Genomic DNA, 121,896 nt, shown 5'->3' on the forward strand with positions numbered 1-121,896 from the left:
GTCTTTAAATTTCTGTTTAATTCCATATCCTCATACCTGAAGAAGTTCTTATAATGTTTATCGTACGAGGGCCTGCTGGCTCCAACGCTCTCAGTTTTAATTCATCTGTGAAGACTTTACCTCTTCACTTTTGAAATAAATTTTCAATGAGTACAGACATCGTGGTTGGTTTTTGAAAATGCGTTCCCTTCCAAACATGTACGCAGTTGTCCTCTCTTTTGCAGGTCTGACAGGAAGTGTGCTGGGTCTCTTGTTTTTCTTCTTCTTGACACATGATGATCTTCTCTGCTTCCTATATTTTCTCTCTGCCTCCTGCTTATACTCCCTAAATTATGACATGCTTAGATTCTTTTTTTTTTAATGTCTATGTTTGAGTATCAGATCTTGGAGTTGCAGACCGTTGCGAGCTGCCATGTGGGTGCTGGGACTTGAACTTGCGTCCTCTGGGAAAGCAGTCAGTGCCTTTTCATTCTCACCCCTCCAGCCAGTGTGTTGCAGTCTGAGTAATCTTTACTGACCTGGCTAGAAGGCTCCGCTGAGCCAGCTGGAGAGCCCAGTAGACAGTCTTAGCATTTCTCTCCTCCTGAGTCTCCTCTCCTGTTCTCTCAACAGTCTCGCTTGTTCTCTCTCTCTCTCTCTCTCTCTCTCTCTCTCTCTCTGCTAAGCTTGTCTATCTGATCCTGTGTACTCACTGTCAGTATTGTGAACATGTGACCTGGGAGTAAGGTTCCCTCTCAAGCTGATCCTGCATCCCATACCTAGTTCTACTAACTTGCTTGTCCTCTGGCAGCCCGCTGCTTCCTCCTGACATTCAGTATGGCCCATAGTATTTGTTGAAACCCAGACACTGCAGAAAGTGTGGACTGAGGTGAATCCTTTTTATGTTTGGACCAAGCTTGCTCGCCCTTCATCTCAGTCTTCTATGGTGTGTGGGTCATTTAGTCCATGTACTGCTGGGTTTGAGCTACTTGCAGGGCTCTGAAACGTCAGGCTCCTCTAGGGAAATCTTATATATTCGGGGTGGCCCACTGGGGACCGTTCCTAAATGTTGTTTTGTGTGTGCATTAGAATCTGTGCACACATCTGCGAAACTCTCCTGCTAGGACCCCTCTGTCCTGTGTTCAGGAGTGCTGGTCATGCCGCGCAGAGGATAAGCCCACTATGAGCAGCCACCCGGAGGCTTCGCAGTCCCTTGGAGGCCACAGCTGACTCTCCTGAGTCAGTTAACATTTCCAGCAGGAATCTCCTTCCATTCGTCTCTCTCTACCAGGAAACCTCTTCCTTGCCACTGCTTGTCTCTATGCACGTTTCTGGCTAAGTTGGCTGCCTTGGAGCCCCAGTTTCCTGCAGTTCCTCTAGCTATTTTGGTTGTGTTTCTAAAGGTGGCAGTGAAATTTTGTCCCAAGCTCTACACTCTGAACAGCACAGGTAGATTCTATAGTCTTCCTTGAAGACACAGTTAATAATCTCCTTTTTAAAGGAAGCTTCTTCATACCAGCCCCCGACACAACTTGCTTTTACATACTACACCCACTGTGTTTCTGTTTTATTTCAGAATACTGTATGCACACCTTTTCTTGTGCCTTCAATTCACTGAGAATTTATGTACCAGGAGAGACAAATCAAAAGGCATCGATTGTCACAGAGCTGGGGCAGATATACAAAGACATGTCTGAAATGGTTGTCACAGGATGGAGTGAGGGCTGTGAGACCAGAGACAGACATTCCCAGAGTTTCAGATGCACTGGTCACATTTTATTTCTTGGGCTAAGGGTGGGCATATGATGAGAGTTTTGTTGTTATTACTATTAAGATGATGTAAATCTTTTTTTCCAGCATGCTTCATAACTAAGCCCTTAAATCAACACTGAAAGAGGTTCCAGTGCAGGGGCCGCCCACGTAGAAGGAAGGTGGGAAAAGCTGAATGTCATTTGAATGAGCATTTCAGAAATGCCATTAATTTCATTGGTAGTATCTACATGGATTATAAAATGCTATGTCTCAAACAGCTTGCATGGATGTGAACTTGATACGTGCTGGACTACCAAGTTGAAGAGCCTAATAGGGTGGATTTGGTGAGGGAAAGTACCTTTATGTTAAAGATACACATAAAATGTGTGAATAAAGTAGCTCCGTGGTGTTTAGAGATACATTCTTAATGAAATGGCATGATACTTTCAGGTTGCTATAGGAACACAAAGCAGAAGATCTCCTCAAGATCCGAGAGAGAACAGGCCTCCTCCAAAGGCAGAGCACTCAAAGGGGAATCTTTATAAACGCACAGAAAAATGAACTGGTCACCCACGGAGGGAGCCGCTGAGGCCTCAGCAAAGTCTTAATACAAACAAACAAACAAAACAAAAACCCCACAGTATTCAACAGACTAAAACAACAACAACAACAACAACCACCACAACAACAAAACCCACAGTATTCAACAGACTGGAAAAAAAAGGCCCCAAAGGACAGCAAGCAGCTGAATGACCAGAGTGCAGCAGCATCACAAAGTATGAGATAATGGATAGGAGAGAACAGGCTAAAAGGGGAGTGGGGGCGGGGCAGCAACTGTTGCAATAGTGTCAGCAGAGGCACGGCTGGGGCCAGCGCCAGCATGGTGGAGCAAGCACAGCCTAGGCAGGCAACAGGGTTGAAGAAGAGGAGGAGTCAACTTGAAGAGATGCTTAAAAGTATAAAAGTAGGGATACTGATACCGTAGCTGCTGACTGGACACAGGAAGCAGGAAGTGAGAGAGGCGGCATGTCTCGGCTATGCTCTGGGATCTCGGGAGATGGTGCTGACACTTACTGAGGAAGAGATGTAGGGCGTGGTGGAGCAGAAGCTATAGCTTTGGCTAGACTTGCTAACCTGTCCTAGGACAATGGAGTACAGAGAGGCGGTACCCCAGGGAGTCCGGCACATGGCTTCGGTGCCTTCATGGCGAGTGCAGGACAAACAGGAGCTCCCAAAGGACATCAGGAAGGGCAGCACTGAGATGGGGAGCTCCACACCAGTGGTGGGGGCAGGTCAGGCTTCATACCTTGGGGAAGTGACTGTCACCTCGCTCGAAGAACTCAAGCAGAGGGATGAGATTGGTTACTTCTGGTTTACAGCAGAGTAATGCTACTTCATGCCGTCAGTTACCAAAACAGGCCTTGTGCCCTCCCACCGTCCATCTCTTTTATCTTGTCTGATACTGTACGACCTTCCTGGTAAATATAACATCAAGATGCCAATAGCTTTTTTCAGAAGTCAAATAGATAGAAGGATCAAAGAGGAGGGTTCCGGCAATGGTTACATGCACCAACCATTGAGAAACAAAGAAGCAAATAAGAAGAAACATTTTAAAATAAAATTTCCGGGCATAGAGTACAGTGAAGGTTTTACTTTTTAGCTTGCTTTTATATCAGCTGTACACTTTGTAGCTCCACAGGAGCCAGTGAGGATGTGCACAGATCGAGCCTAAATCGTGTCACTGTAGACTTTAAACATGAGGTGCTCCGTAATCACCGGCCTGTGCTTGGAGCTGTGAGTGACACAAACCCGTGGCATCCTCTGTGTTCTCACATGGCTCCAGGAATCTGAAGCTGTGTGGAATGCTCACCACAGGGGCGTGATTTGGCTGCTGTGTTTGTTTTTCATACATAAGCATTAAAAAGCAAGCAAACAAACAAACAAACAAAAAAAGCCATGAGCTGTTGCAACTGTCTTCTAATCAGGAAAACGCTTAACTCTTGATCAATACATTTCCAGTCGTTCTTTTATTGAGTGTCCCAGCAGTCTATGATGTGAATATTAACACAGTTTGTTGATTTACAAAAAAGGCAAGATGGAGGTTCAGACGTTTAGCCATGCATGGGGAATCAATCTCCTTCACCTCTCTCCTGCTCTACCCCGTCGTCACTCACATAGAGGCAACACTTCAGTCCCTGTTCCTCCCAGCCTCCCTGAAGAGTTGTATTCTAGGATGCGGACACTGAGAAAAGTGGCCTGTGCAGTATAAAAATGATCCACTCTACCCCTGGCCACACTGCATAAAGGCCTAAGACCAAGCGTGGAGGCCAGTTGGGAGAGCAACTGAAAATATTTGTGGCTAACATGTGATAAAACAAAACAAAACAAAACAAAACAAAACATTTTCCCACACTTCCCAACCACAAGAGGGTGTGGGCGTGGCCACCCAGGGGAGGGTGGCAAGCCGGGACCACTTTCCCACTTGCGTCAGTATTAGTTCTTTTAGGTCCAGGTGTCAAATCTCCCCCCCCCCCACACACACACACTATCACCTCCTTCTGCCTTCCCTGCTGATGTCACTCAGTGACTGCAAAAGCTCAAGTGGCTGTCTGCCTCCACACAGCCTCTCCGTGTGCTGCTGATCATGGCAGCACCAGGTGAAGGCCACTGGTGTCCCTGTTGGGGCTCAGTGATATGAGCCATGCTGTGTTGTCTTGAGGCATCAAGGACATTAAGTCCAAGCAAGCTTGAACCAGAGCACCTGCCTTCCAGGTGAGAAAGGTGTATGTATCTGACCTCCCCCTCCCCCCAGTGCCTCAGTTTCCTCATTTGCTGCATAAAGTGTAACAGTCCAGTGTTTCTGAGTAAATGAGAATCAAGGCACGAGTCCCTGTGCTTGGTGTCTGGCACACAGCAAATAACTGTACCCTTGTTGGTGGGAGCTATATAAAGTCAAATAATGCAGTTACTAATACAATCAAAATTATTAATAAAAACAACACATTTACTGCTTTATCTAGTCTATTATGTACTCACTTTTTCAAATGAACCTTTACTTATCAAAAGTGAGAGAAAAAGCTGTTCTCAAACCTAACATCTATTAGGAGTCTGGAGAGGTGGCTCAGCGGTTAAGAACACTGGCTGTTCTTCCAGAGGATCTGGGTTCTGTTCCCAGCACTCCTGTCTGGGCTCATAACCATCTGTAACACCAGCTCCAGGGCATCTGACAGCTCAGGCCTCCAGTGGTACCTGCACTCACATGCATATACCCACATGCAGGTACACACAGATGCACACACCTACACATAATTTAAAAAATAACGTTAAAAGGAATAACACATACTTGGAGAAAAAATTCTCAACTTGTAGCTTTCATAATTTAAAAAATGTATTAGCTCAACTGTCATAAAATTGTTGAACTGAAAATGCAATAGAGGCCTTCAGCCTAAAAGGAGAGAGTCTTATCTGGGAAGATTGCACAATAGCTACGTGTGAATTAACTAGTCACTTTACTATCAAGCAGAGTAAAAGAAAGAAAGAAAGCCCCAAGGGCACTTTATTTGCCTGAGAAAACAAAAGAGGAATCTTCCCAAGGATGAGCCTTTCTGGGGTGTTCTGTTCTTTCTTTCTTTCTTTCTTTCTTTCTTTCTTTCTTTCTTTCTTCTTTTCTTTCTTTTTAGTTTTATTGAGATACCGTCTCTCTGTGTAGCCTTGGCTGCCCTGGAACTCACTCTATAGACCAGGCTGGCCTTGAACTCAGAGATTCCCCTACCTCTGCCTCCCAAGTGCTGGGATTAAAGGCACGGGCCACCACCTCCCAGATGGTTTGGGGGTTTTAAAAATGAATTATAAATATGTTTTGAATGATGACAAGAGGATGCTGAGAATGTCAGCAAAACAAAAATGAGGCTAAAACTAAATTCTGTATTTTTGGCACATGCTCTGAAAAAGTAACTGAGACACCAAAATAATTTCATATGCAAGATACCAGCCTCTCAGCTAGGATTCATTCAACTGGGGAAAAAATGATGTCTTAAGTGGAAATCTCAGAAACATATTTACCCAATGTATTATGTATTTTGTGGGATGGAAGACATACATAAAGCTTTGGGGTGCAATTTTTTATATTAGAATAATATTTGATTTTTCTAATAGTGTTACAAAGTCATATTTAGATTTTTTGAAAATATAGAATACATTTAGCTCAAAATCATTTACAACTTGGGAAAATATAATTAAATTGTAAATTAATCCACTGTGACAATTAGATAGCTACCTGGCATGGATACATATGCAGCCACGTGGTTATTTATACATCCTGTGTCTGTGTGTGTTAGGTGAGGGATCGCAATGGAGGATGGGGCAGTCTGTCTTCAGGGAACTGTCAGCCACATCCCTTGGAAAACAATCTTCTGCTGAATGAAGGGACACACTGAATGGTGACTAGGATCTTAATCATCTCTGATCTCTGTGTCTGTGCTGGGCTGTGTTCATAGTCAACTGCATTAGCACTCACCTAGCATGTACCTGCCTGGGCCTGACTGGGAGGCTGTTTCCAGAGAGGTTTAACTGAGTGTATAAGGCACCAGCCCACAGGCTGTGGCCCAAACTAAATACAAAGGGGAACAGGACGTAGGTAACTAGGTGCTGGCTTCCCATCCCCTCTGTTTTCTCATCTCCTAAGCTGTGAGCGGGCAGTCTCCTGCCACCACTGACACTCCTGCTGTCATGGCAGACTATGTCCCCTGCTGAAACCACTAAGTAAAGCAAACCCTTCTTCTCTTGGTGACATTTGGTCATAGCAATAAGAAAAGAGCCACACACAAAGCTGATTTAGATGTCTGGGCCCATGCTGGCTGGGTGCTGCGGAGTGGGGACTTTCCTGTGCTCCCGGTGCAGGTGTCAACTGACAAGCTTTCCCTTGACAGTCATTTTGCCATACGTTTCAAGAATCTAAAGAGTTATGAATTTCATTGTTTTTGTAAATAGTTTTGAAAGAGAAAGTTATGACACAGATAATCAAACATTGCTGTCTTTTCTTTATAATGATAAAGGCTCAGAGGCCTAAACATAGACTGATCTCCACAACAGAAGATAAGGCAGCTGTTGGATCCAAGTTTATATGTAAAACTTTTAATCAGTCAATGCTTATGCTAAGACTCTAAGAACAGAAACTCAATTATAATAAAAAGAAATGTTCACCTGCAATGTACCCAGCATGTCAGTACTTCCATTTTATTTGGAAACAAACAAACAAACAAACAAACAAGGCTTGGAAATTGAAGGTAAAGATTTTGATCACAGTCTGAGTGCTCACTTTGAAAATGTAAGGACTACAGTTTGGATCCCAGCCCCTATGTGACAAGCTGGGTATCCCATACTTGCATGTAACCTGGATTCAAGAGGGGTGGATGGAGACAGGATTGCTGGGGCTTGCTGACTCCCAGCCTAGCTGAGACAACATGAGCCCCAAGTTCAGGGAGAGACCCTGCCTCAAAGTATTATATAGAGAGTAACAGAGGGGGATTTACAGTGTCTTTTCTGTCCTCCATGTGTGCACACAGGCATGCCTGCACACACAATTGCATGTGTACACAAAATACATCTTTAAAGATTTTGATTTAGTAACATTCAAGTGTCACAAGACATCACTAAGCCTCTTTTGCTCTGGGCCACATTTTTGGGTAAGTAACTTTAAGGCCTTATTTATTGAAAGTTAACTTGATAGCTTTTCCTGGTCCTCCCGCGGACAGGGTTTGGAGACTCATTGTGAAGCTTTGGTCTATGAATGACGTCAGTGATCCAACTGTACAAGAAAGACTCAGAACCAAACAAAATTTCAAACAGATTTAACCACAATCTATTTGTTTCAGAAAATTAAACAGAGATTTAGCCACAGTCTATCTGTTTCAGAATATTATACAAAGATTTAGCCACTATCTGTTTGTTAAAATAACCTTTAAACATCTCCCAGAACATTGAAATTTCATAATTTCTTCCCATAAATAGCATACTAGCATGTGGAAGTCTTAGGATGCCTAAATTCCAACCTGTAAGTGTTCAACAAAGGGGCAATCATAACTCTGTTACACCCTAAATTTTCCCCGACTGTGGCCATGAAAGAGAAACAGCACACACATCTCTCTGCATTGTGCAAGTCTGTCTTTAGACTTTTGTGAGACACCTTTCTGAAATTCACTGTACATTTTTTTTTTTAAAGAAAAATGTGCTTGTTACAATGTTCCAGGTCTGGTAAGGGCCAGAGGTCACAGCCTGCGCTATGTGGGCAGGCTCGTAGCTGAGAACAGAAAATCAGAATAGACCTAAGGCATGAAGGTGCACACAAGGTACTGACACACGCAGCATGCAAGTCCCCACCAGCTCATTTCTGAGGGGCCAAGTAGCCAGGACAGAACTAACTAAATGTTGTAATTCTGTCAAAACCTCTTCGCTGTCCATTGGTGGATCTTTCCAAGGAGGGTTGATAAGAATCAGAGCTGAGCAAACTACAGACTTGACTCCTCTCTCTCTTGTCCTCTAGTTTTCATGCTAATGTGGAGTAGGGAAAGAGCAGAATGTCTCCTAGACAGTTAGCAAGTGCCACCCTCTCTACCCTCTTAGTAAACCACATTAATATCCCTTTGGAGTAGATGTTAGCCATGTCTGCTTTGTAGAGGGCACTCTGACACCAACAGGAAGCTCAATGTGACAGTGACCCATGAAAGAGAGCAGATGCTACATCTTTACTGAGGACAACCTGACTTAGAGGCCATGTTGTTTGCACTCACTTCTCTGGCGGCTTATCAAATGATGTGAGTGAGTCATTGTGGGGATCAAAAGAATTAGCTAAGGTGACTTCAGGCAGGAAAGGAAAGGCTTGCAAACAGGATTGAAAGTGCCTCTAAGGTCACTTCCGTGTGTGTGTGTGTGTGTGTGTGTGTGTGTGTGTGTGTGTTAGTTTTAATGTTAACATGGCACAAGCTATGGTCATCTGGGAGAAGGAATCTTAATTGAGCAAATGCCACCATAGGATTGGCTTGCAGACAAGTATGTGAATAGGGCTTTTTCTTGATTGATTAGTGTGGGAGAGCCCAGCTCGCTGTGGGCAATGGCATCCCTGGTCAGGCGGTCTTGGGCTTTATAAGAAAGAAGGGTGAGCGAGCCGTAAGTGGGCAATCCAGTGAGCAACACTCTGCTACGGCCTCTACTCCAGTTCTCTCCTCCAGGTTCCTGCCCTGGATGATGGACTACAAGCTGCAATATGAAATATATTCTTTCCTCCCCAAGCCACTTTTGGCTGTGGTATTTTATCACAGTAATAGAAACTCTAACTGAGATAATGTATATGTGTGTGTACACACACACACACACACACACACACACACACACACACACACACACACACGAGGCCAGAGGTTGATGATACTGGGTGTCTCCCTCTGTTGTTATCCCCCTTGATTGTTGAGACAGGTTCATTCAACCCAGAGCTCACTGACTTGACTAGAGTCACAGGGATCGTGCTCTCTCTCCCACACACCCAGCATTTTATGTGCGTGCTGGGGATCTGAGCGTAGGTCTGACTGAGGTATCTCCCCAGCCACCAAATTGCTTTTATTGCCTGATTTAAAGCCACCTTTCCAAGGGCTTCAGGGAAAGTATAAATGTTCTATCCTGTCCCCCTTTACCCAGAAAACTACCAACCAGGTTCCATGGAAACAGGAGAGTTCCTTTAAAATACCACACAAATGTGTTCTTGGAAGGCTCTAACTGAAGCCAAGAAGGGCTTCTGGTCACGTGAGGAGGGCAGTGAGGATAAAAGCACATTGCCATGAATCAGAGCCAGAGCAGAGCCCTGACTGGAAGAGAGAAGCTTCGACATGGCGCGTGAGACACGTGAATGGAAAGAGGAAGATATTTATAGGCGCCCACTCCCACACCCTCCCTGTCAGTAGGGGGCGGAGCCAGTGGGTAATGAAATGTGACATGCAGCCTCATGTAGAGGGAAGCAGAACTGAAAACCAAAGCCTTGACTGAGGAGCTGTGGAACAAAGTACAGGAAACTCTTCATTACCTTAGGAGACGGGCACGGCCAGCAACACTGTAGGAGACAGTGCGTGAAATGGGCTGCTCTGAAGCAGCACCCAACCCCTTGGGAGTGGGAGGAGGAGGCCCGTGGGGGCTGCTGGTCCACACTGCCTTGGCAGCCTGATGAGTTGGGCTGAGGAAGGCCGAGATGTCACATGGATTCTTTTGCTTTCACGCTCCGTGGTTTCCCACTGGACTCAGAGACTACCCCAAAGGATGGAAAACCATGACATCTCCTGCCTCCTTGCACAGCTTTGTCCTGCTTTAACATTTTCAAAGGCCAATCATTAAACACAATTTATGGTTTCCAACAGGAAATTCCTTCACAGGTGTCTTCAGTTTCCTCCATCGTTGTCAGATGGAAGCAGACTTTAAGGTAGCCCCCAAGGTGCTAAGGCTGCCTGAGAGGGTAGTGAGAACTCACGTGTTGCTGATTGTTTGAAGCCAACAAAAAGAACTCACATGACCAAGCTCTCTGTTGGAGTCTCCACGGGGCTGCCAGTGAGGTGAGAACACGGGAGCTGAAAGCTGTTGCTCAGCACCAGCTCGAGCAGTTGCGAACCATCAGGCAGGCATTGGAAGCTTCAGGAGGGCTTTGGTTCGGTCTGTAGTCTCTGGCTCCATCCTGGGCAGCTGCTGAGAGAAGCTGCTGAGAGAAGGTCCCTGAAGCACTGAAGCCTGAGACAAGCAGCATGGAGAAGCCTCCTGGCTCCTCCCAGCAGGAAAACCACAGCTCATTAACAAGAACTAGTTTCCTTGGTGGGTTTAGGGTCTGGCCCGCTCTCAACTCCTCAACTTCTCCGTTGTCCTTGAACAAGTCAGGATAAATTTATCTTCAATGCATTTATGAAGATATCCTTTTCAGCTACATAAATGTCTACTATCTTTTAATAGTAAGGACAGTAAAGGGTTTTCCCCCCATTAATTATTTTAGTTTTGTGCATGTGTATATATACATGTTCATGTATGTGTGTGTATATGTAGTGGGGGGCAGAGGTAAGCATTAGGCATCTTCCTCAAATCTCTTTCAACCTTGTTTTTTTTTAAGTTACTCATTTTCTCTTCATGTGTAAGAGTGTTTGGCTGCATGTATGTCTGTGCACCACATGTGTGCTTGGTACCTGAAGAAGCCAGGAGAGAGCACTAGATCCCCAGATCTGATGTTCTAGAAGGCTTTGAGCTGCCATGTGAGTATTAGGGACTAAACCAGGTCCTCTAGAAGAGCATCTAGGGCCTTTAGACACTGAGCCATCTCTTCAGCCTCCCGACATTATTTTCGAGACACTGTGCACTGATTTACATAGACAAGTTGGCCACCAAGGCCCATTGTAGAATAGAGAGATGTTTGTGCCCAACAGAGAGAGAATTGTCTGGAAGCTAAAAGTGCACATCCCTTCTTGACCATTTGGTCTCAGACATGTGGTTGGTGTTCACAGAGTGTCAGAAGTATAGCGAGAATCAAACTTGGCAGTAGTCATTATTGCTAGGTCCTGTGGCTTGAGTGTGTCTCTCAGAGTTTGGTACTCAGTGTGGTGCAGTGCCTGTGTGTGCATGTGTGTGTGTGAGTGGAAATGCCTAAGGGACCCAGAGAGCTGGAGTTACAGCCAGTTGTGAGCCACCTGACTTGGGTTCTGGAAAGCAAACTGGTCGCCTCAATTTACGCAAAGGAATACAAGGCACAGCCATATCCACTGGAAAGTCACGAGGCCAGAACAGCTGTTTGACACAGTTCCAGCAAAGCTAAGCTGAATGCTGCAATCACTGTCATTTTGTCTCTCACTTTTTAAGTTTTGGTCTCTATGTATTGCATTCTTGAGGACTTTCTGCATTATGATTCATTTTATGTCTTTTTTTTTTTTCTGAGAAAATTATGCCTGAGTCTTTTTAGGAAAGTCCTAAAGTTACTGTCCCTTCTGCTTTTAGGGAAATAACTCTATCTGGTCCCATCTGGACGTCATCTTTATGCCCTGGAGATCGTGATGAGCACAGATAAGCACTCAGACACTAAGGATGTCTTTATGGGGCCTACACAAACACAAACTGTGTGATTGGAACAGGGGAAGCACAATGATAGTTGACAAACACTCACTGGCCAAGAGAAGTGGTAGCAGATTCAAGGCCTCTTTTTACAGCACACTGGGAGCTCTCTGAAAATGCAGTTTAAAGAGAGGGGATTGTACAGGGCACAGCCCTGGAGGATAGACCGACTAATCCAACTTCCTGCTGTATAGCATAGATGATGAAATATATAGTAAAAGGAAGCAGGTGTAAGTATTTGCTACTCATAAGAAGACTAGTTTAGGTATTTTCTGTTTGTCTGGAGTGCATTAAAACTGCAAACGCTGCCAGCCAAAAAGCGTGCTGTCATATAATAAGTGTTAGCTTTGGCGGAGATATTTTTTAGATTCTTTGAATAGAAGTTATAGTGCTGATTATAAAAGTAAGACCAACTCTGTTTGTACTTTCTAATCGTGACTGAACTTGTAACCCTGGATACATAATAAAAATATCAAACACATGTCTGGAGATAAAATGATATAATCTGTACTTCTTGGATAATCATTAGTCTGTCTTTGTTTTGTGCAACCTATATAAATAAAGAAGAAACTGATTGCTAGTCAGTCAGAGCAGCAAGACTCCCCTGACTCCCTCCGCCCTTGCAGACTCTTCATCTCCTCTTGGGCCTCCCTGTTAACTAGCATGGCTGGTCCCCAGCAGATATACATTTTGGCAGAAGATAGGTATAAAAGTAGAGACCCAGTGATATCACTATGGAGCTCAGGCTAATCTTGAGTGTTCAGTCATTCTGCCTCAGTCCCACAGTGGTGTGGTGGTTTTATTTCTGGTATGACACTTCTGTTTTCTGCTTGACGGCCAACTTTCTTATCAGCTCTTGTCCTCATCTGTGGTCACCACATCCACATGTGTTTATAGGATTCAAGACAAGGAGTCAAAGGTCATGCACGTGGCATAAGGCTTTGATTCCTACTACAGAATTTCAAAATGGCAATAGTTTACACTTGAGCACTATGCTTTAGAATGATCTCTTCGTTTAATACATATACAAATGGCCTCTTATTGTTGGTGTGACTTTTATGATGACCCATAAAAAGATTCCCATTGTGCTTGTTGATAATTTTTATTCCTTCTTTACATTGACTCTTACTGACTGGATTTCAATAAATTCCCCACTGAGCCACTTAGAAAAATTAAAGCTTACATAATTAATAGCTTAGTTATTCAATTAATTATGTTCAGTCCATTTTCTAGTGTTAGCAATAGAGCTCAGGGCCTTGTGCATCATAGGCCAGGACTCTACCAAAGCTGTCATCACTGATTTTTTTTTTCTTATGTGTAAGCTAAGGAACCACAAGGTTAAAGAATGTCTAGATGATGCCACAGCAATAACCTGTGTGATGAGCTAGGCTATTGTACATGCTTGGGAAACAAAATCGTTTTGAGGTATTTATGATGTTCTCTGTTCATGTCTGCTAAGCCACATCAGAAAACCCGGAAGAGAGCAAAGGATGTTTTTTAAAAGTTATACATTGTATTCACTTAAGTGAATTATATGAAAACTAAAAGACATATATTATCTTCTGCTATAATACACGGCAGTAGTGATGGTGATGTCCCCTCATTTCTCTCTGCTTCCCTGCTCTTTTCAGCAACTGCGTGTGTGTGTGGCAGGGGTGGGTGGGTGGGTAGATACCTATTAGAACCCATTTCCAGAGATGAGGACTCTGAGGTACGTGGAGATTAAGTCATTTGCCCAAGACACTGCAGAAGAGTTGGGATCCTGTACATTCTGGGTTAAAAGCCCTGATTGCACACACTATTTTATTTGTTGTTGGTAGTAACCTTCAGAAGTAAATTAATCCCTACATCCTAGGGGTGTGGAAATGCGTCTCTTTCATCCTCGAGTAGATAATAAGCCATGGGAGCTGGGTTTGACCTGGACCATGCTAAGACTTCTCTTCCCTCCCTATCACGGGACCACCTAGAAAAGATGCGGGACCCAAACATTGGCACAAGAAATTCTAAGACAGGAGACTGGGAGAACCTCTCCTGGAAAAGATGTGTGAAAGTAAGCAAAATCAAGACAGGATGCTCAAAGAGGAAAGGGAGTGAGTTGAAAAGGTTTGTCCCCCAAGAGCATGAACCTGACCCTTAATGTGGGGTGCTCCACACCAGCAGACGTCAGAGGCCTGGGCTAGGAGGATGTTGGTGCTGGTCATGGGCTTACACGGTCTTGTCTTCTTACTTTTCTTGGACTTTCTTCCTGTCTTTTCCAATTTTCTGTCAAGCAAGTGGTTGTGTGCTTCCTTCTCAGGTGTGCATCCTTCTTATCAGTTGTTTCTGGTGATCTGCAGCTTCTAAAGGCAGGATGCTTACCTCACTCACTTCAGGGCCCCACCCCTAAGTATGGCATATATGTGTCGAAGTGCTGGTCGGATTTGCTTCAATTCATTCACAGTTAGCACTTCCCTCTTAATGTGTCTCTTGGACTGACTTGTACCCTTGGGACACTGAATTACGAGGGTCACTGTGAGTTTAAGGCTTGCCTGAATGCCACCAGGCACCCCCCACCAAGGGGAAGTGGTCAAATATGGGGCACCAGAGTCATTGCAGAGTCAGTTCCCACTCTCCACTCAACTGTGGAGCATGTCCTGTCCACTGGCTAGATCTGAGTAGGGGTTTGATGTTTACTACATGTATTGTCCTTGGTTGGTGCAGTAGTTTGAGCAGAACGCCTGGGCCCAAATCCGCCCATTCTGATGTTCTTGTAGGTTTCTAGGACCCTCTGGATCCTTCTATTTCCCCATCCTCTCATACTTCTCTCACCTAGAGTCCCATCACAGACATAGGGGAGGGGAATAGGATGAAAGAGGGATGGAGGGAAGATTGGGAGGATACAAGGGATGGGATAACAATTGAGATGTATTCTGAATAAATTAACTAACTAAATAAAAGAAAATAAATAAATAAAAAGGCTAGCCTGAGCTACATACATAGCAAGACCTTGCCCAAAACACAAAACAAAAACAAAAACCTCAAACAAACCAACATATCCAGGAACCCCAAATTCTCCTCTCAATTCCACTTGCCTGTCTCAATCACTCTGTCTGATAGTTCTTTTTTCTTTCCCAGTCAGACATCTTGAGTTTTCCACACTTCCCACCAACCCCACTTTCTCACCACCCATGCATCTGCCCACTCCAATCTGGCTTTTGTGTCTATGAACCAAACAAGAAATGCACTATGAAATTCACGCGTTTCCCTACAACTGTGGAAAGGAACAGGCTTTTTGCAGTTTGCATCCTCCTGACTTCTCAGACAAGCAGCCCTCACTATGTGCCTCCATTCCTTCTGTAAGCTAGAATCTCCAACCCCCTGGTTGCCCTTTCTTTCCCCTTGGCTGTCTCCTCCTTATTGGCCTCCATTTGCCAAGCCTGAGATATTGCTCTACCTTAGAACCTCTCCAGGCAAGTGCGTTCAGCTGCAACTCGCTCTCCTGTGACTACCGACCTTTACCATTAGCAAATGGAGAGACAACCTAGAGCCTTCCACGGGAAGTTCACCACTCTTCACTCTGCTGATTGCTTCTTTAACTCTCTTGTGCTACAAATAGTCGGTGTCGTTTCCAAAGTACACACGCTCCTCACTTACTCAGGGTCCATCCACGGCCCCGCCTCTGACAAACTTACTCAGCTGTGGAAAGTTTTGATGTGGTTAATTCTTGGTGCGTTCCATGGAGGGAGAAAAATACTGATACTGAATTTGACAGTTTAACATAATAATGAGAGCAAATAAAGGATGGGGATTGAAGCTGGCGAGTGATCCAGCAAGAGGCTCTCAAAGAGTTCAGCAAAGCTAGGGGACCATTTCTTCTCTGTAGCCATCATGTTGCTCTGTTTGCCTTATTGGAACCAAATTTTCCCATTTTTCATTTATTTGTACTGGCTGACTTACTGATTTTATTTTTCTTTTATTTTTACCATGTGCAATGTTTTTGGTTTGGTTTTGTTTTTTGTTGAGACAGGGCTTCTCTTTGTAGCCCTGACTGTTCTAGAACTCCCTTTGAAGAGCAGGCTGGCCTCTAACTTACAGAGATTCGCCTGCTTCTGCCTCCTAAGTGGTGGGATTAAAGGTGTGCACCCTTTCCCCACATCCTCGCCAGCATGTGCTGTCACTTGAGTTTTTGATCTTAGTCATTCTGATGGGTGTAAGATGGAATCTCAGAGTCGTTTTGATTTGCATTTCCCTGATGAGTAGGGATGTTAAATAATTCTTTAAGTGCTTCTTGGCGATTTGAAATTTCTCTGTTCAGAATCCTCTGTTTATCTCTGTATCTCATTTTTCAACTGGATTATTTGATTTGTTGGTGTTTAATTTCTTGAGTTCTTTATATATTTTGGATATTAGCCTTTTGTTGGATGTAGGATTGGTGAAGATCTTTTCCCAATCTGTAGGCTGCCATTTTGTTATGTTTACAGTGTCCTTTGCCTTCCAGAAGTTTTTCAGTTTCATGTTGTCCCATTTATTAACTGTTGATCTTAGAGCCTGAGCTATTGGCGTTCTGTTCAGGAAGTTGTCTCCTATGTTGATGAGCTCAAGGCTCTTCCCAGCTTTTTCTTCTAATAGATTTAGTGTGTCTGGTCTTTGATCCACTTGGACCTTAGTTTTGTGCAGGGTGGTAAATACAGATCTTTTTTCATTCTTCTACATGCAGACATCCAGTTATACCAGCACCATTTTTTGACGATGCTATCTTTTTTCCACTGTATGGTTTGGGCTTTTTTTGTCAAAAATCAAGTGTACATAAGTGTTTGAGTTTATTTCTGATTCTTCAACTTGATCCTATTGACTAATTTGTCTAGTTTTATGCCAATACCATGCAATTTTTTATTACTATTGTTTTGTAGCACAACCTGAAATCAGGGATGGTGACACCTCCAGAAGTTCTTTTGTTGTACAGGATTGTTTTTGATATCCTGGGTTTTTTATTTATTTTATTTATTTATTTTTTTATTTTTCCCATGTGAAGTTGAGAATTGCTCTTTCCAGGTCTGTAAAAAATTGTGTTGGAATTTTTATGGGAATTGTATAGAATCTGTAGATTGCTTTTGGTAAGATGGTTTTGGCCATTTTCACTATGTTAATCCTACGGATCCATGAGCATGGCACATCTTCCCATTCTCTGATATCTTCTTCAATTTCTTTCTTCAGAGACTTGACTCCCCTATTGTTGATGGGAGTGAACACTTGTACAACTACTTTGGAAATCAATCTGGTGTTATCCCAGAAAACTGGGATAGCGCCTCCTCAAGACCCAGCTATACCACTCCTGGGCATATAACCAAAAGATGCTCCACCATACAACAAGGATATTTGTTCCAACTATGGTCATAACAGCTTTATTCATAATAGCTAGAAAGTGGAAACAAGCCAGATGTCCCTCAAACAAAGAATGGATAAATAAAATGTGGTACATTTACATTATGGAATACTGTTCAACTATTAAAAGCAAGGAAATCATGAAATTTGCAGGCAAATGGTTGGAACTAGAAAAGAGCATACCAAGTGAGTTAACCCAGACCCAGAAAGACACACATGGTATATACTCACTTAAAAGTGGAGATTAGTCATATACTACAGGATAACTATACTACAATGTACTGACCCAAAGAAGATAAGTAACAAGAAGGACTCTAGGGAGGATATTTATATCTCACTCAAAAGGGGAACTAGAATGAGCAGCAGAAGCAGTTGAAGAGAGGGAACAGGGTAGGAGAGCTAAACTGGAGAGAAATGAGGTCAGAGATCAGATGTGGGGAGAGGGGGTCGGAAGACAAAGAGCTTCTAAAAAGAAGATAAACCATGGTGGATTCATCTCTGTGACAAGACAGGATAGGTTCCTAGGAAGATATGGGGGTGACTCTAGCTGAGAACCCCGGTAGCGGGGGTCATGGAGACTGAAGAGGCCACCCTTTAACTAGACAGAACTCCTAGTGGAGGGAGGAAGATGTGCAGGAATAAAGATAAAGTAGAGATTGAGGGAATGGCCAACCAATGCCTAGTCCAACCTGAGACCCACACCATTGGAGAGATCCAGCCCTGACACTATTAATGATACTCCGATATGCGTGTAGATGGGAGCCTAGCATAGCTGTCCTCTAAGAGGTTCCACCCAGCAGTGGATAGAAATAGAAGCTGAGACTCACAGCCAAACATTGGGCAGAGCTCAGGGAGTCTTGTGGAAGAATCAAGGGAAGAACAGAAGTGCCCAGAGGTGACAGGAGCTTCACAAGAAGACTAACAGAGCCAACTAACCTGGGCCCCCGGGAGGACCATAGAAACTGATGCACCAACCAAGAACCATGCATGAACCTAAGCCCCTTACACGTGCACACCCGATGGGTAGCTTGGCCATCATATGGGTCCCTAGAAAGGGGAGGGGGCTGTCTCTGACATGGACTCTGCTGCATGCTTTTCTATCACTTCTGCTTGGTTTTGCAGCCTCACCAGGCCACAGGAGAAGAATATGAGCTCAGTCCTGATGGTACTTGATATGCCTGTATGGCTGGGTAGGGAGGGGGGCTCCCCTTATCTGAGGAGTAGGGGATGGGGATAAGGGAAAGAGGGAGGGAGAGTGGGACCAGAAGGAGAGCAGGGAGGGACTAGAATCAGGGTGTAAAGGGAAGAAAGAACAATAAATAAAGGTGTGCACCTCCAATGCCCAGCTACCATATGTAGTTTTAAAGCAATTTACTTCATTTGCATTAGCAGTATTATGATACACCAGAAATTTTTATAGAAAATAATAAAAAAATGATTTTTAAATCATCTTTTTTTCTTTTGAGACAGTGTCTCACTATGTAGCCCTGGTTGGCCTGGAACTTTCTATGTAGACCAGGCTGGCCATACACTTACAGAGATCCATTTACCTCTGCCCCTTGAGTGCTGGATTCAAAGGTATGTACCACTATGCCTGACTTTAAAAATGTATTCTTAATTCCACCTTACAGATGAGTGAACACAAGACCTTCTCACAGTAGCATATCAATGATAGAAAATACCCCTCACTGTACACGCTTTTGGCAAAAATAAAACTTTTTTATATAATCTAAATTATTAGAATCTGAAAGGCCTCTTTGTGCAATTCTTTTGAGTTTGGGGAATTTATTTGTTTTTGGTTTTGTTTTGAGAGGAATGGAGCCTTATTTTTTGTTCTTTGTTTTTCCATCAGTTAAAACTGGTTTAACTTTGGCCAATCATTGCAAGTGATCTGAGTTTTCAAAAATAAACTGATTCACTTTTTCTTTTTTTGGTAGGATTAAGAAATATACTATTCAACTAGCAAATCACATTACAGTGGTTGAAATGATAATTGTGTCTGAGGTAAGAGAACACAATTCTTTGAGGTGGAGAGAAAGGGATTCAAGATCTGAGAAGTTTTTCAACAGTTAAGCAAAACTGTACCTGCAACCAGGAGGGCTCACCTCCCGCCTTCTCCTGTGCTCTGGCATCAGCTCTAGCTGGGGTCAGAACTTGTGTCAGCCATTCTCTGGCTCTACAGAGTGACCGCCTGAGGGCAGGGTGATATGATGCCTAACAAGCATGGGCTTTTCAGCTCCCATGACTTGAGGGTCACAGCAAACAGGAACTTCATCCTGTACCCAACAAGAGACAGACAAAAGAACCAGCTTTCCTGACGAGTATCTCACACACCTGTCGTGAAGTAGAACTCCAAGCATTTACTCAAGAGGCTTCTACGGGGGAAAATGAGTGGCCCAGCTGACCCTTCCCAGATATAATCACGATAAAATCTGAAGATAAAAATACTGAAAACAAAGTATAATACAAACAATCATATTATCAAAATATGAGAAAATACAGCACAAATACCGGTTAAATGTTAAAGTGGTTATTTCTGGGTTGCAGAACCACAGTGTTTGTTTGTTTGTTTACTTTCTCTTAGTCATCTGCACTCTTTGCTCACAACACCCACTATGGTGGTTTGAATGAAAATGGTCCCCATACACTCATGTATTTGAATGCTTGCCTCCCATTAGGTAGAATATTTGGGGAGGATTAGGAGGTGTGGTCTTCTTGGAGGAGGTGTGTCATTGGAGATGGGCTTTGAGGTTTCAAAAGCCCATGGTATTTCTAGTTAGATTTTCCCCTCTCTGCCTCAGAGTTGTGTCTCAAGATGTGAACTCTCAGATACTGCTCTAGCACCATGCCTGCCTGCCTGCTGCTGTGCTCCCACCAAACTGCTGCCCCAAATAAGCATTTTCTTTTATAAGTTGCTTTGGCACATGATGTCTTTTCATAGCAATAAAAAAGTAAGACACCCACCCATACATGAGCGTGCACACGCACACACACACAGACACATACACACACACACACACACAACTTATGTTTAAAAGGATGCATAAATATTTCACATAAAAACAAATTAAAAACAGAAGTAAACACTCTGTTTCCCCTTCCTTTTGATATTACCTTGAAAGCTGCACATCCCACAGGCAGTGCCTGGCTGCCAATGTTAAGAAGCGAGAAGACAGAAAATAGCATGGCATACATCTGCCAAGACAGATTTGTGGTTGACATTTCTTCTGAGAAACGCCTCCATTAAAATAAGTAGCTGTTGGCATTGTCTCCTGATTGAGTGGCTTTGAAAAGAACCGAGTAAGCAGCTCTCAGAAGTGAATGTGCAAGTTTCATGTGGAATCCAGCACCTTGATTGGAGACCCGACAAAGATGGAGGACCAAGCACACAAAACATGAGATCTGCTAAGCAGCCACCTGTCAGCCTCCTACAAGATCCTTGTATGGGATGCCCATCACGAGGCATTCCACAAACATAGCTCTCACTTAACACATTGCACTCCTAGCTCATCTGGACTCGTTTCAAAGTGTTCAGGAGTGTGGGATACACACTCCGTATACTAACACTGAGTGGACTCACTTAGCCACTAATGAGATATGGGTGCTTTGCAAGGAATAACTGTCATCTTTGGTCATTCCATCATCTTCACACTCTAGGGATTCTGTTCAAAGAGGTTCTGGAACTCAGCATGTCTCATCTCGTCCCCACTCTCGGTACCTAACCTCTCACACCACATTTCATCCTACTTCATGGCGTAAGCCCCAGTCTGTCCCTGCAGCCTTTCTCTAGCATGCGAGTTCTTTTAGCATGTTAGAAAATCAAGCGGGTTCATAGCAACCTAGTTGTGAGCAGTGGAGGTGGAGACTTCCCATCCCTGCCATTGTCATCCATTGAACCTCCCCAGGGAGGAAGGAAGGGGGAGCCAATGATCCCAGTGAAAGGAAGAATGGGAGGAGGAGGAGGAGGAGGAGGAGGAGGAGGAGGAGGAGGAGGAGGAGGAGGAGGAGGAGGAGGAAACTCAGCTCCACAAGCCTCTAAAATAGCTTCTGAGAGGCTTTTACAGCTGGTGACAGGTTTGGCGACAGTTCTTTTGAGTTGAGCTATGTTCAGTTTTCTCAGTTCATTTCATAGGAACTGCATAAACCACCTTCCTGTGAGTGGAAGAATGTCACCAGAAGACAGTTATCGATCTTTAATCAGAAATCCAGTGCAGTGAAAGGACTTGGATGAGAAAGTGCATGGCACATGTGGTTACCATAGAGATAACAGGTACGGAGACAACACCATCTGCATAATTAGAATGAGTGGAGTAGTCTGGGACATACTTGTCTGATCCAGATGCCCCGCCACAGGTTCTAATTGCCCTCCCTCAACCTGCCCCATCTCCCTGTGAGGTGGGTCTCATGAGAGGCGTTTTCAGCCAAGAGGCCAGAGGCCTGAAGGGCTTTAGTAACTTGTGCAACATGAGGAGCTGGGGACTCCATCTTTCTGCCTTTGCTCTCTGAGGTCCAGTGGTCTGACACTTTGTCCTTTGACAGATGCTACAATTTTTATTTGAGCATGGTCTTTTCTTTTTTAGATTCACATCTTTAGGTCTCTAAAACCATAATGAGTTATTAAACTATTACAAGGTATTAGTATAATAAATCCATGTGTCCCAAAGTACCTAGTGTGTGATGTACCAAGCAGTACTCCAGAAATTTAGAAAGAATGAGAAAAAAATCAATTAAAATGTTTTCCCTCCTAGAGATTTTGCTTCACTGACACTGCAATATTTCTGAAATATCCATTGTTTGAAGAATTACAATATACTTTATGAAAACAGAGATTAAGGGAGATCCAAGATGGTGCCGTCTTGAGAAAGACTATGAGTCACCAGTGCAGCTTTGGGCTCTCTTAGACCATCTGCTGCTTACTGGATCTGGGACACAGAGCAGACAGGCATGGCTGAGTCCTGGCACCAGCTGCAATCCACATTAGCTGTCATCCTGCAAGCAGCTTTGGGCTCAGATCTCTCTGCACCCACCTGAAGCTTACTTGCCTGACACAGCTATGACACAGAGCAGACATGCTGAGTAGAGACCTTCAAGGGCCACACTCTACATTAGCTGCCACCTCATGAGCAGTTTTGGGCAAAATCTCTCTCTGTCCACCTGAAGTTATTGGCCTGTAGTTTTGGAGCAGAAGAGGTGTGATCTCACAGTGCACAACATTCTTTATGTTTTCAGATTAAATTCTCAGGCAGGAAACAAAAATCCATTATTTTTTTCTCCTTGTTTCTAAATTTGACAGCAACTGTGGAAATTGTTTGAAGCCACACTCTGGTATTTTCTGAGAAATCTCTCACGGTGTCCAACACCTTCAAATAACTTGTGAATTGGTAATAGTTAGAGGTCAGACCATGAGGAAAAACATGAATTTTTGAGCTCCATGTTTAAAACATTACCAATAACACAAAGCAAAACAAAACAAACCCCATTCGATCCATATGAATGGAGTTTAAACAATTCTTGCTCATACTGAGAATGTGCTCATGTCATCCCGCTTGTTAATTTCACATTGATTCAACAGTTATTTTACAGTCCTCACTATGTAGTTCCACTGTACTGGCCACACCAGTGAGCAAGCAGCTGCAGATGACAGTTTATATCCTTCTAAGATTGGTGTCTACTCAGGCTTCTTTTTTTATGGGTATCTTCCCAAATCCAGAGTCGTTTTGTTATTTTACATGGGAGCTATAGAGTCAAAGATCAATATTTCCATCAATCTTCCACAGTATCTAGAAGTCTCAAAAATAAATGTGTGAATTCTTAAGGTGTTTTTACACTGTAGTAAAGGAAATGCATGATTAAAAAGGAGAGAGAATCAATGAGAAATTAGAAAGATTAATATACAACTTTAAAATTTCTCCCATTCCTCCCTTGACTATTTATTTCCCTTTTTTGTCCTTTCTGTTCACTTTTTCCGTGTGTGTGTGTGTGTGTGTGTGTGTGTGTGTGTGTGTGTGTGTAGTAATCTATATAACTGGGGAAGTCAGCCTGGAGTAAGAGTGAGGTCTAGGTATGTTTAACCCCCAAAAATCTCATCTTGAGACTGGCAGGAGTAGGACTGCTCCATCCCTGCCCTGGGACTGCCTGTCCCATACACATATATACTTACACCCCCACCTCTGCGCCCCTTGAGGCAGACACTTAGCCTAGCTGCCAGGTTACAGGTTAAACTTTCTCTCTCCTTATCAGGTCATGTCCAGCAAGCACCTGGAATTCCTTTTCTTGCAAATAAGGCATTCCCAGCACCTTGGCCCCGGCCAATGATGTACACTCACCCCCAAAGCCTCTACCCACCCTCTAAAGGTTTAAATAGCCTTTGTTCTTCCCAATAAAATGAGCTATCTCACTGAAGCCATCTCCCAAAAAGTCTGTTTCTCATGCACTCTCCACCGCCTGAGGTCTCCATCCCCAGGATGTTTTACCTTGTTTCCCCTCCCAGGATCAATGGTTGTGATTAGTCAATGGTCAACGTCACGTGCCTTCCTTGACCACTCTCCACCTTATATCTTGAGACAGTCTTCTTACTGAACCCGGAGCTCATTAATTTTGCAAGGAAAATGGCAAACCTCTGGGCTCCTTTTGTGACCTCCTTCCCAGTGCTGGGGTTACAGACATGTTGTAGTACCTGAGAAATGCTCCACAAAAGTTTTAAGTGGTGCACTGGAAGAGCCGTCAGAGGCTCTCCTTCCCATGCTAGCCTGGGATACAGCCACAGGAGCAGTCAAAATGGTGGCTCCTGTCAACATGGCAGCTGGTGTCAGAGCTGCATCTTCTTTTCTGCCTCAGTGCGGCCATTATTGGATGCCATTCATGAGCTGTCCGTGGTGTCTGCACCTGCCCTGGACTCCCTTTGTAAACTTTGTAAACCTTCAAGGCAGGCCAATGTCTGAGAAGCTCCAGCATCCAGGTCCCTCCCCCAGACCTCCCTAACTGTGGCAAAGGTCATTGCTGGCCCCACAATAGGACCCATCCCAGATTATGCTAATTTTAAGTAAAAAGCCACAAATCCTTGAGTAAGAAATGCTACCAGTCCCTAAACAGGAAAACCCACCAATCTCTGAGCTCCCCAAGCTTAAGACTTGAAATCCTACCAATTCTCACTCTGGACATCTCTGCCCTAGAAGGGTCTCTTCCTAAGCAATCCTATATAACACCTGTGTTCCCCTGCCATTTCCCAGGAGCAGAGGCAGCCACTCCTGGATTCATCCTTCTCCTGGATTTTTCCCTCCAATAAATCTCTTTTAAGAGATTTGTTGCATGGTGTGACCCTCTCATTCGAAGAAGCAGAGAAGTAATGAAGTGAAGGGAAGAAGTGGAGCAGGGCTGAGGCTCCTGAGCTCCTCAGCTCAGCTGTGGATATCCTCCCCTGAGGACGCCTTCTCTCAGAGCTGTGTGAATCCTAGGCTCCTGTGTCTCAGGAGCCATTGAGACACTGTTCTGCCTGAGAGCTGTGTGGTTTCTGATCTTCCAAGTCCCAGGATACCCTTCCATTCAAGTAGGAAGGTCAACATTTTCCTGTTGCTATGCCAGTGTGACACATTTTTTGCTGTGCATGTTGGGGATCCAAATTCAGTTCTTTATGCTCATGAAGTAAGCATTTTGATAACTCAGCCCTTTCCTCATCTCCCTCATGATCACTTCTAGCCCTGAGCTTGGTAGTGACTAGGAATCTTCATTATGAAACCACAGGTACTTGGCTACTCCTTACAATGCCTAGAGGAATATTACTGTGGTGTGTTTGGGTCCATCCAATCAACGAGGTTGTCATGGATGTGGCAGGTGTAGTTCATGCCATCTCAGAGAACTTTGGCTACTCTTCCATCATAATAAGGATAGATACCCCAAGGCCTCTCCCCCATATGCTATGTGGGCTTCTGGAGATACACCTGCACAGATTCCCCCAGTAGAGCAGGTTTAAGCAGGGGAGACATTGTCATCCTTTGGATTGTGCCTAAGAAAGAAATATCTGGAGGACAGCTGAATGAGAGTCAGGGTGGCTGAAGAAGAAGCCAATCAGGAAGAAGATGGCAGTATGTGTTCTGAAGGGTGAAGGCAGGGTGAAGCAACATCAGGGCGAACAACACATGGAATAGGTTAGGTGGGTATACTGTACACATTGGGGTTTATCTGAGAAACGCCAGCAAGCTCCTGTCCTCTCAGCTTACTGTAACCACTTTAGTAGGAACACTAGGCACATAAAAAGCACTCAGAAATAACCACCTTATGGGGCTAAGTGGCTAAAAGAGCAAAGCTTCGTAAGACAGCTGCAACACTTGAGACAGTATGCCAGCTCTTCCCTGCTTCTTCAAGAATTACATTTATTTTGTGGTGATAATAGATACTTTGAAGTAACTTAAAATAGAGACTAGGGCTGAAGAGTCCATGAACAGACAAAGCCAGGTAAGCTTCCTAAGGGGTAATAAATATGGAAGCACAAGAAAACCTTATTTGAACCATAGGTTTTGTGTGTGTGTGTGTGTGTGATAAATGCAAACGGTAAATGAGAAGGAAACTCGTGGCAAACAGTCCACCAGCTTACATAACCAGGGCCTTTCCTGCAGGCCAGGCCAGACCACCCAACTGAACAACCATGACTGATTGAATGTTTTCATCAGTGCATTGCTGTATGTGCCCTGGGAAGCCCTTGTTCCCCCAGCTTCCTCATCGCAAGCTCCGAAGCATTTCCTGTTTGGAGGTGTCTGTAATGAGTTTTGGTTTCTTTAAAGACTCAGATATGTCAACTTCTTTTTGTTTTCATCCCAAGTGTGAGATACAGGGCTGCTTTAGTTTATCCATCACTATTAACAATGGTGTGTCTTATTTTCTGGGAGGGGCATGATTTCTGTCAGATGCAGATAGTTTAATTCCAGGCACTCTGGGGAGGGTATAAATGGCCGAGCCTGGAGAAGGTGGTGTCTGCTCCCCCTGCTGCTGCTCCTGCTGCTGCCTTTTTTATTGCTACTTTGCTAGATAATCTGATGATGATGGTTAGATTTACCCTAGGAGTCCAATGCCCCTAACGAGTAGAAAGTAGTCTGAAGAGGTCTCTGTCCCCTTTTCCCTCAAACCTTCTTTCCCTTCTACCTAGTGTTCAGGAGTTGGAAGGGATTTGGGAGGACTAAAGGTTGAATGAGTAGTTAATACAAGAACTCAATAAAGTAGCTCTAAAGAGGAGGACTACAGTGTCTACTCATACATTACTGTTTGAGCACATGAACTCACTTTTTTTTTTTAACTGTACCTTTCTTTAACCTTTTAAACACCATTAGTGCTTTTCATTAATTGTCATCTTGGATCACATGAATACCACATTCTCAGAGTTTTTTTTTCCTGACAGTTTCCTAGTTAAGTATATGTAACATATTTAACAGATAAGTGCTTGTTGTGATTCTTGTTTTTTCTACTTACTTAAATAATATGTGTTCAGTGAGCACTGAGTTAAGAAATATTTTAAGAAAGTCTATTTAGTCTTCATCTCCAACTCCTAGCACAATGTTCCTAAGAGAACAAATATTTGATTTTTTTAGGCTCCTGAAAACAAAGAGTGCAAAACAAAACAAAACAAAACAAAGCCCCACAGGAATAGAAGGGTCTGAGGCAACGGTAAAGGCGTAGCGACTCTCACCATTTAAACTGCTACAATCTAGAGAAAATCAAATCCAGAGATGGAAATAAACTCAAAGCACAGAAAGGCATTTAGGATCCCAAAAGACATGATCCTGAAACTTCTCCATGGCATAATATAGGAGAGATGTGAAAATATATAATGGAAAGAAAAACATTAAAAGCTGTTAGACACAGAGGACTGTAGCTCCCCCCACCTACAGAGAGGTAAGCCTTGGGTCACACAGCCACCATGCCAGGTGGGGCCTTCCCAAAGCCACCTGGAATCTTCCTTACTCCCTGTCACACATACAGTTCGCAGTTTAAGACCTCTGGCTCTGACACACTCTTACTCAGGTCTCAACCTGGTCCTCCAGAGATGACCTTCCACCTCAACCTAACAAACAATCACTCGGTGCTTCCCTCGTCGGTCCTGGCACATTTACCCCCTAACCCTCTAGCTCCTAACTTTCACTCTGTCCTACATAGCTCACACCCCATGCCTGCGTAGCATCCACTCCTCATTCTGACTTCCAGCCCCTCCCTGCCTCTCCTAGAGGACTTCCATTCTAGCCCTCCACTCGGCTGGCCCTCCTTCTGTGTTGTGTGTGTTGGGCTGGCTTCGAGCTGTAGTCACATCATCTGCGGCACATACTTTATGAGGACAATTCATGGCCTCCCACCGTCTTTCAGTTTTGCAGGTGTTTTCTGAATAGCAGGCCAGGCCTTGCATGTATTGTGCAAATGCCGTTTCACAGAGCTACAATTCTGGCCCTTCCACACCATCTTTGCAATTCTCATAGTCCTGACTAGGGAAAGTGGTACCAGTAGGCTTGTCAATGAATAGTTGTCAACCATTGTTATCAGGGAGGGTGCCAGGATAACACAGGTCCTTACTCGTGCTAAAAAAATGACTCTGGACAGATGGACATCACGTGGGGCACATGGGGGCAGGGAGGAAAGGCAAATCCCAAGCAGAGGAGAACGTGTTTCCCACAACAGGAGCAGGCCTCTGTGTGGGAGTCTCAGTGACAAATGTCCCCCATAAGCTCAAGTGTTTGAACAATTGGTCCCCAGCTAATGGTGCTGTTTGGGGAGATTTAGGAGGTATGGCCTAGCTGCAGGAAGTATACCCCTGGGAGCTGGCTTTGAGATTATTTAGACTCATATTACTTCCAGCGGGCTTTCTGTTTGCAGTTAAGATGTGATCTCTCAGCTTCCTGCTCCCGCCACCATGGCTGCCGCTTGCCGCCACGCGTCCAACCATAACGGACTTGTTCTTTGGGAGCCATAAACACAAATAACACCATTTTTAAAACCATAAATTGCTTTTCGTCATTGTGTTTTATCAGAGCAACAGGAGAGTAACTGATAGTCTGACTTACATCTGCCTGGGTGGCGTGGGTGAGGTGAGAAGTGCAGCACTGAGAAACAAGGACACGAGGCCTGACAACTGACTATTTGTGGTGAAATCTCCTTGTTTTTTATGTGTTCTTAGAGTAAGAAATCTTATAAATTCTCTTAATTATTCTACAGCCATTACCTGGTAACAATACTTTTTATAATACATTTTTAAATAAACATAGCAATAGAATAATTTTTCTCATTGATTCTTTTTTGAAAAACACAATTGTAGAGATTGCAGCTGAGATGCATAACAAATGATAAAATGCCTGAAGAAAGCAAATCCAAGTTCATCTGTGTCTCCTGAAAACAAGAGAACAAATAACTGAGTGCTTCCTCTGAGGCCCAAGGCCCGAGCTGGCAGGACTTACTGCTGCTGTGGCTGATCCTGGACAAGTGATAGATTCTTGAGCTTGATTTACAGAAGGCAGACGGCGACAAAGCCTGCCCTCACTGAGATCTAGTGCAGGTCACGGGCTGCTGTGACACCTGTTGATTAGTACCAGGGACACATTAAGAGCTCCAAACCGATGGCTGTTGTTTGTAAAGGCATTTTCTGGTCATTAATATGGTCATAACAGTGTTTGGCAATCTCTTGATTGCTATGCATGTTGCCTGCTCTGTCTTCTTTTGGGGGACACACTTAACTCATTCTCTCTCTCTCTCTCTCTCTCTCTCTCTCTCTCTCTCTCTATATATATATATATATATATATATATATATATATATATATATATATATATATATCAGTTCCATGTTTTTCCCGTAAATGTTTTCAATAAGACTTTAAAAATGTGTGCCTATCTCTCTATGAGTGTTTGAGAGATAGAGAGGGACACGGACAGAGGGGGTGGAGGAAGGAGGCCAAAGGGCATTGTCAGTCTTCCTTTGCCAGTCTCCATGTTAGTCTCTAAGACAGGTCTCTCACTAAACCTGGAGTGACCAGTTGGCCAGGCGGCTGCCTAGTGAGCTCAGGGGCTGTGTCAGTTACTTCTCTGCTGCTGTAATGAATGAAATACCATGACCAAATGCAGCTTAAGAAGAAAGGGTTTGTTCTGGCCTACAGTTCTAAGGGATAGCGTCATGGTAGGAGAAAGCATGCATGGCAGCAAGAGCGGAAAGCCGGCTGATCACATGTTGATTGGTGCGGGGGGAGTAAAGAAGAATATGAAAAGTCATGATGCTATAAACCCTCCAGGCCTGTCCCCAGTGGCAGGCTTTTTCCAGTGAGGCTAAATCTCCTAAGATTCTACGGCAGCCACAACTGGGGGAGGCGGCTGCATTGCCCACTTAAGCCTCCACAGGTGTTCCCCGTCATGCCCGGTTTCACGTGGCTCTGAGACTCTGAACCCGGATCCTTATGCTTGGGTGGCTCGAGCTTTACAAACCAAGCTGTTTAGCCAGGCTTACTGCAGCACTAAAAGGAAACCTAGACTTAGTTCTTGAAGTTTGGAATGTTTGTTTAAATAATTATCAGAGTTCTTGTTTTGAGTTTTATGTCTCATCTAGAGACATAACCAGGTGTGTGTGTGTGTGTGTTTCATGCCAGGAATCGTAAGGCCTAAACAGTTTATATGAAACCATTGGCATGCTGTAACATATATCTACTAACTCTTTATTAATCTGTTTTACTATAAAGAAAATTTCAAAGACAAACTCTTCTCAAAGTCAGTTCTACAGAAATAGCATAAACCTTAACGAAAGACTGTTAAATTGACTTTTCAACAGCACTTAGAGTTTAGAGTTAGGATTTTCTTAGGAAGAATTTTTCCCATGTGTCTCTGGAATATTATCTTTAAAAAATTATATTTGTGTGTGGGGGTGGGAGGTGGGCACTTGATCAGGCTGGAAGAAGACACTGTGTCCCCTGGAGCTGGACTTACAGACATTTGTCAACTACCCCACATGACAGTAAGCACCTTAGCTGTGGAGTCATCTCTCTAGCCCCTTGAATATTATCTTAATTGTACCAAATCATTTGCTTCATAATTATCATACTAAGGCCTTCCTTTGTATTTAAGGTAACTGAAAAAACATCAGCAGAGCTTTTGGATTAGATTTTTTCTAATGTCTGTGCCAATAAAATCAGCAGAAAAGCGTTCATTCTGAAAGCCCATCCTTACATCACCTGTGCAACCCAACACACTGAGAATACTGAACTCAGTGCAAGAGCCTTCTCACTGGGAACTAGCAATAAGCTGCCATCGACTTCCAACTCCAGTGTCTAGCGTTGAGAGGAAACGGGCTCACTGAGTCACTTGGCTTGCTCTTGGCCTGTGGAGTGTGAAGATGGCTGATGATGTGTGAGCTTCAGGACACATGCTGCTTGCCGAGACAGAATGCCAGGGCTATAAAAACAGTCTCTGCTTGCTTTCCTCATTTTAATGCTGTTTAGGAACAGCCATAATTTACACACCAGGACTGGGGCTTTTGCTTTGCTGTGTGTAACACAACATTGTGACCAAATGGCTTAATTGTCCAGTGCAGCATTGTGCACAAATGGTTTCACTGTCCAGTGCAACATTGTGACCAAATGGCACACTGCCTGGTGCTTTTGTTTTACTTTTTAATGTAAAGGAGCAAAAAAAAAAAAAAAAAAAAAAAAAAAAAAAGAAACTAAATGATACGCTACCTTTTAGCTTGCACAATAATAACAATTCAAGAAAGTAATCAGATTCACTATTCAGTTATGTTCTGGCTCTTTTAATGTCATTTTTATGAAGACCTGTGTAATTTGGTCAATGGAAAGGATAACCCCGAGCAACACACAGGTGTGGCCCCTTGAAGGAACAGAGGCACTTCCCTGAGGTAGCACTCTCTAAACAGACTGATACTCACCCACACACACCCTGTAGGCTTTGACAAATTCTCGTTGTCCAGACAGCAATATCCTTAACATCTTGTGTTTATTGGGTTAAAAAAATAAGTATATTTTCATGTTACTTCTGGGCTCTTGATTTTGAGGTTCTAGTATTACTACATTTCATGCCAGAAAGAACCATTTATTAATTTAAAAATGTTTTGAGCATCTGAAGTACAGGGTTTTTATTTATTTTTTGTTTGTTTTGTTTTTTGAGACAGAGTTTCTATATGTAGCCCTGGCTGTCCTAGACCAGGCTGGCCTCAAACTCATAGTGATCCACCTGCGTCTGCCTACTGAGTGCTGGGATTACAGGTGTGCACAGCATACCTGGCTGAAATACAGTTTAAAAAGATGTATTTCTTGTTGCAATGAAGAAATACATAACAGAAAGCACTTTATTTTGGCTTATGGCTTGAGAGGCCTCAAGCATTCCGGTGGCAAAGCCCTGGTGCAGGAGTATGTGGCTGTGACTCCTCATAGCTGAGCACCCAGGAAGCAGGACTTCAAAATCTGATGCTCACTGGCTCCTTTTCCTCTTTCATTCTTCCCAGGACCCCAGCCCATAGGACGATGACACCACATGCCGGATGCGTCATTCTTCCCAGGACCCCAGCCCATAGGACGATGACACCACATGCCGGATGGGTCTTCCCTCCTTAGTTAAACGTTTCTGGAAACATGCTCACAGATGTGCCCAGAGCTGTATCTTCTCAGTGAGTCTAAACCCAGGCATGTTCACAGTAGAGATGAACCAGCACAGTGGCCGTTGTTCATCCAACATCGCTTCAGACTCCCTCCACAGCCTGGTTGACTCACCATTAAAAGTCCACTGAGATACATCTCTCAGCTACTAAATCGACAAATAGGAAAGAGAAGGCGCTCTTTGGTTACATGACAACGATACTTAAACAGGAGAAAATAAGCCGTGATACTGAAAAAGAAACACTGCTCACTGTCTTACATGTTGCAAATTCATCAACATCCACCTACTGAGAATCATGACAAGATTTTCCTCCTGGTAATTTTGGGAGAACTGGTTTGTTTGGGGAAGGTTCTGGTGAGCGTTTTCTTTGCCTTGGCTGAGATGAGGCAGCTGCTGAGTCTCCTAATGGTGTGTAGATGTATGCTGCTTAGCTTTATTTCTTCATAAGCACTCGGTTTTCATCTCAGTTACACTATGCCATGGCTCCAGTGGAGATGCTGCTGTCCACCAGAGGCTTTGTGCTGACAGCTTTTGAATAAGAATATTAGTTTTTCTTTTCTGTTGTGATAGAATTCCCTCTCAGGGGAGGGGAGGAAGGCGTATTTTGGCTTTCAGTTCCAGAGGGGGTGCAGTCCTGTATGGCAGGGAAGGCACGGCTGTGTGATCAGGAGGCTAACCTGGCAGCCATGAAGGAGAGAGAGAGAGGAGGAAGTAGAACTAGGCTACAGAAGCTCAAGGCCTGGCCCCAGTGACATACTTTCTCCAGGGAGACCCCATGTCTTAAAAGTTCACTAACCTTCCCAAACAGTAGCACCATGGGGGGAACACGTGGTCAAACGTATGAGCCTACGGGGGCACATTTCATATTCAAACCACATAGTGTGCCTGTAGTTTGAATGTTAGTGCTGGTTCCCATGAAACTCAAAGTTAATTAAAACATAATTACTCATTGTCTCAGCCTAAATGTGGTTACTCTCCCTGTTTGCTTTTCTCAGGGTAGCAGTATCTGGAGGGATGGGAATCAGAGTCTCAGTGGTAGGTGGGAAATGTGTAGTAGGGAGCTCGCCTAACTGAAAAGGGGTGATGTAAAGCGCAGTGCCAGTGGAGCTTTCCGGGTTCAGGGTGAGTGCCTGTGCATCAAGGGAGGTATTTTGTTGTACTCTGTATCACACCTCCCATGCGAGCTAAATGCTCTACCACCTAGACACACCCTTAACAGGTAGTGTGGCATTGACATGGATATGTTCTCCATGTGATGCATGGCCATGGAATGTTCTCAAAGCCACTGAGAAGTGAGAAAAGCCAGGCAGAAGTTAGGGGCTTTCTTTTTTATTTTTCTCAGAAGTCAAATATGTTTATTTAAAGACTTTATTTGCAGAATCATTTCTAAAGTGTGTGTGTGTGTGTGTGTGTGAGAGAGAGAGAGAGAGAGAGAGAGAGAGAGAGAGAGAGAGAGAGAGAGAGAGAGAGAGAGAGAGAAGAGGAGCTATACATGTTGAAAGTATCTTTCTTTCAGGGGTGAAGATGTAGCTCGCTTGGGAGAGTGCTTTCCCTGCATTCCACAGGCCCTGGGTTCCACAGCCTACACTGTACACTCAGGTAAGCATGGTGGTACACGCCTATAAAACCAGCACGAGGGAGGTGGAGGCAGGAGAATCAGAAATTCACGGTCATCTTTAGCTTTATAGCAAGTCTGAGTTCAGCCTGAGGTACATAAGACCTTGTCTCAAAAACAAACAAACAAACAAACAAATAAATAAATTCACTCCAAAGAATGCCAAGAATAGCTAGCTCTTTTCCTCCTTAATACTCCCACTCGTGAGATAATTACAGAAATGAGGGAATGTAGAGCCTTTTTATAATAACTTGTCCATCTTCTTAGAAAAGCTGGTGCTGGGGAACAAGAAATAATCCTGATTTTAATATTTCTCAGCCTAGGTGTTCATTACCTGAGGAAATCCAACTGATAAATTTTGATATAAATTAAGAGACTTCTTCATACATTTTACAACCACAGATGACTTCTCATTTTAAAGTCTTGTATTCTCTTATCTCCTCCTATAAAATGCCCACAGGAAAAATGGCTGTGTGATTGCTTCACCAACTAAAGAAGACTGTACAGAGTCACCGGTTGTCACATATTTAAAAAAATAAAACTCTTTAAAATTATATTTTACTCTGTGTGTGTGTGTGTGTGTGTGTGTGTGTGTGTGTGTGTGTGTGTGTGTACATGTATATCATGGCATGAATGTGGTGGTCATAGGACACCTGTGAACCCAGCACTGAATGAGGACACATGTCTCAGGAAACAGTATTTATGACTTTGTCAGACTGTTTCTTTCAAATTATACTCTGGGGAACTCATCCTGTGTTCCTTGGTTTCCAAAAGGTGCCTTTGCAAGGCAAGTTTTCTCCCAGTAATTAGAGGCATTTATCTTAGAATTCATTTGACTGCAGCAGTGAGGTCACAGCTGCCAGCCCTATTGTTACTGACTCTTTCAATTACAAGCAATGACATTTCACCTCCATGCAAAATATTAGTAAATTAATGCTCCTCATTCTGCATTCATCTGGGAAATCTGCTCAGCTTGTGAGAAGCTGCAGAGACAGGGAGTCATCGCGGCACGCTGGCAGTACCTAAGCCTTGTACATATTAATTAAAACCCTGGCTTTGCTTCTTGCAGTTGGGATTCAGTCTGCAAATGATTTAGTCTTCATTTTTTTTTCATGGTACAAGGCAAAAATCAGTACTGGTAGTTGGTGAGAAACAACACACACACACACACACACACACACACACACACACACACACACACACACACACACACAGAACACCCACCCCAATGTTCCCAGATCTTTCCTAGAACTCAGTGTCCGTTTAAAGCCAAAAAAAAAAAAAAAAAAAAAAAAAAAAAAAAAGACTTCTGGCATGGGAAGTCATCTTCAGACAAGATTTACAATTCTGACTCAAAGCACAAATCACAACTTGAAGACTGCCAAGAGATTACTCTCTTAGCCACAGCTAAGGGCATCTTAGTCCAAGCAAGAGATGGTTTGCCCCAGGCATCATCAAGTCACAGGAGGCCTGTGCTGCACTTGTGGAAAAACTGAAAAGCAGGACGGGTGTGCATCCTTCTCAGCAGATCGCAGTGGAGTCCGCCAGCCCCTAGGCAAGAACTCTTAAGTCTGAGCAAAGTGGAAAAGGGTAGGGAAAAGAGGTCTGATGCTGCCTACCTTACTGCAGCTGCCGGGAGCTGCTGTGGCCTTTGTGGCGTGAGGAAATTTTTTTGTGGCCCGTGACCTCTGTCTTTGCTGTGACTCAATATTGGAATCAGATGTGGGAAACTGTTAATGAGGCTGGTCTTCACACTGCAGGTGCTCATTTAAACATGAGGGGTCTGAAGACCCAGCATCATCCCTCATTCGAACACAGAATATCAGTGACCAGAGGACCAACTATGGAGGAAAATGTTTGTATTGACACATGTGTGCATACACTGCACTGCAGTAAAGGAGCAGAAAGACGGACATGTCCCATTCAATACTAGCTCTCGCTTAACAAGCCAAACATCCGGAAACATTATTACAGTGGCGTCAGGATCCATTACCTCATATAGCACACAACAAAGTCCAACTAAAAAGCCAAATGTCCTCCCGCACCACACCAACTGCTGATATTGCCAGGTTTCAGTAAACAGAGAAATGGGCAAATGTTGCTGAAAACTACCCAGACTCTTGTTTCAGAGCAATTTAAACTGGGATGTCATGGAACTGTAGACAAAATTAACTCACCCTCTTATAAAAATCAAACTAAAATGAAAGCTTTTAAACAATCATTATGACTAAATTAAGGGAGATTTTTGATACTGCACGTCATCCCCAAAGCTACTTCCTAAAACCAAGAGAATTTCTAAGTAAGACGATGGCTGGTTAGGGGTCTGAATGGTCACTCTTGTGCAGTTATGCCCAGTGAGGCCAACTTACAGTCACGATGAGTCCTTTCTCCTGGAAGTATTTCACCAGTGGGGCAGCATTCTGCTTGAAGTTTACTAGTCTCCTTTGGGTGGCTTTCAGATTGTCATCAGGTCGCCCCTGTTGCTCTGCACGCTTCTGTAATCTCTCCTTGAGCCTCTGGTTGGCACAAGCCAGGAACACCACCAGGTCAGGGGTGCAGATCTGTGGGAAGTGGACATAGACAGGTGTTTATGATGCTCAGCAACACACACATGGACAGGGACATGGCTCTCCTATGGTTATGTTATGGTGGCCATATCGCTGGCTCATTCTGTCTTTTCCAGCATTATCTCTCAAGCTTCTATCTACACAAGACCAGGACTACCTAGTCTTGTTGAAGGCCCTGTAAATGACAGCCCACCCCATGTAGCAGTATGTGGCAGCCCTTTGTACTTCAGAAAGCATATTTTCTGCCTAAGCTGACATAAATTTTCAGGCTGAACTTTGCTAGAGCATACATAACCTGATTTTAGAGGAGAGATGATCACTGGGCCAGAGCTGTCTCAGCAGACCCATGCTTCCACCACCAGCACTATCTGCGGTAATTTAGAGTTGCCTACTGTGTGGTAACAGCCTTATTCTGAACTATTTTCTTATGATATTACTAACTTCACAGCATTCTTCAAGACGATAAACATCAGCTCTGCTTAGACGAGAGAGAGCTAGGCTTCGAGAATCCAGATCTCACATGAGTTCACACAGTCACTAAGATCAAAGTTGAATTTAGGTCTGTTTGGCCTGTGACTTCTGTTCCTTTCCCCGCCACCTGGCATCAGACAGTCCAGAGCCCTCTGTGAAATACCAAGGAGTTATGTGGATACAGCTTAGGAAACATCTAGGTTTTTTTGGTAACTGAGAACTGGTGTATTTAAAGGGTAAGTTGACCAGGAAGTGAATGAATTTATAGCCGAGCCTGGGAAGAGGCTAAAGGCACAGCAGCTTAAAGGAACGTCTCTAACAGAAGGGAAACAATTGCTTCTGTGTCCTGTGAGATGGCTCCGTGGGTAACGGCATTTATCACCAAGGCCGACAATCTAAATTTGACCCCCAGAACCCACATGAGACAAAGCACCTCCAACAGAGTTGTTCTGTGATCTCCTCACACATGCTATGGCACTGAAGCATACACACACACACACACACACACACACACACACTTGAGTACCCTCATGCACACACTCATATACACATAAATGCACACAAGCAGACATACACACTGCACACAAGCAAACATGCACACAAGCACACACGCATACAAGCACATATGCACACAAGCAGACATGCACATATGCACACAAGCATACACAGACAACATAACATTTTTAAGGAAGAAAAAGAAACTTGACTTGGGAGGCCAGAAGTATTGTGTTATGACCAACAGCTGAGCGGAGGGCAAGGAGCCGAGCCCCCAAGCATTTGTGTCCTCGTGTGAATGATGTCCCTGTGTTATCCTGAAGACAGAGTAGAAGGAAGGATGCAGAACAAACTCAGGACATCTTAGCCATGCTTGCTGGCTCTGTGTGATTCTGGGTCTCCTTTGACATGACTTTTTTATTCTGTTGTTTTCCCCTCTGTAATAGTTTTTCCTCTTCAACCCCCAAGTAGGTTGTTTTCCAAGTCTTCAATCATATTTTCCCCTCTCTGGGCTTGCTTTCTTCCAGTGGCTTTCCTGTTTGGCTTTCATCTGCACCCTGTATTGATTCCAAATACACTTTCTCCACTGACTTTCAACAGCCCTCGGTCCTGTGTTTTCAAGTGTCTTTGTGACAGTTCTTTTCAAAAGTCTTAATGTTACTTGTGACTCTGCCAGGTCAAAGCTGATATTAGCACCTTTCTACCTGAATCATGTCACAGTGAAACTCTTTCACTCCTCTCTCTCCCTATCTCCCTTGTCCCTTCCCTCTCCCCCTTCTCCTCCCCTCCCCTTCCCCTTTCCCCTCCCCTCCCCCTTCCCTTCCTTCTTCTGGTAGCTGTGCTCCTTTCTTAAATCTCAGAATTAGAAGCCTTAACAAATACCCTTATCAGACCCCAGCCCGTCCCATGGATCATCACACCTACTGGTTTGTCCTTGAAGGCCCTTCAGCCCCCCTGCAATGCCGCAGCCTTGACATTGTCCTTGGCTTCCATCTAAATCAGGGTTCTTAACCTTCCTGATGCTGTGATCCTTTAATACAGTTCCTCACGTGTGATGACCTCAACCATAAAGTTATTTCATTGTTACTTCATAACTGTAACTTTGCTACTATTGTAAGTTGTAATGTAAATATCCGATATGCAGGGTACCTGAAATGTGACCCTTGTGGAAAGTTCACTTGACACCCCCCAGGGGTCACAACCCACAGGTTGAGAACCACTGATCTAGAATTTGTCCCTTGGCAGGTGTTTGTCCTTTGGCAAACTTCAGTCCTCTTGAACCCATTTTCTTAAATAAACAATGTCATTTAGTATCCCCCTTCAAAAACAAAAGAAAGAAATAAAAATTAAAACCACATGTGGCTGAGATGACGGCTTAGTCAAGTAAAGTGCTTACTGTGCAGGCGTGAGGACCTGAGTCCACAGAGTCCATGTGTAGAACCAGGCACTGAGCAGGGGTCTGTAATGTTGGTGTTGAGAAAACACTGATGGCTGGAGCTCGCTAGCCAGTCAGCCCAGCTAAGTCAGCAAGGCCAGGGCCAGTGAGAGATTCTGCCTCAAAAACAAAGAGCTGGGGAACACCGAGGAAGACTCCTGATGAGGCAGACCTCGGCTTACACACACACATGCACCCATGTGCATGCACAGCACCTCCACATGCACACATACAAAACATGTACAAACACATACCATAAACATACACAGATAAGTTACCTAAATGTAAACTGCCTTTGAATAACTTTAAAAATTTAGAAGTGGCATATAATCAGGACATTACTTAAAGCTAAAACTTTATTTTCTCAAATACAGTACTATAAAGTTTGTACTTAAAATATGTAACATTTATCCTTGTAAGGCATAATAAAGGACACATTCAAAATTATTTTAAATAAATTATGTAAGGAAGAAGGTAACTTTCTTTTGGGGTTTTTGATACATGATTTCTCTGTGTAGCCTTGGCTATCCTGGAACTTCCTCTGTAGCCCAGGCTGTCCTCGAGCTCAGAGATCCATCTGCCTCTGCCTCTTGAGTACTGGAATTAAAAACATGACACACCATCACCTCACAGGAACAGGGCAATTATTGACAAACAAATTAAACTACACTGTTTGTTTTGATAATGCTACATTTTAGAATGAGGGGGGAAAACATCCTTGAACCTTGAACTACGAGGTTGTATTGGATACAAGTAAAAACATCATGTAGTTTAAAACTCCGGCACTGTACACCTATGCAAATCAACTATACACCTATGTAAATCAAGTGTACACCTATGCAAATTGGCTGTTTGATGCTTCTATGTTCTGTATGCTGGTCCAAGTGCAATGCAGAAGCCTCCCTCTGTGTAACACAGTGAGGTCATAAGCAGTTTTACATATTTCATTTTTGTCTTTTGATTGGTTTCTAGATACTAGAGACAGCTTCAAATTCATCTTTTACACTTTCAATTGAGTTTGTTAAGTTAGTATTTAACTAGTAGAGTTTTTAAATAGTTGTTTTAGACTTATCAAGAAATGGAGTGATATATATGACATTTATTCTCACTAACGGAAGGTCAGTGTGAAGAAATATGAATGGCCTTGATGTGAAATTGCAAAATTACTTAATTTTATGACTGTGATTACTCTGCTGTCCTCAGTACAAACTAAAAAGCCACTGACTGTGAATTCAAAACAAAATAAAAAAATTAAAGCATAAAGAGGTGAGACCAGGACAGAGGCCAAGGAAGTCAGTAAAGTCAGTACCCCAACCCCAGCTGCTGGCGGCCTGGCTATGCCTAGTGCTTCACTTGCCTGGACCTCATGGTCTCCTACAGCACTCCATTTTAAAGAGAAAAAAGTATTTAGGTTGCTGCGCTTTTCTCCTAAAACTTAAAAATCAAAACCAAAATTAAAACACTGTGTGAAAGAAAACCATTTGCAAAGGAAGATTGAACACCCTCAAAAGACAAACAGGAGTGGGTGAGGACAATAGAAGATCAGACACTGGGTGGCACACACGCTTGCTTCGGAGCTCAGCTTGGTTAACAGCAGACCAGACACCGGGTGGCACGCATGCTTTGGAGCTCAGCTTGGTTGACACTCACTGTCATTCTAGGGAGTTTCCCTTTCTTACAAGCTGTGTATTTCTGTCCCAAACCTAAAAGAGGTGACTCTCGCTCTGTTACCTTCCCAGTCACTGCTGGGATATTACATCTTCCTAACAGCTACTAAAGTGGTCCTTGGGCGTCCCTTTGAGCCCACGCCTGACTTCTCTTGTTAGTGACACTAAGAACCCCAAAGGGAACATCAGAGTCTCTGATAGCATCTGGATTTCAGAAGGCACGAAACCTTTAGGAAGTGCTCACGAAGTTGACTTGAGACAGAAAGAGGAAGACAGAATCAGCAGACAGAGGAGCCATACTGTCCTCGGCACACCCTCACTCTCAAAAAATGTGAGCCGGTTGACTGAGCACCTGGATGCTGAAAGACATGGGGACGAAAGCAGAGGCCCCACCTTTGTCTACATGGAGTGATATTTGAGGTGGTTGATACTGTCTCTCTCGCTGAATTAAGTCAGTGAGTCCTCTCCATTGTATCACATGGATCAGTTAGTCTCTCTCTATCCATTTAAGCCCTTAATTCTGTTCAAAGGCGTCAGCCTTTGTATGAGCAAGAATACTCTCATGGCGTCAGGCTCAAAGGGAATTCATTTTTAGTACCCTGTTCCTGCCCGACAGCCTCACTCTGTACCCTGTTCTTTATGACACTGTATTAGGAGAGCTTACACTCCTAAACTGGACCAGCTACACGGCCAGAAACCAGGAAGCAAAACACTAAAGACATAGGATGATTAGCGATGAAATAAAAACACCGAGTCACATAAGCTAAAAGATGGAACAGACAGGGAAGCCACACAGCCTGAGTTAACCCCAAACCTGCAAACATCTGCACTCTGGGGACAAATGGCTTTAAAGCTGGAACATCCAGTACTCTGCCCTGAGCACTGCCTGTCCCGGGTGCTGATGACTAAACAGAGGACCGGGGGGGGGGGAAGGGGTCTCCCCAAGGACATGCTTCTGTTTGGCTCCCCATTCTACCAAGTGGCTTCATTCACACAATAAACACTCATTGAACGAACACCTCTGTGGTGCTCCATGGAGCCAGGCGGCTGTGAAAGGGATGCTGGTGGGTAGCTAGCTGAATTTTACTGTCTTTTTAAAAAATTATTTTATTTTATTTTTAAGTTTCGTGCATATGTTTATCTCTGAATGTGGGTTTGGGCATGTTAAAAGGAAATGCTCTGTGTAAGAGAAGCAAATACCCTTGGTCCTTATGCCATTTCTTCAGTGTGTAATTAGAGAGAGAGAGAGAGAGAGAGAGAGAGAGAGAGAGAGAAGGAGGGGAAGGGAGGGAGGGAGGGAGAGACGGACGAGAGAGAGAGACAGAGAGAGACAGAAAGAGACAGAGAAAGACAGAGAGAGACAGAGAAAGACAGAGAGAGACAGAAAAAGACAGATAGAGACAGAGACAAAGAGAGACAGGGACAGAGAGAGAGAGACAGAGACAGAGAGAGACAGAGAGAGAGCATGCATGGGCACACACGTGTGTACATGTGTGTATGTGCATGTGCACATGTGTGTGTTGTACATATAGGATATGGTACAGAGGCCAGGAGGATGCTGGGTGTCCCCCTCTGTCACTTCCTGCCTTATTACTTTTCAGGCAGGGTCTCTCATTGAACCCAGACTTGCTACTTTTCAGCTAAGATAGTGGCCAGCAAACCCCAGGGGATCCTCTTTTCTCAGCTTCCCTCCCAGTGCTGGTGGTGAACATCCATGTCCAATTTTTAAGTGGGTACTGGGCATCCGAACTCAGTCCTCATCTCGTATAGCAAGCGCTGTTACCCAGAGAGCCGTCTCCCCAGTTCTTCGTTGTCTTTTAACTTGGAGATCATTTCCAACAGTTTTCAATCGACTACAGGGCCAGGGATCAACATGGAACATGCACCACCCACACAGTTAAGATCAGCTGCAACAAGGTCACGGTATTACCCAGGTGAAGGGTGGTGCAAGATACCACCCTGGGGCGGCTGAGATGGCTCAGTGCATGAAGGCCCCTGGTGCTGCCGAGCCTGAGGACCTGAGTTTGAGTTTGATCCTTGGGAGTCAACATGGCAGAAGGAGACTCTTGCCCTCTGGCCTCCATGTGTGCACTGTGGCACACATGCATCCATGCACATGGAATAAGTAAAATGTAATTTATAAGAATACTACATTGATCTTGGCAGACATCAAAGATTTAAATAAAATTAGACACATCATAACATAACTGCAAACATGTAGATCATAAAATATGCCAAGTCTTCCCAAGATGATTACATAAATTCAATGTAGTGTCTTAATTTTAACAGTTTTTTTAAAAAGGAAACCAAAATCATCCCTGAAATTCAGTGAGCAATATACAGACAAAATGAGCAAAGCCACTGTGAAAACCCACCATCATACTGTGTGTGTAACACACGCAAATACATGGGTGAGTTTATCTTAAGTTAGTCTGACTTACTAAACTCTTAGGGTTAGAAAAGAAAAATGTCGGCTACCCATTGGGAAATATCTCAATGTAAAACAACAACAAAGGGCTTCATGAAATCTTGGTAATTCAGAAAATTCAAGTGGAAACCACACACCCACCAAAATGGTGGATGCAACAGAGATCAGTAAGACCCCATGTTGGCTAGGAGGTAGTGACTAGAGGAAGTTCCCGGTCATTTGTCCACTCGCTCCCTCATAGCTTCTGTACCTCTTGGAAAGATTCTGCTTTGGGTACAAATAAGCACAGCCAAACATGTCCTGAGTCTGATGGAGGTTAACCAGGTAGAGGAGACAAACTTTAACCAAAGAGTCATACAACTAAATGTCCAACTGGCTAGGTGCTAACTTAGCTAACTGGCTAGGTGCTAACTTAGCTAACTGGCTAAGTGCTATTGCCAAATCTGCTAAGGAAAATCGCTATGGCAATAGTGGCATCACCTGACACTGGCACCCAATTCTTGTATCATTGCTTAATAGTGTTTTCTTTTGTCTTTGGTCTGATTGGTCATGTGTCACCTGCCTCAGCATCAAGTAGTCCCTAACCTGGCCACTGTGACCCAGGAAGGTGAGGCTTAGCCCACAGAGGCAGGAAGAGCTGATCTCTGCCCTGGCTTTCTCTCTCCTTCAGTGTGACAGTCCTGCTTTTCTGTATTCATTGCTATGTTTTGAGACAAGGTCTCGTGGCATAGCCTAAGCTTCCCCAGGCCCGCAGCCATCTTGCCTCAGCCACCCCAGCAGGTGGGACCCAGTCATGAACCACCATGCCTGGAAGGGGCCAGTAAGTGGGATTCAGGCTGACTGACTGATGCTGCTAGGGTTTGTCTGCAGTTCTCAGTTGACGATGAAAACGAAACATATAGCGACTGTTTCTCATTCTGCTGTGTTGGAACTCTCCAAAGCAGGGGCATGTAGCCATGGGCGGCCCAGGCTTGCTGGCTTTCCAGCATGTTCTATTAATCTCCCCTGTCTGCCTCCTGCACTGTCGTTGGTTCTCATTTTACTACCTTCCTAGAACCCCAACTCTTAGGTCATAATAGTAAGATATTAGTAAGTATTGATGAATAACTAAGTGAACACACTAGATATCTAAATAAGTTAATGGTGGAAGAAGATATCTGGGAAAAATCACCTCATAAGTATGCATTACTTTCTTGCTGTCAATCTGATATATATCTCAATCAAACAATACTTTTAATTGTCTCTTTATTAAATTCCTACATGTTAGCACCCTAAAGTGCCCTAGCTGCTTTTATTGAATGAAGCCCGGCACCTTAGAACACAGATAAGTATTTTTCGTAAGTCAACATTGATGATTATATTTTAAAACCATTAATGACGCACTATCACAGAGACATGACTAACTTGGCTTATGACCAGCTGTGGAAGGGACAGAGTGCTCTAGAGAACTGTTCCCCCTAATGCAGCAAAAACAATGTATGTACACCTGGGGAGGAACAGGAACATGGCAGAGCCATAGAAGGGATACAAAACAGTTTCTCCACAGAAAATACCTAAACTGTAAACAATAAGGTCTCACATCCTAAAATACAACAAAGCATTTGCCTTTTGCTTTTATACTTGGTCATAGCGATGGCTCTACATTTAGTGATGCTGTGTCTTCCCTGATTCCTGTACTGACCTCTCATTGATGTACCTAAGTTCTTGTCACGCGAAGCAGAGGTCAAACCCCATGCTGAGGAGCCAGGCTCATGAATTCTTCTTTTGTTCAGGTTTAGGAACAGCCACACTTGCACATATACACACACGCACACACATATACACACTCATACACATACAAACAGATACATACACACATATACACACATACACACACACCTGTCACACACACACACACACACACACACACACACACACACACACACAAAACATCGTTTGTTAGAACATAGGGTGAGACTGATTTGTTTTTGGAGCACAGGATGGGAATTCAAATCTTTAGCTCTGCTGTGTGCACAGGAGGGACTGGCTCCTCAGAGCCTTTATGTCTGTGGAAGGCCAGAGAATCATGGTCACTTAGTGATTGCAGCCCTCACAGTGCAGCTCAGGATCCTCAGCAGAGCACCATGAGAACCATGGACAGTTAGCTATCTTACTAAGAAGAGATATTTCTGCCATCGCTGGCCTGTATACCTAAAAGAGATGTCCCTGTGAGACACACGTGAAAATTAGCTGAAGTGTCATAGTGTGGCCACCACCAGCAACACACACACACTTATTACACACATGTTCCTAACACGTTTCATGCTAGTTGAATTTTTAATGTTTAGCACTGGTGAACAAAAAATATGCTATTTTTATGAAAATCAAAGCAATTATTTCTGAACATTCTTGATACCCATTTTCAACGCATTCCTAGCAGTTTTGGCAAGCTAATCCTTGGTTGCTATCTCATTAATAAATGGGTAATTTTCCAAGGCTCTGTCAGCCAACAGCTATTCTAAGAATGGGTCTTTCAAATGGTGCTGGTGCCACTGAACAGAACGGAGACTTTCCAGTGTGGGCTGTGGCAGCAGCTGCTGTGACCTTGGTGTTGGCCCTAAGAGAGCCGGAGCTCAGAGGCACGACCACTCACGCTAGCAGGGCATTTCCTTCATTAAGTTCGTGTGTCTTTGTTTTCTTGTTGTTGGGAAATGTGAGTGGCTTGGGGAAAACACAACCTTTCCAATGTTTCTCCTCAGCCCTGCCCTCTCCTCTGCCCTCCTTCCCTTCCTTCTCCCTCCCTTCTTTTTTCTCCACCACTTCCCTCCCCTCCTTTACCACCCTCTCCCTTCTCCTCTGCTCTCTCCTCTTCTGCTCTCATCTCCCCCAAACCCCCTCTCTCATGTTTTTTGGTTTTGTTTGTTTTTCACTACAGGCTTTCTCTGTGTCGCCCTGGCTTTGCAGACCAGGCTGGTCTCACAGACATCTACCTGCCTCTAACTCCCAGAGTTCTGGCATTATAGGTGTGCACCGCCATGCCTGGCTCGGTCCCTCACTGTTTATGTCTATGCTTCTCTCTACACCAGGCATTTATATAGACACATGTTGCCTAAAGGATAGCGTTTATTAGAATATTTGGAAGTTCAAGTAGAACATTTTTGGATAAAATTCCAGAAAGGCCTGTTGTTAAATTTTAACAGAGAACTACAAATATAGAAAGGTCTACCAGGGATTTTAATCCATCATTTTTCTATTTATTAGGTCATTCTATAAATATTAAGTGTCTAATATGTGTGATAGACTTTTTTAAGTTTAAAAATCCCTAGAAGTTTGGACTGGGAATATAGTTCAGTGATGGATCACTTGCCCAGTATGTGTCAGGCCCTGGGTTCAATTTTCACCACCACTTCCAACACAGACTTCCAAAAAAATTCCAGATAGAAAGAAATGGTGGACAGCTTCAATAATTTGTTCTAATGTTTAACAACTGATCCTTTAAGTATTTTTCTCATATGTAATTCCAAGTTATTTCCTTAAATACAAATACATGCACGCAGGAGGCAGGAATCAGACAATACACTATTATTTAAAATAATGAGAATATTCATGAAAAGATTATTATGGGATGCACATGATAGTAAATGCATGTACTGTTAGATTTGCACATGTTCAAAGCTATATGGTCTACACAGGGCTATGTAGTGAAACTATGACTCAAAAAACAAAGACAAACTTGAAACAGAGAACTTTAAAGGCTGAATATGCTTCTGTCTTCATAATGGGCATCTTAGGAAAGAAAAATTTACTGTAATATGATGTCAACCTGTGAATATGTTCTTGGATCCAACTAGGATATATTGTGGCTGGCAAATTCTTGTCCTTTGAGTCTAGACTCAACTGTTACGTATTTCATTGTTGCTGCTGGTTTTATATATCATCTGTCTGTCTGTCTGTCTGTCTGTCTGTCTGTCTGTCTATCATCTCTCTCTCTCTCTCTCTCTCTCTCTCTCTCTGTCTCTCTCTCTCTCTCCTCCTCTCTCCTCTCTCCTTCGCTCTCTCTCTCGCTCTCGTCTATCTCGCTGCTCTCTCCTCTCTCAGATGGAATAATTGGAGGAAAGAGCATGGAGTACATAGCTCACACCCTCCCAGTCTGTGAACTCCAGTCAGTCACCTTACCCTCCATGAGCTCCACAGCTACTGGTTTTCTTTTAATTTAAAGGCTTTTAAAGTTGTGTTGATAACCCCAAGAACCTCCATCAGACAAAAGATGGTCTTTGGTATTAGTTGCTAGAGAAACTATTAATGTTCTCCTGGGCTTGTTTGTCTCTTTAGTGACTCAGAAACTCTCAGAGACAGAGGCCACCTAGTCCCAGATGCTGAATAAAATCCCCTTCAAAACTTGCAACCACGTGTAATAACTGCAAACTTAACAGGTCCAAGTAAGTCATGCAAGGACTCTGAGTGCCCTGAACTTGCTAAGGTCAATGAATAATTGTTGACTTGCATTTTATATATTATTCTTAGGCTTTCCTTTCTAGATAATCATGCAATCCACAAGTATAGATCAACTACAGACTGTCTCTGCAGTGAGACACAAGGACACACCAGCAGTAGACATCATTATGGGTTATGAAGAGTTCTTTCATGAATGAGCACTTGTCTAGGCCGTGACACACAGAGAAGAGAAAGAGTCAAGGATGAACATATTAAGTCAGACACTCAAGAGCTGCTCAGCCTGTTAGTGAGCTAGGCAGTGTCCTTTGATGGCCGGTGTGTCTGCCATCCAAGCCCCCATATTTAGATCAAGTCCCCATGACCACACATTTGGACAATGCCACTAAGGAGGAAGACGTTTCTCTTCTAAGTCAAGACTTTGTAGAGGAACCATCACCAAGAAGTTAGAGATGCTAAGGATGGAAGAGAGAGGCCCTGCAAGCTGAACGGTACACTTGGACCACACAGGGGCTCTGGATGCCAGGACCTTGCTAAACTCAACGGACAATTGTTGATGTTCATATTGTAGATTATTTTAGGATTTTCTCTCCAAAGCATCATGTAACCTACAAGCGCAGATCACCGCCTTCTATCCCACATTTACACCGTTCATTTAGTTTTCTTCTCTCAGACAGTTATTTGGAGCTTCTAGCACAAAGCTAAGCAAAATAGAAAGAGGATATGTATTTGCAGTTCACAGTATTGGGAGGAAAACACACAACATTTCACCATTAAATATAAGACTAACTGGGGCTTACAAAATACAGTCTATTCTGCACTAAGATTTGTTTTTGGCCTGATTTGCTCCGGTGAATGTGCACGTGTATTTGAGAACACTGCTTTACACAGTTGTTGTGTTCTTCAGATTACCTGGCTGCTAATATTCTACCTGGTTGCTATATTAGGCAACGAAAACAGACATAAAGTGTCCACCTCCGTGTGTCTGTTGTGTGTAGTGTCCACCTCTGTGTGTCTGTTGTGTGTAGTGTCCACCTCTGTGTGTCTGTTGTGTGTAGTGTCCACCTCTGTGTGTCTGTTGTGTGTAGTGTCCACCTCTGTGTGTCTGTTGTGTGTAGTGTCCACCTCTGTGTGTCTGTTGTGTGTAGTGTCCACCTCTGTGTGTCTGTTGTGTGTAGTGTCCACCTCCGTGTGTCTGTTGTGTGTAGTGTCCACCTCTGTGTGTCTGTTGTGTGTAGTGTCCACCTCTGTGTGTCTGTTGTGTGTAGTGTCCACCTCTGTGTGTCTGTTGTGTAGTGTCCACCTCTGTGTGTCTGTGTGTGAGTGTCCACCTCGTGTGTCTGTTGTGTGTAGTGTCCACCTCTGTGTGTCTGTTGTGTAGTGTCCACCTCTGTGTGTCTGTTGTGTGTAGTGTCCACCTCGTGTGTCTGTTGTGTGTAGTGTCCACCTCTGTGTCTGTGTGTGTAGTGTCCACCTCTGTGTTGTTGTGTGTAGTGTCCACCTCGTGTGTCTGTTGTGTGTAGTGTCCACCTCTGTGTGTCTGTTGTGTGTAGTATCCACCTCCGTGTGTCTGTTGTGTGTAGTGTCCACCTCCGTGTGTCTGTTGTGTGTAGTGTCCACCTCCGTGTGTCTGTTCTATGTAGTGTCCACCTCTGTGTGTCTGTTGTATGTAGTGTCCACCTCTGTGTGTCTGTTGTGTGTCGTCATTTACTTATCTATAAACTAAAAATACTTGTATATAGTTTAAAACATTTTATTAGGTATATAGGCTTTTATAATTTATACGCCATTGAACACATAAAAATGCAACTGTAAGGCCAGGTATTGTGACTCATGCCTTTAATTCCAAAACTCAGAGACAGAGACGGCCCATCTATGTGAGTTTGAGGCTAGCCTGGTCTACTTAGCAACTTTTGGCAAGGCAGGGCATCACAGTGAGAAAATACAACTGTATGTATTCTAAGGATCTGTTGAGTTAACTGGTTTACATTAGGAAATGTCCCCCTCTCTCCTGTCTTGGTCAACGGTAGCATCACTAAAGCTACCACGGCTTTCTTCTGTTGGTGTTTGCATAGTATCTTTTCTGTCCTTTATTATTGATCTTCATTTTTAAATTATGTATTGTAAAAATGAAATCTATCACTTATACTCAAGCAATGAAGATCCCATATGAATATCCCAGTACAAGTGGGAATCCTTTATAGCGTAAGTGGCATTCTGTTAATTCCTTTGGTAAATTCTGCACTTCATTTTCCCCCTCATCATGTGGGGCACCCTCATGTTCACTGTTTACAGACTACAATATGCTTATACTCAAAGCTAAATTGGCATGGTATGAGAACAGTATTTTGGGTTTCCCAAATCTATAACAGCCAACTTAATTTGACTTTATTTTTTTGGTAATTATTTAAGATACTCAAATGATAGCATTCTCTCCAGAAACTGTCATCTGCTGAGGACAGTGAGGAGACAGGTCTGGGTAATTAAGAGAACAGTCATTTATGTCAGAGTGGATCACATAAGAAGTATCAGGTGGTGACCACAGACAATCTTCTGTAACTGGACCTTACGATGCATTCTGTGGAAACAAACAACTGTATGTTCTGTGGGAAAGATGACGTGCTTACTGGGGAATTCCTGTACACAGAGGAGCTGTGAGCCAACAGGCAAGTGAGGGTCCTGCTGCCATCAGCAAGTCTGCAGTGCTGCACACTGTCCTCTCTCCACTGCTCCGACTTATTGACACCCATCCCACAATGCAACCATAGGCTCGCCTGACCTCTGCCTTCCTCATGGTTTGCAACAAGGGCAAGTGGGTCACGGGGAGGTGGCAGAGAGAGGTAGATGCTTATTCCCTTAGCTCTAATCAGAGGCTGCCTCCTTCTCTTGGGAAGGTCAAGGCTCCTGCCTGTCACCTCGCATGTCATCTGTTTGTTCTGGGTTTCGTTCAAACAGCGTCTGCTTCTCGGACCCACAGGCCTTGGGATGGAGAATGCTCTCTCTTCCATCAGCCATCTGGTGTGGAGCTATGGCTTTCTCACATCCCGTGTGCCTTTTGCATAGGTGTTTTACACATACCCTGCTAACCACCTTTCTGCTTAGCCTGCGAGTGTACCCTTGCTTTCCTGAGGAGCCCAGCAATGCAGCCATCTGCTGAGCGATATGCACTACTGTGCTAAGAGCCACCGACACGTTCTGAACTATAGCACAACTTTCTGATGAGTAAAGTACAGTCAGCAAGGCTTGGGGTTGAGAGGGAGGCTGGCTGGAGGCTTGTTTAAAGAGGAAAGAGAAAAGGAAGAAAGACCCCCAAAGATTGGTAGAGAAAAAGAAAGACAGCGCTAAGACCAGACATGTCTAGCTCGGATCAAACTGCACTGGGTAGAGTCCTTGGAGACTGCATGTGTCACTCAAAGACATTTTACTGGGAACACGTCTCTTGCTGGACTCCCTTACTGTGAGAAAGTTTTCCCACTCAAGCAAATAAATGAGAAGATGAGTGCAGGTATAGATGTTGAGATAACTGTGTGTGTGCATGCACGTGTGTGTGTGAACGCACATGCACATGTGTGTGTGTGTGTGTGTACACACACTCGAGCGTGCTTTGATTGCACTCTTCACTACCATTACCACCAGGTCATCTGCTCTGTAATTACTGTCAGCATGCCCCTGAGCATCGCTGTGGTGTGCTGCCAGGTGCTAAGTTCAAGTTGGTGCTTTTTTTTTGTACAGAAACTTTGGTAAACTTTGCTAAACGATGTATAAACTTGCAGGTTCTCAGGCTCCACTCACTGGCAATTCTACCAAAGTCTGTGAAGTAACAAAGACAATATGCTTTCTTTGTGGTTTGTCTTGAGACAAGGCCTCATGTAACTCAGGCTGACCTCCAACATGTTATTTAGCTGATGATGACCTTGAATTCCTGAATCTCCCTCCTCCACCCCTCACGTGCTGGGATGACAGCCATCTGCCACTATGCCCGCTTCATTTTCCAACAGGATGTGCATGCTGGGTGTGGTGGCACATGTCTGTAGTCTCTGTCTTGGGAGCTCCAAGCTAGCCTAGGATATAGCAAGAGTGTGCCTCAGAAATTGAAATAAATAAAATAAAAAACCAAGCAAGCTATTCACCCACTTGTGATACAAAATATTTGGGAGAAACACATTTGTGGACAAAAGTCATCCAGGCATTCCAACTGGGAGAAGGATTTAGTAGTTTTCCTAGGGGAGGAGTTTGAGTTTATTAAGAGAACTTGTAATATAGATTTTAAGCACAAGGGCTAAGAACAGTGTATATGCCATGAGCACAAAGTGCACCGCAGTGAGAAACAGACAAGGAAGGCAGACTGGATGGGACCAAGTTCTTGGCATGAACAGGAAGAAGAAAGGGATGAAAGGAAAGACAGACTTGAACAAGGAGCAAGACCTTGCTCCTCGGCTCGGGTTAGCCTCTCACTCTAGATCTTGTGTGCCTCCACCTGGGTTGTGTGTGTGTGTGGGGGGGGGCGGGTGGCATTACAAGTGTAGACCACCTGTAACAGTGAGTACAGTCACTGTACTCTAAAAAATTCTGACTTTCCTCCCCTTGAGTATGAGTTAGTCTTGATGACTCATTTATCACACACACACACTCACACACACACACTCACACACACACACACACACACACACACACACACATGCACATGCACAAATGCCCCTATAAAACAGAAGCACCATTGTCTAAAGGTAGATGAGAACAGGTTGCAGGGCTTTCGTCTAGCTCTTTGGGTTAAGGCCTTTGGAGCTCAACATGAATAATGACAACACTGACGTGCTCCTAACCCCAACAACTACTGAAAAGCAGGCTCCCCAGAGACTCAGTCGAAACAAGCCAGCTAACTACTTCTTGGATTACTGTTCCATGGAACCGATGTCTGAGAAGTTACATCTAGTGCTGTATGTTGCAGTGCTTGTACACTGCGGTCCTTGGGGGATACAGCAGCCATACTGAAGATGCACAGCGGAGGTCGAGGATGATTCAGGGCTCATGGCTGTACAAAGTTGGAAAGCTACCTTTTACTCCATATAGGCTGATTCTAAAAATCCCACCAGCCCTTCAATTTTATGGACTGATATTGTATCACAACACATTGCAATAAAAATAAATGAATAATTATCTTCTAATATAATTTCAATCTCAAAGTCTAATTATTAAATAATTACAAACAAGCTGCTAAGCCATTAGTTCTAGGGAAAGAATCAAAATTGTATCTACTATTTTGCATGGAGGTGCTAATGCTTTGGGAAAATATTGTGTAATTAAAATAAAATCACTCTCCCTTTAAGGAAAATCAGATTTGTCCCCCTTAGGAATCGCAAATCTAATTACAAGTTAGCCGGGTCAATTCACGATACACGTAGGACAGTGGCACCTTCTGGGGTTGGTTTCCTCTGTCTCCAAGTTTTAGAAAAGCGTAGTTATCTGGTTGAGATTTTTCGTATGTCTATGTATATATTCTCAGTCACTCAGACTCAGAACCGAATCTATTTTTAGCCTCCCCTTTAATGGCAACACTGAGGCTAAATGATTAGGCACTACAGGAAACCACTAGAAATTTGGAAACACCCAGATCATCACATCCGGCTGCCCAGGCAGCTCACACTCTTTTAACCTACATCCCACGATGAATGGCATGTGAGCTCAGGGCCCACTGCCTCCTAAGTACAGTTACTCAAGAGGCATAAAGGATGTGATGGGGGAGGGGGCAGTCAAGCTCATGCTTAACATGCTACACAGCCAGTACCAAGCCAGCCTGGGCTATAAGGAAATAGCAAGCCAGCCTGGTCTAACACAGCCAGTACTAAGCCAGCCTGGGCTAGCACAGCCAATACCAAGACAGCATGGTCTAACAAGGCAGTACCAAGCTAGCCTGGGCTAGCACAGCCAATACCAAGACAGCATGGTCTAACAAGGCAGTACCAAGATAGCCGAGGCTAACACAGCCAGTGCCAAGCTAACCTTGACTACATAGCAAGACCCTGACTCAGAATGCATAAACAAACAAGAGGCAGAACTGTAAAGGGATGCAAATGGCTGAGCAGAGTGATTAGGATGCCTTGGGAGGACTTTAGGTCCCTTCCCCATGACCTCTGCCGCCATGGCCAACGCAGCACAATCCAAGTCAATGTGCTTGGCATTGGCTACGGCTAAGCACCTGCATTTTGACTGTGAACATTCCACTGCCAAACACTGATCACATTTCGGAGAAGAAAACACCATGGCAACCACTGCCTTAAACAGAGCTGGAAACTGTGTTAAAGGAGGTGTCACTTCCACCGCCAGCTGTCTTTGAAATGCCGAGTCTTCAGTCCCATGATTTTGTAAGGTATGTGCACTGGTGTGGGGGTGGCTTGGGATGGGAAAATTGGGTGTGGGAAGGGGGGAGCACATCTTGTTTTAAGTTTATTATTAAAAATTTCTAAATAGGAGAGATGAAACTCCTGAAATCTTCCACGCATGAACCAGCATCACAGCCCGAACTGTCAGAACGCCACTTGCCACCTACAAAGGACTTACACATTTTTAAAAACTTTCTTGTGGTACAATAATTATCAGTATGTAGCACCACTATAAAAACCACATCAGATTAAATCACTCTCTGAAACTCACAAAGTTTTAACTGTTTTTCTTTCACTTGAAATCATAACAAGTTTAAAATAGGTTACTTAATAGAAAAACAGTTCTTTCACTAAGACACAAATTGATGTAGTAATTAATCGTTTCCCCTACGACCCCGCTCTCTTAAGTGTTCTGGGCATGTTTTACAACTTGCAAACAAGCAAACAAACAAACCAGCCCAGGTGGATGGTGCCTGGGAAACACACTCAGAGTTGACCTCTCACCTCCATACCCAGTTGCACTTGCACTCATATGCACATGTAAACACACACTCACACACAGACAGCTCCCATCATCACACACACACACACACACACACACACACACACACCCCACAGAGACAGAGTGAGGGAAACCTATTTCCCTCATGTGCACTGTACCTGAAAGAGCACATTAACTGCATGCCCCTGGGAGAGTAACCCAGGTAAGGATAGGACATGTGCCCCAGTAAGGATAGGATATGTGCCATGGTAGTTTTATATCTTTGGAAAGTGTTCTCTATTGCAAATTACAGCTTAAGCTAATGAGAGATGAGAGCAAGATGACACGCTAAATAATGCACACATGCTCTCTTTACACACACTTGCACCCTGAGTTTACAGATTCATTCATCTCTGTACTTACAGGATGAGGTGCCACAGCCTGAAAGAAGGTTAATGGATATTTATTGCTGATTTTTTTTTGTTTTGATACAATGTCTTCTTCTTATGCCCCAGGCTAGGTAGCCCAGGTTAGCCTCACGCTCACAGCCATCTTCAGCCTCCATGGTCTGAGATCGCAGGTAGGAGCCACTGTATCGGGCAAGGCCCTGAGCTACCCATGAGGACTCGTCACTGCTTGTGTTACCCTCTGACTAGAATTGAATAATATCCTTAAATATGTTTGCCATCTGAGTTTCCTATTCTACCGTCCAGGTCTTCCTGGTTGCTGCCTCAGTTACTGTTCTACTGCTGTGAAGACATCAAGGCTTTTAATTTAGTGACTCATGGTTCCTGAAGGTTACAGGCAATGACTATTATGGTGTGGAGTGTGGCAGCCTGCAGGCAGGCATAGCTCTGGAGCAGTAGCTAAGAACTCATATGTTGGGGGAGGGAGGGAGAGAGAGAGAGAGAGAGAGAGAGAGAGAGAGAGAGAGAGAGAGAAGAGAGAGCTAGCTAGCTAACTGGGACTGGTGTTGGTTTTGAAGCCTCAAGCTCACCCCCAGTGACACACCTGCACACATACAAGGTCACATCTTCTAGTCCTTCCTAAATAATTCCAACTAAGGACGGAGCATTCAAATGGGCCTACAAGGACCGTTCTCGTTCAAGCCACCACAGTTGTCTGCTTTTTTTTGATTATCTTTTTTAAATTTTTATTTTAATTTCATTTTTCGTGGTGCTAAAATCGAGCCCGGGTTTTGCCTGTGTGAGGTAAACCCTTTACCATATAGCCACACCCCTAGTCTGCTTTTAAGTTATCAAACGCGCTGATTTCTTTTTGCCAATTTGACACAAATTTAGACAATATCTACAATTGGCAAATGTCTCAGCTGCGGTGCTGCACACCTGTAACGCCAGCTCTCAGGAAGGCAGATCTCTGTGAACACCAGGCCAGGCTGGTCTAGAAAGCAAATCAAGGACAACACAGGGAGGACTGAGAGCGGGGGAGGGAGGGAAAGAGAGGGACAAAGGAGAGACAGAGAGGGGGTGCGGGGGGGGGGCAGGAATCTGTACACAAGTCTGTGGAAGCGTCTTCTTGATTAATGATTGATGTGAGGCAGACCCAGGCCATTCCACTGTGGGTGTTACCACCCCTGTGCAGGTGATCTTGGAAGATTGTGTGTGTGTGTGTGTGTGTGTGTGTGTTGTATTTGAGCGTGAGCCTGGAGAGCAATCCAGTAAGGAGCTTTAGTCCAGGACCTCTGCTTCAGGAACTGTCTTCGGGTTCCCGCCTTGAGTTCTGGCCTTTATGTCCCTTCATAATAAACTACAAGCTATAAGCAAATATAAACTCCTCCTTCCCCAAGTTGCCTTTGGTGGTACTATTTATCACAGCATTATAAAGTGAACTAGGACATAAGGGCAATATTGCATCATTTGTAAGTGGGACCGCCACAGCATATCTATGTTTCTTAAGACACGGGTGGTAGTAGGAGTGCATGCTTAAGACTAACCCCCACCCCTGGCTCCATTCACATCTCTGCCTCAAAGAAGTGCTGTGACTCGGCACAGATCCGCGTGTGGACTGTTCACCGTTCACGTGTAAAGTAGCTTCACATTGTTTGCAGAATCAGCATGTGTTCGTGTAAGAACGCAGATGGGTTCGGAACGCCTGTCCCACAGTAACTCTTCTGCGTGCGCTCGGTGTGATGTGTCTACCACTGTTACTAATCCACTTCTCTTTTCCCACACCAACCAATCAAATGGCAGGCTCTGCCCTCCAGTGCTTCACCGTGTGCAGGAGAGAGGCCAGGATCCCAAGACCCCAGGACCCCAGGACCCCAGGACTCCAGGACCCCAAGACCCCAGGACCCCAGGACCCCAGGACTCCAGGACCCCAGGACCCCAGGACTCCAGGACTCCAGGACTCCAGGACTCCAGCTCCCAACAGGTTGAGAATCCAGAACAGCTGGAGCATTGCTGGGAGCAACCTGGTAGAAGGGGCCACAGGCTATACTGAGAAAGTAGCAGTCACATCTGACATGGAGAACAACGTGGACTCACAGGGTCATGGGGATGGAGATCAGCCCTGGATTGGGCTCTGCTGGCAAAGCTCATAGCTAGGACCAAGGGAGGCAGAGTGGGATGCAGGACGTGAGGCCCAAGGCTGTGTAAATACGGATAGTGCTAGAGGCTGGGCTGGCTGGGGATGGCCATGAACTGGAGAACGAGCATCTCCTTATCTGACCAACGCTGAGACCCAGCAGTGTGTACTGGAGCCACCAAGTCTCCAGAAAACTGATTTCTATTTTACAATCTTCCAATTTTAAACTCTGGCACACGTTTCTTTTTAAATGTTGTCTGCAGCCCACACCCAGCCTGGAGGCTGCGGCTCAAGCTCTCCATACTAGGGGAAGCTAGTGGTCTATTCCATATCCAAGACTGGGATTCCAGCTGTGTCCTTGCTGGACAGTGGCTGGGAGGGCGTCACTCAGCTTTCTGTAGAGCACAATAGAGACATCTGCTTGGGAAGAGAAGTGATCACACACGCACACACACACACACACACACACACACACACACACACACTATACAATAAGTTATAAGTGAGGGGGCTAACAATAGGGATGTAAAATGAATAAATTATAATAAACTCCATCAAATAAATAATATTCCAGAAAGATTTTTCTTGGACCAAAAATAGAACACAAATATACCCAAGCATAGCAACACAAACCTAAAGTCTATGCACGCAGTAGGCAGGAGGATCAAGTGTTCAAGGCCATCCTGGGCTATCTAGTGAGACCATGCTCAAAAAACTAACCTAACCTAACAGTGCGTGAGATGGCGCAGCTGAGCAGAATGAGCCTTAGCCAGATGCCATAGAGCTGCCTGGTTTGCACAGCAGGAATCACATGACGAGAAACTGCAATCAGATGCAAAGTTAACTCACCCGAATCTACTAAGAATTTCTCCAAATGGAGTTGCAGCTTATTGCTGTACGCAGGTGGCTTTTCTGTTACTATCATACCCACTGCTCTCTTTGCCAAATAAGTAAATTTGTTTAACTAGATAAACCTCTTTTTCCTATTCTGATATAAAGGTCAAGTTCAGCAGCCCATACAAATCCCACAGTGGCTGGTACAGGCAACGAGGACTTCACCTCCCATCTTCCATTCTTCCATTTAACCTTACCTGAGGCCCTCACTGTTGTATCCAAAAGCCTCTTGGCTCCTGCTCACACTTGCTACCTTGAAGGGTAAGGGACTCAGCATTTTCTGGAATCCCCCCTCCTCCCCAAAGGCTTCTCTGTTGCTGTGGATGTGTCTAGTCCTTGGAGATGAAGAGCCTGGCCTCTTAAACTGCATTTCAGCGGAGAACCTCTTCCCCTGCAGCCAAGGATCTCTGACCAAGCTCTAACCAACCACACAAAAACGTGAGTCTTGGCCACTTACATGGTCCTAAAAACCCAGCAAGGGAGTGTAACTAGAGAAAAATATTAATTAATAGTATTTAAAAATAATATTTTAGCATCCCTGACCAGGCTGGCATCCTGACCTGGTTCAGCTGGGGAACCTGGTGCTCCTGAAGGCATACACAGTACATCATCCTGAAGGCATACACAGTACATCATCCTGACACCCCGCAGCCTGTTCTGAAGGGACCTAGTGTGTCTTGCAGTCAGACACCAGAAGGTTAGCAATGTCGTGTACCTGTCTGATATAAAACCAGCTTTTCTAATGAATAGTCAAGAAGAAGAATGAGAGAGCCTCACTGGAACAGTAAAACTACCACAGACTCAATGCTGCTTCTGGAAAAGTGGACCCCAAGGCCCAGTGCAGGTAAATTTACCTAGAGACCTGCGGCCACAGCTGCTGCTCCTGCTCTTGGGATTTTTCTCAGGGAATGTGACCTGATAACATTCTTACTCCTCCTTGTAGCATCCCACAAAAATGCTGTCTTAACAAATATCTCTTTAGGGTGCTTTATTCTTCCATCAAAATAAAATTGTCTACTATCAAAGCAAATTAAATAATGCCCCTCCACTGCTACTAGAAACATCTTCACCACAGCTAGCTCTGTGATACTCGTCCTCAGGCTTGAGCCAGACTCTGCCACATTCCCTCTAGCCCCTCCAGTGCATCGCAGACCTCAGAAATCTTGAGGAAGTCACTGGGAAATTAGCAGACCATAATTGTCCAAATCTAAATCGGTGTCTTCACATGATTCTCTTCTGTTTCATGAATGCCTCTGAAAAACCTAAATTCTCTTTCCTGTGGCACCCTATGCCTTGCCATCCCATACTCTTTTCCCTGTGGTAACATATGCTTTTGCCACGCCACAGTCTTCCTCCCGTGGTCCTACACACTCCTGTCATCCCACAGTCTTCTTCCCATGGTCCTGCACACTCCTGTCATCCCATAGTCTTCCTCCCATGGTCCTGCACACTCCTGTCATCCCACAGTCTTCTTCCTGTGGTCCTGTACACTCCTGTCATCCCACAGTCTTCTTCCCGCGGTCCTACACACTCCTGTCATCCCACAGTCTTCTTCCCGCGGTCCTACACACTCCTGTTATCCCACAGTCTTCTTCCCGTGGTCCTGCACACTCCTGTCATCCCACAGTCTTCTTCCCGTGGTCCTGCACACTCCTGTCATCCCACAGTCTTCTTCCTGTGGTCCTGCACACTCCTGTCATCCCACAGTCTTCTTCCCGCGGTCCTACACACTCCTGTCATCCCACAGTCTTCTTCCCGCGGTCCTACACACTCCTGTTATCCCACAGTCTTCTTCCCGTGGTCCTGCACACTCCTGTCATCCCACAGTCTTCTTCCCGTGGTCCTGCACACTCCTGTCATCCCACAGTCTTCTTCCTGTGGTCCTGCACACTCCTGTCATCCCACAGTCTTCTTCCCGCGGTCCTACACACTCCTGTTATCCCACAGTCTTCTTCCCGTGGTCCTGCACACTCCTGTCATCCCACAGTCTTCTTCCTGTGGTCCTGCACACTCCTGTCATCCCACAGTCTTCTTCCCGCGGTCCTACACACTCCTGTCATCCCACAGTCTTCTTCCCGCGGTCCTACACACTCCTGTTATCCCACAGTCTTCTTCCCGTGGTCCTGCACACTCCTGTCATCCCACAGTCTTCTTCCCGTGGTCCTGCACACTCCTGTCATCCCACAGTCTTCTTCCTGTGGTCCTGCACACTCCTGTCATGCCACAGTCTTCTTCCCGTGGTACCACACATTCCTGACATTCGCAGTCTCCTTCACGAAGTAAAATCCCTTTCCACCATGCTTCCTTCTCACTGCCCACTTTCTAATCATTATCTAGATAAGTGTAATCATGACTGGCTTTTCATATTCATCTAATAGGATTCCTTATTTTCTCTACGTGTTTTTTTGTTTTTTTTTTTTTTTTGCCTCTGTCAATGTCTAATCAAATCTATTCCTTCCAAAACTAAACACACTCAACTTCAAATGATTCTATATATTTCATGGAAAACCAGGCTGAGGTCCCACTCAAAACCATCTCTCTTGGGATCAAAGTTTTTTACTTTTTATTTCTCCCCGTCTGAAGCGCAGCCATGGCCCCCGTCCTCTGGACACCCCTGGCAATAGGCGTTCTACAGTTGAGCCTTTCTCTGTGGGTCCCGCTTACCACTGCTTCTCAGCAACTGCATAGAGTTGTTGCCTTAATGGTCATCCTCGCTATCCCAACTTGCTCAGGAAAGCATACCCCTACATTCTCAATCCTCTTGTCAAATTTCTTTCTTCTCAGTTCAATAATTCTTACTCAAGCAAGATGACATTTAGGGAAAGCCTTCAGCCCCCGATCACCATAAGCAACACTTCCTTATAGCCCTCGGAGCAAGCAGTGTGGACTTTCCATTAAACCTGATCCCAAGGGTGGTTATCTTTCCGTGGTACATTGCAAAATCCTTTCTAGGGGGGGGTTGGACAAGAGTGCTACACCTGTTCATTCAAAATAAAGAAAATCTCCCAAGCCTGAAATTGTTGCTCTATCAGGGGTGAGGGGGACATTCAGGGAGAGGATCAAGACTGAGAGGGACCAGAAAGTGAACAGGTCCTCCGTGAAAACCTGGTCCAGAGGACATCTCCAAACAAGGCAGTAAAACAGTAGGATGGCCTGGCCAAGCAATTGCAACACACAAAGTGGCTCACCTTCATTGCCCGGAACCAAACTCTGATCAGTGTGGAGTCTTGTTGTTTACATGGCTGCAGTAGGATGCTGGGATATTGCAGACAAAGTGGCTTAGCTCAATGAAATGAGGAGTCCTCCAAAATGGAGACCCTCATAGCTCACTGCTGTCCACAGGTTTGCTCCCTGCAATGTACTAAGTAAATGTACCCCCTTTTCTACACTAGTACAGTGGATGAATTCCTTCACCAAATATCCCAATACAGATAGTACACAGAATGAGGTGGGTTTTCTTTTTTTTTTTTTTTTTCATGAAGATGATTGAGAGTCCCTTTCAGTTTGTGGTTGTTTGTATGCTTGGCTATGTGAGGGAATCAGACTGTTGCGGGGACTGTGTGAAAGAAGATTGCAGTGACAGGACAGTGACTCTACAACTCCACAGCTCAAAAGAGTGAGGCTGCCCAGTGCTAAGGTAGAGAAACGGTGCTGCTCGGCCTCAGCAGGAGGCTAATGACATCACTTGGGCCTGGAGCTCAGGACCTACATTCTTAGGAGGAGCCCTTCCATGGCTAAGTTTGGAACTCTGGGTTGTTTTTACCTTTGAGTTAGTTTCAACTAATCAAGTATTTCTTCTCCTTCTCCTTCTTCTGGAGCAGGAAGGAAGAGGAGGAGGAGGCAGCGGAGGAGGATGGAGAGATGATGTGCTAATTGGTGGGCTTCCAAGTGCATCCTTCTCAGCAGTTTTGCATGACCTGGACTCCAGCTGCCAGCACTCTGGGGTGGCCTCCAGCCATTTGTGGAAGCACGAAGACCTTCACACAGAGGTTTAAGAACAAACTCAGAAGGAAAGCTAAAAGGAGAGCTATTGTGGGCTGCCTTAAGGCCTCAAGGATGCCTCCGATGGTTTAATCAGTCAGTTTGAAAAATAGACTGTAGAAGGGATAGAGCCTTTGCCTTCATAGTCTCTGACAAAAGAAGGGAAGAACTGGTCCACCCTGCTATAAATCAAGGGGGTGTTGTTTTTGCCACAGCCCATTAGTAATGATCACACCCTTATGAGCCATGGTCGTGCAGAGAACTAGAGGACTGACTCAGTTCCTCTTAGAGCAGTCTTGTGAGGCATGGTCATCCCCATTCCTTGGAGAACACCGAGGCCTCAGAAAGCTCTAAATTAATCAACGGTATAAAGATGATCAGACTCAACACTCACCGTCTCCACTGACTGAGAACCAACCACACAGTTCACATGAAGGACTGACAAATGATTCAAAATGACCTCCTGTGTAGTGATTTGATTTGTTCCTTTGTGTGGCATCCAAGCCATCCTGTCTGCTCGAACCCTCTATAGCAAAGGAGTGTAATGAGTTGATGAGACAGGTGTGAAGGTCTCAAGAAAGAGAGACGGAAGCCTACCTCCCGCACAAATCAACTCTGCCTCAAATAGTGCAGAAGAGAAGCCCATGCCAGGAGAAAAACCGCATTACACAGTAATTCTATCAAAGTCAGCTGAACACCAAGAACAGGTTACAAAGCAGGCAATTTGTCCATAATGCTATAAGCTGCAAGCAAACATGGCTAACATACATGGCACATAATTTTTACAAGGAAAACTTTATTTAACAAGACACAACCAGGCCTAGTGTACACCGCGAAGTGGTGATGGTCACCTGTGTTGGTCAGTTCTGTCAGCCTGACTCAATCTAGAATCCCCTAGGCAGGTGTTCTCAGTGAGGGGCTGCGTAGACTGTTAGCTCTGTGGGCAAGCTTGTGAAGGAGTTATCCTAACTGGCTTCATTGAGATGGAAAGATCCACCTGAATGTGGACAACACCACTTCATGGGCGGGGCCATGGTCTGTGTAAAAGTAGAAGAAGGAGAAGGAGGAAGAAGAGGAGGAGGAGGAAGAGGAGGAGGTGGATGAGGAAAAGGAGAAGGAGGAGGAGGAAAAGAAGGAAGAGGAGGTAGAGGAGCAGGAGGAGGAGGAGGGGGAGGAAGAGGAGGAACCACTTAGCAAAACAAGAAGGCAAGCATAGGTAGAGTGCATAGAAGTTCGAGTGAGTTCCTGTCTTGACGTCCTCAAAAGGACGGCCTACAACTTGGAACTATAAGCTGAACAGACCCTTCCCCCTAAGTTGCTTTTTGTTGGGGCACAACAACAGCAACAACAACAAACTAGGATATTTAGATAGAAAGGCATGGCTTTCTGAAAATTAGTCCACACATACTTATCTACACAACTGTATTTAATATTAAAACCAGGATTGATACTAATTTATGAAGAGTTAACTATAGAGACTAGCCAACTTGGAAACGAATGTGAAGTATATCTGTCAGGTTTTCATCGCTATACGGAATTCCCCGACAGACAGGCTAAGTATCAAGCAGAAAGGTGCTTGCTGAAAGCTGAAGTCTAAGAGTGGCTCTGCTGGTTTGGCCTCTGGCAAGGGTGGCATAGCCTTACGGGAGCACATCAGAATGAGTGCTCACATAACAACCAGGAAGAGAGGGAGCTGGCAGGTCCCTCATCATCCCTTACAGGACCCCGAATCCAAGGATTTGAAGATCTCCCATAAAGACCTACTCCTCAATGTTTTGCAGGACCTCCTAATATCTCCCTACTAGGGACCAGATGTTTAAATCGACCTGCAGAGGGAGTCACCCATATTCAAACAATAGCAAGACAGAGGTGCTCTTCCATGATCAGGATATCCTTTAAATCCCTGAACCCCGCCCTGCACAGAAACCACAGTGTTGGAAATGCATAAACAAACAAAATAACTGAATAGTGAAAGTGGGAATAAGCCCTCGTCTACACATCGATAAAGTCATTTCAGTGGCATTCCAAGGTAAACACACGCCTGCTCCCAACCTCTTCTATGCTGGTAACGAACAGGGAAGACTTCAGGGGCTCAAGCCTCAAAAGATAGTAATTAAAAGCAAGGGGTTCAGCCGATGCGAGTGAATGACCAGACCCGGAAGCCCCTCTTGTGCTGGGCAGGAAACCCTGTAATCCACTCCCATGAGGTTAGGAGTTACTTACTATTTACCAGCTGCAGTTGATTCTGGGACTTGAGCCCACACTCCCAAACTTCTCCCCTCTTAAAAGAGGCTTTATTTTACCTAGCCTAGTCCTGTGCCTGCAGTTCTTTAGTGGCAGGAAGGGACGAGAACTTGACTTCAAGGTTGTAGTTAGCCAAGTATGAGAGCGAGCAAGTGAAGAGAGCTGTCTGTGCACCTGAGGTGCTGGGCTTTGGGATCACACTTGGAGTGCTCGCCAAGCTGAGTGATTGTGTGCTGTGTGTGGGAGGAAGGAAGTAGATCCATGTCTGCTTGGCCAAACAGGCAAATTGGTACAGGCTGCAAACTCTCCACAAGCCAGGAAGTTGTTGCAGGCCCCTGTCTGCCCCGGTGGACTACATTTCCCAGACTTCTCCACGAAGACAGCATGGCCAAATTCTCAACACCAGTAAGCACATGTACTGGTGTCAACAGTGCTGGTGAGCACATGTGCTGGTGTCAACAGTGCTGGTGAGCACACACGTGGCATGTCATTTTCTGACCTGGGACTTCAGAGCTTCCCTGTTCTCTTTCCAGGAGACCAACTGGAACTCGTTTGTGATGACAACCCTCATTTCAACCGCACAGTTGGTGATGACAGCCGCCTAGATGGGAGAATAACAACTGGAGGGGACCATGGTCCCTTCAAGGAGAAAAGCTGCCTGGCCCATTTCAGTGTTGGCATTTCCTTAAGAGGAAGAAATAAAATCGCACTTCTTTGTCCTATGAACCAGGCAGGTGTTAGGCATTTTATCAGAACGGCTGTGCTGGCACCATGTATGGCTGGCATCACACATGTAACCCTTCTTACACTTGAATCTGCGGTGTGAAAAACTTGGGGGAAATGGAAGTGTGTTTCTCCCTCTCTCTCTCTCTCTCTCTCTCTCTCTCTCTCTCTCTCTCTCTCTCTCTCTCTCTCTCTCGTGTGTGTGTGTGTGTGTGTGTGTGTGTGTATTTCCACTAACATGAGCTGAATTAAAGAAATCAAGGTTTAAAGATACTAAAAAGGGGCTGGAGAGATGGCTCAGAGGTTAAGAGCACTGTCTGCTCTTCCAAAGGTCCTGAGTTCAATTCCCAGCAACCACATGGTGGTTCACAACCATCTATAATGAGACCTGGTGCCCTCTTCCAGCATGCAGGCACACATGGGGCCAGAATGCTGTATAAATAATAAATAAAAAATTTCTTTTTAAAAAAAGATACTAAAGAAAAACACCAAGTATGGCTTAATAAAAACACACAGTCTTCGTTCCTGGCACAGATCACGGAAATTTCTTGAGTGATGGGTGTGTCTTTGGTTCTTTCCTGTGACCCCTTCAGAAGGCAGTGTGTGCTAATGAGGTGACCATGGAAATGGCCCTGGGTAGACTTGGCACTAGAGAGTGGTGGCAACTTTCAGGCCTGCCCCATGATACCAGGGAGGAGAGGGAGGTTGGCTATAGGGCTACCAGAACTTTCTTGGCGTCTCAGGGACTTATAGAGTTGGTGCACACTCAGGGAAGCTCTGTCCTCTCCTGACAGTCCTTGCCCTGTGAGGATGGAGACCATTAGGAGAGCTGTGGGTGGCTCCCCTGTATGGGAGGGGGCTATCTCTGCATGCCTCTCTTCTCTCTGCTCTAGCTGCACTGCATGTTCCAGGAGAATGATTTCAGAATTCTGAGCTACAAAGGCAGCACTCTGGATTATGAATCTTTTTAAAGATTAATGGACACAGTATTTTAATTTTTGTGTTCATTTATGACAGATACAGTAGATGCTAATGAAGCATAATGTTCTCCATTTCAGTACATTTTGGGAGCTGAACCACTGCATCTTGACGTAGTACGGCCGGTAGGGAGGAGCTCCTCAGCTGGCAACAATGGTAATGAAGGGCGATCCCAGTCCCTTCCCCGGACAGTACTGACTGAGACTTATTTTAAATTAAATTAACCACAAAACGGGATCTTAGAGAAAGTATTTTGAAATAAAGTTTAGAAAGATCTACACTTTTAAACACAATCAATGAATTCTATTATCAGTTTTCATCTTTCTTTTTGGCAGATGCTGCCTTCAGTTTTTAAACATTTGCCAAGAGAAAACATCTTTTGCCAAGACACGCTCATGGCCTCACATTTGACCATGTCCCCTGGAGGGGGAGACCTAGTGGCACTCAGAGGAAGGACAGCAGGTTACCAAGAAGAGACTTGATACCCTATGAGCATATACAGGGGGAGGTAATCCCCCCAGGAACAGTCATAGAGGAGGGGAATAATGGGAAAATGGGAGGGAGGGAAGAATGGGAGGACACAAGGGATGGGATAACCATTGAGATGTAACAAGAATAAATTAATAAAAAAAAAAAAAAAGAAAGAAAATGGATTCTGTTTCAAACCAGAACACAGAAATGCTGTTTGTCTTGGTTGTTGTTGTTGGGATTTTTGTTTGTTTGTTTGTTTGTTTTTTTATCTAAAATTTTTAAGTAAAAAGCAGGACTTTAAAAAAAATCAGTGAGTGATAAGGCTAGGCTATCACTTAGTGGTAGAGTGCTTGCCTGACATATGCAGTGTCCTTGTTCTATTTCCAGAAACTGTGTCCACACAGGTAGATATAGATACAGACACAGATACAGGTACAGATATAGGTACAGGTACAGATAGAGATAGAGATATAAATGGATAGATGATAGATAGATAGGTGACACAGATATACATATATATATATATACACATATATATGTGGATAAATAGACGATGAGAGAAGAGGGAGGCTAATAAAACACAAGAAACTAATCTTACCTGGTCTTCAAACGACAGAGCCTGGGCAACGTCTCTTGGGAACCCATCAATAACAATGCCTTCTTCGTCAGGTATTTGCATCAACTTTTGCTTTATCTCAGTAATTGTTGTTTCCTTTAACACAAAGATGAAAACCCACAGTGTACTCCAGGCAGAAGCAATCATTGTTCACACAAGCGAGGACGGTCGTGCGCAGTACCTGTGGGGCCAGCTCCCCGTTGGTGATTATCTTGGCGATCAGGCTCCATTTTCGGTTGCTGCTGGCACTGTGGATTTTCTTCCTCAATAGTTCGCCCACTGAAATGTACTGGAATCCATACCGCTCTGCAATTTTCAAACTCTGGGTACCCTTTCCGCTTCCTGGACCACCTGGCATTAAAAATAGGCAAACCTATGACCTTATACAAAAAGCCACTCCTCCGTGACACTCCTGTTCCCTGATGAGAGGACAACTCTGAGACAAAGACCACTGCACACTCAGGTCTCTCCATGAGCTCATAGATTTTTGAGAAAGTTAGAATTTGCAAGTGATCAAAATGGACACTGTGTGGCTAGGGAGATGGTTGAGCCAGTAATGTGCTGCTATGCAAGGCTTGATTTTGGACCCCAAGTAAAAAGCTGGGTGTGGTGACACCAGTGAGAGATTCTGTCTCAAAAAAAAAGGTGAACAGCTTCTGGGAATGACATCGGAGATTGATTTCTGTCCTCCACATACATACACAATCATCTGTGTACACAGACATGCTCCATACACAGCATAGACACAGACTTTTTAAAAAACATACTTTCCTTGCCTAAACTACTTCAGAAATACTCAGTATCTATTTCTTGTGAAATAGAATTGGGCTTGTGTCTTTGTATTGAAAACAAAATTCACAATGCTTTTATCTTTGTTTTTTGCATACTAATAAGAAGTTATTGGTGGCATAAAGCACCATTCTCTTACACTTGCTAATAAGAGGGAAAGTTACTTTACTATACGTACTAGTTTGCATTCATATGAACGCTTCCAGTACACTGCTGTTTATTTTCCTTCTGTGGCTACTAGGGAATAAAATTTTGATATGCCAATTAAAAAGAATAAAATCCTCACTTAAAAAGAAAATATCTAGTTGACTAATTATCTACATTAAAGTTTAAGTGAAGAAAACCACAGATTTGTAAACCTTGAAGATACTGTTTTCAATTCATCGTAGAGAATCACTGTGATGTATTAATGGGAATCTAAGAACATAAAGTAGGTGTTGAATAGAAGTACAGCTCCGCTTTACTGAAAGCTGCTCTAAACTATTTCCATTATCCCTTGAATCTTTGCTTCTGGCTGGTTGTCATTATCCAACTCAACATTTGCAGATACGCCACCTAATTATTAGTTCAGAAACATGAACTTAAAAAAAGAAGTTAGCAACAGTGGAGAACCTCGACGCTTGCTGCCACACCTATGACAAGGATGATCTTGGGCCGAGGTCTAGCTGGGTCAAAAGTCTCATACTCTTCGATCAGCTCTGCGGTCTCAGACAGGTCCGTGTCACTTTCTATGGAGAACTGGTGGATTGGAGGAAGCCGGTCATACCGTCGATACGGAAAGTTTGAGTTTTCAGGCATTACTGCAAAAGAGAAAGATAATTTTGAAAAAGGGGGAAACACAGTGAAACACTTTTTACAGCTGACCAATTAGTACAAGAAATTATATAAATTAGCCAAGCTCTGGAAGAAGCCTTCCTTAGTGGTCAGCAAACATTTTCTTTTTTAAACAATCTTTTTAAAATTTAATTAATTTATTCAGATTACATATCAATTGTTATCCCTTCACTTATATCCTCCCATTCCTCTCTCTCTCTCCCTCCCTCCCTCTTTCAGCCTATTCCCCTCTGCTAGGTTTGTGACAGAAAAGGACCTCCCCCTTCACCATATGGTCACAGCCCATCAAGTCTCATCTTGGTAGCCTGCTTATCCTTTCTGAGTGCCACCAGGCCTCCCCACCAAGGGGAAGTGGTGAAATATGGGGCACCAGAGTTCATGTCAGAGTCAGTCTCTGCTCTCCATACAACTGTGGAGAATGTCCTGTCCATTGGCTAGATCTGAATAGGGGTTCAGTGTTTACTGCATGTGTTTCCCTTGGTTGGTGCAGTAGTTTGAACAGACCCCCTGGGTCCAGATCTGCCCGTCATGATGTTCTTTTTGTAGGTTTCTAGGACCTTCTGGGTCCTTCTATTTCCCCATTCTCCCATACTTCTCTCACCTAGAGTCCCAATGGGAAGTCCCCACATCCATCCCAATCTCCTGGTAAGTGAAGTGACAGCACATGCTAGCGAGGATGTAGAGAAAGGGGAACACTCCTTCGTTGCTGGTGGGAGTGCAAACTTGTACAACCACTTTGGAAATCAATCTGGTGCTTTCTCAGAAAACTGGGAATAGGGCTACCTCAAGACCCAGCTATTCCACTCCTTGGAATATACCCAGAAGATGCTCCACCACACAACAGGGACATATGCTCAACCATGTTCATAGCAGCCTTATTCATAATAGCCAGAACATGGAAACAGCCTATGTGTCCCTCAGTAGAAGAATGGATAAAGAAACTGTGGTACATTTACACTATGGAATACTACTCAGCTATTAAAAACAAGGAAATCAATCAATCAATCAATCAATCAATCAATAAATAAAAACAAGGAAATCCCGAAGTTTGTGGACAAATGTATGGAACTAGAAATGATCATACTGAGTGAGTTAACCCAGGAGGAGAAAGACGCACATGGTACATACTAACTTATAATTGGGCACTAGCAAACATTTTCTTTTTCAAACATTTCTTAATGGGGCAGAAAACCAATATTTTGGACTTTTTAGAGCCACATCATCTCATACTCAACACTCATGGTAGCACGGACTTGGCCATTGGCAGTACATAAGTGAGTGAGGGGCCAGTGTTCTAATAAAACTTTATTGATACAGATAGATGCTTAGATTGGGCCACATGGATTGAAAAGGAATGACTTTCTAGGGCATGGCTTCACTTTACAGCCTCTGCCACGATATTCTGGAATCCGAGAACATAATCTCACCCAGCTGCCCAGGGACTCAGTGCCTGTGTGGAAGATGTCTGTTTGCTCTACAAACAGAACCGTGTCCTCGCTCTGGAGGTCCAGTGGAGCATTTAGTGGCATAAAGATGAAATGTCTAATTTGTAGAACCTTCTGACATGATTACATTCTAGGTTCTCAATGTTTAGTGTTGTGGTGGTTTGAGAGAGAACGCCCCCACAGGGGCATGCACGCTTAGTCCCCAGTTGATGAACTGCTCGGAAAGGATTGCCTTGTTGAAGAGTTGCCTTAACTCTTCAACAAGATGAGTATCTTTAATTTTGTTGACTTACATGTAAACACGAAGGTTTAACTTTATATCTACACTGGCAAGAAGCATTTGCCCTTTGCTTCCAGGTGTGTCGGTATGTGGAGGGGGATTTTAGTAGGAGGCTGAGCTGCAACTGTCTCCTTGGCTCTTGCAGTGCCCTAGAGCGTGTGTGTTTTAATCAGACAGCCACACACGCACCAGGCAGAAAGGTTGTGGTTCAAGTGTCCCCTGGTAAATTCCGCAGTAGATCAAGGGATGGGTAAATCTATCTGGCCTGGGGACATAAGACAGGATTTGCAGAAGAAGAAGAGCCAGAACTTAGAAAACAAACCCAGGTGATGGGACACAGACAGTAGATCCCAGCTGGCACTCGCAACAGTAAAACGAGGAGTTGAAAAAGAAACCACACATGTGCCAGTGGTCCAGAAGACAGACCTGGCACCCTCCAGACAGACAGATGGCATCTGCTATTGTCCGTGTACAGCTCATGGCGTCTTCCCTTCTCATCCCAGGTACTGTTATGTCACCCAGGAACCAAGAGAACCCTAACTTCCAAACAACCTCTGCAGGAGGGAGACAGGCATCCACCTGGCCTCCTGTGAGGGATCTCAACAGATGGTAAAGTCTGCGAGCACAGTCATTCCCCAAGGTGCTCATCAGTTGGAACTTCCTACTCCATTGACCTAACATGTGGGATCATTTAACCTCTGACTTACTGGGTCTGTTTGCTATCAAGGAGTCTTCAGATGGCAGTAGGCAGTCTTCCGAAAATGGCGAAAAGAAAGGTAGAACCGTGGCAACCTGTTCTGCCTTAAAATGAAATAATTTAAAGATATGTCTGCCTTTGCTTTATGCTGTTTTCATTTAGCAAAGTAATTTACTTAGATGGTGAAACTATTTCATGTCATAGAATGATTTCTCAAGATAGTTGTATGTTAGTATACTACCAGCAAGATGTTTGCAGAAATTTATGAGCCATTCTGTCTTTAGAAATACCAAGTTCATTGCATTAGCAATTGTCTTGAATGTAATAACCTATCCCACCAAGTACGGTTTACATCTAGGGAGGAGTGGGCCTACAGCTCAGTTACTAGAACGCTTTCCTTTCTTTTTATTTATTTATTTTTTCTCTTTCCTTTCTTGATTGAGGTCCTGAGTCCAAATCCTCAACATTTTAAAACAAAACAAACAAACAAACAAAAACAAAAAACACAAGGGATAAAAGTATAAATCACATTATAAAACTAAAATTTGTAATTATAAGAAAAGAGAATTTAGGAAAATATTTTGTATCTTGCTAGCATATATTCTAGGCACAGGACAGCAAGGCATAATATTTTCTTGAGCACAGTCCATAGTAAGGATTAATAAAAATATAATTATCATCACAATGGCTCCTTTGTGAACAAGAAAAGATGCTTTTCTCTCTGGAGATGTCTTTGGGGGAGCGGTATTTCTACTTTCTCTTATTGAGCTTATTTAGATTAGCACACCATGACTTTTTCCCACACCATATTCAAATAAAATCTAACTGGGCCATGACTGATGAAACCACATAGAGTAAGTGTTGTTTCTACCTTATGTTTTACTGCAAAGGATGTTTGTTTCAACCTCTTGCTGTGCCTGAAACTTTTGAGGGACAATATTTTTTACTTTTATTTTATTGTTTATCTCTCTCTCTCTCTCTCTCTCTCTCTCTCTCTCTCTCTCTCTCTCTCTCTCTCTCTCTCTCTCTCTCTCTCTCTCTCTCTCTCTCTCTCTCTCTGTGTGTGTTATGCACATGTGAGTGCAGGTGCCTGAAGAGGCCAGAAGAGGGCAGTAGAGCCCCTGGAGCTGGAAATACAGGCAATTGTGAGCAGCCAATTTTGAGTGCTGGGAACTAAATCCAGATCTTCTGGAAAACTAGGTAGCAGTATCAACCACTGAGCCATTTTTTCCAAATTCACTGTAGAACAACTTTTGAACATAGCTTAAATTTTTTTAATGCAGTCATCTTAGCCACTGAAAAAAGAATCAGTTTAGCTTCCCCTGATTGGAACTAATTCTTCATTTGTATACTATTATATTCATAACTTCTTTCAGCCAAGAAGGCCCATGATTTTGACAGTTTTCACTCCTCAACTGTTACTGACACAGGCAACAAATGTATTTCTGTGTCATTGACACAGAATGACAAATGAAAAATCTATTATACTCAACAGTCACTTAGTGAATCTTTATTGAGTTAACCCTTATAAACAAACCAGCCATGCACTTAGGAAAACACACTAATATGTACCCTGTACTTGCAATAAACACTAGCAAGCCAAGACTCTTTCTAACTAATAAAAAAAGTTGAGTTCTTATATAATAACTAGTAATTTTATCTGCATTCTATTTGTGTATTTGGTAAAAGCCTATTTGCAATTTTAAAAATAAAACTGTGGTTCTTAAATGTAATTTATGTTGCAAAATAATGAATTGGGTAATATAAACTTTCATTAAATTTACAGGAAATTGCCAGACAATGCTGTGTTACTTTCTTCCCTTATCGTGAATGATTAGAATTAGTAGCAGAAAAGGATAAATTTTCCAAAGCACTTATCAAATGCAATCACTAAAAGCATTCTTTGTCTTGTGTTTAAAGAGATGGGCTCTCCAGTGAGATGCCTGTCATGCCGTGCACACATTACCATTTCGGAGGAAGGATCTCCGTGATTGTCCTCCATTTAGTGGTGGTAGCGTCTTCTTTTCCTGGCTGACGAATGTATCCCACTTGACCTTGTCACAGCCTCCGAGCTCCTTGACTTTCTGTAAACAACTCTCCAAGTACTCCACGGGGTCTTCTGGCTTGGAACACATCAAGCCATTCAAAAGGCTCTGAAATACATACATAGAAGTACAAATAAAACCTAGTGTGTTTGTCCTGGTTTTCTTTCTATTGCTGTGGTGAAAATCATGACCAACAGCGTGGGGAGGAACGAGTTTATGGGGCTTCCGCTCCCACACCACAGTCCCTCGCTCAGAGAAGTCAAGGCGGGCACTCCAGCAGGAGCCATGGAAGAGCGCTAGCTTGGCTTGTTCATCCTGCTTTCTTATATAGTGTGGGATCGCCTCCTCAGGGGTGTTACACCCCACCCCACCCCCACACACAGTGAGCTGAGCCCCTGCAGACGGCTTATAGACCCACCGGACAAAGGCTTTTCTCAGCTGAAGGTTCGCTCTTCCTGGATGACCCAAGCTTGCATCAAGTTGACATACCCACCAGTGCATATGATCTTTGTTAAAATGCTGTTGTGCCTTAACTCTACAGTCCGGCTTGTTTTCAGCCTTTTCTTTCTTCTTCTTCTTCTTTTTTTTTTTTTAATTATAGAAAATAGTTGATGTCGTAATGACGTTTTCATACCTACATGTGTTTTGCTCATGTTTATCTTCCTCTCTTGTTCCCCTCCCATGACTCCCCTCTTACCTTCCAAGAGGTCCCTACTCCACTTTCATGCCATTTATGTTTTTATGTATAGCTAAGTCTAGATTCCATCCACAAGACAAAATATGTAATATTGGTCTTCCCCACCCCGTTCCTTCTCTTCCCTTTAGTCTCCTTCCTCCCCACAAATAACTCCCTTCTATTTTGATGCCATTTATTTGTTTGTTTGTTTAAATCTAGTTTTTTTGTTTTGTTTTGGTTTGGTTTTTTTTTTTTTTTTTTTTTTTTTTTTTTACATTAGACAAATCCTGTGAGATGTGTCTTTTTGGTCTGGCTTATTTCACTTAACATGATTTCCAGTTCCAATCACATCTCCCATGTCCCTGAAAGTGACTTAATTTTGTTTTTATGTATAACTAGTTAAAACTCTGTTGTGTATATATACCACATTTATTTTTATCCGTCCATCTGTTGATCAACATCTCAGATCTTTGCCTGTCAGTGTGACAGAGTCCAGAATCTTCGCCTAGATCAGACCGGCCTGAGGCATGTTAGTGGGATTGTGAATGGGAGACTCAATTGATGACTGGTGTGGGAGGGCACCCCACTGTGGGCAGAACCATCCCTAGGCAGGTAAGCCTGGGCTGTATGAGGAAGACGGATAAGCAGAGCCAGGAAACCGCTTTCATCCACGGCATTTGCTTCCTGCTTCTGTTTTTGCCTGAGCTACTGTCCTGACTGCCCTCGGTGGTGGATTGCTACCAGGAAGTTTAAGATTAAAATGACTCATTTCCTTTTTGAAGTCGCTTTTGTTTATCATCTAAGCTGGTTCTGTATCTTGGTTATAGTGAATAGTGCCACAATAAAGATGGCTGTGTGGGCATTTGTGTGGTGTGCTTAGATTCCTTTGCCCAGGAGTAGTTTGAGGTCATGTGGTGGTTATATTTTGAATATTGTTTCTTTTGAGCCAGGGTCTTGTGTAACCTAAGCTGGCTTTGAACTTGCTATATAGTTGAGGGTGACCTTTAACATCTGATTCTCATGACACTGCCTCTCAGGTGACAGGATTCCACGTGCACCGCTACATCTTGTGCCTGATTTGAACCTGGATTTGGGCCGGCACTGTACCAGCTAAGCTGGATCTTCAGCCCATTTTGAGCCAGCTCCATACTGGTCTCCACAGTGGCTGCACCCCCTGAGCAGCGCGTCAGGCAATCTGGCCATGTCTCCCTGCGTCTTGTCCAGCGCTTGCTTGATTTCTTCACAACAGCCCTTCTGATCAGGGGAAGTGGAAGCTAAGTGATCAGGATTTATTTGCATTTCCCTAATGACTAAGGGTGTTGACCACATTTCCTTTACTTTCTTTTATAGTGGTACCTTGGTCTACATGTCTGTTTCTATGCCATTGCTATGCTGCTGGTTGTTGCTATGGCTGTATAGTATAGTTTTAAACAACCAGGTGTGAGTGGTACCCCGGCATCAATCCTTCTGTTCTTGCACTTCCTCTAGTAAACAATTTGAGTTGAAACTGTGTGTGTGAAAGTAACTTTTATTTGCCTGTGTCAATTGATGTTTACAAGGCTTACTGCCTCCCTCTGCTAACCTAGGCCTAATATTGGAAGCTTCTAGCCTGGGTACAATCTAATCTAGACCTAGACTGTTGTTAGCCTCTGAGACAGCTCACAGCTCACGCTTTCTTGTTCTTTCTGAACTCTTGTTGGCTGGTTCAACTCAGCTGTTCTGTCTCAATCGCCTCTCCTGGCTGATTGATTCAATCTGGCTTCTCCCTCAGCCTCTGACTGAATTGCTCTGCTTGGCCTCAAACTAACTCTACCCATCTGTTCTAATCCTCTGGCTCCTCCTCATTCTCTGACTCACTCTGACTTCACCTATGTCTGGCTAGTTCACTCTCTGAAACCCATCTCTGTTAAACTGTCCTGATAAAGCTGCTACCTCCTCTCCCTCTCTCCTGCCCCCTCTCTCTTTCTCTCTTGCTCCCTCAAATAGCTTCTCTTTCCTCTCTGTTCTTGTGAGAGTTGGACATATCCTATTCCGTCAAATATTTATCTGGTTTGACATCTTATCTGTCACTCAATTAGACACCAATTGCAAACATTGGTGGTTCCTTCTACAAACTAACTTTATCTTCATTGTTTGAGATTAAAGGTGTGTGCTAAGGCCGTATCTGTATTCCAGCCAGAGTAGCCACTTCGCTGGATTAAAATCCCTCTACAACTAAGATTTGATTGAGGATTTAAAATAATCCCGTAACTTCTTGACCAGTCACTTGCATTTTGTTGGTTTTAATTTTTTTGAGACAGGGCTTCTCTATGCAGCTTTGCCTAACCTAGAACTCACTATGTAGTTCACGCTGTTCTTGAACTCATAGAGTTCTACCTGCTTCTGCCTCCTGAGTGCTGAGATTAAAAGTTCAAATCAACATGCCCAGTACCAGCGAATTTTCAGCTCGGCATCCTCTGCCTTTCAAATAGCAAGGCCACTGTGCACTTTAATACAGATGAGTCCCATCAAAGCAAGATGAAATGCATCATGGGAAATGTCCTTGTTGTCATTTGTTTACATCCTTAAAGTTTTATTTCGTGTTTTTAAGTCTCTAAGCCTGAACTCAGTTGTGAAGTGGGATTTATTTTAAAGAACCCCTGCCCAGATCTGGCCAATGGACAGGACATTCTCCACCGTTGAGTGGAGAATGCGGTCTGACTTTCACATGTACTCTGGTGCCCCATATTTGACCACGTCCCCTGGATGGGGAGACCTGGTGCCACTCAGAGGAAGGACAGCAGGCTACCAAGAAGAGACCTGATACCCTATGAGCATACACAGGGGGAGGAGGTCCCCCTCAGTCACAGTCATAGGGGAGGGGAGTAGAGGGAAAGCGGGAGGGAGGGAGGAATGGGAGGATGCAAGAGAGGGGATAACCATTGAGATGTAATATGAATAAATCAATAAAATATATTTTAATTTTTTAAAAAATTTTATTTATATGTTGCCTATTAAGTGTTTCACATGTAACATATGCTGAACAAATATTGGCTTTAGTTCTCAACACCATGGTAATTATCACAAAGCCTTCTCTGTGTGCCTAGGCTGGCCTGTGGGCCCTTTCCTTTCCGTTCCTATCAGAGTCGGGATGAAACACCACACTTGTCACTTATGCTGAAACACTGATTTATGATCCTGTTCCCTAAACTATAAGATTTCATCAAAACAGCGTAGGCCCCATTTGCTTTTTAGTCTCAAGCATCTGATACTTTCTTCCCTGGTGTATAAAAATATATATATGTTGGAGTTTTATGATAAGGACTAAAGGATAATTCCAAACTCACACTTAAGTGAGACTTAAAATTAAATGTGGCTGAAAAGATGGCTCGTTGGCTAGGATGTCTCTGTTGCCTTTGTAGGAGACCAAAGTTTGGTTTCCAGCACCTATATCAAGCAGTTTACAACTGTTTATTCCAGCTCCAGGGCATCTGACACCTTTGGCCCTCTACACTCATGTGCATAAACAGAAACACACACACAAACACACAAAGAGACACACACTCTCACACATACACACACTTTAAAATAATAAAAACAAATTTAAAATTTTGATATCAGAGATTTTTAAAATGCTAATTTTTGTGCGATGCCTATCTACAGCATCTATTACAATTATAGACGTATGCTGTTGTTTGTTTTTAATTCATGGTGCCTTGTAGCACCACGGGCAAGAGGTCTGTGAGCTCACAGGTAAGCCCTAGAGTAGCTGGAGCTCTTAAACACACAGCCTTCCTCAGTGGAAGACGTTGATAATCTGGTGATCTTCTGCTAGTCTTTGGAACCAGCCTTCCCCAGAATCACCACCCCTGCCCCCCAATTCCCCTACTCCCCCATCCCCCACCCCACCCCAGAATCCTAAGCTTTGCTTCTCAGTCAATGGAATCCATTCCTCTGCTTATCACAAGGCCTTCCTCCGTAGGCCTGTGCCCTGAGCACAGTCTCAGTCCACAGACTGATTCCTGTGAGAAAAGTCACAAATGCTTTGCAAAAGAGACTTAATGAAGAGTTTGGATGGAACCACGCTTAAAGCTTTGTTGTGATAGTTGTCATGAGGAAAAGTTTCCTCAAGGTTTTATTGTATTTAAATAAGTAAAAAATAAACCACTTTTCATCAGACTTCTGCAGTTCGAGCCAGCCCTGGCTACTTTGTGCTGAACTAAGTCTCCTCCTGTCTCACTCAGTTGTGTCCTTGCCAGTCACAGAGCCTGGTGGTGGTAACTAGTGGAGACCAGTACGCACTAGTTCCCAAAATTTCTACATCTTCAAAAATGGTGACTCCTGGGAACTGGTCTGAAGTGCAAAATACTTTTCTTTAGGAAGCTTCATGGAAAAAAGCATAAATTATTCTCACCTATACATTACTAATGTATAACGTACACATCCTTGGGAAAGCTGACAAAAATGAACATAGCTTTTAATTTTTAAATTAGTATTGTTCCACTTTCCCCAAATGGCAGGCAATTCCTACTAGGTGTGGGTTTGGGTGTGCAGCTCCTCAGACGAGGTCAGCTGCTGAGGGGGCAGAGGAAGTGGCATGCAATTTCTGAGAAGCAGGTTAGCTCCCACGACCTGTTATTCTCTGGGCCAGGACCAACCGCAGCCGCCCACGAGGTTCTTGGTGTCTCACATGAACTCTCTGTGTGTGCTCACTTAGGTGTGCTCACTTAGGTGTGCACTCAGCCCTGTGGGCATCACTACTTCTTATTTTGGGGACCAGGAAATCATGTTTCAGAGATATTAGTGGCTTTCTCAAGCTTATTTCCCAAAATGGTCTTAGGTTTAGGACGCTAAGCTAGTTTCTCATAGTAAACTCATATAATCACCCTCAGACATCTTATAAAAACATGTATGGGGTTAAAAAAAAAAGCCAGGATTCTCTGTACCCCATATATATTCCAGCCACAATATTAATACTTAAAATCCAGGTCTCTTAATTTTGTCTTTTTCTAAAGCGTAAGTTGGGTGGCTGTATGCAATGGAAGTTGCCTGGGAGACCGACATTTCAAGTCTCCCTAATAAAACTGATTCTTTGAAGGGCATTGATTTTTAAAGGGGACAGTGAGCAGCTCCACTCTTTCATTAGTAACTTAAGCCTTTTCTTAGTAGCCAGCACCCCAGGACTGAAGATAAGCAGTAGATGATATGTTTTAGTTTTGATATTACTCCTCTGAAAATGTGAGTAATCTGATCGGACTTTCAATAGTGCTCAAATGAATTGCCAAATCTTTGCTCTAAGGTCCAAGATCAACACTCATGTTACAACGCTGTAGGAACGCCGCAGAACCATACGAAAGGGTTTTGTTTTGTTTTTAAGTTTAATTTTAAAGTGGAAGTACTTGTCAACTACAAACCTAGCAGATGTCTTGTACCACCCAAAAAATATGTAGGGTTTTTTTGTTTGGTTGGTTGGTTTTGGTCTGTCTGTCTGTCTGGGGTTTTGGCAGGCACCTGGTTAAACTTTATCTACTTAGATCAGTGTGGATCAGGCACAGAAACTGTACTTTAGAAACCTGAGGTGTTTGATTTTTGTGGTCTATACTCATCACATGGACCGGCAGGCCCTGCTTCTCTCTGGGCTGTGCACTACAGACTCCTGTTGGGTCTTCTCTTTGCTGTCCAGAACTCAATCTCAGTATATGGCATTAGTGCCTCTCAGGTGAGCGAGCTGACTTCCTTTTGAGTGTGGATGCTATTTTGAGACATCCCATTCATATGCAGAAAAGACGCCAATGAAAAGATCTAAGCCCTAACAACTACCTGCCGTAGCTTATTTGCATACACAGTATAGAATTTCGCAAACAGGCCACCCAGGTTCTCTGTAAATTACCTGGCACCAAAGAGGAGAAACAATCCCCATGGTTTGCAAGGTTGCTCTCCTATCCTTCTTTTAGAAGCTAGAAACAAAGTTGGTTTCAGTCTTAACATTTATGATATTTTTTTAAAGCTCTTCATTTCCATGTTTACAAAACAGCAAAAAAACAAAACAAAAACCCACCAAAAACCTCTCAAGCTGTAATTATGGCACCCGTGTTAAACACAGTTTTATTGGGAGAGATTATTGTATAAATTATTTTCTTAAGAGACACGCTTTGCTTTGTGCAGAACAAATCCCCTAAACAGGAAAAAGTACAACGCGTGCCTTTAGTTTATTATATCAGTCTATCATTTCCTTTTAAATGGGAGGGCAGGTTTCTCAGAGCTCATCCTAAGAAGCTTGGGTTGGTGTCATTCTTTTTAAGTTCTCATTTTTCTTTGTAACCTAAGCAAAAGCGCTTCAGACTTAGGAGTGTTTTAAACTCAATGTGAGAGAAGACTAAGAATCAGTACTTCTCTCTGGGAGGGCGGCTGTGGTTTGCGCCAGGTACCTTTAGCTCATATCTGGAGCCTCCTTTCTCACATTTTTTGAATGTTACCGCACCCCTAGGTCGCTGCTGCGGAAGCTGCTGCTACACGCTAGCAGAGACCAGCAACAGGAGTCACGCCTGTCTGGTCGCTCCCAGTCGTACCCAGCCTGTGTAGGTGGGCGGGAGGCTGGGGCTGAAGGCTGCAGCTGGGAGGAGCGCCTGGAGAACCTTCCAAGGGACAGCAAAGGCGCTCAGGAGTTCATTGACTGGCGGCGCAAAGCTTCACCGACCCCGGAGGTAGCATTGCACTTGATCTGTTGTGGTGTGTGTGTGTGTGTGTGTGTGTGTGTGTGTGTGTGTGTGTGTGTGTGTGTGTGTGTGTTTTCTCCCTCTCCATCTTAATCCCTCTCAAGCCATTGCCCCCCCCCCCAACACCCGCCCCAAGAATTCCTTAGTCCATGCTTTCTCTTCCCTGCAAGAAACCCAAAGCTTGGCGCCTGGAGTGCCTGCTGCTCTGGAACCTACAGTTTCCTGTCCTGGCTCAGTGTGGGCGACAGTGCTCTCACCTGGCTTGACCCTCAGCCCCAGAGAGTGCTGCCAGGCCACTCCGGGTGCCCATGTCTGATGGATACGCTGGGGGCAACCTGCATCCGGAACCCGGCTCGAGGAGGGAAACTTGATCCCAAGATATGGGTTTCGATGCCCGCATTTGGAAGGGACCCTAGCAACCCGCGGGAAAGGCGACTTGTCTAGGGAGAGAGAATAGAGAGCTTCTGCAAGCGCCTTCATTAGGTACCCCGCACCGGAAGGTGCGGCCAGGAGCTGGCCCTCTCAGCACCGGGAATGACCACTGGGGTCCCTTCGGCCACCCCTGCCTCTTACCTCGAAAAGCTGAGGGATGTCCCTGCGGGCCAGGTACTCCTTGGCGTCGTTGGTGTTCATGGCTGTACCGCGCGTGCCGTGGGGCGCAGGCAGGGAAGCTCCCGAGGCTGGGGCTGGCAGGGCGCAGCCCTCACTTGAATGAGCGCAGGCCAGGGTCCACTCGGCGACTCCCGGGCAGCTGTGCGGTCCGCTCTCCTGTCGCCCCCGCGCCCGCGCCGGTTCCCCCGCCTGCAGCGAGCAGCCGCGGCTTCCCGGGCGCAAGGGAGCGCCAGGGGAGGGGCGCGGAGGAGGACCACGCGGCCGACGCCACCAGCCGACGCCTCCCGGCTCTGCGCGCTCGGCCCGCGCCTCCCGAGCCCGCTGCAGCGGCCGCCAGTCACGCTGTGCAGGCAGGCGCGGGGCGCGGGGGTGGGGACGCGCCGGCTGCAGGCACTCCCCAGCCCGCAACACGGCCAGGGCACCTGGGAGTCAAGGACCCAGCAGTTGGCACGGGACTCCTTTACACACAGACGCGCGCGCGCGCGCGCGCGCGCGCGCGCGCACGCACACACACACACACACACACACACACACGCACACACACACACACACACACACACACACGATTACCCTGAGTCCCCCAGGAGCTCTTCCCAGAGGGAAAAACCCAAGTCAGAGAATTCATATATTCGTCAAGTTATGGGAGTTGGGAGTTAGGGAAGGAGGGGGAAGGGTTTCTGTATCTGGCGTCATTTTTTACATTTGAGTGCCAGTCCTTAAGGAAAGTTTGGCTAGCTGGTTTCTCATTTCCTTAAACACTTGAGTAGAAGGTCTGAAATGGTTAGCCGAAGAATTAGTGAGTAGTCAAAGAATCCCTTCAACCAGGAAAAGCTGAAGGAGGAAGAAAGGAGTGTGAGTCTTGGGGAGCTGGAGTCGCTTTAAAATAGAAAGGGCTGGAGAGGTGGCCTGAATGGAGTTGCTTAGATTAGGGCATCACGTGGCCATCAGAACCCTCTATTAGCCTAAGGCTAATAAGTCCTACCCAAGGGTGGTAGGTAGTCCTCCGGTCACCACCAAGGTGTGCCCATCCTCCCCACAGCTACCAAGATGACTCATTTCCCACATAAGATGTCTTTTTACTGCCTCTCTGAGAGATGCTCCAGGTCTCCTGCGAATGTGATCTCTAAATGCTTGCAAGGACCCCACTCTGTGGGCGGGTATGTGGCGGAAAGAAAGCGAAGGGTGTGGAAGGACTGGCCTCTGGGGCCTGATGGAAAGCAACACCGTAAATACTTCAAATTCAAAAGCTCACTGTTTGAATGTCTGTTTCAAGTTTATCTTAAAAGATCTTTTCTAGTCCTGTTTCTTGCCACACGAGCCGAGCCGCTGCAGCTGGAGCGTGGGGATGGCAGCAGCTTTACTTGACCAGAGCGAGGGAGTTCAAAATTTAATTAGCCCAATTTGTGAATTAAATTAAATCGGTGAACACTTGTGGAGCCACATGCCATACCAGTGCGTCATGTGGCAGTCTTGATGGAAGCTCTGAGGACACTGGGGTCCTCTGTCAGAGCATGGCTCTACTTACCTTTCTTTAGCTTGTTTGGCAGCCCTCTTTGGAAAGGAGCCAAAGCATCTCTGCCCTATGCAAGCGTTGCCACCATCCTTGGAAAACCTCAGGGCTTGGGGACTTAGTGGACCTTGAAGCACAAAGGACTGAAGGGGTCAGTTCCTGTAGGTGTTCTCCAGGTCGGCATTTCCTTGGTACTGTTGCCCTTGTTCTGGTTTGTTTTGTTTTGAAGTGATGCGTGGTTCTCAGTGTCTTTGGTAAAGCCAGCAAGTGACCTGCAAGGCCCCTGGAAAAGGAGGTCAGGTAAGAAGAAACACTAGCTAGCTTGAGGAAAGAAGCACGTTTTCACCAGCCTTAGAGAGTGGTAGTGCTGCTCTCTGGTGCTCTGGTGTGTGTGTGTGTGTGTGTGTGTGTGTGTGTGTGTGTGTGTGAGAGAGAGAGAGAGAGAGAGAGAGAGAGAGAGAGAGAGAGAGAGAGAGAGAGAGAGAGAATGAGTTGAATTAAGAGCAAGACACTGGCCATTATTATTGTAGACTGTGGCCTCACAGGGAAGGGCTGTCATACCTCCGTATACTTGGTAAACCCTCAAGGCAGGAAGAGACCAGACCCCACCCACAGCCTTCCCAGAAGGCCCTAAGGGTTTCTAATGGCCTCTAATGGTCATTTCCAGCCCTAAGATGGGAGAGTAGCCAAGCCCTGCCTTACAAGTAAAAAAAAAAAAAAATCCCACCAATCCCTGAGCTCACCCAAGCTCAGGACTTGAAATAATCCCAGCCCTCAAAAATCTACACCCTGGCTAGCTGCACCCCCTAAGACATCCTATCTAAGGCCTGCCTTCTGCTCCACTGCCTGCAGCTTCTCACACTAGCCCAGGCAGCCACCCTCCTGGCTTTTCCCCTTCCGATAGATCTCTTGTGTGAGGTTTGTTGTACAGTGTGACTCTGTGGTACTGCTGGGCTCCCAGTTGCCAGGATACCTTTCGGAGCAGACTGCAACACTTACAGGGGCCACAGGCAGAAAGCACAGTGCTTAAAGGCTGGCCTGATGGTTTGGAAGACGCCGGGTAGGGCAGGCACCAGAACACGAGTCCATCCTTGCCGAATCTCAGCTGTCTTACCAGCTGGTTAATGTGATTCTAAGGCTGGGCGTAGAAAGAGCTTGAAGCCCTTTGCAACGTGGAGACACACTCTTATGAGCTCCAACAAACTGTGCTTTACTCCCAAGTCTGCTTGTTTCTTAACAACTAGCACATTATGACGTTTCCCCACATTATATTCAGATAAAAATACAAGCAGGTCATGACCAAATAAGTTTAAAAAGACAAAGATTTTGTGGGGCTTTTCTCCCCTCTAAATTTAATACAAATTGCTCCAATCCTCTTCAAAACCTTTTGGCACACCTCTAACTTTTTGTAGTATAATTAAATTTGTCTTTTCTGTGGTCACATTCTGGGAGATTTTGCCAGTTTCTGAGCTATGGCAGTAACTAAGACATACGCCACTCCTTGCTGGCAAGGAGCCTAGTTTCCATCTGTGAATGTGTGTAATAAGTGTGATGGGGGCTCGATGTTGACCAGCCTGATGACCTGAGCTTGTTCCCCAGGGCACACATGCTTGGAAGGAGAGACCTAACTCCCAAGATGTACCCTCTGGCCTCTGCACACATGCTGTAGTGCTGTGGCCCAGGCGCATCAGTTCTCATACACACACACACACACACACACACACACACACACACACACACACACCTACAATGTAATAAACAGTTTAATTAATACAGTGAGAAAAAAAAGCAAATAAAATGGACAAACAACATCAGACAGTGATGAGCAAAACACAGATAAACCACAGGGATAGAAGAAACACAGGCACAAAGGCGGGAACCCATCTGCCCACAGCAAGTGCGATGGGGAAATAAAAGCTGACTCCATTGATTGGAAATGTGAGGCCTGGGTCTAGACCTGCCCCGTGGAAGGGGCAGAGGAAGTGGAAGTGCAGATAATCACAGGATGATGACAGGGGCGTTGCAAGAGGAAGGAACCTTGGGATGGAGTGTTCCCTGAGTCATCCATGAGGAGCCAGATGACACACAGTGTCTCAGCAAAGGGCCAGACCTTCTGGGCTGAGGCGGAGGGCCACATGCCCACCCACACAAGGAAGGCATGAGGGCTCTCTGGTACCCCACTAGACTCTAGACTAGTGGTTCTCAGCCTTCCTGATGCTTCGACCCTTTAATACAATTCCTCATGTGACCCTCCCCCCAACCATAACATTAGTTTTGCTGCTGCTTCACAACTGTAATTTTCCTACTATTGTGAATTATAACGTAAATCTCTGTGTTTTCCAACGATCTTGGGCAAACCTCGCCAAAGAGCCTTTATTCCAAAGGCGGTCGTGACCCATAGGTTGAGAGCCACTGGCCCAGACAGCTAGCAGGAGCCCACACTCAGTCCTTCAGTGAGGCTTCCAGCTTAGCATGGAAGACTTTAGCAAGCAATTCTTACAGAATAAAAGGCTTTGCAAATGGGGAGCAGCGGGGGTGGGGGGAGCGTGGTAAGAAAAGGCAATGAGGGTATGATCAAAATAAACTAGGTATGAAATTTTGAAAAGCATTTGTAAAAGAACAGAAAATCTTTATTGGTAACATTTAAATGAATAAAAAGGAAACATTTCTCATGCTGAAATTGCCCTTCTCCCTCATGGGGTCAATGGCAGGGACCAGACTGGTTTACCACGCTTGTATTATGACAACTTTGGCCATGAAACGTAGCAATTCATTATTTGTTATGTGTCTGCACTGTGCTAAGAACCTTACAAAGTATACAATGCTACATATTTGTGCTCATGTCATCTTAAAAGTTAAGACAACATGTAAGGTATATATTATATTCACCGTGTTAATGAACTTATCAAAAATCAGAGCCTAATTCCGAGGTTATGGAGCAGCAGCACCGGTTTGATTACAGCCCAGTGCCGTACAAGCCTTCTCTTAACACACCAGCAGCATAATGCCCGTGTGCGTGTGTGTGTGTGTGTGTGTGTGTGTGTGCGCGTGTGTGTGTGTGTGTGTGTGTGTGTGTGTGTACTTGGGTGCTCGTGCACATTTGTGTGGAGGATAGAAACTGACTTCAGGTTTCTTTCTTACTCACTATGTACCCTCTTTACTGAGGCAGCATCACCCACCATACCTGGAGCCCATCATCGAGTTAGACAGGTAGGCCTGACAGACCCAGGACACCCTGGCTGTGCCTGTCCAACCCTGGTATGGCAGGCATAGGCCACAGTCACGGCAGCTTTCCCCCACCCTCCATAAGCACTGGGGATTGAATTGAACTCAGAGCCTCATGCTTACGTGGCAAGCATTTCACCCGTAAGCTCTCTCCTCGATCACACTATTACTGTTTTTTTATGGGGGGGGGGCCTTTCCATTGTTCCCTTCTGTTTTTCAGCTGATATCAATTTGCTTTGGGGTTAATGCATCATTTAAATCAGCAGCAATATAGTAACAAACTTACACCGTGGATTTTCCAAATGTTGAAAGTTCTTTCCTGCTTGAAAGACCTGTGCTTCCAGCAGTTGGGTAGAATGTACATCACTTCAAATCATTACACTTTCGAGTGTTGGATTTCTCATGTCCAACACAGAAAATGTCTGTCTTTTAATTATTCTATCTTCTTCACTAATTTATAATCTGTTGGACCATTTACATCTGTAAGAAATTTGGAAAGTTTTTTTTTTTTTTGTTTTAGTTTTAGTTTTTGTTTTTTGTTTTGGCTTAGAAAAAGTACTAAACATGTAAGACCTGCTTCCACATATTTGGATACAGTTTTGATAACTGCATCTCTGGTTTACAAGCAGTCATTTTTAGGAGGTCTTCCTGAAGCTTTGAGTTTTGTGGTACTTGAGCTATATGTATTAGTCTCTTAAATCTGGGACAAACACAGGACAACATAACAGTGTGTGACACAAATCTTCCACCAAAGAGAAATTCTGCTATGTTCTCTTTCCACCATACACAGCCTGGGCACTTACGTGCTAGATCACCAGCAATTCTTGGGTTAGGATTTAAAAGACTGAAAGTTTTCACAGTGTCTGAAAGAATTAAGGAAAATTCCAAGTTGAATAGTTTTAATTTGACACCAAAAAGGGGCTGTGGTTTGGGAGAACCTTACATTTTTATTTTATTAATTGATTGTTAAAGCAAAGTGCATTCCATGATTCAATGTTTATGAAAACCGCCTATGTTTCCAACCCATTTCTGGAGCTAGAACTACAAAGCGCAAGACAGAAGGAGTTCATTGTCTAGTAGAAAGAGAGAAATGTGTATCAACGAGGTTTAGATAAATGCTATATTTCAGCGATTGTGTGGATACGCAGAAGAGATTCACAGTAGGGACAAAACGAGTAGGCACCACATAAACATACGTAATAAAAACACTGAACAGGAACAGGCGTGGTGGTGCACGCCTGTAATCCCAGCACTCGGGAGGCAGAGGCAGGCGGATCACTGTGAGTTTGAGGCCAGCCTGGTCTATAAAGTGAGTCTAGGACAGCCAAGGATACACAGAGAAACCCTGTCTTGAAACCCCCCGCCCCCCGCCAAAAAAAGACACTGAGCAGAAACCACCAATAGACTTTCTTTCCATTTTTTTCACCATCCTCAAAATAGTGATTGTGTTTTGCCCTCTGTCCCTTCCAGCTTCTTGGACCAAGACAGCTTTTCACATACTTTATCATCACTGTTCTTACATACATGTGTTTTCTCTGTGTCACTATCATTTTATATGGCTTTGTAGTCCGTTGAGAGGCTTGAACCAATGCTCCTGTCTTCTCCCAAAGATGCACATTTTGGTTTACTTCTACTATTATGCTATTATAAGCAATTCTGGTACAAACTCCATGCATATTTTTTTCACATTTTAAACTATCCCTTAGTATAAACTTCCCAAAGTGAGATTGCTAGATGAAATGGAAAAATCATTTTGTGGTTCCAGAAAGAACTGATCTATTTGTAGTGCCATAAGTCATGTTTTGAGTAGATGAAAGATCTAGTTTTGTTGCACTTTCCATAATAAGGAATTCTGTATTCATCACTCATTTTAATCAAAATGGATAGAAGTTGAACATTGAGACAATTCCATCAGAACTTTTGCTGGTTCCTGTCTTCTAATGTTTGACCATTTTCATCCTTTCTCTCATTGTTTACCTTTTCACTGCTTTCTCATGATGATACCTTTATTTATGACTTAATTAAATATTTATTATGGCATTCCGCATTATAGTCCAATTAATCCCCAAATTGGGTTTTTAATTGGCCGTCAGCACCCTTTGGAAGGAAGTTGGCTTTGTATTGGCACAACACAGTGCGGCATGTTACATATCATGAGGCCACGAGCGAAACACTGAGCGCGTTGTCTCCTTTACTGGCACATAACTTAACGCAGGCACTAGTTCCCCTTCTTGCCAAGAAGAAAATGAAGCCGAGTCTCAGATCTCATGAGTAGAGAGAGATTAAACAATGCAACGAAAATCAGTTCCGTACATACTTCAGATCCAAACGTAAATGTTAAAGCCACATGGCTTCTAGCTGATGAAGTTGTTGGAATGAAATGGAAAACAACAACAACAACAACAACAACAACAACAACAACAACAACAACAACAACAAAAAAAAACCGCTAGTAACAAGAGTAAGAATGTCCGATCATCAAAGGATAAAATTAAAAGTGAAAATGCATCCGATCAAGCAGGAGGTATATTCTTAAAATGCATATATCAATTAGTGACTCAAATACATAAATAACTTCTACAAATCAATAAGAAAAAGACAATCCAATGTAAAACTTGTCAAAGGAGTTAAGCAGACACTTCACCAAAGACACTGTCATTGTCCATAGCTTTTCTCGTGATGGAGAAAATACGATGGCTAGCTTTAGCTGTTAAATTGATAAAGCCTAGAATCACCTTGGAAGAGTCTCAGTGAGGGATTATATCATTGGCTGGCCCATGACCATGTCTCTGGAAAGAAGGAATGTCTTTTTTTTTCTTTTTTTTTATTAATTTATTCATATTACATCTCAATTGTTAGCCCTTCCCCTGTTTCCTCCCATTCTTCCCTCCCTCCCACTTCCCCCCTTCTCCCCTCCCCTATGTCTGTGATTGAGGGAGACCTCCTCCCCCTATATATGCTCTGAGAACATCGGGTCTCTTCATGGTAACTTGCTATCCTTCCTCTGAGTGCCACCAGGTCTCCCCATCCAGGGCACGTGGTCAGAAAGGGGCACCAGAGTTCGTGTGAGAGTCAGATCTCACTCTCCACTCAACGGTGGAGAATATCCTGTTCGTCGGCTAGGTCTTGGTAGGGGTTCGAAGCTTACTGCCTATATTCTCCTTGGCTGGTGCCTTAGTTTGAGGAGGACCCCAGGACCCAGATCTGCCTGTCATAAAGTTCTTCTTGTAGGTTTCCAGGACCCTGTGGGTCCTACTATTTCCCCATTCTTCCATGCTACTCTCGCCTAAAGTCTCAATAGGATGTCCTCTCCTCTGACCCACTTTCTTGGTAAGTAAAGTTTTTCATGGTACGTATCCCTTGGACTAGTGTTTTGATGTGAGTATATACTGCATGCTGACGAGGAACACTCCTTCATTGCTGGTGGGAATGCAAACTAGTACAACCACTTTGGAAAGCTATCTGGCGCTTTCTCAGAAAAATGGGAATAGGGCTTCCTCAAGACCCAGCTATCCCACTCCTTGGAATATACCCAGAAAATGCCCTACCACACAACAGGGACATATGTTCAACCATGTTCATAGCTGCTTTATACATAATAGCCAGAACATGGAAACAGCCTAAGTGTCCCTCAGTAGAAGAATGGACTAAGAAACTGTGGTACATTTACACTATGGAATACTACTCAGCTATTAAAAACAAGGAATTCCCTAAATTTGTGGGCAAATGGATTGATCTAGAAATTATCATAATGAGTGAGTTCACTCAGAAGCAAAAAGAAGGAATGTCTTAAGGCCATCAATGTGGGGAGATCCCGTTCACTGTGGGTGGCGCCATTACCTATGTAAGGAGGCTCATGACTGTTTAACAGTGAGAAACTGAGATATGCACAAGCAGGAAGAATGTGGTCATTCATTTTTTCTGCTCTTAATTCCAGCTGTGATGTGATACCTGCTTGACGTTCCTGCCTCGACTTCTCCGGGTGATGGGCAGGAACCAGGAACCGTGAGATAAGTAACTTTCTTCCCTAAGTCATTTTTTGGTCAGGGTGTTTTTTATCGCAGGAACTGAAATGAAACTGGGACAAAATGCAAACTAATATCACAAGACGATACCACTATGTACCACTGGAGTGCTTAAACTGAAATAAAGTAAAAGATGGCAATTTTCAGCTAGTGAGCCTGTGGAGCTGTGAGAGCCTGCGGTGCTTTGGGGGAAATGTAAACCTGTGCTGCCACTCTTCATATAGTGTGTTCTTCACTGTCTGAAATAGCCCCAAGCTGGAAGCCACAGCAGCACACATTGTGTTTTACTCACAAAATGCAGTCCGGCAAGCACCAAGAATCACTGGTCTCCAAGTCCTTGTTGAAATGGATAAGCTCTCAAATGCTTTGAGTGAGCGTCAGATAAGAAGTATTCACCCTGTCATTCTATTTATATGAAGTACAAAATAGTCACACGTAAACTAGTCACCTTAGAACCTGCCGAGGTGTTTGCCCACAGGAGACAGAGTGGCCGGGAGCTTGGGCGGTCTTGGTGGGATGGTTGCTTACATTCTGTTCCTAGATTTGGGAGCAGGTTTGCTTGGCTGTGTTCACTATGTGGATGGCCATTCAGCTGCAAAAGGGATTTTCCTGCATGTATCACACTTCTACAGAGACTTAGTCAGTAAAAGTAAAAGGTGACAGACCATGAAAACCCGAGACCATTCATAAATCCCTGGCTTTAAAACTACTCCATGCAGTTTTGTCATTGAGTGATTGAACCTCAAGAGAAATCTGCAATCCACAGCCATTTGCTCTGGCCTTCAGTAGTGCATTTAGAGTCAACACTATGTTGTCCATCGTAGGCCATAATCTGTTTCCAGTTTATTTCCTCACTGGTTCTGGACTCCTCGAAGGGAGGGACCATGCCCTATAATCCTTTACCTTTCTGTGTTTTGGACAACGCCTATGCCAAAATAGGCACACAAGGGTAGAGAAATGAAATGCCTGTATCTGAGCCATAATAAATGCTTAAGAGTCAGTCAAAGGAATTTATAATGGAAAAATTAAACATTTTAATACATTTGAAAACAAGCACATTGAAGCCTTTGGCACATTCAGCATGCTGGCTTGAGTTAACCCCTTATATGGATTCCAATTTTACCTTACAGGAATATCTTTAGATACTAAGAAAATTTAGCTCTAACAGTGTCTTTATAATATCTGGAAATGCAATACTTTAGAAGTACACAATTGAGCCACACAAACCACAGAAAATAATACGGGATGATTCCTTCAGTCAACAGATGTTTCTTGAGGACTTGATATAAACCAGACACCAATGGCAGGAGCCAAGCTGAGTAGGATGCACATCTGGACCAGCTCGGTGTCTCAGCCATAGATGAGCTGAATGGAATCCTGACCTACAGGCTAAATAAGTTTGTTTTTACAGAATGCAAATGACACATTGCGTTTCCGTTCTTTTTTTATATCATTATTGATAAATGGCATTTCTATAAGCCTGGAGGCCTGAAGCGCTATACCGCACATCTGTGTCAGAAACATCACACCCTTCTGAGTGTCGATATTGTCTTATTTTTATGTCTTTACCTTGTGGCTTATGAACAACGCATTAGTAACACATATGTTAATCACCTAGGATCAGCAATACACAACCTTTCATCCAAGGAATAAAATGTGATGTTTCTCAGCAGTCACAAGTCAGTCACGTTGGTGTGCTAGAATTCTTTTTAAATTACCAGAATCTACCATCTGCTGCTGTTTTTATCTGATCTGTTCAGCCACATTTCTTCTGTTAACTGTTGTCCTACAATATAATTAATTAATTTCCATGCCGCTTAAGATGGATGAAACTACAAAACTAAAGATGGAGTAGAGCTCTGCAAATCAGTGATCATTTTAAAGAGACTCTTGCCAGGTAAGGCTGCTCTGCTACTGTGTGTGTGCGCGCGCGCGCGTGTGTTTGCGTGTGTGTGTGTGTGTGTGTGTGTGTAGGAACCCACAGAGGCTGGAAGATGATGTCAGGTCCCCTGGAGGTGGAGCTGGCTCTGACTTGTGTAGATCCTGGGAACTGAAGTCTGGTCCTCTAGAAGAGCAGCAAGGGCTCTTAACTGCTAAGTCATCTCTTCAGCCCCTGCGTAAAAACGTATGCATGTTGAACATGGACATCCTCCTCCTGTTTTTAAACTTAACAGGGTCAATTTAGTTAGATGTAGTTAAATTTAAATCCTATCGGAATTTTAATTTCTTTATTCAATGAGCCACGCTGCAAGTGCTCAATAGCCACAGATGCCTAGTAGCTACCACACTGCAAAGGTGTAGAACATTCCATTACTGTATCAAGACCTACCGATTGGGTCTGCATAGAGAACATACTGCCGAGTTCACAGCATAGAGCTCTAGGCACCCCACAATTGCACTCTAGCTTCCTCTTTAGATAGATCTTCCACCGTACTGGTCACATGCCAGCTGTGTGCCCTGACTTTCTTTGTGTGTTTCTGAGCCTCAAGTTGGTTCTCTCAGCTATAACTCAATCCTTTTCTTTGTACTCAGTGAAATATTCATGAACCATTGAAGCCCATTTACAGAAAGTGTCCATAAAAGCCAGTGACACCTAGTGGGCTGAGTTTTCAGCCCTCTCTCCTCTTGCCTTGAACCTTACCTACGAACGTTTTTGATCATCACGTGTTCCCGTGGCTGTGCCCCTACGCAGCTTGTCACTGTGCTTATACATAATGCATACTCCAAAGCAACTTCAGGCATTTCAAATGTTAACTCTATCTTATGTGTGTCTATAGGCCCATTGCTTAATGTGCACTGAATATTAAAATTTTACTTGATCCATTATTTTTATGATTATTTTTGTCATTGTTATTTTGAAACAGAGTCTCACTATGTAGCCCTGGATATTATGAAACTTGCTATGTAGACCCAGCTAGCCTTTAAGTCACAGAGATCACCCTGCCTCTGTCTTCTGAGTACTGGGATTAAGTAACACAATGTCATACTTCTAGAGTTATAATTGTCAAATATCGTCAGCACTAGGGCAGCTAGGCCAACTAATTCATCATGTCACAATAAAAGTTTCTTTTTTGCAGACTGGAGTTGAGGCTGGGGTATGTGAGTTGCCTTTGCCATGCTCTCTTATGCCACCAGGTAGCAAATGAGATGCAATTTTAAATCATTCAGACACACGAAATGTGTTTATAATCCCTGATAACTAGTTCTAGGTGCTAGGTGCTAGGTGTTTGACAGTCTTCCCTTCCAGTTGTCTCTGGTCAATGGTTTTACAGAATATAATCCACAAGGCAGAAAAGGGTGGTTTAAAACCGTGTGTATGCTTTCCAAAGACACCTACCCATCACTATACTTCCATCATTTAGAACCAAAGAAAGTCTGATATCAACTAATCTGTTTTCAAATGTAAGTTTCAAATAGACGAACAGAGATCCCCTGTAGTCTGAGCCTGGGAGACTCAGCACAGGATGAAGTGTGCCCTTTTAAGGATATTTTAAATTGTATTGCTCTTCTACAACTTCTACACCTTTTGGAAATTGACATGATTATTTGTGAAAATTTCATACTGACAAAATGCTGAATGTCCTAGTGATGGAATTACCACCAGAGGATGACGTGTTTCTATATCTCTGCTACCCTGAAGAAACACTTTCAAGAGAAAATGTTCCCTAATGTGGCCCTGGTGGCTTCTTGATAATCACCTACATCTTGATCACTGTCCCTCAATGAGAGTGGGCGATGACATCACCCAGTGCTCACACTAGACTTCAAGTATTCAGTAAATCCTCTTTAAACTTATTCCGAACACCTTGCCACCCATCTGTCTGGTGACCACACCACTGACACTTCTGCTTATGGCTTGACTGAATACCTTCATCTGCCCCTGTCTCATGTTCCTGTCTCCCGGGACGATGGACTGGCTACTCCATTCTTGCATTCACCTAACGCTTATTGACCATCGGCTGTATGTCAAGCATGTGAAATGCTTTGAGGAAGTAAAGTCACACTCATGTGGCAAAATGTCCGCCATCTCCACAGTAGAAAAGAGTCCTTGGCCAAGACATCCATACACCACAGGGCAACATAGTGGAATACAAGGAGCCGAACTATGGAGCTGCCCAGCCACCTTGCCTGCCTCTTCCTTACTCAGCTATCTGTGTCCACAAGTTATTAACTAAACCACGAATTTCTCCTGCAACTACAGGACCTGAGCAGTACAGGGATGAGGAGTAGAAGTTCACACTCACCCTTGATTACTTAGTGAGTTTGGGTACATGAAACCTTGCCTTAAAAACTCAAACCAACAAAATATAAGACGAAAATTCATGGTAACCCCTGACCCACTGAGCTCCTGGGAGGGAGTGAGCTGATACATGCAGAGCTGGGGTTTTCTTATTTCTGTTTTTGTTTTAATTTCTTGGATTTACCAAGACAGGGTCTCACTATGTAGTTCTGGCTATCCTGGAATTCAGTATGTAGACCAGGCTGGCCTCAGACTCACACAGATCACCTGTCTCTATCTCTCCAGTGCTGGGATCAAAGGCGTGCACCACCACACCTTGGCTGCACAGTTGAAATTTAATACAATTCCTCACCTCCAAATTATAGTTCATTGCTTCCTGAATTCCCATTTCTTTGGTTTGTTTTTGTTTGTGTTTTTTGAGACAGGATTTCTCTGTGTAGCCTTCGCTGGCTGGAACTCAAAGAGATCCACTTGCCTCTGTCTCCCCGAGTACAGGTGTGCATCGTGGCACCTGGGTGAATTTCTAATTCTTAACATTGATAAGATCCTGATTCTAACATCCCCTCTTCCCTCCTCCACATGATAAACTCAGATTAGGTAATCTGTTACCATGGACACAGGGACCTGATGCCTCCGTGTCTCTGCTGAGGCGATCCTTCCTGCCTGTATCACATTCTCTACCATACACAGCTATATTCTTCCTGCATCGACAACCTTGATAAGCACATTCTTCCCCCTAATGTTCCCTTCAGCATGAAATAACTATCTTCCACAAAGCCCCCAGCATTTCATTCCAAGTCATAAAAATATTGCTTTTTATAAGACATGATGCATTGGGTTCTAGAATGAGAGTAATTAAAATCCGTGCATTGAGAACTTGAACTGTGGCAACAGTTTGCATTTTGAACTTGGAGAAACCATGGTGGCATAATTTTAACACCGAAACGAAAAGAAACTCATGGAGTATAAAGACGAGATGGTTGGCTGTCTTAGTTAGCTTTCATGTCACTGTGACAAAAGGTCCAAAAGGAACAACTTCATGAAGAAAAGAGTCAACGTGTGTCACAGTTTCAGAGGGCTGTCTGGCCCTATGTGTTAGGGAGACACCATGCTAGCCTGTGGAAGAGACTGTCCACTTCCTGACAGTTGGAAATCACAGAGAGGGGATGCTAGAGTGGCCAGGATATGGCATAGCCCCAAGTCACACAGTAGGTATTCTAGTCCTCGTACTTACTCTCTTCTCACTCAGGAAGCTGAGTGTGTTTTTAAAGCCAATTAGAAACATTATCAATTTACTAGTCGTGAAAGCTTCATGCCTTGAGATCTCATGAATAATTTGAAGGTGGCCATTTTTGATCTGCACTTGTCATCCCTGCTCTTGGTAGGCACGGCTTTGCTTGGTGCTCCTCTTTAAACCATCTCTCGAAAGAACTGAGCACTAGAATAGAAGTGCATCTTCGGGGCTGCAAAATGTTTTAATTATTGAAGAAAGAATGGGTTTCCCTGGCAATGTCGTTTGCTTCATATGCCATTAGACCACTCAAGCAATGGAAATGTTAAATATTCATAAACAAGCAATACTTTCTGAGTCAACCGTTTGGTTCCATTGTAAGGTTTGCTTCTGAGGAGTCTGAGAATGCACAAGGAATTAAATTATTCATTACCAAACAATATGGCTCCATGTTTGTATTTGTGCAAGTTCAGTGGTTTTCTGACCTCTGAAAATGTCCACATTCTCTGAGTGTTAGGTTTGACTGGATGCTGACCCCTTATCATTTTCACATCCATGGTCAACAACAGGCAGGGTCTACCTAGAAGGTGCAGAGACGAAGGCAGTGGACAGCTATTTCTAGTTTTACATTTTTCCAATGCTACCAATTATACCTTCTTTTGCAGAAAGTGGTCTTTTTTAACTAAAAATATTTATTTATTTATTTATTTATTCTCTTTACATCCTGACTGCAGACCCTTCCCTTCCCCCTTCCTGGCCCCACACTATCACTCTCTTTCCCCTCCTGCCTTTCCTTTTCCTCAGGAAAAGGGACACCTCCCATACAAGTCATACAAGCCCCTGCACGTCATGTCACACCAGAACTAAGCACACCCTATTCCATTGAGGTCAGATAAGGCAACCCAGCTAGGGAAAAGTGATTGAAAAACAGGCAACCAACAGAGTCCATGTCAGAGACAGCTCACCTCCACTTGCTAGGGGACTCACATGAAGACTAAGCTGCCCGTGTGGTACATATGCGTAGGGTGCTTTGTGTTCAGATGTTAATTGCTTGCCTACTCCCCCAGACTCTTACTGTTTTATGAGTAGATTATAACATACCCAAATGTTGCAGTGTAACCTTGCTGCCAAACTATCCGTTTGACTACTAAAATGCCTACACCTGGGCAGGGCAGAAGTGAGGTAGGCGGATGTTGGGGGGTGGAGAGTGGGGCAAGGTTCAAAGGCTTGGAGGATGAAGGATCATGGGAAGGGATAAGAGCAGGAGACAGGAGGAAGAAACCTCCATGAGTTATTGTAAAGAAGAACCACGTGGCTGGGAAGAGTTTACTCTGAGGATAGGCGTGGCTGGAGAGAAGCAGCCCAGATGGAAAGCACGTGCAAGTGTTTATATTATTTTGCATGGGAAGTAGCCCAGATAGAAATGATTAATCCACATGGCGTACGATGTGGGGCTGGGAGATAACAAGGTATTTTAGGGGATTAATATCTGCCCAGCCCCAAGCGAAATAAGACGTTTAAAAAGTCTGTGTCTTTTACTGATATAGTATCAGATTAATAATAACCATCACAAAATTGTAGGCTTTTAATATTAATAGCCTTAATATTAATTACTTTAATAGCATTAATATTTTCTACAACAGTAGGGACCTAGGTCCAGTCCACGTATGCTCCTTGGTTGGTGCTTCATTCTCTGTAAGACCACATCGTCTTCAGTTAGTTGACTCTGTTGGTCTTCTTATGGAGTTCTTATCCCCTCTGAGTCTTTCTATCCACAAGACTCCCCAAGCTCTGCCTAATGTTTGTCTGTGGGTCTCAACATCTGTTTCAATCCACCGCTGGGTGGGTTCCTCTCTGCAAGCATAGCAGAGCATCATTAACAGTGTCAGGGGGTGGCTCTCTCCCATGGGGTGGGTCTCAGGTTGGGCCCGTCATTGGTTGGCCATTCCCTCAATCTCTGCTCCATCTTTATCCCTTTACATCCTGTAGGCAGGGTAAAATTTGGGTTGAAGGTTTTATGGGTAGGTTGGTGTTGCCCTCTCTCCACTGGAAGTCCTGCCTGGCTAGGCGGTGCCCTCTTCAGTTTCCCTGTCGCCCACTGCTGAGTCTCAGCTAGAGCAGTTCCCATAGCCTCCCAGGAGCCTGCTCTTTCACAGGTCTCCAGCTTGTCTCAGGTATACCACCCCCATCCATTTCCTTCATCTCCTGGCCCTCTCAGCTCCCACTTCCACTCTCCTCATACCTAAAACCCACCCTCATTCCCCTTCCATCCAGTTCCCTCTTTCACCCACTTCCTGTGACTATTCTATTTCCCCTTTGAGTGAAATTCAAGCGTCCTCCATTGGACCCTCCTTGTTACTTAGCTTCTTTGGGTCTATGGATTATATTTTGTTTATCCTTGGGTCTATGGATTATATTTTGTTTATCCTATACTTTATGGCTGATATCCACTTACAAGTGAATACATACCGTGTGTGTCTTTCTGGGTCTGGGTTACCCCACTCAGGATGGTAACATCTAGTTCCATCCATTTGCCTGCAAATTGGGTGATGTCTTTGCTTTTAATAGCTGAGTAGTATTCCACTGTACAAATGAGCCACATTTTCTTTATCCATTCTTCAGTTGAGGAACATGCAGGGAGGTTTCAGTTTATGGCTATTATGATTAAAGTTGCTATGTACATAGTTGGAGCAAGTGCCCTTGTTGTATGGTGGAGCAACTTTGGGGTGTATACCCAGAAGTGGTGTGGCTGGGTCTTGAGGAAGAGCTATTCCCAATTGTCTAAGAAACCACTGGGTTGATTTCCAGAGTGGTTGTACAGGTTTGCACTCCCACCAGCAAAGGAGGAGTGTTCCCCTTGCTCCACATTCTTGCCAGCATTTGCTGCCACTTGAGTTTTTGATCTTGGCCATTCTGATGGGTGTAAGATGGAATCTCAGTCTTGTTTTGATTTGCATTTCTCTGGTGACAAAGGACATTGAACATTTCTTTAAGTGCTTCTTAGCCACTAGAGATTCCTCTGTTGAGAATTTTTTTTTATCTCTATACTCCATTTTTAATTGGGTTATTTGGTTTTTTTGGTGTTTACCTTCTTAGGTGCTTTATATATTTTGGTTATCAGCCCTTGGTTGGATGTAGGATTGGTGAAGATCTTTTCCCATTATGTAGGCTACTGTTTTGTCATATGATGGTGTCTTTTGCCTTTTAGAAGCTTTTCAGTTTTATGAGGTCCTGTTTATTAATTTTTTTATCTCAGTGCCTGAGCCATTGGTGTCCTGGGCAGGAAGTTGTCTCCTGAACCAATGCATTCAAGGTTATTCTCCACTGTCTCTTCTGTTAAATTTAGTGTATAATGTTTTATATTGAGGTCTTTGGTCCTTTTGGACTTGAGTTTTGTTTGGGGTGATAAATGTGGATCTATTTGCATTCTTCTACATGTAGACACATCCAGCTGGACAGCGCCCTTTGTTGAAGATGCTTTTTCCCATTGTATGGTTTTGGTTTCTTGGCTTGTGGATTTATTTTGGGATCTTTGATTTGGTTCCATTGATCAACATGTCTGTGTTTATGCCAATACCATGAGGTTTTCATTATTATTGCTCTGTGGTACAGCTTGAGACCAGGGATGATGATACCCCCAGAAGATCTTTTATTGTACAGGGTTGTTTTGGGTATTCTGGGTTTTTTATTTTTCTATATGAAGGTGATAATTGACCTTTTAAGGTCTATAAAGAACTGTGTAGGTGTTTTGATGGGGATTGCATTACATCTGTAGATTGCTTTTGGTAAGATGGCCACTTAATCCATGAGCATGGGAGATCTTTCCATCTTCTGATATCTTCTCCCACTTCTTTCTCCAGAGACTTGAAGTTCTTGTTGTACAGGACTTTCGCTTGCATGGTTCAAGTTACACCAAGACACATTATATTATTTGTGGCTATTATGAAGGGTGTTGTTTCCCTAATTTTTTTCTCATCCAGTTCAACACTTATATAAAGGAGGACTACTGATTTTTTTGAAATTAATTTTGTTTCCAGCCACTTTGCTGCAGGTGTTTATCAGTTATAGGAGTTCTCTGGTAAAATTTTGGGGGTCAGTCATGTATTTTATCTGCAAATAGTGATAGTTTGACTTCTTCCTTTCCAAAATGTAACCCCTTGATTTCCTTTGTTGTCTTACTGCTGTAACTAGGACTTCAAGTACTATATTGAATAGCTACAAAGAGAGTGAGCAGGCTTGACTTGCCCCTGATTTTAATTGGACTGGTTTAAGTTTCTATCCATTTAATTTGATGTTGGCTATTGGCTTGCTATATGTTGCCTTTATTGAGTTTTGTTGGGAGCTATTTTCTGGAGTGCTTAACAGAAGCAGGCCAGAGGACTTAGGACATTGGCTCGTAGACTCTCACACAACCTTGAAGACTTGACAAGATACTTCTCTTGGCTAACATCTTAGAAAAGAAGGTTTATTATTAATTCCAGGTGAGGATGTGGAGCTTGATGTATTTCTTTGACCTCAGGTTGATAGACGTGTAAGCATATAGATAACTAAAGTAATCATTCGCATTTGTTTCTGTTCCAGGAATCTTCTGGTTCACACATATGTATATTGTATCAAATGTCTGAGAAAAATAAACTTGGGACTACACTATTCACTATTAGCCCTCCTGAATACTTATATTTATCTCTTGTCTTATCTCCTTTGCTATATCTTTTCTGTATTTTTGTATATCTATTCTATCTCTCAATCCCCGTACCCCACATCTAGGTACTGTTTGAGTCTGCCGGCAGGCCCCGGGAAGTGTTTGGGTATGCACCTTGTATACCTGATATCTCCAAGATTTTTAACATAAAGTGGTGTTGGATTTTGTCAAAGGCTTTTTTGGCATCATAAGAGATGATCGTCTGGGTTTTTTTCTTTTAGTCTGTTTATATGATGGATTATATTTGTGAATTTTTGTGATATAGCTGAGTCTTGAGGGAGAACTATTCCCAGATTTCTGAGAAAGCACCAGATTGATTTCCAAAGTGGTTGTACAAGTTTTAACTCCCATCAGCAACGGAGGAGTGTTCATCTTGCTCTACGTCCTGGCCAGCCTGCGCTTGAATTTTTGTTGTTGTTGTTGTTTTTGTTTTTGTTTTTTTATCTTAGCCATCCTGATAGATGTAGGATGGAATCTCAGGGTCATTTGACTTATATTTCCCTGATGACTAAGGATGTTGAACATTTCTTTAAGGGTGAAGAAGTCTCCACGTCTCCGTTAATGTTGACAGAAAAGTGAAATAAAATGAACATATATTTACCAGCTCCCTGAGCAAGCCTCCCCTTCGCCCTTTTAATCCAACACACACTTGTGCTTTCCTGCCCCATGTGGTGAAGTAAACACACTCTGTTTGTGTCTTTGTATTGTTTCTGAATTTAGATGCTTGACTTCTTGCAAATTTACCATCCCTGTTGCATTTGTTTTGTAGAGTCAGTGAGATGGGAGCCCAGGCAGCACAACTTGCCAGGGATTGCTGCAGCAAGGAGGTAAAAGGACTCACATCCAATGTTTACAGCATAACACTGATCAGGGTCCTCCAATCGGGTACACCCAGTCCCACAAGGGACTACCAGGTGTGACTAGGAGGTTTAAGACTTGAGTAGTTACTTTATCAGAGGGATGCCCGACTCACCCCATTCTGAGACAATAGATCAGAAGTGAGGGCACTGGTAATGACAATATAAGAATGACAACTCTGACGTGGCCCAGAGGGAAGTATTTGTGAAGGGAAGAACAGCTACTCCCAAGAGTGATGGAGACAATTGGGCAACCTGGGCCAGTAGGACAAGAAACGTTTGTTCCTTTCCTCTACCTGAGATGAAACCGAGTCATAGAAAATACCCAACCTTGGCCATTCCACTGGTCTCCAGTACAGAGTTGCCTTAGTGGCAGATCCCAAATGCTAGATGAAGCAGCCAAGGCAAGGCCAGAGGGAGCAAAGGATGGCTGAGGGGCTCAGACCCTCCCAGTGCATTGCCTAAGGATACACTACCTGCAGCACATGAAGACTATTGAGGAAGAGAGAAGCAAGACAAATCTGCAAGACAAAGCTCTAAAACAGAGCTTATTAAACACTTTCCATTTTGTTCAAGAAGTTTTTACACAACTCCAGGTATATAGATATATAAAATGAGTTCACAAATCAAACATTTACCGATAACATATCATACAGAAAATTATTTTAAAACCATCCTGGAGGGTGGAGCGATGGCCCAGCAGATAAGAGCACTGGATGTTCTTGCAGAGGAGCAGCATTCAGTTCCCAGCACTCACACGGCAGCTCACAACTGTCTGCAAGTTCAGTTCTAGGGGTCCCCACACTCTAACACAGACATGCATTCAGGCAGACAGAAATGTACACAAAAAATGAGTAAATTTTTAAAATATCTTTAAAAATTCTGTGGTAAATATATTTTCTTTTATAATTCGTTAAATATGAAAGCAAATTTACATACTAATGAGATGAGAGCTTTATTATTTTATATAAATAATGTCGTCTTGGATGAATATTTGATACTAGAGGACATAGATCATCTATAATGTTTTTCTGAGTTGGTTGATATTTTGATTTATAATCTTCAATGCTGAGAATTCTGCTGTTCACAGATACATAGCACAGAACAGCAGGAACGTGTAGAGGGTTACTTAGAAGCTCCAGAGCTTCTGTCCTAATCCCAAGCCAAAATTAGTTGTTTTTTAATGTCACTCAAGTCAGCAATCCAAATGCCAATTTTTAAAATCAGACATTTTGAGACAATAATATCAAAAGCACATTAATTTGGCACTTAGATGCTAAAGAGTGGCTAAGGGGCAATGCTGTCATTTCCACAATAAATGGGTTGTGCTGCTCTGATGGCTGAAGACTTTGCACACACAGTACAAACCCTGTGGCCTATCATGTGCTGGCATTTGTGATGTGTCAGTACACACACACACACACACACACACACACACATACACACACGGTGTATTCAGAACCAAGACAGTGTTGAAATCATTGGCTGCAACCTGGACAAGTGCTGCCAGCAGCACCCCAGATTCACTATGCATTTGATTTCCAACAAATGTGCTGTTGTTATTGTGTGTTCCAAAACCTTTTACTATTGTCCAAGTTTTCATGAGCCCATACTCAGCCACATGGAGTCTTGGCCAGGGTTCAGGGACAATACAGCACAATACTTTAAAGGAGTAGAGACCTCAGATAATGTTTTAAATGATGGTGTGATGCTGAAGTTTAGGACATATGGACTGGGTTATTTCTGTTCCTACTTACCTGTGAATAGAGGCTCATTTCCTTTGTGTTCCTAGGTTTTCAGATCTGGATTTCTGACTTCTAAATATGCCATTATGGGGTTGAACAAGTTGTTGGATGACAACTTCATACCCTTCATCAGCAATCTTGGCACGAACAATGCAAACCACTGGTGGGTATCATTAGCACGACTACAATATGCTGTGGCCACATTGTGGTAGGGGTAAAAGTCCGCTTTTTGGGGGGAATGCATTACAAACATCTTAGTTGTGCCCAATTCTCCTACTATATATTGTGGAAAGCCTGTGTTTACCAAAAACTGCATGGAATTAAAATTCTATTTGCTGACATTAATGTTTTGAAGTAAAACAAACAAACAAGTAAAAATAACAACAAACTTTCTCACCAAATCACAGGAAAAGAAGCAAGAAGTAGGTGTGAGACAAATTTTAGTTTTTTGTCTTTTAAACAATAAAAGTAGGACTGGAGAGATGGCTCAGAGGTTAAGAGCACGGTCTGCTCTTCCAGAGGTTTTGAGTTCAATTCCCAGCAACCACAGGGTAACTCACAACCATCTATAATATGATTTAATGCCCTCTTCTGAATTACAGGTGTACATGCAGGCATAACACTATGTAAATAATAAATAAGTAAATCTTTTAAAAAACAATAAAAGTAAAGAGTGGAATTTTTACTTAATCCCCAGTGGTAGTCAACTAACTTACTTTTGGATTCTAGCTCCTCTTTAGCTCAAAATAGTAGAAGTATTTTGTAGTGAAACATCAAAAAGTTACTTTAATTCCCTTTAAAGAGATGTTAAATTGAAAAAGTATACAGAAAACATATAGTCATATATAAGAAAATATTCCTAAAATGGCACATTTTACTAGTTTTATAAATAAGTACCAAAGGGTGCTGGTTTTTCCAATTCATAGTATTTCCCCATACCAAAGAGTGTTTATTAATATACACTTTAAAATCCATAAGAACGCTCCTTCAGCTTTCCAGATAAGATGACATGTGGTGTACATACTGGACCACAGCCTTTGGGATGATGTAGCACATCCAGATGCGCTTTTTCTAAGCATCTTCTCTTATCCACTCATAGTTTTGCTTTCCGAAGGTTCAGTTACACGAAGTCAAACATAATCTCAACACATTACACAGAAAACTCCAGAAACAGGCAGTCCACAGGTTTTAAGTTGCACATCGTTCTGAGCAACGTGCCAACACCATGCATTTCTCTGCTTTACCCAGGCAGGGAATGGCGTGTGTTTCCTTTGTCACCCACTAATCACTCAGTGGTCTTCTCAGTTTCCAGGTGACTGTCACAGTGTTGTTCTGCTTATTTCAAGCGGCTCTTGTTTTATTTAGCATGGTACCCAAAGCACAAGAGTAGTGATGCTGGCATTTGGATGTGCCAAGAGAAGCCATAATGGGATTTTCTTAATGAGGAAAAAAAGATACCATGTGCTAATGTCACTAAAAGTGACAGTAACATATCAATTTTAATCTCCGGGTGTTTCTAATTTATAAAATAAGCTTTATCATAGGAAGGCTTCCACCGCAGTTCTGACATATGTTTCCATGGAAAATATGTTGTTATTATTAATTTGGATAGCTTATTGTTTGAGACGAACATTGTGGGACTTTAATTTTCTGTAGTCCATATCACCATGATTAACCATGCACTGTTAGTTCGATTTCAGGATTGCCCGGGTTTTCTGTTCCCCGTGGCTGCAGTGGCCCGGGTTTCCTGTTCCCCGTGGCTGCAGTGACTTGGTTTTTCTGTTCCCCATGGCTGCCGTGACCCGGGTTTTCTGTTCCCTGTGGCTGCAGTGAGTCTTAGTTCCATGTCCCACTGAACTGGTCACACTCCGGCTCTCCCGAGACATCTGTAAGTTCAAACCCTCTGTCAGAGCTTCATCACTCACTAATATGTGGCAAATACTTCTTACTGGTAGTCTGTGTCTCACATTGTCTTTGGGATGAAGAATTTATGAATCCTTAAAAGAAGATGAGGTAGTAAAATAAAATGGACTTCAACACCAATTTCTGGTTCACATCGACATATGACTCTTAAAGTCCTGTATCAGCTGCATGGCATTGGCGCATGCCTTTAATCCCAGCACTTGGGAGGCAGAGGCAGGAGGACATCTGAGTTTAAGGCCAGCACAATCTACATACACAGAGAGTTCCAGGGCAACCAGGGCTACACAGAGAAACCTTGTCCAGTTTTTCTTTAATCTCGCTGACGAGCATTTTTGCTACCTTTCTTGGTTCCTCCTCTAGTGATAATTATAATGATAATTAAGCAAGGTAACTGTTCATTTTTGCTTTGTGACCTTATCCAGCCTCCTGGCTTTATACAACCATGTGTATACTCTCAGTTTTTCCAAACGCAGGCTCTTAGCATATACCTTGACTCAAGTAAACTTTTGTGTACAATACTTGCTTGATAATTCTACTTTAAAGTATGCTAGCCTTTCAGTTTGGTACTATGAGGCCAAGCTTCTGATCATGCCCTGTGCCCCCCATCCTTGTGAACACTCTCTATTGTTGTGGTTAAACTGTGGTTTTCCCTGTAAACCTCACAGCACTGCTTTTTAATATCCCTGTGTGGGTAGAAACTCAGCTGTGGTGTTAGGACTTGGAGCCTATGGGACATGAGTAGGGTTAGAGGCAGTCATTGGGATCAAACACTTGTGATGGACCCTGAGTGGTTTTGTGGGAAGAGGGATTAAAGGGCTCAGACACACATGTGCATGTATGTACCCTCCCTGACTCCCTGCCTTTTGATATGTGACCTCTTGTATCACCTTGAGGCTCTACCAGCAAGAAATGGCTCCCCGACCTTGCCAAAAGAATATTGTCATTGTACAATCCATATGACAAGTTGAAATGAAACAGAGTTGGACACAAAGTCCAGGTCAAACCCTCTGCCACAGAGGAGTTTGCTTCTTCTAATATTTATTTCACATCTGCGATTATTAATATTAAATATAAAGGATTAGCAGTTCTAATCTACTTGTCTGGAAAGATATTTTTGAAAGGTAATTTATCATCCCAAGGAAAAACAATAAGTGCTTAATTTGATAGGACTTAATTCCTGGAAAATATTCAAAGTCTTGACTAAGACAATTGGCAAGATAATCAATTACAAAACTTGGTTGGATTTGCTTGGCATACAAACCCGAAAGATTGTTTTTAAAGATTTTATTTTTCATTGTGTGTATGTATGAGTGTGTGTCATGTTTATTGGGGTGCCTGCAGAGAGCAGAAGGGGACGTGAGATCCCTTGAAGTGCGAGTTACAGACAGCAGGTTGTGAGGTGCCCTTCACGAACCGCCAGAACTGAGCTCCTGCCCTCTGCAAAAGCAGCAAGGGGTCTTAGCTTCTGAGCCGTCTCTCCAGCCTCTCTGTAGTTTGTTTTCTGAAATGCTGTCTGCCAAGGTATTTGTAGTTGAGTTTAGGAATTTCCTTAAGATACATTTTTGAGTTGAAAATTGATCTTTTTCATACGCTACATTCTAATTACACATTCTCCTCCCTACCCCTCTCAGACCCTCACGCCCCCACCTACCCAGATTCACACCTTGGTTTTTCTCTCTCTCATTAGAAAACACACAGTCATCTAGACCAATAAATGTTATTTCTTCACAGCTTGCTGCTAACTCAAAGTTGTCAGCGTTACTAATGAGGTCATAGTCTGTGTCATTTCGGGAATGCTTTTTAGTTTTTCTGGCCCAAAACAAAACAAAACAAAAAAAAATAGCTTTTGAGCCAATTGAAGTCTTATCTCTATATGTCATGCTTGTTATTCAGTGAGGATATTTTTATGTCACATTTGGAAAAAGACCAAGAATTTCTAATGTCAGTTTCTCATTTTCTCACCCTTCTTCTCGTGCCTCCCCTGCCTCCTCTGCCTCCCGTGCCTCCCCTGCCTCCCATGCCTCCCATGCCTGCCCTGCCTCCTCTGCCTCCTCTGCCTCCCCTGCCTCCTCTGCCTCCCCTGCCTCCCCTGCCTCCCTGCCTCCCCTGCCTCCCCTGCCTCCCCTGCCTCCCCTGCCTCCCCTGCCTCCCCTGCCTGCCCTTGCTGCCCTGTTTTAGCCTCTGGCCCCTGCCTGGCTCCAGCCGCTGACACTGGATTGCACTGTGTGTTTCAAAATTGCTCCCCTGAGATCTGTCTAAGGAATCAGTAAATTTAGTGCTTGTCCACTTTGCTTTATTTTCACAGAAACTATGGTAGGCTTGAACTCTGAGCTCAAAGGCAGGGACATCAGTGGCCACAAAGGGATGGAGTCAGGACGAGCTCACACCAGAAGAGCCAGAAGCTAGAGCATTTAGTTCTCAGGATTTCTGAAGGTTGTGGAAGGCTTCCAATGACATTGGGTTACCGAAGTCTAACTGTAAGCATCTGAAAAGGAAAGTAAAAGGACATCTTAGAGTTCCTACTCAAGCCAACAGTCCCAATATTAGTATACCTAATAACCAACATACAGGTCTGTCCCAAATAAAAATAGCCCCTAATAATAAAAGTAGAAAAATTAAGAAGCATAATAAAATAGCATGCATTTCAATACACTGAAACTCCTGATAAACTACTCTTGGGTGGGGAGGGGGGTGAGGTAGAGGAGATAATGACTGCTCTTCTCCTGGTGAACTTACGTCCCCAGGCTAGCTGCTACCTCAGAGTGTCAAGTGTGCTGTGGCAGCTTCTGTGGCCTGTGCGATGGAGATGCAGCAAGGTGCGGGGCTCTGGGACATGGGAGGACGTTATCTTTTCTTTGATGTGCACACGGTAGCTTCATGGCTCATGACTTTGTTGAGTGCCTGGAGTTTTGGAACCATCGACCCAGAGTTATGTACAGGTAATATTTTTGTTTGCTTGTTTGCTTTTTCCAACAGAAAGGCCTTCTGAGAATTTGTCTGAGTTCTTATATGGTGAAGTGGAAACAGAGGTGCTTATCATATTTCAATAAAGTGATCGTCTTATCTCTATGGCTGTGCTCCTGAGCAGGGTTCTGGCCAGGGATAGGCAGAACCTTCCATTGTTGGCCTCCAGAGCTTTGCAGAAAACTCAGAGAATTAGACGACCCATCAGGAACAGCAAAGGTAGCAACGTGGTTCCCTTTCTGTCCTTCATTTCTGCTCCTCAGCTCGTTCCCAGCTCAGTGAGTGCCATATTTACAATGCCCATTATAAATATAGTGAGATCGGTTTTTATTAAAAATTTCTTGACAATTCATGCACCACTGTGCATATTGCTTGTAACCAATATGTAATAAAAATTACCCTGCCAAAAATCTTACTTCAAGACACTCACAATGATGACCTATATTAAAATTTATTTCATTCTTACTCATATAAAAATTTTTCATGCTTTGATGAAAAGAGATAGCATAATTTAGTAGCTAAAAGGGTAAAAACTCCCTGCAAGTCCCAATGCTTATTGTTTCTCATCTGAACAACAGGCTGAAATTACATCACTCCAGAGGCCTGAGTGGTGAGTTAGCATGTGTGAAATATGTTCCATGGCTTGGTGAATCTTTAATATTGTACAGTGGCTTAAATGGTTGCTCTAGGACAGAAACAAAGACATAACATTTACTCAAAGATGAATATTGCTTCTTCCTTAAGCTATTTTCAAAAAGTATGAATGAATAGCAGCTTACTTCCCAAAGGAAAGAAAACAAGAGGCTCAGGTAAGGACATGAATTCTGGGAAGAGAAACACCGCTGTGTCACTGAGAGGAATCGTACAAGGTTCTGCTTGTGCATTTAATAGGAGGAGTAAGTCACCGAGGAGGAGCCAGATTTTCCCACGCCTGTGTGTATCATTCTGTGGACATCTGCTAGTGCAAATCCAGCTGTGTGCAGGTGTGGACACTCCCAGCCAGGCTGCAAGGTGCACTAGGAAGATGAGTGTACTGCCTCCGCCGAACAGCAAATGACATTTTAGCTGTAATTAGGTCTGGTCCAAAGAAGATGCCAGCACATGATATAGTGTAGCTTAGAAGTTAGCCATCCCCAGTCAGTATGAATGAGGAGTGAAGAAAGACACTCAGATCATGGCCCCACACGTGGTAGCATGGGAGCAGAAGTCACTAATGCCATTGTTCATTAGGAACCCCCACCAAGGGCTTCTCTCTCTCTCTCTCTCTCTCTCTCTCTCTCTCTCTCTCTCTCTCTCTCTCTCTCTCTCTCTCTCTCCAGGAACTGAACCTCCTCCTAAGATCTCTTATTTTTCCATTCCAATCTCCCATTCATTCCAATAGGGCTTGCCCAAGAAGCGTTAATGGTTGATGCACTTGGAACTGACGTTCCACTGGATATTGGTCAGGTTTTGGTTGAGCTGCAAGCATGTATCCACATTACCTGTTCTGAAGTTTTTGAATGAAATACTGACAAGTAAGAACAGTAATTCAAGAGTTAACATTCTTGAAATGTGCAAAAGTTAAAAGGACAATTAAACTTTTCTCCCTCCATTATCCTACTGCCTGAGGTGACTTACTAAGTGTGGTACATTTCCTTCTGGGAAGTAGTCATTGGTAAATACAGATGCATGGATTGTCTTAATTTGTAATTAATGACATTTTTGGGTTTGGTTCTGAGGACAGAACCCAGGACTGCAGGCTTGCAAGGCAAACACTGTGGCTAAGCTGACTTCTCAGCCACTTATAAGTCTTATTTTGTGTAAATAAAATGAAAGTTGTCTTTGTCACTTTGTCCCACTCTCATACAAGGACACCTTGGTGAGAGTTTATTACACCCGAAAAGAATCTACTGAGGATGGTTTGACCTTAAGTATGGGCTGCACAGTAGAGACAAAATCCACTTTGAAGAGTCCCAGTGAACATCGCAGAGAATCAGGTGGCTATTGCCTAAACCAGTGGTACTCAATCTTCCTGATGCTGTGACCCCTTGATACAGTTCCTCATGTTGTGGTGACTCCAACCATAAAATTGGTTGCTACTTCATAACAGTAATTTTGTTACTGTTATGAATTGTAATATCATATCTGATATGCAGGCTATCTGATAGTGACCTCCCAGAGGGGTTTCAACCTGCAGGTTAGGAGGCAGAACCTCCTTCCTCACCCCTGCCTCTGGCTGCATACAGGTGTCTTAGCTGCAGTTACTACTTCTGTGATGAAACATGTCCATGGCAACTCCTATTTAAAAAAAACACATTCCACTGGGGCTGGAGGTGTAGCCCATTATCATCATGGTGGGGTGCATGGTGGTGTGAGGCAGACATGGTACTGGAGAAGGAGCTGAGAGCTCTGCGCCCGGATCTGCAGGCAGCAGGATGAAAGGGGCTGGGGCTGGCACAGGCTTTTGAAACCTCAAAGTCCACCTTCAGTGATGCACTTCCACCACCAAGGCCACACCTCCTAATTCTTCTCAAGTAGTGCCACTCCCTGATGACCAAGCATCCAAGTATATGAGCCTATGAGGGCCATTCTTATTCAAACCAGCACAGGGCAAGGCAACCTTATTCCAAAAGCCCTTTCAGTGGGCTGACAGGTTCCAAGTTTCATGAACCTGGATTAGCAGATTTCTGTAAAATACCTTCGCATCTCGAGGCGAACATGCTTCACCTGCTATAGGAAGCAGACAGAACTAATTCTCACATGTGTGATAGGTTTTCTGTAATGAAGGGGGGATAACCAAACACAGAGATGAGGCCCATTTGATGGACAGGGATGCTCTCCAATCAGGACTACTTAGCAACCTGTCCTTCAGCCCCCGGTCTGGAAAGGAAATAAGGATGAGTTAGATGGCTGGGAGTGTAGGTTCTTGAAACATTTTGTGATGCAGCGCTGGTCAACTTCAGCCATCCGGCTGAGTGAAAGGGCAAGGTGGTCAAAGATATCTTATTTGTTTAGTTAGTTATTTTACCTAGTTCTGCTATCCTCACCTCCAAGTACCTGGTTTTCTGAGGAAGCCAGAGCTGACGCTTCTCCGTCGGTTAACTCTATAGATCTTGGCCGTGAGTGCCACATCACTCTCGTTTTGCTCAGTAACGCATCTATGGCATCAAGTCAGAGTGGCAAATGGAGTTAGAGTTCTTCACGGTGATTTTTTAAAAAATAATTAGACTAAATCATCACTCCACTCCACTTACCTTCCTCGGCTGGAATAATGTAATAGATTTTTAAAATAGTTCTCATCCTTGATGTTATGTTTTTGGGGTAAAAACTGATCTCCTGTCCAAGCAATTTCAAAATCATTTTATTGACTTGTTTCAGGAAGATTTTGCCTTTATATTCTTAGAAAAGAAATAAATGGTATCTAGCTCACTTAAGTGGAGTATATTATATTTACTATCTTTCATAGCCATTACCCAAAAGGCAATAATGAAGATAAAGTACATATGCAATAAAATGCATCTATTCTTTTCTTTTGGCACCCATAACCTCATGCATAAACCTATGAGGCTATTACTTGTTATTTAGGCACAATTTTATCTTTAATTTTTAAAGACTTTTGGTGCTTTTATTGGCTTATATCAAAGGAAAAATATTGTGATTGTTCAGGAACCAAAACTCAGAGGCAGGGAGAGGGGCAGGAGCCTCAGTAGGGCTGGAGCTGCACACAGTTTGCACAGCACTCTCCTAGCATACATGAAAGCAAGCCCTGCACCCCATCCCCCAGAACCCACTCAGTGGCACACACCTGTGACCCCAGCACTTGAGAAATGGAAACAGGAGGATGAGAAGTTCAAGGTCATCCTTAGACACATAATGAATTTGAGGCTAGCCTAAGTTATATGAGACTCTGTCTGAAAACTTTCCCTTAACAAAATCTAAAACCTCATATGTGAAAACTGACAATCCTTTTCCCACCTAGAATTAATTGTATCTCCAGCTAACCTTTGGTAGAAAGCTCTGTCTTTTTGCTTGAGATAAAGGCAGGAAAATGAGGAGAAACTCTGAGTTCAGTGTGTGTGCTCTCCTGCTCCCCTCTCCCCAGGACAGAATGCCATGTGAATGTGGAGGAGTCACACTTGATGTGGTGGCTTTGGACAAGCTGAGGGTTCAGTGCTGTGATTCTTTGAGGTGGTGGCACATGTTTGTGTTCAGATCCACCACATCCACATGGCATTTGGTTTGGAGGTGGACACTAGCACCTCCAGAGATGGTCTTTGAAGGATGAGGAGACCTTTGTGTAATCTCTAAAGCAAGTCGGAGGAGCGGCTGGCCATTGTCCTTTATCTTCTTTTTTTAAGTAACAAGACTTTGCTACTGAACTCTGCTCTACATCTTCCTCTCAGAGAGGCACAAGACACTTCTGTGGGGCCACTTACTTGTGCTTCATTTCCAGAGCTCCAGAGTAGGATAGACAGAAATCTCTCTTAGAGTTCACTGCAGTTTACATGATAGTCTGACACTCTGAGAGACCAGCTCTTAGATGCAAAGTCTTTCTTAAGGCCCTGACTCATCTTCAGAATCTCATAGGGCACCAGAGTCTCTGGTAGTTTGGGGAAGGAAACTCAAGTGTTGATTCATTTAAAGCTCAACGTTTTAAAACTCAAAACCAACTGCTCAGGAATCTACAGCAAAATCTAAAATATGAGCATTGATTGCTTCTCTTTTTAATGTTTGTGTGTGCCTCTTGTCTGTGTGTGTACCACTTGTGTGCAGTGCCCAAGGACAGTTAAAGAATGCATCGTATCCCCTAGAGCCAGAGTTACAGGTAGTTGTGGACTGCCCAGTATGGGTATTGGGAATCAAGCTTGGGTTTTTTTGCAAGAATAGAAAGTGTTTTTAATCCATGAGCCATCTGTCTGGCCCTGTTTGACTATTTCTTTTTATAGCCTGCTACCCATGAAATCAAGGAATGCTTTGACCAAGTAGAGGATCCAGGAGTCTGAAGAGAAGACTGGAAGAAAGTTTGACAGTACCTGAAGCCTTTATCCACTGCCACCACTCTGAGGTGGGAGGCATAGTTGCTCCTTGATTCCTTTTGGAATTTTGTGATAAAACCTGTTGTGTGTTCCACCAGCCTGCCTCAACTCTCCCTTTTCCTCTCCTACCCAATTTTTGCACCAATCAGAGAAGCATTAGTTTTAGTTACTATCTTTTCTTTCTTGAGGGTCTCTGCTCCTCTGAAATTGTGAGCCTTTATCCCTTCACCTGGGGTGTGTGTAGACAGTGACTGCTCTAACACTCCCTTCTGCCTCTGTACCTCAGCGCTCCGTTGAGATGTCTCTGTACCTCAGTGCTCTGTTGAGGTGTCTTCTGTACCGTACCTCAGTGCTCTGTTGAGGTGTCTCTGTACTAGTGTGTGAGGTGTCTCCATACCTCCGGCTCTGTTGAGGTGTCTCTGTAACTCAGTGACATCTGTTGAGGTGTCCTCCGTACCTCAGTACTCTGTTTAGGTGTCCGCTGTACCTCAGTGCTCTATTGAGGTTCTTCTGTACTCAGTGCTCGTTGTTAGGTGTCTCCTCTCCGTACCTCAGTGCTCTGTTGAGGTGTCTCCGTACCTCAGTACTCTGTTGAGGTGTCTCTGTACCTCAGTGCTCTGTTGAGGTGTCTCCTGTACCTCAGTGCTCTGTTGAGGTGTCTCCGTACCTCAGTGCTCTGTTGAGGTGTCTCTGTACCTCAGTGCTTTGTTGAGGTGTCTCCATACCTCAGTGCTCTGTTGAGGTGTCTCTGTACCTCAGCGCTCCGTTGAGATGTCTCTGTACCTCAGTGCTCTGTTGAGGTGTCTCCGTACCTCAGTGCTTTGTTGAGGTGTCTCCATACCTCAGTGCTCTATTGAGGTGTCTCTGTACCTCAGTGCTCTGTTGAGGTGTCTTCTGTACCTCAGTGCTCTGTTGAGGTGTCTCCGTACCTTAGTACTCTGTTGAGGTGTCTCTGTATCTCAGTGCTCTGTTGAGGTGTCTTCTGTACCTCAGTGCTCTGTTGAGGTGTCTCCATACCTCAGTGCTCTGTTGAGGTGTCTCTGTACCTCAGTGCTCTGTTGAGGTGTCTCCTGTACCTCAGTGCTCTGTTGAGGTGTCTCTATACCTCAGTGCTCTGTTGAGGTGTCTCTGTACCTCAGTGCTCTGTCGAGGTGTCCTCCATTTCCTAGTCACTGTGCTCAGCACCCTTCTCCAGTCTCACTTCTTAGTCTGTCTAGACCCTGAGCCTTATTACTTTGGACATGTCTTGTATTTGAACCCTGATGCCTGCATGGACGGAGGTAGCCTGTGTTCTGAGCGTGCTCCCTCTGGTGTCAGCATCTCCTGTGCTTTCTCTTCCCCTGCTCTGTCCATCCCCTCTGATCTCTAGCTTACATTTATCCTGACTTAGCTTCCTGCTTTAGCTTTGAGATCCCATCCTGCTTCTTAGATGGATGAGTAGATTTTGGACGTGGTGGCCTCCCTCTGACTCCGAGCATCCCATGGAATTCTGCCATTCATCCTGTGACCTGGGGATGAAATCCTGCTTGTCAAGGTTCCCATCTAACCTGCGTGTAACTGGGGAAGGAACTCGATCAACTTGCCTTGCTGCTTGCAAGCCTTTGCATACAATCTTGAAATTAATGATAATTTTATTCTATTTATTTCCCACTTTCTGGTCTTCAGGGATTTCTCACTGTCTACAAGAACAGATTTAAATACCTGGATCCTATTTAAGCCTATTTGCACTCTGTCATTCCAACACTCTGGCTGTACAGCTAACGACAGTCCTAAAAGAGTAAGGAAATTGGCTCAGTTGGTAAAATGCTTGCTCCAGGATCACATGTGGCAGCATGCATCTGGACTCACAGTGCTAGAGAGGCAGCATCTAGGACTTCCTGGCTACTTACTCCAGCCATGTCAGCGAGCTCCAGGTTCAGTGAGAGACCTATTCAAAAATAAGGTGGACAGAGGTAGAAGAAGACACCTGATGTTCACCTCTGTCCCATCTCACAAACACATATAAACACACACACACACACCACACACATACACACACACACACACACACACACACACACCACCACCACCACCATACCGCAGAACCCTCAGATATCCCAGCTAATTTGTCCAATTATTGTCTCTCCAGCACTTCTTGTTTTTTTATATCTTCTAAGACATCTGAAACAGCCTACACCTGTTTGCATGTTCACTCTTGGAAACATATACCTTTGTTCAAATTTGAGCTTAAATTAATTTCTGAAGATTTCTCCCGGGCTAACAAAACAATAATAGGAAGTAAAGTAATGGCTTGTTACAATCATAAACAGGAACATGAAACAGTACAGCATCCATATATATACTAGCTGCATATAAGTAATTTTCTTACTTGGTACAGCAATCAGTGTGTCAGGTCCTGAGATGTTTCCATGGCAAAAGGAAAGATGTTTTTGAATTATATAGCAAAGGTTATGTTGACCTCTGACTCCCTTAATCTATTCCTTTGTCCTAGGTCTCTCTTTTCTCAAACCTGTTGCTAGTCTGCTTTCTCTCTGACCTATGAACCTTGCAATTCCGTGCTTAGTGGCTCCAGCAGCCACCCTGGAGGGTCTTCCCTCATGGCACGCTCCTGCTAAGCCTGGCTTTCTATTTTCCTCATGCTAAACCTGCTGTACAGGTGCTTCCTCAGTGATTGGCCACTCACTTATGTTTCACAACAGTGCTTTGTACTTTTAATTGTTCTGCTAGCATGTCCAACCCAAGGTCTGTGTGCTTCATGCAGCCAAGGATATCTATGAGTGCAACTCAACAGTGACTTAAAGCATTGCTTTGAAAAAAAAAATTAACTTGATTTTATATTTCTTTAGCTCACCTACAGATGACAACACTGTTTTACCATGTTCAGTGGCTGGGCACACCCGTCAACTTATGTTTATAGCTTGGAGACTCTGTATGTAAGTTGGGTTTCAAATGTCCCAAAGTGAGTTCACTGCTAGTCCCCAGGGACCACCAGTATTTTCCTCTTCTGAATTCAGCACTTGCAATGGAAGCCGCATCTCTTCAGCCATCCATTCTGAGATAATCCTCAGCTGATCCTCCATCTCTCAACACCCAGTCCTCCCCTTCCCAGTACCCTAGAAAGTCTCCTTGCACTTAGAGTAATCTCAAAGGTCTTTACCATGCTGTCAAAGTCCTCCAAACTGACCTCCTCTTGAGTCTCCAGCCTCATTTCATGCCAGCGTTCTCCTCCACATTTCTCAACGCTAATAGCCCATTTTGTTTCAGACATTTTAATGTCAGCTTAATTGAGATTCTTCACAGCTTGGCTTAATGATCACCCATCACTGTCACAATTTACCTAATTACAGTAGTTTCCCCTTGGTTATTTTCTATTGTTTGCCACATATGCATTATTTCTTGCTCTTTTCTAGTGAAGAGTGGTAGAATTGCTACTTTGGAATGAGTGTAGTTCTGAGCCAACAGCACCTAAAAAAAAAAAAAAAAATGCAGGTATAAGGCTTGTCTGACTTATCCTTGACTCTTCCCAAAGTGGAGATAAACTCCACTATGGATGACACTTCCCCTGTACTATAAGGGAAGCGATGATCTTAACTTTATAAAATTAAACTTAACCGACTAGTTAATTTAGCATGTATATGCTGTCTGTGTATGGGCATTTGTTTTCTCCAGCACATGTGTGGAAGTCAAAGAACAACTTGTAGGAGTCAGTTTTCTCTTTCCACCATGTGGGTCCTGGAGAGCAGACTGAAGTGGTCAGCCTTGGCACCTTCACCACTGAGTCATCTCACCAACCTGGAAAACAACATTTTTGTAACAGAGGCTGGGAAGCTTGGTAATTGATCTTGACAGTCAACTAATGGGGTTTAGACCTGCCCAGGTGACAAATCTCTTGGCATGTTTGTGAGGGTGTTTCCAGAGAAGTTTAACTGAGGTGAGAAAACCCACCCGGAATGTGGGCTGGAGCCCTGGACGGAACCTAAAGGACAAATGATGAGGAGGAGTACCAGCCATCACCTTCTGCTTGCTAACTGGGTCACGCATGAGCAGTCTCTTGTGGTCTTGTTGTCTTTCTTACCACCACAATGAACTGCACCATCAGACCAAGGCAAGCAAACCCCTTGTTTTCATTGCCTTTGTCATGGCACTAGAGGAGTAATTAACTCAGAAAATTTGTACTGAGGAGCAAGGCTGTGGCTGTGGTCAGCCTGATGGGTTGGTTCTTAGACTGTTGGAGCTGATGTGGGAAGGGTGGGTGGAAGAGTTTGGGGCTGCAAGAGAAGAAGCCTCAGAATGCTGTAGGGACAGACCAGTGGGATGGGCCAGCATAGGTGCAGAAGACTGTGAAAAATGGAAACTACAGAAGCCTGGCCTGTGATGTTTTAAAGGGAATAGGACTCATTGGAAATGACAGCAGAAGTCGTTGATGCTACGCTCCCAGTGAAGAACGTGGCTCTCAAGTCCTGAGTAACTGATGCTGAATTCAAAAGTGATCATTTGCATGGTAGAGGAAACTTGAGGACAAGATAACATTCAGAGTGTGACACTGACTACTATGTTTATGCAAATTAACAGTGAAAGAGAGAGATAGAGAGACAGGGACAAGAAATATAGAAAACTTTGAAGTTTGGTGAGGAAAGGAGTGTGTGTGTTTAAAGGTGCTGACAGGTGGGCAAAGAGAAAGCAGCTACAGCTGTGCCCTGGTACACATCTGCAATCCCTGCACCTGGGGAGGCAGAGGCAGGCAGGTCTCTGTGAGTTCAAAGCCAGCCTGGTCTACAAAGTGAGTCCAGGACAGCCAGGGATACACAGAGAAACCCTGTCTTGAAAAACCAGTGGAGGGGGCTATGGTTATTAAAGAATCAGTTTCATTAAGGAAAAAGCTCACACTTAGAACTGGACCACTAAGAAAATTGGCTTTAGGGCAAGACCCCGCCCATCAAAGGCTCCATCTTGTAGATTTTTCAACTTCAATTGACTAGCGAGAGGGTAAGCAGAATGCTGCTGAAGGGATTCAGTGCTTCAGAAGCAGCTGCCCGGGGTACTGCCTCCCAGGTTCAGTAGCTAAGATGTGAGCTTCAGCTGTGGCGAAAGGGCCCCGAGTACATCTTACGACAACAGGAGTATTCGGCAATATCATCCATGTGGTGGCTTTGCAAAATGTAGGAGTCATGAGATCATGGAAGCTTCCCCAAGGTTCTAGAATGCTGCTGAAGCCAGGCAATGTGCGGAGGGCCAGAGTCCCTGCAAGGAGGTCCTGGAAGCCACCATGCGACACTGAGAAGGTGTAACAACACAGCTTTTCTAATCATGTTGAACATTCATCTAGGAGCCTTGACTCTTGTTTTAGTTGCTTTTCTGTATTTGGAGATAAATGATTTTTGAGTTCCTTTTAAAGAAACTATAAAGGAAATAATGGTGTGTGGTGTTGTTAAGCTTTCCTTTAGCTACTTGAAAAATCAACTTTATTATGAAATAGTAAAAGTTCCTACTATAAAGATAGACAAAGTATAAACAAATTTATATTCATTCTATGACAATGACATAAAATGAGGGAGTTAAAATGCATTTTATTTCTAAATGTTCTCTGAGACCTCTTTACCTAACGATTCCCTTAAGAACTGAAGGACATTTTATTTTGTATTATTTGAAACAGTGAGCCCCAGCTATTGGCATTTACTCACATAATGACCCTACATCTCTTCTACTGATGGGCCTTTCTCTATTCAAATAGCCTTGTTTTTTTGTTTTAAATTGGCAAAAATGTTTCTATAACAACACATGAAAAAAATTACCAACACTGATAGATAAAATTAGAAATTCTATTTTTAAAAAAAACGTAGCTTTGTGGAAAATTTCAGTTTGTTTATTTGCCAGAATATGCCTCTAAAGAGAAGGATGTCAGACAGTGGAAATTATAACAACTTGATTTTACTATTTCCATGCATAGAAATATTACAACATTGATTTGAATTTTAGATTTTCTTGAACCTATTGGGAAAGTAGGAACAATTTAAAAAAATTCTTTGTGAGTCTAATAAAACTCAGGAGGGCAGTGAAGTGAATTTCGTAGCACAGTTAGCTAGGCCACCATGGCAGCCTTCGTGCCCATGAGCTTCCTTACGGTGTCTACATGGCAGCGACCAGCGAGAGTGTGCAAAAGGAGTGATGGTGGAGAATGAAACAAAGACAACATCCACCATCGAGCACCTGCAAGGCTCTGGGGAATCTATATCTAACACCAACCACTAATAATTAGAAACTTAACTGTGATCCGCAGGTCAGCATTCAGGATGGTAACTCACAGCTCTGCCTGCGACTTAGCACATTCAAACTGGACATGAAGGAAAGTGTTTCTGGTCATGGTTGGCCGCTGTTGGTCTTCAAAGGGCTGCACATCTTTAGGGATGCCTTTTACACAAGTATCCAGATCTAAATGAAAAACCATAGTTTGTCACAATGGAGGAAGCCATAATGATAAGATAGTCGAGAAGAGAGAATCTTTGCACTAGTGTCAAAATCTTCAGAAAGAGTAGTTTACAGTTTCCATGGTAACATTATGGTCACAAAATTTTCCAACGTTTAAGCCTAAATCTATCCAATTTCCCTAATCATAAATGATTTATGTGTGTTCAAGAAATACTCAGTGTAACTCTGCAAGGAAATGGTGACATCTGGGCAGTTAATTAATTAATCAGAGTAGTTAATGACAAATTATTTAGGCTATAGAAGTTGACGAATCTTCCAAACGTTAATGGAAAGCCAACTCTAAGGACTTCAATTCAGATATGCCTTTGGGATTCTCCGTGCCCTCTGACTCTATCCTCTATGTAATTGTTTTGCTTTTTTGCAACTATCTGTTAGTAAATGTCATCACAAATGTTAGTTAGGCATTAAAGCAAATTTTTGGCTTTGTTTTTTTTTAAAGATTTATTTATTTATTATGTATACAGTGTTCAACTTGCATGTATATCAGCACACCAAAAGAGGGCACCATATCTCATTATAAATGGTTGCAAGCCACCATGTAGTTGCTGGGACCTTTGGACCCAGCACCTTTGGAAGAACCCAGGACCTTTGGAAGAACAGCCAGTGTTCTTAACCTTTGAGCCATCTGTCCAGCCCCTAAAGCAGATATTTTGGTCCCATAATTATGTCCCAGAATCATTATATTTGTTCTGGTTCACAAACATAAAAACCCTGCCACATGATTTCATACTTCATGTCAGAGTTCTGTGTTCATTTCTTTTCTGTTTCTGTGGCAAAAACAAAACAACAAACAAACAAACAAAAAACCACAGCCAAAAGCAACTTAAGGGGGAAAGAGTGCATTTTGGCTTACAGTTCTAGAGGGCTACAGTCCATATTGGCAAGGGAGGTGTGCCACGCTGGTAGGAGCAGGAAGCTGGTCATACTTTCACCCACACACAGAAGAACAGGAAGCAGGGTGGAGTTATAAACCTTCACAGCCTCACTCCGGTGCTGTCCAGCTTCCCCTCCTAAGGGCCCTGTTACCTCCACAAGCAGCCCCTCCTACAGGAGACTAAGTGTTCAAATGCATGAGCCTACAAGGACACTTATCAGTTAAACCACCAAATCCTCCCCCTTGGTCCCAATAATCTCTTGGCCATATCCCGATGCAAAAATGCACTCACAGGCACAGATTGTACATACATTACCATTTCAAAGAGGAGCAACTTGGACATGGTGATGAAAAAAACCAGAAGTGCAACAAAAACCACACAGAACAAACCCGAAGTCCCATAATTCCATGTGTGCTGTCGTCTGTGGCTTCAGTCTCAGAGGCCTGGCTGGGTCTGCCCCTCCAGCTTTGCTGCCTGTAACAGGGTTGCTCTTGGGTTTGTTTGCATTGTGTGGGTTTTGAAAACTGCACTGAGCCGGGTGTGGTGGCGCAAGCCTTTAATCCCAGCACTCGGGAGGCAGAGGCAGGCGGATCGCTGTGAGTTCGAGGTCAGCCTGGTCTACAAAGTGAGTCCAGGATGGCCAAGGCTACACAGAGAAACCCTGTCTCGAAAAACCAAAAAAAAAAAAAAAAAAAAAAAAAGAAGAAGAAGAAGAAGAAAAAAAAAAAAAGAAAAGAAAAGAAAAGAAAACTGTGCACTGAACTGTTTCACCATGGTGGTACTGATCCCCATCTTCTCACTCCTAAAAGTTCTCCATGCCTTGCTCCCCCCGCCCCTCCTTGCCTTCTCATTCCTGCTCCCCACTGACCTTTAACTGTCCCCAGAGTCTTGTATTTTCCAGAATTTCTTACAGTTGAAATCACACAGTGTGTAGCCTGTCCAGTTTCTCTCCCTTCATGCAGTAATATGTGTTTAAGACTCTGGACATTTTGACAGGCATGAGCAGGAGTTTCTCAGCTTCTGTAATGACAGATGGCGCGAACCATCTTTCCACATGCTCACTTGCTTGCTGTCAGTGATGGTTGCCATCTGAACCCCGCCCCCCGGTTTCCCTTCCCCCCCCCCCCCCCCCCCGCCCCGCAGGTCTATGATCTGAAGCTTGTTTCCCAGCAGATGGTGATACCTGGGAAGGCGCTGGAATCCCTCAGAGGGGGCCAGTCTTAGGCTGTACCCACCTGGGCGGGGCTCACCCTTCTGCCCCCGCTGTGTAAAGGACAGAGGCTTCATGCTTTGGCCACATGGAGCAGCTCTGCCATGTTTGTCCTACTAAGACGAATAAAGACCCCATGAAACAATGATCCCCAACTTGGACATAGTGATGACAAAACCAAAGTCGCCTTTAGTTCTTTCTGTCAGATATTTTAATCACAAAGATGCAAAGATGACTAAATCACTGTGCACATGTCTCCATTAGTAGAGTACCCTGTTTGAGTCTTTTGCTTTGTTTGCTAACATTTATTTTATTTTACATGTATGAGTGTTTTGAATGCATGTGTTTCTGTGCACCACACGCATTCAGTGCATATAGGGACCAGAAGAGGGAACGGGATCCCCTGGGACAAGAGGTGTTACAGATGTTTTCAAGCCACCATGGGGGTGCTGGGGATTGAAATGGGTTCTCTAAAAGAGTAGACAGTACTTTTAAACGCTAAGCCAGCTCTCTAGTAAGTACTCTTTTTTGGGGGGCAGGGCCAGTGTTGGGATTTGAACCCCTTTTTGAATGTGTCCAAACATTTTGGTAGTTTGATTACAAGTGACCTATGGGCTCATAATATTAGATCGCTTAGTCACCAGGATTAGGAAGTGTGGCTGTGTTTGAGAAAATGTGTCACTGGGCGGGAGAGGGTGGGCTTTGACACTGCTCTGGTACCATGTGTGCCGCCATGCTCCCTGCCATGGTGAAAAAGAGCTAAGCCTCTGAAAGTGTATGCACATCCCAATTAAATGCTCTTTTCTAAGATTTGCCTTGTGTCTCATCTCAGCAATAGAGCAGTGGCTAAGGCCACCAGTGAGCTTTTTAACAAAGACGGGCTGGTGAAATGTCTCAGCGGTTAAAGGTGCTTGCCACCAAGTCTGGCAACCAAAGCTCAATCCCCAGGACGCACATGGTGGAGAGAGGGAGAGCCGGCTCCTGCAAGCTGTCCTCTGACCTCCACACTTGGCCATGGCACACATCCACCTAAATAAATACATAATAAGCAAAAGACGGTTAAAGATAAAATAATTGAAGTAATCAATTCTGAACACTGTGAAGTGCAGGCACTAGAACATTGTACATAGAATAATGTCTAAAAGTTAGAAAGCAATTTGGCAAACGTGCTGCCTTCTATTTGCACACTAAGAGTGAACACTCTGCTCTCATTCACTCATGTTACTCATAAATCATGTCTCTGGGCAAAGGATGTCTGGGAACTAAGAACACAGGGAGGAACAGACAAGCTCTCTGCCCTCACGGGGCTTCTATGCACAGCAGAGAATGTAGTTATTAAACAGACAATTGCACACATTATTAATTAATTATGTAATGACAAGTTGAAGAAAGATGGCACAGGGTGACATCGCCATGAGCTGGGGCAGCCTAACCTGGAGTGCAGCACAGAGCCGGAGGACGAGTGGGACTTGAAGGGCTAAGACAGGACAGAAAATGCCTACAAAGAGCATATATAATTTTCATCAGAAAACGGCCTTTTGAACTTTTTAGGGAGA

General features: G+C 43.9%; 1 protein-coding gene across 1 annotated transcript; it reads right to left on the reverse strand.

Moving 5' to 3' along the window:
• Positions 1-35,783: 35,783 nt before the first annotated feature.
• On the reverse strand, positions 35,784-111,809 carry LOC127206460 (adenylate kinase isoenzyme 5-like). The gene is made up of 9 exons (XM_051165736.1): positions 111,767-111,809; positions 109,988-110,069; positions 109,791-109,891; positions 80,294-80,754; positions 72,271-72,457; positions 67,681-67,848; positions 66,441-66,610; positions 66,242-66,355; positions 35,784-36,014 (listed from the first exon to the last, which is right to left on the reverse strand). Exons 1-9 carry the CDS (start codon positions 111,807-111,809, stop codon positions 35,799-35,801), a joined length of 1,542 nt encoding a protein of 513 aa, XP_051021693.1. The 3' UTR covers positions 35,784-35,798.
• Positions 111,810-121,896: the final 10,087 nt, after the last annotated feature.

This window comes from Acomys russatus, chromosome 23 (genome assembly GCF_903995435.1).
Source record: "Acomys russatus chromosome 23, mAcoRus1.1, whole genome shotgun sequence".
Lineage (NCBI taxonomy): Eukaryota > Metazoa > Chordata > Mammalia > Rodentia > Muridae > Acomys > Acomys russatus.

Excerpts from the sequence above, each read along its gene's own strand:
- LOC127206460 (XM_051165736.1), bottom strand. The coding sequence starts at position 111,809 with ATGCCTCCCACCTCAGAGTGGTGGCAGTGGATAAAGGCTTCAG. Across the intron at positions 67,849-72,270 it reads GAGATCCTTCCTCCGAAATG|TAATGCCTGAAAACTCAAAC; the intron begins GTAATGTGTGCA and ends TCTCTTTTGCAG. Across the intron at positions 66,356-66,440 it reads ACGGGGAGCTGGCCCCACAG|GAAACAACAATTACTGAGAT; the intron begins GTACTGCGCACG and ends TTTGTGTTAAAG.